Raw genomic sequence first — 134,083 nt, 5'->3', positions numbered from 1 at the left:
ACGATGCATCGTATGATCGATCCTCGCTGGTGGATCCATGTTATCACTGGTATATTGTAGTCAGGGTTTCTGCCAGAGGGTACGAACTTCGAAGGGTGAAATTAAGTACCCTAAAATCTTGAAAAACTTACTTTATTTTATTATTATTATTAAATTTTATTACCAGCCCCTTGTTTACAATTAAAACAACACATGCCAAAGGTAAAACTCAAGATAAACTATATATATATAGAATGTAATATATCTACATTATTAATACTTGGACCGCTGGGAACAAGTAAAATGCACAAAGAAAGTTACAAAATTAGGTCTGTTCAAAGAGAGAATGATACACTGACCACTTCGTGAAGAATTTAAGATTGTTCTTACTAAAATAAATAAATTTTTCTACTTTATATCTTTGTTTAGCTTCGTTTTGGAAAGGAATAATATTTAATTGGACCCTTTACTACATTTATATATATAGTATTTAACTAATAATAATAACAGGTAAAAATATTATCTGTTTTAATATTATCTTTACATCCAAATATCACTAGCTCAAGAGAAAGCTTGAAATTACATATATGCTTACATGATTTTCATAACCAATTTAAATAACCATTCCAAAAATTCTGAACAATTTTACATTTCCAAAATAAATACTATATAGATTATTTGTCTCTATTTTATTTAGTTTGTTATTGAGTTAATAACTCCCTGACACTCTAAAATTATGCATTTATTTCGTATAAATTATTAAAAGCGGTTAAAATTAAATGCAATAATACAGTCTTTCCAAAATACATTTTTTAAAAACTTTTTTAAGCACAACTGGGTAAATTCATTGCCGAATAGAGATATGTTGCCGTACGGATTTGTGGGAAAACATGCAAAAAGAATAGGTTTCCATGTTGTATCTTTGGTTTCCAGTTTTCGTAGCCAAGTAATTTTCAAAGCTTTAACATAGTTAAATATATCTATCATTCCGAGACCTCCCTCATTAACAGGTTTACACAAAGTTATTCTTTTTATCCTGTCTGGCTTTTGATTCCATAACAATTTAAACAATATTTTGTGAAATTCTTTCTGAAATGTTTCCGATGGATTTGGTAATGTTAGAAATAGATAACTAAGTTTAGATTTAACAGGGATTGCATTATAGCTATTTTTCCAAGTGGCGTTAACAACCTTCTCATCCACATATTTATAAAATTGGTTAATTTCAGATAGTTTAGAATTATAATTAAGTTTGGTCATTTCATTTAAGTCCGTACTAAAAATATTTCCAAGTGCTTTAAACGAAGTAGGATTCCATTTTAGATTAAAGATTTTGTAAATATCGTATAGAACTACTCCTAAGAGAGCCAGTACAAATTGCCTCAAATTATCATAATTAATATTGAGTCCTGATAATTCGGAAAATATTTTCAGGGTATTTACCATCAAGTATAAAATCGGTATCATCAGCATACTGTGAAATTGGGTATTATTTGTTGTTTATTGAGATGCTCTTAAGTGTCTTATTTTTACGTACGTCCTGCAAGAATTTCTACACAGAGAAGAAATATATATGGAGATAATGGATCACTTTGCGTACAACCTCTCTATATATTAAGTGATGAAGAAATAAATCCATTAATTATAACACTTGATTTTATATCCAGCGCTTAATATCTGCTCCAAATCCAAAAACATCCAGGGTTTTATGTATATATGACCATGAAATGGAGTCGAATGCATTTTCGAAATCTACTCGTAGAAATATTCCTGTAATATTTTGCGATTCCGTATAGTACAAAGTATCATACAATATCCTTATATTATCAACAATATAACGACCCGGCATGAAACCAGTTTGGTCTTTATTAATAAGAAAATGAAGTACTCCTTTAATTCGTTCAAACATACACGCAAATGCTAATTTAGAAGTGATATAGGTCGCCAGTTGCTAAGAAAACGTTTCGGTTTATCACCTTTAGGAATACAAGTTATTATTCTCAGTTTCTGAGTAACAGATAATTCACCTTTAATGAAGACATAATTAAGAGATCAAAATCTTGAAAATTAATGGATACATTTTTAGATAGGGAACTGCTGTTTAAATGTACATAAAATACAATGTAATTTTAAAAGATTTCAATCCCATAACCTCTTAGAAGGGGCACTTATAATATATTTTGTTTTTAGTACGTACCTTCAAATTATTTTCTGGCAGAAAACCTGATATTTGACTAAAGTGCATAATATAAAGGCGTCGTAAGATGACAGCAACTAGTAACACATAAACCTATTAAAAGCATACTGTCGCGGATTTAAGAATCTTATATCTCAAAACAATAATAATAAATGAAAATTACATTAATTGTTGGAAACCAATTCAGGCTATGTTATTTCCTTAACTGAAACATGATGGAGTGAAATCCATGCCAACCCTCTTGGCAATATTAGTTTTTGGATTATGGACCATTGCCATAATTCAGATATTTTTACAAAATATTAATAAGTGGGGTATGGTGCTTACGTAGATGGATGAATAAAGTACATTTAGGGACAAATCAAAATTTAAAAAATAATTCAGGTAATACATTTTAGGCCATTTAATAGGTCAATGGTCTGTGACAATATGCCTTTAAATCGCATTTCAAAAGGGTGGGCCAATGCTTATGAAATGACCCCTGTTCCGTAGAAGTAGCTCATGTACACGCAGCGGGTTTCTTTATTTAAACCAGTAGCTTGTTCTGGAGTCCGAGCACTCGAGATCAGTTGAACATAATGTGTTAATTCAGAATATAAATGCATATTAAATCAATCACAGCCGTCCACCTCTAGAACTAACTACAAAATTGTGTCGCAATAATGCTATGTTGGACAGACGTATTTCAAAATATCCTGAGGTGTCAACATTAATTCCCTCTCCTATTTGAAAAGATGTTCTGATCGCTTCACGTAGTATCTTGAATATATTGGATGTGGGGGTGGGGCGTAGCCTAGTGGTAAAGCGCGGTCTGGGATCGATCCCCGTCGGTGAGCCCATTGGGCTATTTTTCGTTTCAGCCAGTGCACCACGACTGGTATATCAAAGGCCGTGGTATGTACTACCCTGTCTGTGGGATGGTGCATATAAAAGATCCCTTGCTGCTAATCGAAAAGAGTAGCCCATGAAGTGGCGACAGCGGGTTTCCTCTCTCAATATCTGTGTGGTCTTTAACCATATCTCTCACGCCATGTAACCGTAAATAAAATGTGTTGAGTGCGTCGTTAAATAAAACATTTCTTTCTTTCTTATATTGGATGTGTTTGGAGTCCTGAGTTCATTTAGTACAGTTTGGGGGAATTTAGTCATTGCCCACCACGCAAAAGGATTCACTTTCGTCATTCAAAGATCCTTTTTAGGGATCACAACATATATCTAAGTAAAAACCTAGCGTTTAGTTCGCATTCAGTTCAGCAAATGTTATTATCAATCCAACAGTCATATTTATATTTAGGTGAAATTCAATAGTGTGTTCTATACTAACAGGAAATTAATTTGAAAATCAATTTGCACAACGTGGCTTGAAGAAAAGCGGTCGAGATTAGTTAAATCAACGTACCCGGTATTTAATACCATTACTGCCTTAGTTCACGTTTGCAGTAAGCTTTGTATAAAATATCTCTAAAGGGTCGGTTGGATTCTGTATTATATTTGAAGTAGGATAAATACTGGAACGTGCCTCTTTAAATTCCGTATATAACACAATATTCAAGTGATGTTAACTGTCAATTACAAGTCAAATATTTGAACATTTAAAGGGACATTCCTGAGTTTGCTGCATTGTAAAATATTTCCGACTAATAAACTATTTCTACGATTAAACTTACATATTAAAATATATTAACTTGTTTAGAATATCAGTGTCTGTATATTCAATGTGTTTCTGGTCGTTTTAATATTTGTAAGAAGCCCAAACTGGAGTTTGTCTTCAAATAATTTCGTACGTACGAAAAAAACATATTTTAGGAAAAAAATGAAATTTAACCTATTACAAATATTAGAACGATCAGAAACACGTTTAGTATACAGCCACTAATATGTTATACAGAAAAATATATTTGATATATAATTACAGTTGTTAAAAAGTGTCTGTTAGTCGATAAAATCTTTAAATTTGCAGCAAACTCGGGAATGTCCCTTTAAATCCGGTTGACTATCTACCACGATATTAAAGTAACAAAAACTGTCGTTTAACATCTAACCCCGTTGATGGGCCCATCAGGCTATTTCTTGTTCCAGCCAGTGCACCATGTCTGGTATACCAAAGGCCGTGTTATCCTTTCTGTGAGATGGTGCATATAAAAGACGCGGAGCGGGATTTAATTGTCGGTTTCAGTGCTCGCTTGAGGTGCTTGCGCCGCAGGATCGAACCACTTCGGTGGATTCATTCAACTGATTGGGTTGTTTTTTTTGTCTTTCAACCAGTACAACACAACTGGTCAAAGGCCGTGGTATGTACTTTCCTGTCTGTGGGAAAGTGCATATAAAAGATCCCTTGCTGTATTTGAAAAAATATAGCGGGTTTCCTGTGGCGACTACGTGTCAGAATGTATCAAATGTTTGACATCCAATAGCCGACGATCGGACTTCAAACTTTTAGATCTGCGTTCAAAATTTTATGTCGAAATTACTTCGTTTTAAAAAATATTATTAAATAGTCCGATCCTCTCTTCTTTCTCTTATTTAATTTTGGACTTTCCTTCTAAAATGCTCCAAATTATATAAATATTCGGCCGAGCAGTCAATTCTTTTTTATTTTTGGCTTGTAACCTTTTTTAAATTTTTTATTTATTCTATTAACTTTTTTATTAATTGCTATTTTCTAAATTCTGCCCATTTTCAACCCCTCCATCCCGAGTCAGGCCACCGATCTTATCGGAGGTCGGACTCGGGATGGGCGTGTTCGAAACCCTAGTGGTATATGGGCACGTTAATGAATGTGCTCTAGTGGTGTCGTTAAACAAAACATTTTTTTTAAATATAAAAAGACTACTTGTTACTAATGGCAAGATTACCAAATGTGTGACATCTAAGTCGATGATTAAGAAATCAATGTGCTCTAGTGATGTCGTTAAACAAAAAGAAACTTAAAAAAAAAATCATAAATACCTGGACACGCTTCTGTAACTTAAAGGGATTGGAATTAGTTTTCCAACGTATCGTTTCTGTGGCTAGACAGTTGTTTTGGGTTTACATTTTCAAAACATCGTCACCAATGACTGATTAAGCCATTTGTTTGTTCTACTGACAGATTTATTGCTGTAATTCAGCAAGTTACGTCAAGTGGAGAATAAAGAAAACTGTATTGTAGTATAAGGCATGTATTACAAGTCGGCCGGTGTACAATTGAATGTTGTTTCTAGGGTTGAGTGGTTTATTCAGTGCCAGGACACGAACAACGTCCATAATAAAACCCTAACACAGCATATCGTGTTACGGCAGAGTGATATACTCTATTACAGATTTATTCTGTCACTGACAAAGATGCACTTAAGCGAGTTTATGATGATCTCTACCAGTGAGTCATCGATGCGAAGATCATTACGTCTGCCACCCCTTGACAAAGCTTCATACACCAGATATATACAGCAAGGGGAGAGAGAGAGAGAGAGAGAGAGAGAGAGAGAGAGAGAGAGAGAGAGAGAGAGAGAGAGAGAGAGAGAGAGAGAGAGAGAGAGAGAGAGAGAGAGAGAGAGAGAGAGACAGACAGACAGACAGACAGACGACAGACAGACAGAGAATGAAGGAAATGTTTTATTTAACGACGCACTCAATACAATTTATTTACGGTTATATGGCGTCGGACATATGGTTGAGGACCACAGATGTCGAGGAAGGAAACCCGCTGTCGCCACTTCATGGGCTAATCTTTTTCAATTAGCAACAAGGGATATTTTATATGCACCATCGTATAGACAGGATAGCACATACCACGGTATTTGATGTACCAGTCGTGCACTAGCTGGAACGAGAAATAGCGTACTGGGCCCACTGACGGGGATCGATCCCAAACCGACCGCACACCAAGCGAGCTCTTTACCACTGGGCTACGTCTCGCCCCTGAGAGAGAGAGAGAGAGAGAGAGAGAGAGAGAGAGAGAGAGAGAGAGAGAGAGAGAGTGTGTGTGTATGTGTAGGCACGGATCCAGGTTGTTTGTAGGAGCAGATCCAAAACCACACGAGAACAAAAACAGTGTTTTGCTTTTACGTGTAAGCACTTGATATCGAGTAATCAAAATTCGAAAGCAGTGGGGGGGGGGGGGGGGGGGGGGGGTCGAAACCCCCCCAGGATCAACGCGTGCTGTCTATCACACCCCTCCCCGCCCCCTCCCACACACGTAGACCTCTCATGCACTGTTCGATACTCTACTACTAACAATCAAGGGGCGGGGGCAGAGTATAATTAGCTTTTAAAAAACAAAAGAGTGCATTATTTATTTTAAATGTGGTGACTTCTTTTTTCTTTTCATTTTCTTTGTTTTTAAAATTGTTTTGTCTCGCTGGAAAAGTCCCTATATTACTATTTTCAGCCCGACCAAAAGTTATTTCAGGCCATGTACGACCCCGTTTACCGTTATGTTGAAGTAGTACATTTATAACTGCACGGCAGTAGCGGGTTTCTCCCTTTTATTTTAAGACTGCTGACCGAAACCACGCGCTGAGAGTGCCGGTAAACATTCCTTTCCTTTGTAGCATCAATGCGTTAAATTGTGAAGCCACCCTAATCCCTCTCCCTATCTGAAGAATAGCGTTATAGAATACCGTCACAGCAAGATAGGCTGATAAACCCTAAACAACAGTCATCCAACAGTCTCACTGAACAGCTTTAAAATAAACAGGTCTTCAGGCTGATATTACATTTGCAGGACTTTTCAGATTAAATAATACCAACAATCCAGAGCCGTATTATTGATAGTAAATCTTAAGGCAGAGATGAATTTTACCTGTACAATTCATGGAAATTACATTTCAGGACATCAAGTTTTCAAACTTTTACGAAAGAGCATACCCCGAACCCCCTAGAAACTTTGCTTTGTGTCCTCGATCCGAGTCAGCCCCCCCCCCCCCCCCCGATGTCTACTTGCTTCCGCCGTACCTAATGGGGTGAGGAGGGTGACACTCTCACCACAGACGTAGCCAGGACTTTATATGGAGGTGTGGGGGGGGGGGGGGGGGGAGGAGATAAGAGCGGGCAACCACACTTGTCTATTAGCCCGAGTACTATTGACGGTAAGAGAGCTAGACATTTGAACATTTAGTTCTCTTACCGTCAATTAAAAGTTAGTTTGTTTTGTTTCACGCCACCACAAGAGCACATTAATTAATTAATCAGACTATTGGACGTAAAAAAATTAGGTAATTCTGACACGTAGTCATCAGAGGAAACTCGTTACAGTTTTTCCTAATGCAGCAAGATATCTTTTATATGCACTTTCCTACAGACAGGAAAGCACATACCACGGCCTTTGACCAGTTGTGGTGCACTGGTTGGAACGAGAAAATCCCCAATCAGTTGAATGGATTCACAAAGGTGGTTCAATCCTGCGACGCAAGCACTTCAAGCGAGCACTCAACCGACAGCTAAATCCCGCCCCCTTACTGTCAGAGTACTCGCGATAACTGTCAATCAAGCGAAAGAAAACATAATATACAACATGCTGGAGGGAAAAGTGTGACGCCCCTCCCCCACCCACGCCAGTGACTCTCACCCAAAGACTGGCCTCAGTGGCGTCATGGTTAGGTCATCGGTCTACAGGCTGGTAGGTACTGGGTTCGGATACCAGTCGAGGCATGGGATTTTTAATCCAGATACCGACTCCAAACCCTGAGTGAGTGCTCCGCAAGGCTCAATGGGTAGGGGTAAACCACTTGCACCGACCAGTGATCCATAACTGGTTCAACAAAGGCCATGGTTTGTGCTATCCTGCCTGTGGGAAGAGCAAATAAAAGATCCCTTGCTGCCTGTCGTAAAAGAGTAGCCTATGTGGCGACAGCGGGTTTCCTCTTAAAACAGTGTCAGAATGATCATATATACGACGTCCAATAGCCGATGATAAGATAAAAAATCAATGTGCTCTAGTGGCGTCGTTAAATAAAAAACAAACTTTACTCACCCAAAGTGTCAGTTTAAACGTGACCTTGTTATTTAGCTGAAGAGGACCATGCCAATTCTTGTTTTTTTATCACTATTAACCACCCCCTATTTGTTTTAGGGTAGGTTTGGCCCTTCAGTTTCATTTCAACACTAAAATAAACATATCTAGAGGCGGGTATTATAATATTTGTACGACTGGTGAGATTAAATACTAGTAATTCCAAACCAGACCGGCAACATGTCTATTTTTCTGACAACCTGGCCCTGGTGTTTTCTTCGCGTTGTGGGCGACGCCACCGTCGACTGGTATTTGTTTATGAGATATCAATTAACGGCCTGGACGATCATCCGACGTGTTCATACTGATCAGATCTTGGCATGGGCACGATTCCAGAACAAGCCAAGCATCAAACATTTTACAGCCTGTTGTTTTGTTTAAAAAGGTGATTTTCTCCGTGGGATACAGTAATTATTATTTCACACCGATATCGTTTTATGCTTTACCACAGACATGTTATAGCAGTACAATAGTTAATATTATCTCATCTGTCGACTACGTTAAAAAAACAAATTTAAAATACGAGCTTTATATTTTTTTTATTGTTAGTGTTACCCGAGCGACTTAATGGTGTTCTGTCACGCGTTTGGCAAACGTCGAGTTATATTACCAGAAAAACAACAGTGAAAAGATGATTAATAATTAAACTATGTAATTTGTTATTAAAGTATCTAAGTAACGAATACTGTCAACAATTAAACTGGACGTTTTTCGTCGAAAGATTGAGGCAAACACTGATCCCCGATTTTTAACGGTGATCGGGGCATACCCAGACTGTCGTAACCAGGGAGGTGGCATACACTTATTGTCTTATCCAGGGAGGTGGCATACCCCAACTGTCGTAATCAGGGAGGTGGCATACCCCAACTGTCGTAACCAGGGAGGTGGCATACCCCGACTGTCGTAACCAGGGAGGTGGCATACCCCGACTGTCGTAACCAGGGAGGTGGCATACCCCGACTGTCGTAACCAGGGAGGTGGCATACCCCCGACTCTCATAACCAGGGAGGTGGCATACCCCGACTATCGTAACCAGGGAGGTGGCATACCCCAGTCACACCTTTTTGTCAACCACCTTTATATTTTCGTGTCACCCCATAACACAACTCATAGACCGTTTCTTTGCCCCCAATCCCATCCCTAAAATCATGGCTCCGCCTGTAATGCGTAATATTCATATATTGTAGTTCGATAGCGTTGTTAAATAGAGAATAATACATGAGTGGCCGTTAGATACTATTTATCTCACAATATGTTGTTTTAAAATGTATACAACAAGCGAAAGCGAGTTGTAACATAAATGGTATCTAACGGACACGAATGTTTTATTATATTTCTTACATATCCTCAAAAACCAGGTTTTAAGCAAATTTTAACATCGTTTTCGACTAAAAGTTATTTACAGCCCTTGCACTTACGCATCACAGACACATGATAACATTGTCAGGTTAACTATACATCACAGTGTAATCGATTTCGATCGTACTGTTTTTTATTGGATGTTTGGCATTGGTGACCTGGTCATCAAATACATGTGTAAACAAGTATGTGTTATCAAAAATAACGAATGATGTTGTCACCAACGCGTGTGTAAGAAAAATATTTTTTTTAATGAAAAATATATGGCTCAGGACCTCTGCCTAAATCCAAAAGGGGATCAAAGAAAAACCTGTACACAGTCATTAAAAAAAAAAAAATCTATATGTAAAAGTGCTTTTATTTCATAGTTGAAATACTTAATAGTAGATAATAAACATGATTGTTTTAGATACTACTAATTATTTACTTATAACATGCCTTTGGGTTGTACACTATTAATTCACATTGTGGTAAAATATATTGCATTATAGGCCTATCAGCATAAGCGTACAAGACGGGGGGTGGGGAAGAGGACAACAGCCACCACCCCACAGCAGTTAGGATAGAGATATTCGGGCAAAATTAGCTTGCCTGAGAAAAATGTGTAGGAATTCGTTTGCAACCCTATAAAGCTGTTTGGCGTAATGCTAATATAAATAACTGTTGTTATCCAGATTCGGGCATTTTCGTTTAATTCGGTCAGTCTGCCCTCTACAATAATGAGGTAGGGTCCCTTCAAACAAGTACACTGAGTGTAACCTACAAATATACGCCCTCTACCGGGCTCCACATTGTTCGTGCCCCCTAAGCTATAGGCCCAACGAGTAAATGGTTATGAAAGTCAAACTTCACCTGTAACAGTACATGATAAAGCTATACACATTTCTGCTCCAGTATCTGGAGGCACTGCAAAAAACCCCCACAAATAAAATAATAATAATAAAAAACAAAAACCCAAACAATGCTGGAAACTATAAGTGGGACAGACGCATAGAAGGACGGAAGGGAAACCTAGAAACCTAGGTGATGACCCGGTAGCCAGTGAAATTAGCACGATCGAAATTGAATGCTTTCTGACGTATAAGTTAACCTGAAACCGATTGCTCTGTGACGCATGTTAACTGCAAGCGCCATAAATAAATTTCACTTGAAAAAGACGTTTAAATTTAGTTTAAGCCTGGGGTTTTTGAACATTTTAATAAACAGAATACATTCGTATCCGTTAGTTAACATTTATCTCGTTGTTTTAGAACATATCCAGCTCGCTTTCGCTTGCGAGATCGATTTTAAAAACAACTCATTGTAAGGTATTTAACGGTCATTCATGTAGTATTTTCTTTATTTATAGCACCACATCAATTAAAAACATGGGACACTTTTCCAAACAAACAATAATAAATTGCTACACGGCAGAAGCGATTCTCTCAGCGTATTTGTCATGCGCTGTACACACTACCTCTCTTCCAGTCACTCGCACAGTAATAAACTAAAATTCGTTTTAGTTCACAAACCACACCTTCCCACTATCCACCCCAAATGCTTCATTTCTAAAGCAGTCCAACTGGAAAACCCATAATGCAATGACATGTTAACCACACAATATTAATTAACTGAACTCTGAAAAAAAAGAAGAACAACAATTGAAGTCAATATTTTATTATCAGTATATAGGTCTATAGGTATATAAAAAGTCATCCAAAACTTATTTTAAAATATAAATAAGTTAACTACTACAAGTATACTATATAAACAATGCAGCTAACAAGACAAAAAAAAAATCAAAAATCAAAATATGTTCATGTTACTAGTATTTGATTAGATTTCACCATTAGTTTTCATGAGAAGGACACCCCCCCCAAAAAAAAAAAGAAAAAAGAAAAAAAAAGAAAAAAGAAAAAAAGTTACCAAAACAATACAATGCAAACAAATAAAAACAAGACGTTCACAACTCCATCAACCTCAATTTTGCACTTCTGTCGGCAATGCTCATAACAGAACTCGATTCAATTCACATGGAATTTAAAAGAAATGAACGTAAAAACATTTACATAGAAGTATGAACCACGTGAAAAATGATCAAATTCAGTTCTTAAATGCCCGGTGTTATTTTCGGTGAAAAATTATGTTATATATAAAGCGCACTCATGACCAAAAACACTGTAGCCTAATTTACAGTGAGAGTTGAGGAAAAAGTTTAATTAGACTGCCTTCTCAGACGTGCCCGTGCTATATACGACATCACGTAACCATGTCGATTTGTAATAGCTTGCATGACACGAGTGCCTTATTATTAATGAACGTTGTCCGACATTCTCCAAGTCATTAACTGACGATGAATAATGCATGCTATTTACAAGTATTACCAAGTGGTTTATTCACATTACGTGGCACAGTTTTGCTTAGGGTTGTTTCAAAATTGATCACATGGCGAAGAGTGAGGGAAGGGAACATCATAATTATTTCACATTAGGTAGTCTGCTACATTTGTTTCTGCTATGTATAACAGGGGCGGATCCAGAACATAGTTTGCCGGGGTGGGGGGGGGGGTGGGGGGTGGGGGGGAGGGGGGAGGGGGAGGACTGACGGGAAAAAGGGCACATGGACCAACTCGTTAAAAGGGCATCCAAATGGGAAAAGAAAAAGAAAATACAGGGGGGTGGGAATGAATATATTTTGAAGATACGGTTCCTCTGCCCCTTATTTTCGTGCTTATATCCAATTTAGGTTCAAGCACGCTGCCCTGGGTACACACATCAGCTATCTGGGCTGTCTGTTCAGGACAGTGGGTTAGTTGTTAGTGGTTATTGGGAGACAAGAGGGTGTAGTGGTCTTACATCTAGCCACCGAGTTGTTAAAACTCGCTCTGGGTGGGAGCCGGTAACACCAGCACCGAGGGCGGTCCAGAAAGCAAGCTCAAAACACCCCTCAAATAGTCTGTGACCTTCAAATGTTGTTTAAAAAACCAAATAATAAAAAATCACCGAATAAAGGCTGCCAGAGCCTACACGCCATTAAACACAAATAGCTAACAGAAAAATACAGTCATTGTGATCAAATGGGATTGTAAGTCACATAACTACGGATAAAACCTTCAGTATTAACTTACACCCGTCACACAGACACAGCCAGACACAAACACTACAAAATATCCACAACAAAACAAAACAAACACCCGTAGGTTAAAGCATATACATATACATGTACATGTATAACTGTGTACTTGTGTTTTTACTGCTTCAGTTTAACATTTCTGGATTGTTGAACACTACACCAGTGTAAATGTACAAGGGGTGGATGGAATACGATTTTGGTACCAAAATCTGTTAAAGCTCATTAGATTCATAGAACATGAAAGACTCGTTGGCTACTGTTTGACATACAATAGCTAATTATTCACACATCAATATGCTCTAGAGGTGTCATTAAACAAAACACACTTTTTAACATTGGCTACTGCCTGCCTCACGACAAGATACTTGTATTGGAAGTATGACCTTTAGCTCATGGATTAAATCAATTAAATTACATGTAGTTAGAACCTTAAATTACCAAGTAGCCCATGGAGTGATGGCAGAGGGTATGTATGACGCCATATAACCGTTGATAAAATGTGTCCTTAAATAAACCATTTTTCTTTCTTTCCTTAAAGCACTAGTTTAGTTAAATTAGTTAGATCCTTGAACTACTAGTATGACTCTCTGGCGGGACTTAGCTCAGTCGGTTGAGTGTTCGGTTGAGGTGCTTGCATCGCAGGATCGAACCACCTTGCTGGATCCATTCTTGTTCCAACCAGTGCACCACAACTGGACAAAGGCCGTGTTATGTGTTTTCCTGTATGTAGGAAAGTGCATATAAAAGATCCCTTGCTGCATTACAAAAAATGTAGGTTTCCTCTGATGACTACGAGTCATTACCAAATGTTTGACATCCAATAGCCGATGATTAATTAATGAATATGCTCTTGTGGTGTCGTTAAACAAATCAAATTTCTTTGGCTCATAATCTAGTGGTGTCATTAAACAAAACAAACTTTATACTTTAACTCTGGTTCATGGTTTACTTAAACTAATTCTTGAATTGTAGAAACACACTGGCTACTAATTTAGCACCATGGATTAAATAAGCTCATTAGATTGTGGAATTTCTAACTAGTGTAAACCATTGGCCACTAACTTAGCACCATGGATTAAATAAGCTCATTAGATTGTGGAATTTCTAACTAGTGTGAACCATTGGCCACTAACTTAGAACCATGGATTAAATAAAACTGTCAGTTCTTTTAACAGATTGTACAACCCACTGGATCATTGATTAAATAACCTAACTTACTTGAATCCTTCAATTCCTAGAACCACACATTTGCTATTGGCTTTGATTCATGGACGGCCTTTGTAGTTAAGAAAATAATTGCCTCAGGAAAAACAGTGTCAAGGGAAACAATAATTAACTTCAGTTAAAATATACTTTGCCTCAACATTAGTTTTAAATATCCATATTAGTATATAAAAAGTAAAGTTTGTTTTACTTAAACGATGCCACTAGAGCACATTGATTTTTTTATCTTATTATCGGCTATTGGACGTCAAACATATGGTCATTCTGACACTGCTTTTTAGAGGAAACCCAGTCACCACATAGGCTACTCTTTTACAACAGGCAGCAAGGGATCTTTTATTTGCGCTTCCCACAGGCAGGATAACACAAACCACGGCCTTTGTTGAACCAGTTATGGATCACTGGTCGGTACAAGTGGTTTACACCTACCCATTGAGCCTTGCTGAGCACTCACTCAGGGTTCGCAGTCGGTATCTGGATTAAAAATCCCACACCTCGACCGAGATCCAAACCCAGTACCTACCAGCCTGTAGACTGATGACCTAACCTCGACGCCACTGAGGCCAGTATATTAGTATATTTTCAATGTTGCACAGCAAAACAAAAAAGCTGGCATTAGTCTGTTTTACTTGTTAGGGCTGTGGACTCGATCCTGTAATTGCTAGTAAACTCCAGAGCTCTAACTTAAACATCTGTTACCTTCAGCAAGTTCAAAATGTTTTCTGACATAGTCAAAATGCTCACCTACAGCAATTTTGAGACAACCTACAACAATGTTAAATCAGTAAATTATGCAAACAAAGGTATTAATTTTTATCCAGCAGAAATATATTGCCATGAGTAAAGCCCTTTGACCAATGGCAATTCATATCACAACTATGGTAATTACAATTGGTGCCTTCGTTAAGTTTGAGCCCATAACCACACTGGTTCACTCAAACCCTGTAATTTAGAAAATGTCTACTGCAAAAATTAGGCTGCGAAACCCCCCCAACTGAATATGGTCCACAACAAAAAAAGTTCCTTGCAGAATTAAAAAGTCCATGACATTGCCAATGTACAATTGCAGAGTTCTCGACTCATGGACTGAACAAGCTCGTCAGATCCTGGAAGGTGGTCTGTGTGTGAGAGTCGGTGAGGTCTCCGATTCCCTCGTCCACAATGCTGAAGTGAGTCTGTGTCTCCATGTCCATGCACAGCGTCATGTCGTCGTCACTGAGATCCAGAAGAGGCTGTATCAGGGTGGTCTGCGTCTCAGCGGCTGCCGTCACACAGTTCAGCCATAGACCACTGCAAGAGGTTTGAGTCTGAGCTGAAACGGGTGAATACAGCCATGGGTTGTCTCGACATTCGGCCTTCCCATTTCCTTCGGGACCAGCCCAAGCTTCATCAGTAGAAGCAGCAGCAGCAGGAGTAGCAGAATTTTTAGCAGACTCACCGTCTTGACCAGATGCAAAGTCTGGTGTAGATGCTATTTCCCGAGCAGAAACCATTTCTTGAACAGTCATCCGATTCCCAGCAGAAGAGAAGTTGGTTTGTCCGTCTGCTGGTTTCTCTGAGCTGAGCCATGTGTTGCTGAGTGACACGGTCCGAGTGTCGAGTGAGTTTGTCTGTGTTTCGGTTTCCGAAAACCCACAGAACAGGTCGTCGGTGGTCTGAGTCTCCATGTTCATCATGAGGAAGTCAAGCAGCTCGTCCGCAGTCTGCGTGTGAATGTCCTCCGTTCCAGACGTCTGCTTCAGCATGGACTTCTGAATCTCTGACCTCACCAGCTGGTCGAGATCCGTGGATGATGTCAGAGTCTGGACGCTTGACTCAATTGTGTCAACAGCTGGATGGGTGGGCTCTGACAGCGAGAGACACACAGACACAGACTGTGACATACTGGCAGATCCAACTGTCTGGATGAAGAGATCTTTTCTGGCAGAAGCAGACTCTGTTGTTTGTGTGCACATATCTGATGAAGGGATGAATGCAGAAACACCCACAGAACACTGTTTGTGAAGAGCATCTTCGTCAGCAGTAGTTTGTGTTCCAGAAGGTTTCTGTGGAGTTCCTTGTGTCATGGTGTGTTTGCTGAAGCTGTTGTCAAGAGAAAGAGTCTGACACGCAGCACTAACACTGCTACCAGGCCCAACAGCAAGATGATCGGCAAGATCTAGAAAATCAGGACGACTTAAATTATCAATTTCTTCAAATGCCCCAGTCACAGCATAGTTAGTGCAGTCTTCTGAAGTCTGGTTTATCACAGAATAGTTTGTGGGATCCTCAGAAGTCTGCTTTATCACAGCATAATTAGTGGGGTCTTCTGAAGTCAGGTTTATCATAACATAATTAGTGGAGTTCTCAGTCTCATTTGTTATCCTGATGACAGTATGGGGAGGAGACAGAGAACAAAGATCTCTACCAGATTCTCTTGATGTTGTAGGCCCACCATCCACATAGAAGTCATCATCACAAAATGCATCATGTTTTTTTCTCTTTCCAATAGCATCGAATCTACCAACGTGAGTTTTCTTGGACGGACTTGAGAACAATGTTTGTGGAGAAGATGGAGACATCTGTTGATTCAGTGGGTTAGATCCTGTACAATCTGTAACATTCTGATACAGTGTGGCGGGATAGTTTTTACCGTGTGGTGAAACAGATGTTCCAACACTGGATGGAGCTGGTTTTCTTCTTTTAGAATGAGTTAATCTGTGAGGCGTACTCTTCCTCTTGGCAGCAGAACCCTGCCTCTGTGACACAACATGTCCTGAATTCTTAAACAGCGATAGGTTTGTCTGAGTCTGGCAACTCTGTAACTGTTCATTTCTGCAAGCAACAAATGTTTCCAGGAAACTCTGGCGAGTCTGTGTTGAAATGGAGGAGCCCATATCACCGACCATCGACTCAAACAAGTTATCGGACGTGGACGGGGAATACACATTTCCTAACACATCACGCGACATTCCGGGCTGCTTTCTTTTAAGCTTTCTCTTTGAAACCAAATTAATCTGGACCTCACTTGATCTGAACTGTTTGAAATCCAATGGCATGTACTGAGTCGCCATTTGCTTGTGACTGTGGACAGGTATTTCTGCGCTCTCCATGGCAGATCTTAAAATACTATCACCTGATGTCTGAGTTTCTGCAACAGAGCAGAATTTCTGTCGATCATGTCGGATACTAAGCGACGTCTGAACTTCAGCTGAGGGCCGCGCTATACTCAAGTGATCGAGAGGCAGGGAACAAACTCCAACCTGCGTGCCAATGTTTGTCAACAATGTTGGTTCAGTCTCTGCACCATTCACACACAGATGATCAACTCCGTAGATGTCTGTCTGAGTCCCTGCCACCTGTCTGACTGTGTCCATCCTGTCCGATATAGTCTCATAGGAGATCTTATCTGGTCCAATGGTGAGGTTCCTCAGAGGTGGTAGAGTGTGTACGACGGGTTTCGGCAGCACCGGTCGGCAGTTCAACAAAGCTGGGTTCGTGCTGGAGGAACTGGATGGAGGACTGCTGTTCTGGACAATTATTAACACTGGTCCGCCACCTACTGATGGTGCAGGTTTCTTAGACCTAATGAAAGAAAATATAAAAACACTGGTTCTACAATTACAGCATTGATGGAAGATGCAAACAGACGAGATTAGTTCAAGGGGACCAATTTTTAGCTCTCCTTAGGATGTAAATTTATATGATATCAATAAGGTAATATCTTAAATGGCTTCTCTTAATCTGTCAGGGGAGCAAATAATCACTCCCCTCAATTGTTATATGTGGAGGTCTGAGAGGTAAGAGAACTTACATGTAACACCATCTCATTTCCTGTCTTACTCATGTATTACCTTATCATTTATCAAACATAAATGTGTGAGAAAGGTTACATAAAATCACATCAAGACGAATCATTACATAGTGTTACAGACTTCTACGTGAATTTTTTTTTTTTTTTTTTTTTTTTTAAGTAAGTGATTAATTGCTCCCCTAACATAGATTATGGGGAGTATTTTAAGATTCTGCCATATAGATACCATATAAATTCACATGCTAAAGGGAGCTAAAAATTACTCTCCTTGAACTAGCTCCCCTTAAACAGCGAGGTCTGTGATAACTACCGTTTTCCACTTGACCAGTATAAATTGGTGGTTCAACTGTTACAAACTTTCTTTAACTGATGATGCATTAGCAGAGCCAATAAAACTAGAAATTTGAGTGAGTAAACTGAATAACCATATCACTGTTATTTTGGGTTGATTTTTTTAAAGGCATATTGTCACAGACCACTGACCTATTTAATGGTCTAACAAAGTATTACCTGAACAAACATTATTTGATTTGTCCGTAAATGTACTTTATTCAACCATCTTCAATAACCACCATACTCCATTTATTAATAATATTTTGTAAAATTAATTGAATTATGGCAATGGTCCATAATTCAAAAACTAAAATTGCCGAGAGGGATGACATGGATTTCACTCCATCATGGTTCAGTTAAGGTGATGCGATAGCTAGATTTGGTTTCCAACAATTAATGTAATTTTTATTTATTATCCATTTTTAGAGAAATAAGGTACTTAAATCCGTGACAGTATGCCTTTAAAAGACAAATTATCTGATTGTTAGCAAGAATAGCCATTATAAAAGTAAACAAGAGCCACAAATATAAGAGATTCAATGAGATTTGATACTACAAATGTGTTTCAATTGCAGTAATGGTTTGTATCCCAGAGATGAAAGTGGGTTATGAAAAAAACAAAAAACAACCCAGGAAATTTTAATACTGGTGATTGGATCCTCAGACTGGCCCTAGGGCTAAACATGTTTTTGGTTTAACAACACCACTAGAGCACATTGATTTATGAATCATTGGCTATTGGATGTTAAACACTTGATAATTTTGACATATACTGTAGATCCTGAAATTAACGTGTCCCTAAATTAATGCGAACGATGGTGGACAGACTAAAATGCAACATTAAATTAATGTGAGTGGCCACCCTTTGAAATATTAACAACACACGTCTGTGAAATCATTGGTACAGCTGTCGTCAATGAGATCAACTAACATGTCTGTGTACACATCAATTAACCTGTTTAGTCCTTATTGTTATTAATGAGATCGACTCACAGCTTATTTTTGCAGCAATCATTTACCTAATGTGTATAGTTACCTACATCTGGCAAAACATTAGAATAAACGTACCATTACAACTGTATGCCAATAAAGTTGCAGGGGACTTGAACAGTAAAGACAAAGAAACGGTCGACCACAATATTAAGTGTTCTAAAACCCATTCATGCAGGATGGATTGTGTCGGCTTTTGCCAGGATGGCCAAAGACCTTGCAATCGTCACATGTGGCTGGCATCTTACTGGACTATTGGACAATTAGTCTGTCTCATCTACGATGAATTGTGCTCCAGTTGTTTTATAAATGTATTAGAATTTCAATCTTTAATTGTTTTAATAGCATGTGGTACATAACTTGCTGGACTATTCGACAGTTACAATAAATTGTTTTCCAGTTCTGTTTTATAAATATATTAGAATTTTAATATTTGTTTTTGTTTTAGTAATGTGGGACACATATACAAAACATAGAAATAAATGCGTATTATTAATTCAAATAACACAAACTAACATTTTTTGCATTAATATTATGATCTCATTAATTTCAGGATCTACAGTAGTCAGCCCTCTACATTTCATTTGGCGACTAAAACATTTCATATTATCTTTATCTCCTAGTTGGAAAAGTTAGCGTAAAGGACTGCATATAGTCTTAGTGAGGAAACCTGCTACATTTTTTTATTAGTAGCATAGGATCTTTTAAATGCACCATCCCACAGACAGGATAGCACATACCATGGCCTTTAATATACCAGTCTGGTGCACCGGCTGGAACAAGAAAGGCCCTAGGGTTAGGCTTGCACATTGGTCTAAAATGGTAGCCCCCATTTAGAATGTAAACGAAGCATGACGGTAGACAAAACCATATCGTAAGTGGATGTCATATGGTATTAACACTGATAAAGTAAAGTAAAGTTTGTTTTATTTAACGACACCACTAGAGCACATTGATTTTTTTATCTTATCATCAGCTATTGGACGTCAAACATATGGTCATTCTGACACTGTTTTTTTTAGCGGAAACCCGCTGTCTACTCTTTTTCGACAGGCAGCAAGAGATCTTTTATTTGCGCTTCCCACAGGCAGGATAGCACAAACCATGACCTTTGTTGAACCAGTTATGGATCACTGGTCGGTGCAAGTGGTTACATCTACCCATTGAGACTTGCGGAGCACTCACTCAGGGTTTGGAGTCGGTATCTGGATTAAAAATCCCATGCCTCGACTGGGATCCGAACCCAGTACCTACCAGCCTGTAGACTGATGGCCTAACTACGACGCAACTGAGGCCGGTTGTCCAGGACAGATTCATTTACACAAAACAACAATTTAATAACCACAATTTCCCAGTGACAGTCTTGACATCATACAAAACCATTGACACAAGAAGACAAGAAAATGAGGCTGGTTGACACTGATAAACGAAGCACTACCTTGTTTTGTTAGTCGACTCTGACTCTTCCCAGGTTGGTTTTGTGTGTTTCTGTCGCCTGCAGTGTGTGAGTAGCGCCTCTTTGGTTGTGTACACGCAATCGCATGTTGGGCAATGGTAGACTGTACCACAGGTCTTTTCGTGTCTCTCCTTGTCACAGTTGACGCCAAAGCCTTTCTGACACTTTGTACAGAAGAATTTTTTCTCCAGGTGTAATTTGCGATAGTGCTGTTAACAACAAAAACAAACTATTACATACCAAGTGTGAGGACAAAAACATTATTCTATCAAAACAATATGAAAACTCATCTTGATTCATGAAGTAAAACATAATAAGTAAATGTAATAACAGGATCAATATTAAAGCTTAGTTTCTAAGAAAATTATTGCATCTTCAAGTAGTACATAAAGTAGATAAAAGCATTATTAAATTTAATACAATAGTTTATCACAAACATATTTTTTGCATGTCCGGAATACATTGCCTGGTTTATGTTCGGAAACGAAACTACCGTTACGCTGAAATTTTTGTTGAGAACGAAACACCGTTCTCGACTTTTCTTACATGTGGTAATCTCCCAGTAACCTGACCATTCTCGACTTATTTCGATGCCTGCATCTTATGTCTGCCACAAATATGATAGTCATCTATCCAACTCATCCCATAAATATTCTATGGGGTTCAAATCCGGAGATATACATGTAGCAGGCCAGGGCAGGACCTGAATGTGGTATGCTGTTAGACTCAATTGCAGTTGAGACCATACTCTGTGAACTTGACAGCACTGATGTTGTAGTCGACAATGTTGTTGGGTCAAAATGACACCTCTTGCAGATCATCTGGCTTGAATATCTGTCTCATGTACCGTAGTCAGTTCTGCACAATCTGAGCCGATATCCTACATAATGCGAAGCAGTAGAGGTTGCCGTTGTGGTCCTTTGTCATAGATGATTGTAAACTGATGGCGAGTGTGTTCTGTATTGTGATTGGTTAATTACATTCTTTTTCCGGGATCAAATAGACAATAACACCCGGAAAGCTAATGACGTCATTAGCAACTGGAACAGGCGAAGTTGACGATTAAAGGGTCTACAGTTAGATTGTAGCCAGGTATTTTTTTCAAGAAATACCAAATATACAGTTAGTTCCGTTGAAAAACGATCCAGTTTACAATGAATATAACCATATTGAGTTTTTAGATTTGCGGGTGTTATTGTCTATTTGATGCCCGCAAATGTTTCATTTCTGACCTCAGGCTAACGCAGTCGGTCAAAAATTACATTTGTGGGATCAAATAGACAATAACACCCTCAAATCTTCAACTCTAAAAACTCCATATGGTTATCTCCTAAATGACCCGTATTATGGGTCCTGGGCCACAGTGGTCACATGTTGTCTACCTGATCAGAGAAGGTTACGTGTTGTGATGTTGCTGGAATGGATACCACAACTTCGATATGGTGCTTGGGGATACATGGAGCATCCTTACTATGGACGACCTGGATTCGCCTGCCTGTTAATGACCAATCATCAGGCATGTGATTGAAACATTTCTAAAAAAGCTGAAAATGATACATGCGTGCCGAAGGCACGTAATCGAGTGCAGAATGCAAAGAAAATGAATGAAAGAAAAAATCACATGCCTGAATGATGTTGTTTCTTCATTGTGCTTCACTCAGTTCCGACATGTATTTGATGTTGTGCAGTAACCCAAATAATGAGGACAAGTAAATGAAAATCCAGCATTTCTGTAGTGCACATATTCATGTTAGACGTTCTTTGCATATGGAGTAGGGGTTTTTTCAAATTAGCGCAATTGTGTTCTATATTTCATAGTGGCTGCAATATGTGTGGTAGGGATGTAATGATTTATCAATAAGTCAACATGTCGCGATGTTTTTCTCTACGATACGATTCATGTTACATGCACTATTGTGTCGATACATGCGGTTTTAAAAAATGGATATTTGTCATTTAAAGTATTGATTTATTTAAAATAAATGTACCTTTTGTCGTATTTGTCCAATATGACCATACGCAAACCGTATATCTTGCCCTAGTTTCCGTTCCAGTTACCGTTATCGGAAACCAGTCCATGCACAACGTTATGTTAAATTAATTTTGATTGGCTGATATCCAGATTTATAGCCAATCGCTTGCTCGAACCTAGGTCTTCATCGGTATTGTTTGACATGTGCGTCATGTTTGCAAAGTGTGGAGTTCTTAGCAGACGAATTTGAAAATCTGCCTGCGAAGTACAATCTGCCATGTGGCTGGGTTTTTTCTGCCTACCAGCCAGTTGATAAACCACAGTGTGTCCAGGGGTATGAGGAAATCACTCTTTACAAGAAAGAAGAATGTATTCCCCTTTCAAGTAATCCTTTGAACATAGATTTCCAATGCTAGTAGTCCAAAGTGTGGTTCTTTCTACGTCTGAATATTTTTACATATCCTGTATATTATTGGTATTCAAAACTTGTGGCACCATGTTTCAACCGTTTCTCAACCAAAATATTGCCACAAATGGACACACAAAACCAAAAATGTATAACCTACCGTACTCACTAAATCCCGATTGGAGGAGTATACTTGCATCATTATTAACAAAATAAATTTTCCAAAGACAACATAATAAATTTGCCCACCATTTTAAATTTGCTAAATAGTGGGAAGCAACTCGCCCTGCACATTAAGGAAAGTATTGACTTAATGTGCACCCTGCACTACAATGCTAGCTAAAATGGCCAAAACTTACCTGTGCATACCAGGAACATGTTTCAAGTGAAAGAGTGTGTTTTTTTACTGCAGGGGATATTATCACTGCCCAAAGAGCACAATTAAATCCACAAAGTGTTGACAGTCTTATTTAAAAAAACAGAAGAACACGACTTTTTAAAACAAATAATTCAGCACAGTTGTGAACCATTTGTGATTGTTTTCCTTGCAATACTCACAAATATTACAAGTCTGGAATTATTATCATTGTTTGTGATCTATTATTAATATATTAATAATTTTCTAGATCAACAATTCAGCATTTTTTAATTGTAAATTTAACATCGCGATACTTATCGTATCGTGAGGTGAATATATCGTGATACGTATCGCATCGCAACCCTACTGTATCGTTACAACCCTAATGTGTGGATCACCAAATGGCATTACATTCATGATTTGTACATCTTAGGTGTAAAATTGTTATATATTTTAATAAAATCAAGCACTGCGAATTTCTTTTTTGGAAGGGTACATTTAGTGAAATACAAGAATCATTTCTGAATGGGAATCAGTCTTTAGAAAAAACATTTTAATTCAAGAACAAATGTTCAGGAAATTTCTATTAGAGAATGTAATCCAAATAATAATTATATTATTTATTAGCATAAGAGTTTGAATTAATTAATCAGTCAGCACATTCCCAAGAGAGAGAAAGAATTCTCATAGATTCTAGTGAAATAAAGATGCAGAAATCCAAATGGGTTACCACAAACGTTTATGAGGCCTGCAATAGTTTATTATTAACAAAGAACAAACCTGCTTGAGAAGTTTGAGGGTAGAGAAGTGTCTGTCAGAATCTGGGTTGTACATACAGCCTTTCGCTGGACAGTGATATTGGTAAGTGATGTCCTTCGATTTGGCTTCCAAATAAAGCTAAAAATAAAATTTGGTATAAATTAAGAACTTATCACTCTGCACAGATAAATCACTTTTTTTTTTCTTTTTTTTTTTTGTGTTGATTGTAACAGAGTTCTAATTAACCTCCACTGACATGATTTGAAGGACCAACAATTTTATCATCGATCATTGGTTATAGCTAGTTAGCACCAATTTATCAACTTTCGATTACACGATCGGTGAGAATAATATGAACATTTGAATCTGAATTACAAGGACTATGCACCATACTGGATCTAATCCCTACAAATAGCTAGTTTTACATTTATAACTATTCAATATCTTTTTTCTTTATCTACACATGTAAACAAACCCCAAGCCAACATATTTACATCTATTACATCATCTAAAGTGGAAGAACAATTGCAGTTAATATTTTCCCATACCACCGATTATGGATTTTTTAATAATAGATCATCACATCAGCAGAGCCAAACTGATTGATTTTCAATTATAATCGATCAATGGAACACCACTAAGTAAGTTAATAGGGAAATTCCCAGCAGAAAGACTTTATACCATCACTACTGCAGGTACATGAAGATCAGCTGCACTGATAAACAGATCTAATTGATGGATATTAGTTGTTAGTTTTATATATTAAGGAAATAAGTGTCAAATAGTTTATCATGTATAATAAGCAGTGTTCGACGAATGTTTAATAAAGTCATTAGCCCTCACAGAAGCTTTGGTCAATAAACACAGTGCTCATGTTTATTTCTGTTACAAAAGTAAACTTTAAGGTGTTAACTGAAATAATCATAAGCACTGTGTTTATTATGAATGAGATTATTACCTCTTGTTGAAAAGAGGTAATAATCTCATTCACAATAAACACAGTGCTCATGATTATTTCTGTTACAAAAGTAAACTTTAAGGTGTTAACTGAATAAAAAATGCTTTTCATGGGATAACCAAACTCTAGGGAATAGAGACTAATTAAGAGTATTGTTCGACATATGCCCAAACACAGCCCAGACATACTACACTGAGTGTGCACATATCATCTGGTATTGTCACTAACAGAGTCCTTTTTAACATGCCCCTATACCACTAGGGTTTCAGGCACTGTCAGTTAGAGTCCTTTTTAACATGCCCCTATACCACTAGGGTTTCAGGCACTGTCAGTAAGAGAGTCCTTTTTAACATGCCCCTATACCACTAGGGTTTCAGGCACTGTCAGTTAGAGAGTCCTTTTTAACATGCCCCTATACCACTAGGGTTTCAGGCACTGTCAGTAAGAGAGTCCTTTTTAACATGCCCCTATACCACTAGGGTTTCAGGCACTGTCAGTTAGAGAGTCCTTTTTAACATGCCCCTATACCACTAGGGTTTCAGGCCCTGTCAGTAAGAGAGTCCTTTTTAACATGCCCCTATACCACTAGGGTTTCAGGCACTGTCAGTAAGAGAGTCCTTTTTAACATGCCCCTATACCACTAGGGTTTCAGGCACTGTCAGTTAGAGAGTCCTTTTTAACATGCCCCTATACCACTAGGGTTTCAGGCACTGTCAGTAAGAGAGTCCTTTTTAACATGCCCCTATACCACTAGGGTTTCAGGCACTGTCAGTAAGAGAGTCCTTTTTAACATGCCCCTATACCACTAGGGTTTCAGGCACTGTCAGTTAGAGTCCTTTTTAACATGCCCCTATACCACTAGGGTTTCAGGCACAGTCAGTAAGAGTCCTTTTTAACATGCCCCTATACCACTAGGGTTTCAGGCACTGTCAGCAAGAGAGTACTTTTTAACATGCCCCTATACCACTAGGGTTCCAGGCACTGTCAGTAAGAGAGTCCTTTTTAACATGCCCCTATACCACTAGGGTTTCAGGCACTGTCAGTAAGAGTCCTTTTTAACATGCCCCTATACCACTAGGGTTTCAGGCACAGTCAGTAAGAGTCCTTTTTAACATGCCCCTATACCACTAGGGTTTCAGGCACTGTCAGCAAGAGAGTCCTTTTTAACATGCCCCTATACCACTAGGGTTTCAGGCACTGTCAGTAAGAGAGTCCTTTTTAACATGCCCCTATACCACTAGGGTTTCAGGCACTGTCAGTAAGAGTCTTTTTTAACATGCCCCTATACCACTAGGGTTTCAGGCACTGTCAGCAAGAGTCCTTTTTAACATGCCCCTATACCACTAGGGTTTCAGGCACTGTCAGTAGAGAGTCCTTTTTAACATGCCCCTATACCACTAGGGTTTCAGGCACTGTCAGTAAGAGTCCTTTTTAACATGCCCCTATACCACTAGGGTTTCAGGCACAGTCAGTAAGAGTCCTTTTTAACATGTCCCTATACCACTAGGGTTTCAGGCACTGTCAGCAAGAGAGTCCTTTTTAACATGCCCCTATACCACTAGGGTTTCAGGCACTGTCAGTAAGAGAGTCCTTTTTAACATGTCCCTATACCACTAGGGTTTCAGGCACTGTCAGTAACATGCCCCTAGAGTCAGTTAGAGAGTCCTTTTTAACATGCCCCTATACCACTAGGGTTTCAGGCACTGTCAGTAAGAGTCCTTTTTAACATGCCCCTATACCACTAGGGTTTCAGGCACTGTCAGTAAGAGAGTCCTTTTTAACATGCCCCTATACCACTAGGGTTTCAGGCACTGTCAGTTAGAGAGTCCTTTTTAACATGCCCCTATACCACTAGGGTTTCAGGCACTGTCAGTAAGAGAGTCCTTTTTAACATGCCCCTATACCACTAGGGTTTCAGGCACTGTCAGTAAGAGAGTCCTTTTTAACATGCCCCTATACCACTAGGGTTTCAGGCACTGTCAGTAAGAGAGTCCTTTTTAACATGCCCCTATACCACTAGGGTTTCAGGCCCTGTCAGTAAGAGAGTCCTTTTTAACATGCCCCTATACCACTAGGGTTTCAGGCACTGTCAGTAAGAGAGTCCTTTTTAACATGCCCCTATACCACTAGGGTTTCAGGCAGTCAGTAAGAGTCCTTTTTAACATGTCCCTATACCACTAGGGTTTCAGGCACAGTCAGTAAGAGTCCTTTTTAACATGCCCCTATACCACTAGGGTTTCAGGCACTGTCAGCAAGAGAGTACTTTTTAACATGCCCCTATACCACTAGGGTTCCAGGCACTGTCTGTAAGAGAGTCCTTTTTAACATGCCCCTATACCACTAGGGTTTCAGGCACTGTCAGTAAGAGTCCTTTTTAACATGCCCCTATACCACTAGGGTTTCAGGCACAGTCAGTAAGAGTCCTTTTTAACATGTCCCTATACCACTAGGGTTTCAGGCACTGTCAGCAAGAGAGTCCTTTTTAACATGCCCCTATACCACTAGGGTTTCAGGCACTGTCAGCAAGAGAGTCCTTTTTAACATGTCCCTATACCACTAGGGTTTCAGGCACTGTCAGTAAGAGTCTTTTTTAACATGCCCCTATACCACTAGGGTTTCAGGCACTGTCAGCAAGAGTCTTTTTTAACATGCCCCTATACCACTAGGGTTTCAGGCACTGTCAGTTAGAGAGTCCTTTTTAACATGCCCCTATACCACTAGGGTTTCAGGCACTGTCAGTAAGAGTCCTTTTTAACATGCCCCTATACCACTAGGGTTTCAGGCACAGTCAGTAAGAGTCCTTTTTAACATGTCCCTATACCACTAGGGTTTCAGGCACTGTCAGCAAGAGAGTCCTTTTTAACATGCCCCTATACCACTAGGGTTTCAGGCACTGTCAGTAAGAGAGTCCTTTTTAACATGTCCCTATACCACTAGGGTTTCAGGCACTGTCAGTAAGAGTCTTTTTTAACATGCCCCTATACCACTAGGGTTTCAGGCACTGTCAGTAAGAGTCTTTTTTAACATGCCCCTATACCACTAGGGTTTCAGGCACTGTCAGTTAGAGAGTCCTTTTTAACATGCCCCTATACCACTAGGTTTTCAGGCACTGTCAGTTAGAGAGTACTTTTTAACATGTCCCTATACCACTAGGGTTTCAGGCACTGTCAGTAAGAGTCCTTTTTAACATGCCCCTATACCACTAGGGTTTCAGGCACTGTCAGTAAGAGAGTCCTTTTTAACATGCCCCTATACCACTAGGGTTTCAGGCACTGTCAGTAAGAGAGTCCTTTTTAACATGCCCCTATACCACTAGGGTTTCAGGCACTGTCAGTATGAGTCCTTTTTAACATGCCCCTATACCACTAGGGTTTCAGGCACTGTCAGTAAGAGAGTCCTTTTTAACATGTCCCTATACCACTAGGGTTTCAGGCACTGTCAGTAAGAGCGTACTTTTTAGCATGCCCCTATACCACTAGGGTTTCAGGCATTGTCAGTAAGACTGCAATTTTAACAGCCGATTGGTAGTCGAAACAGGCGACACTGCTTGAAAGTTTTTGATCATTCGGTTTTCAGGGGTAAAATTTGCATCAAATAAAAGATGACAGGACCGGGTAATTGGCTTGGTATTCAGAGTAGAGGAGTTTCTGGTTTTCAGCAGTTTATTTCAGTGATAAAAGCTGCCCTATGTATTCTTTTTGTGTCTAGATGGCGGCAATTGCTTCATCTAGTAATCTACCAAATATACACCTGCCAATCAGGAATCACAGGTGGAGGTACCAAAAAGAATAGATCAATTAAGTAAACAATCAGTTTATCAATTCAGTATGTAGGTTTCTCAAATAAACAGGAGCTTAATGCAAAAACAAAACATACCTTGTTGGATGGTTATTTTGATTTATTTTGCCACCAGTTTATTTTGTATTGGAAAATAATAAATACTTATTGCTCGCTTACTGGGATGGGTATTATTACAGAACACTGCGAGACATTCCTGGTTCTCCATTCACAAACATCAACAAACCGCAACATTTGTTTCTTCAGTTCTATGACTAATTCCTAATGTGATGCATTAAATGTTACGGAACAACCTGCTCACCAGATGGTGCATTCAGTGGGATGTTTACCCTTTTATTAATTAAATATACCAATATACATGTACTTGTTGATTTTAAGCAATAATGTGCATTAAATATTGTTGAATATGCATACCAGTCCAAAAGCCTTGCTTACTCATGCCTTTAAACTGTTTCAGTTATACCAGTTTAACTAAACCAAATAGCAAAGCATTTCAACTATACTGGTATAGTGAAAAGACTGTGTTCACACTTATTTTTAAACTGGTTTAGTTATACGAGTTTAAAGTGTAAGTGTGAATGCAGTGTATGATGTTACCTTGTCAATGCCATGCACCTTGGCCTTGTGAAGACGAAGAGTTGCTGTCGAGTAGAACAACTTGTTGCAGCCAGACAGCGGACACGAAACATTCGTCTTTGGAGCTGCTGACAGTTCCTCCACGTTGGGACAGATCTTTTCAAATTTCAAATTGGAAGTCTTCATCGTAAATAACCTGAAAACAAAAATAAAGTTCAATTTTTTTTTCAGACAAGTTATTTCAAAATAGCTCAATAAATTCAATTTTAATTGCACTCCGAAATAAATAACACTTTTTTTTTTTAAATGTTTAATTTTATGTGGAAGTACACAATCCATTTTACAACCAATGGGTAGAGGTGTGTGTGAAGTAGTTTTGTGTTTTTTCTTTGTGGAGAAACAAATTCTTAATAACAGTTACTTCCATTATCTACATTTATGTGACGGGGAGTAAATATTTGTAATTAGTTTATTTTAATATTTACTGTATATGTATTTTATTTCAGTTTTCTAAGTTTCAATATTCTGTTGAGAATATCGTATTTCGTTTGGACAACGCCCTAGCTTGTTATGAGCAAATAGCCGATGATATGGTTTTATTTTATCACATGATGTTTCATGTAACTTCCGTGCAACATTCACATACAAACACAACACCATAAGATTTTCATTAAGAAGGGTCTGTTGGTCTTTTTCTGATTCATCGCCTTTGAACAAAGCACAGGTTTCAATATGACAATTCTTTGATCTCTGTGAGACTCAACTGCCCACAGTCATGTGTATAATTTTTCTATAAGTTCTGGTTCCGCCTAGGAATAAATTCCTGAACCATGACCCTGCCTTATTTCTGTCCAACAACAACGAGTGTGTTACATATGTAAAAATACTACATAAACTGCATTAATTTATGGAAAATTTAAGGCTTTATTTCAATCTGTTACACATTTACAGTGTCCAGCACATCCTTATGAAATAGTAGGACAAAAGTAGGAATGAAAATATAAAAAAGTAGGACAAAAGTAGGACAAAGTAGGAAAATAGAAGAAGAAAAAAAGTAGGACTGAAACAGTACCTAGCAACATTAAGTCTGAAGTTTAAGCATGCTCATATACTGAGAAAATTAATGTGTTAAATCCAAGAAGTGATATTACTGAGAAAACACTTTAAAATGTTTTAATATGGTCTCTGCTTGTACCTATATTTCCTGTTCTATCCAAAATAACATGAATCTTATGTTATACAATATTTAAAATGGCTGAAGGCATTGAGAGAAAAAACATACGGAAAACTATATGTGCGACAGATGGACGGACAGAAGGATGGAGATGTATCCTATAGTCCCCTCCGGTTAGAGTAGTAGGGGACTAATAACTATAAACCCATGTACAGGTTCAATTGAATCAATATTGTAATGCTACAACCAGTACTCAGGTGAGCACTAAAGGAGCACGCTACTTTATACATGGCAAAAGTAAAACTTGAGTGATAGAAATAAAATTTCATCTCATATTGACTTTCAGGGTGTAAATTTAATATGTTGAGATTAATATTATATGGTGCCACAAATTGGGATATATAAATCTTGCTGCAATTTTTTTTTTATTGTCATAACTGTTGACTTTTATAATAACACAAACAATATGTACACTTTAACAACAATTTGCGACATTTTGAAACCAAAAAGTAGGAAAAGCTAGGTATTTTGAAGAAAAAGTAGGAAAATAGGACAAAAACCAAAAAGTAGGAAAATAGGACAAAGACCAAAAAGTAGGAAAAAGTAGGATCACTGGACAGCCTACAACTATATCCTTGAGTGTTCACTTTTCGTAAGGCTAAGTGTGCACACAATTGTTATAACCCTGATAAAAATAATAAAGTAGCTTAAACTTTATGAATCTTAAAATGTGGTAATTTATCTTTTTGTTTGCATCATCCATTGAGAAAAAATTAAATGTTATGGTGAATTGGTAAATGTTTGACAACTAAGTCAGCAACAAATTATCATAAGGAAAGTAGAGTTTTGGAATGGGAACCATGGATCAAATACATCAATTAAAGATTACGTACATTGTATTAACCCATACCTTGATTCTTGTGTGTGCAAATATAATAAGGTTCATGTACAATACAAAAAAGATTATGAACCATCTACAAAAGTTGCAAACAAAAATTATTTCTCTGAAATTGAGTTTTTGTGACAAATACCTGTACCTGCTAGATTTGACCTATATTAAAATATCTTTGACTATGTTACATGTACATCTTGGTGTAAATAGAACAGATATCTTTGAGCCGATGTTGATAGCATTTTAGTTTTATAATTGATGGACTTTAGAAGTGAGAATTTAGGATTAGTGAAAAAAAAAGGTAAAGTTTGTTTTATTTAACGACGCCACTAAAGCACATTGATTTTTTATCTTATCATCGGCTATTGGACGTCAAACATATTGTCATTCTGACACTGTTTTTTTCAAGAGGAAACCTGCTGTCACCACATAGGCTACTCTTTTACGACAGGTAGCAAGGGATCTTTTATTTGCGCTTCCCACAGGCAGGATAGCACAAACCATGATCTTTGTTGAACCAGTTATGGATCACTGGTCGGTGCAAGTGGTTTACACCTACCCATTGAGCCTTGCAGAGCACTCACTCAAGGTTTGGAGTCGGTATCTGGATTAAAAATCCCATGCCTCGACTGGGATCCGAACCCAGTACCTACCAGCCTGTTGACCGATGGCCTAATCACGACGCCACTGAGGCCGGTCACCCACTCGTGAAATGCGAGTAGAAATTCTGACAGATGAGTTAAATGATGCAACTACCATTTCTTTATCTGACTGACTACCGTAATAAACGATGGAAACAGAGCTGGTCAAATGTCAATAAAAGTATGTTGCCGGTGTGTTTTGAATAGATTGTTCTGAATTTTGTATATCTATATGATTGAAATGTGGGGAAATTTATATCAGAATATTAAAAAAATGTATTGATTTGTCAATCAAGGTATGGGTTTGATTTTCGTTTGCCATGTGATGTTGATCATGAGTTACCAAGGGTACTTAATAATATATCATTTGAGGTGGAGACAGTGTATATTACAATATTGTTAAACAGTACTTAGTATTGTTCTATAGGCTGGCGGACTAGTAGAAATTCTGGTGGGCAAATAGATTTTTGATGGTTATGGTCGGCCGGGCTAGTGAAATATTTTCTATTTCTGTACCCCTGATGTTATAAATCGTCTTTTTAAGACCATCACAAAATGAATGCTCTCATGAAAAGTGGGCTTCATACCCTATTATTCCAATCCTTTCCAGTACGGATGTTACCAACATATGTATATTGGCTTATTTTGATATAAATTTGACATCATCTTAACTCATGAAAATGAAGACAGCTTTTTGTCAAGTTTTCCACTTGGGAATACAACTTCTGACATGATTAAAATATACTCAATAATGATAGTACTTAAAACTCAACTATGTACAATTATAATTACACCATTATACCCATTATGGGCACTTGTGTGCAATCTTATACAATATGTAATGCAGTCTGCAATATCTGCCATCAAACTGAAGTCACTCCAGGGTTCAAACTTGAGAATTTGTTGCCTATGGCAATTAAAAAAAGTTGCCATGGGTCAAATGAGCCACCAATGGCAGTTTTGAGCCTGCCTATGGCAATTTTTTAAAAAGAGACTTTTGCAGCAAATAAACATCAATAAAACTAAAGTCCAAACCAAATTGTTAACATCTATGATAAAAAAAATTCCTACTTTTAAAGAAGAAGGAAATGTTTTATTTAACGACACTCTCAACACATTTTATTTATGGTTATATGGCATCAGACATATCATTAAGGACCAGACAGATATTGAGAGAGGAAACCAGCTGTTGCCACTTCATGGGCTACTCTTTTTGATAAACAGCAAGGGATCTTTTATATGCACCACCTTACAGACAGGGTAGTACATACAACAGCTTTTGAAATACCAGTCGTGGTGCACTGGCTGGAACGAGAAATAGCCCAATGGGCCTACCGATGGGGATCGATCCCATACCGACTGTGCATCGAGCGAGCACCTTACCACTTGGCTACGTCCCGCCCCTCTCCAACCTTTAATTACTGTTAGATCTCCTCCAAACTTTGTTCAGAAACAAATCATGAAAAAACCATTATAGTGACAGATTCCACACAAATGTCACCAATATCGACTTTGCTGAGATTGCATAGGGCAAAATAGATGCAGTTTTTTGCCATCTGCCATTTTGTTTGTTTATGGAATACTCACTAGATTGAAATTACGTGCGCTGTACGAGCGCGATCACACTCGCACACCTTAAAAGACAAGGTCTGCAAACATCCAAAAAGATATTTATGTTAAAACATAGAAGGACCATAAGTATCTGTAAAGAGTTTTTTTACTAACAGACACTGTGACAATCATGCGACTTAAATAACAAGGCACCAGTAGAGCTGAGAACAGACAGAAATAGTTTTTAAAAGTTTTCTTTCAAATTAAGTCTTTGAAAATCACAAAAATAGGTATTAAGAAATAAGCCATGTTTATGAGTGGGTAAATTTCAATCTTGCTTTCTTTGCTCATTTTAACTTTATTTTTACAAACGTTTCTGTGAATATGATACACATTTGTTTACTTTCCTCATGCAAAAGTTGAATCCGTAAAAAATATTCAAAAGTACATACAGTTGTGCACAAACAGTACAACCAGTTGAACCATCGAAACAAGAACCTCCCCGAAACAGGTAAACTGACAATAATATATCATCTATTTAATGTTTGTAAATGAAAATGTTTCTAAGGTGGACTTGACATTATTACTATAAATGTGATAAAAGCCAATATGTGCTACATATTGTTGTCGCAAATCATCCTACTACACAATGTATCATACAGTCATACAATTTCGATCGACATATGTTTTCGATACTTTGTTTGTAACTGCATGTATCGCGAGATTATGCGAGATATTACGTCACTATCAGCCTGAACATAAACAACGAAGTGTCTTTTTTGTCTCAATATTAAAAATTCTTCAAGTCAAGCTGCCAACTTTATGTTTTAATTATAATACCATAAATAGTGTGCATGTTACCAGTTTTTCGTAATGCAAAATTTTTGTACTAATGAAATGCCTCACATAGCGAAATCTAGTTATCACAAATCCCTGCAAAGTTATCGACTGCAACACCGACATCTGACCTGCCAAAGTTAGATGATATACCACGTGATCATTACACTAAACAATAAAATTTATGGAAGGCTGGTTGGGTTACCTCTTATGTCATTCACAGCAAAGTTCTTTTCGGTAATTCTGGTGGGGGCATGTTAACATGTGCATTTACATTTACTACAAATAAAGGTGGTTTGGTGAAATTACATTTTTGTAAAATATATAGTTCTGTATTGCTGTCAGAGTTACTGAGAGTACTTAAGGTGACAATCTGAATTTTGGTGCCGTTGATACGTATAACAAGATGATTAGACATTAACCTATGACGAAAACCTAATGTAAATATGTTTTCAGTGAACACTGTCTATTGGTCTGAAAATTATTCAATATTTTTTACGAGTTACAAACATTTTATGATTTTATTTTCAAAAGAAGATTTTGACATAAATTATTGCACAGAGTATAGACCCTACACTACCGTAACAAGGACAAAAATAGACAGCCAATGAAACTATCGAAAACATGACGTTTGTGAAAATATATAGCAGAAACACCTGTGCGACTTAGCAGCTAGGTTTCTTTTTGGAAATTATCAGTTTTTCAAAATAAATTAATGTGACTTGAGAAAGGTAAAGTATTATTGTATGTACGAAGTATTGTTTTTATTATATTTTAAGTTTTTGCTTATCGTATCGAAAACATATGACGTCAGGATAAATAACCATGATGCGAAAAGCGTATTCCGAAAATTAATCACCATCGATAATACTATACAGACCTACAATTATTGGCAAATACATAGCTTTTTGGTAGGTTCTCCTATTTCGTGCATAATAAATGTCCACGTCTCCTATCTGCAATTAAAAACGAATGATCTCATACTTTAAGGAAGGGGATTAAGTAAAAACATTATTTTAAAAAACACTTGTCAAACTTATTTTGTTTTGTAATTTGTTTTCGTTACAATTTCCTCCCGAAGTAGCAAACGCACCACAGCAACAGTTGGATCGTTGTGAAAGCGTATACCAGATAGCCTTGATTGCGTAATTTAATCGATTATCGGATTTAAGTTCAGCATATAATGTAAGAATAAAGTTTGTTTTGTTTAAGGACACAAGGCATATACTGTAAGAATAAAGTTTGCTTTGTTTAAGGACACAACTTGAGCACATTGATTTATTAATCATCGCTATTGGATGTCAAACATTTGGTAATTTTGACATAATCGCAGAGGAAACCTGCTACATTTTTCCATTAGTAGCAAGGGATCTTTTATATGCACCATCAGATAGGATAGCACATACCTTTGATAACCAGTCGTGGTGAACTAGCTTAAATGAGAAATAGCCCAATGGGCCTACTGACGGGGATCGATCCTAGACTGACCGCGCATCAAGCGGTTATCACCCGGGAAGTAGATAAACTTGTATAAATTTTAATGGTCCTAAAATGAATTCTACGTAGTAGGACAACTAGGTATTTACTTCCCGGCACTAGTTAATTGCCCCATTACACGTTTGTCGGTGTGTGCAGTCAAAAGGTAACGACGAGTTGATACTGTATCACAGTGCAAATATTAATATACTACTCAAAAGAATTTAAGGGTCAAAAATTTATAACCAAATAAGTTTCAGAGTGTATTAGATTGATGATGTAAACTACACCAAAAATTTAATTTATTGTTCCATATTTACAAAAAAACACATATAAACGTCACTGTATACAAGAAAGTCACATGACATGCTGTCAAAGTTGAAGGTTGTCAAACATGGATTTTACACATTAGAACATTCGTTTAATAGTGTGTGAATCCACCCCTGGCGCGAATACACTCGACACATCGTTGCCTCATGCTGTTGATCAGACGTCTGAAGAACTCTTGGGGAATGGCCTGCCACTCTGCCATAAGAAGTTGACCCAGATCATGAAGGTTGTCCGGAGGGGCATGGTTATCCCGAACTCTCCTGCTTAATTCGTCCCAGGCGTTCTCTATTGGGGCCAAGTCAGGCGAATATGCTGGCCAATCCATCCTGGCGATACCTGGTTGTCTGAGAAAGTCCGTTACCACCCTGGCGCGGTGGGGTCTGGCATTGTCATCCTGCAGAACTGCCCCGCCGCCAATCTGCTGAAGGCCTGGGAGAACCAACGGCCGAATAATCTCATTCAGATAGCGGATTCCATTCAGAGTGCCATCCACCACATAGAGGGGGGTCCTGTGGTGGATAGAGATGCCGACCCACACCATGACGCTGCCACCACCGAACCGGTGACGTTGTTTAACGTTAACGTCAGCGAAGCGCTCCCCAGGACGTCTGTAGACACGAACCCGACCGTCGTTGAACTGGAGACTAAACCTGGACTCATCAGTGAACATCACTCGACCCCACTGAACACGTTGCCACCGCAGATGAAGCGTGCACCAGTGATATCTGGCCGTTCTGTGACGTGGTAGGAGTGGTGGTCGAACAGCCTGGCGACGGCATCGTAGATTATTGGCTCTCAGACGATTGCGTATGGTTTGATCAGACACTCGAGTTCCAGTCGCAGTCCGCAGATTGTCACGTAATCGGCGTGCAGTGGTTGTGCGTTGACGTAGTGCCATATTGGTGATGTAGCGGTCCTCTCTATTTGTAGTGCTTCGAGGTCTTCCCGAACGTGGACGATTTCGAACAGAATTCGTTGCTTGGTACCGTTGCCACAGTCGGCCAACGACACTCTGACTGACACCAAGTCTCAGAGCAACATTTCTTTGCGTATTGCCATCCTGAAGCCAAGCAATAGCCCTTCCTCGATCTTCGATAGTCAGTTGACGTCGTACCGTTGTCGAATTTGGAGTGTGCACCGTACACGAACGCAAGCTACAATTATACGGAAATTCAGCATTGGGAACATGGAATACACATGCAAAGCGTGCAAATGAAGCGCTTTGTGAAAAAGCAAGTTATGGGCACTTAGCAGACCTCTCGCTTTCGCCCTAATTTACGTGCAAATGTAAGCATGTTTTCGCCATTAGAACTAGTCGACAGTGTCAATGACAGTGGATTTTAATTCATTTATGGGTTGCTTAGACCCACTTTCGTCAAAATGGAACAATACCATGCGTGACATTATGGTGTAGCTAATATAATTGACATTCAGAAAATAATGTCGAAAATATCGTCTGACCCTTAAATTCTTTTGAGTAGTATATAATACTACGAATTCAAATGGCTGGTTACATTATGGGTATTAATAATAAGTAAAATAATAATAATAAAAAAAAAAATATATAAAATAAAATAATTAATCCAAGATCTGAAACCCAAAATTTTACCAATTGGTACCATCCGAGGGCACCAAACGTAACTATGCTTTTTTCGATAGATGTATATATCTGGATTTCAAAATAATTTTAATCATACTTACTGAAATGCACTTGTCAATATTTACCAGGAATTAATTTTGAACCATTCCCAGCTTATTAAGGCATTACAACATCATTTTAATTCAAGACGGCCGCCACTATAGAAGCTAGAACAAGAAAATCGCAATTTATCGCATTTTACATCAACCAGGACGAGATTTTTGTGTTTGTGATTTAAGTTTAACTTTATGGTTCATGGAATTAATTTATAACGACCTCTTACTAACTGAAATATTGTATCATCTTTTACATCCAAGGTGACAATACAAATAGCCGCCAAGAGTAAGAAGTGTCAATATTTTACATTCGATATATTTTTTTCCCAAACAATAATTTTACTTCAAATACAACGCTTTTTATGGAAAGAAAAATGAATGAACCCAAAATTCAAAAATGGCTATAAAAAGAAAGAAATGACAACTTTATATGTTTAGCATCACCTAAAACAATCATTTTGAAACCAACTGCTAAGTTTTAACGGTAAACCAATACTTTTTCTAAAACAAAAACCGTTTACATATATAATTGCTAGTTATAGGTCAAGTAGTTCACATCGTCAACCTGGCTTTAATAAATGGACATAAGCGCGCAAATCACAAGTGACCGATGTTTTTATTTTTATCATTTCCATTTTCTATTTCTATGTAATTTATATATACTTTATCGTTGCATTTTTTTCAACAAAGATAATTTATGTCAAAAACTGTGTAATAGCGCGACAACAGTTCTCACAGGCCCGTAGCCAGGATTTTGTGAGAGGGTGTCGTTTAGGCTTATGGTGAGGCACGAAGTACAGGTACCTCACACGAGGGCGCGTGGCGTTGACGAAGATTGAAAAAAAAAGAGTCGCCGGTAGGAGGGGTGTGTGTGTGTGTGTGGGGGGGGGGGGATGTTTGACCGGCCCCCCATTGGCTACGGGCCTGTCTCACCATAACAATGCTAACGTGACAATTTCAAGTATACTAGTATGCCATATATTATTCACAGCATTCCAATAACGACAAAAATATTGCTGATACTGTATCAAAGTAGGCTACTTTAATTTAAAAGTAAACCACCCAAATTATCAATGAATCAGTGACAAATGACCCAACACAGTAGATGTTTTCATGATATAGGCCTATATATCATGTATTCAGCCTCTTCATTTCCACCCCCCTCGTAACATTGAGTAAGGAATGAATGAATGAATGTTTGTTTAACGACACCCCAGCACAAAGGTGTCGTTAAACAAACATTCATTCATTCATTCCTTACTCAATGTTACGAGGGGGGTGGAAATGAAGAGGCTGAATACATTGAGTAAGGCTGCTTCTTTATGCAGCGGTTGTTCGAACATTTGTCCCATGACAGATATAGAACATTATATGGTAAACAAGCTCGTATTAGTAGAACCTAATACGAGAAATTTAAATGAAATATCAACAAAATAAAATAAAACATGCACAAGCACAAATGATACTCGGAATGTAATCCTAAAACAAAACACATAAAACATAACAAACAAACAAACAAACACAACGATAGCTACTAATCCTTTGTGAATACGCGTCCTCATTTCGTTGTTAAAAAACCGCGGCTCATACAGCAATGAAGAATATTCAAATCAATTAGACCCTTCTGCTTCCCGGAACATTTATTATTCGGCTTACCGGTACTACCCAGAATAGGATTTTCTACTTCCCGGGCCGACACCCATCAAGCAAGCGCTCTACCACTGGGTTGTGTGCATGTGTAAATAAACATTCAACGAGACCCTTGCACAAAGAATACACCAGCTAACTGGGTGTCGGTGGTAAGGCCATGCAAGAAGTAAGGTCGGTACCGGTGATGGATCGTATTATAGTACCAAATCCTGGCAACACTCGGGTGTGGGAGATTGTAAGCATGTGTTATGCACACATAAATAGCAAAAATAAACTGAAATGAACAAGATGATAAAACATCCAGAGGTTGGCTGGGTGTGGGCGGGGATTAACACTGTACCATTCATATATGTCCCCTCCCACCCCTTGTAAAATTTAGTATGGCCTCATGACATCTGAAACATAACCCTGACACATGTATCTCAATTATTAACTTGTTATGGGCGTATAGTTCAGAATAAAGTGTGGTAAATCTGCATCAATATCATTTCCCTCTCACCCCCCACCCCAGCACTAACCAGCCAAGGATAGGAATACTTGTTTAATGACACCTCTGCAGAGTTAAAACTACCGTTAGTTATTAGTTATTTCAACACTTTAGGAGTGAGATAATACCACATCAAGGCCATTCATTCATAAAAATTAAAGTTTGTTTTGTTTAATGACACCAGTAATGCAAATTGATTTATTAGTCATCGGCTATTGTTTATCAAATGTTTGGTAACTTGGTAACTTAGTTTGGTAACTAAATCTTTTTCATTAGTAGCAAGTGATCTTTTATATGCACCATCCCAGATAGGACAGCACATACCACATCCTTTGATATACCAGTCATGGTGCACTGGCTTGAATGAGAAATAGCCCAAATGGGCTCACCGATGGGGATCGATCCCAGAACGACTGCGCATCAAGCGAGCACTTTACCACTAGGTTACGTCCCACGCCACTCCTTCATTAAAAGCAGTGAGGGATGTTTTATATGACCAGTCACGGATCACTGGGTTGGACAGTCCACGGATGGCAATCATCAACCTGCAACCCACCACTCTACAAGACAAAGAAATGTTTTATTTAACGACACACTCAACACATTTTATTTACGGTTATATGGCGTAAGACATATGGTTAAGAACCACATAGATATTGAGTGAGGAAACCCGCTGTCGCCACTTAATGGGCTACTTTTTTCAATTAGCAGCAAGGATCTTTTATATGCACCATCCCACAGACAGGGTAGTACATACCACAGACTTTGATATACCAGTCGTGGTGCACTGGCTGGAACGAGAAATAACCCAATGGGACCACCGACGGGGATCGATCCCAGACTGACCATGCATAGAGCGAGCGCTATACCATTGGACTATGTCCTGCTCGCTCTACAAGACAAGTGCTCTTCTCACTGAGCTAGATCCTATCTTTCATTCGAAATAAAGTGCTGTAAACATCTACCACTTCAGTAAGCCTCTAAAACCTGTCTGGTTGTTATGGTCTGTTTTCTACATCAACCGAGATTCCGTTGTAACATCAAAGTGAACAAATTCAGAGCTGTCAACCTGTGGCAATTCTTAGGCGTGAGAAAATTAGAAGTCAGGGGCCAGGGACTGCAGGCTCTTGGTCAGGTCCATGTCCCAAGCCCTGATCAAGGGATCCATGGGGATAATCACCCTGGGTAAAACAAGGTTTTTGTTCGTTTGTTGAAGCCCAAAATGGAGACATCTAAAAATCGAGCGAGTGCAGGTTTTAGTAATTATTACGCTTAATGTTAAACCATACAAGTCGGTCATCGGTAATGTTTGTTGGTACAGAACAGAGGGCAGGCTTCATATGCTATGGTAACTAATACAGAGATGCTGCACATAATTCCATTCAGCTCCAAAATACAAATCACTATTATAAAATAGTTTTATTTTAAAAAGCGTGAGATTGTAGTAGCGTTGCCTGAGAACATGATCGTTCTTACAAATGTGTGAGACTCACGCCTAATGCGTGACAGTTGTAGTAAAGAGATAACATTTGGAGGAGTTTTTAGATTTGCGGTAGTTATTGTCTATTTTTTGATTCATGCAAACATTATTTGAAATGTCAAAAGAAACATTTGTGAGCATCAAATAGGTAATAACATTCCCAAATAGAAAAACGTCATATGATTATGTCCATTGTAAACTTGGCCTATCCCATTTTTAAATGATGTTATTGTTATTGTCGACTAGTATTTGATGCCTGGAAAACAATGTAATTAAGCAATTACATTACAGAATATATACTCACCATTCGTTTCCAAGAGGAAATAATATGTGAACCCATTATCATATTTATTTGTATTTTGCAAAATTATATAAAACAAACAACAAAAATACTTTAACATATGTATTAGATTTCCACAAATGAAAAAACTAATTTAATGTATAACAAACACATTGTATGAAATCACAAGACTGAACATATGTTGTACATGTATACATGTATGTAAAATAATTCACTTTTTAAACAAATACAGTGAAACCTCTAAAGACCGGACCCTCTCTAAATGGGAATTCCCTCAATACCGGACGTTTTACACAGTCCCTTTTTAAAAAACCCAGTACAGAACTTAACCTCTCTAAACCAGATCCCTCTTATAAGCAGACATTTTTATTGGTCATAAGGGTGTCCGGTTTAGAGGGGTTTCACTGTATTTATATCTACATACAGGTACAGCAGCTAGTCATGCAATATCTAGCTGAATGCACTTCAGTACTGCAGCTTTCTCCATCATTTGTTAGAAATACTGGACAGTCAGAGTTACTGAAATCATTCTGGAATGCCTGCCATTAGTTCACATCATTAGACTTTTAACACTCAATAAACTTCAGCCAATAAGATTACGGTTGTTTTTAATGTGGTTCATTCATTGGACATTACTTTTTACATATAGAAAGGAAGGAAGGAAATGTTTTATTTAACGACACACTCAACACATTTTATTTACGATTATATGGCATCAGACATATGGTCAAGGACAACACATATATTGAGAGAGGAAACCCGCTGTTGCCACTTCATGGACTACTCTTTTTGATTAGCAGCAAGGGATCTTTTATATGCACCATCCCACAGACAGGATAGCACATACCACGGCCTTTGATGTACCAGTCGTGGTGCACTGGCTGGAGCGAGAAATAGCCCAATGGTCCCGCCGACGGGGATCGACCCCAAACTGACTGCGCCTCACGCGAGTGCTTTACCACTGGGCTACGTCCCGCCCTTTTATTTAACGTCATCAGAACACATAATTAATTATTAGCTAATGGATGCCAAACATGTGCATTCTGTTTTCAAAATGGAATTCCGTGTTGAACACACAGCTTTCTTAGTGTCAAGTATTTAACAAACTGTTATTAGGAAACTTGTATCTGAGTACAGTCCTTGTTTATCATCTGAGAAAACCGAGTGTTTTCTTCTTCGTGCCACGTGCCTCTTCTTCTGTTAAAACTTGTATCAGACTTTTGTTGATGGCTTGACCAACTTTCTTCCCTGACTGAAAACAACAACAAACACATTATTTTACTACTATAATGAATTAAGAAATAACAAAAATCTGAATTCTATACCAAAATAAATTAACAAATAATACATATCAAACGATTTTATCATATCACACACATGAGTAGGCTATGAGTGGAATTAAATAAGTCACATTCACTAACACCTGTACAAATATATAACCGGCCTCGGTGGCACAATGGTTAAGCCACCGGACTACAGGCTGGTAGATACAGGGTTTGCAGCCCGGTACCAGCTCCAACCCAAACGGAGTTCTTAAGGGCTCAGTGGGTAGGTGTAAAGTAGTGTTTTCCCTAGCTTGTTTTAGCATGGTGCAGCACCATGCCTCAATAGTCTAGCACCATCTTGCCTTAATCAGCACCATGCTGCCCTGAGATTAAACAAGCCTTTTTCAGTAATTAATTCTAAAATTGCTTTATTAAACACCAAAAAAGGTATTATTAATTAATAAAATATGCATTTTATATCTTTTGTCATTCATTTATTAAAGCAAGCACATAAATTACATTAATGTTTATTTCAATTAATTTTTGTGTATTTTTAATGAAAAACAAGTGCCCCGAAAATGGTGAAAATGCCCCAAAAGTGTTTGGTCTACCATGCCTTGCCTAATTTCTAGGGAAATCACTATAAAGCCACTACACCCTCTTCTCTCCCACTAACCACTAACAACTAACCCACTGTCCTGGACAGACATCCCAGATAGCTGAGGTGTGTGCCCATGACAGCGTGCTTGAACTGTAATTGGATATAAACACGAAAATAAGTTGAAATGAAAATGTACAAATAATTATTTTATAAAATGCAAGAGAGATAACTCTGTATGAACAACTTTATTTAGAGAAAACAAAGTTATCCAAACTTTACGAAAAAAAAAATCAGAATAAAATGATTGTATTAATTGGTACAAAAAAAAAAAAAAAAAAAAATTGGAAAAAATATATATAGGATGACTGACTGGTTAATGATACATTTTTATGCACGTCCTGTACATAAACGTTACCCATAAATCATTGTACTGAATTCAGAAAGGAAACTTGGGGGTCAAAGTGACTATGAGATGGAGATGCAGCATTAATTGCCCTCCGTGGACTTGGTCCCCTCCCCCATCCCATCCAGTGCCCACCACTGGTACACCAAAGGCCAAATTGTCACATCTACATTCTGTTTATCATTTGGCAGCAACAAGTTTTCTCTCTCTCTATTGACCAAATGTCAAAATAAGCAAATAGCCATAGTTTAAAATGTGTTATACAAATTTATCCAGCAATCACAGTATACATTGGAAAGATATGATGCCTAGATAAATCTCTATATTTTCAGTCACTGACCAAAAATATAGGTCACGTGACATAAGCCCGACTCGACTTGGGTATTTCAGAGTAGTTTTCAGTAAACATACTCTTTAAATCATTTGTTGAACTACAGTAAATACAAATAACTTTTAGTTTTGTGATAACAATACAAAACCTGTATATTTATTTATGAATTAAAGTTTAGATTTTTTTTTTTAATGTGACATACAAATAATGACGTCCTGTATCTTGTATGACGTCATACGTCAAAAAGCCTTGCTAAGTTGACAATACTCGATTTGCTTACACAAAACTAGAATAAATAATAATTTTTTGAATATTTCTGTAGGATTGTAGGATAAAAGAAATAACTGGTTACTGTCTTAAGATATCGGCTTCATCCTGCTCAGATCGAGTGGCGAATGCAGCGAGGCTTCACAGGATAAAGCCGATATCTTAAGACAGTAACCAGTTATTCCCTATATCCCTTTTCTTTACTTTAAATTATTATAGTCTCTCATAACTCCATAGGAATGGCCTATGTACTTTTACACAAAGATGTATTATTTTTAGCTTTGTAGTTTGGTTTAATTTATACACAAGATGAGACACAAACAAAGAATTTATCTCTCTGTACTTCTTTTGAGTTTCTCTGTGAAACTTGTGGTTTTATTTAGATGACAAGAAAAACACGGAACTCACCTGCATCATGTCAAAGATACTTTCTGGGTCAAGGCTTCCGCTGCCTTCCTTCTTCATAGCTGTCACAGTTCCGTTAGACGTCACCCCCATCAGTAGTCTGCAGTGAACACAGAGAAAAGGAATGTTTAACAACACCTCAGCACATTTCAAACTACAGCTATTTTGAGAACGGAATGTTTGTTTAACAATACTATAGCAAATTTGAAACTACAGCTATTTGGATAGAAGAATGTTTGTTAAACAACACCTCAGCACATTTCAAACTACAGCTATTTCGATAAAGTAATGTTTGTTTAGCAATACCATAGCACATTTTAAGCTTTAGCTAATTGGAAAAGAAAGTAAAGTTGTTTAATGATATTGGTTAATTGGATAAAGGAATGTTCGTTTAACAACATTTTTAAGTACAACTAATTGGAAAAGAAAGTAAAGTTGTTTAATGATATTGGTTAATAGGATAAAGGAATGTTCGTTTAACAACATTTTAAAGTACAACTAATTGGAAAAGAAAGTAAAGTTGTTTAATGATATTGGTTAATTGGATAAAGGAATGTTCGTTTAACAACATTTTTAAGTACAACTAACTGGAAAAGAAAGGACTATGTCTTTAGAAGTACATTTTCAAGGCTCACAATGGTATTTTTTTTTAGCACATTTTTAGATATACACAATATTTTCTTTAAAATTATTTAACATTGGCTAATTTAAAGAAAATTTTAGTAGCCAAATGCTGAATGTTGTAGCCATTTTGTATAAAAATCAGCAATTAGCTAATTTGGCAATGGGCAGTGAGACTGCATTTTAAAATATGGCTGGATACTGAGAAAGAAAGTTTGTTTTGTTTAATGAAACCACTAGAGCACATTGATTAATCAATCATCGGATACTGAATGTCAACATTTGGTAAGTCTGACAGTCTTAATGCACTTTCCCACAGACAGGAAAGCACATACCATGACCTTTGACCAGTTGTGGTGCACTGGTTGGAAAGAGAAAACCCCAATGATACAGGTATAGCAAACCAAAGGTTTTGATTTATTTAAAAATGTAAGTATTTCTGAGCTATTAATGATGCACAGGAACTTTTTCTGTGAATATATTATATTGTGAAGTCTGCAATCGTATAACACGTGTTGTACTTAGTCAAAATTGAATGAATCATTTCATCAAAATATTTGAAGAGTCCAAGGGAAAAACAACCAAAGGCACATTGGTGAAATGAAGAATATTTTTTTACTATCTTTATCTATTTATAGTGTGGTTAAACAGGTTATATTGTTATGTTGTTCTACAATGATAAAATTCATTCTGCTAGCCTTCACTGTTGAAAAACATATTCACTTTTAAGGAAATAATTATCAATGTCCAGATGACCAAATTAAAAAAAGAAAATACTTTATACTTTAAAAAAATAAAATGTACAAAAATATTACCTGATGCCATAAACACCAATAACATCCTACAATTCTAAAGTATACAGTATCCTTTATGTGAATGTGAACACATTTTGGCAGTCAACTTTTAAAATTAATATTTCTCAAAATGGTGAAATGTGGCGTCTTCATTTGGCCCAAATATGAACAAACCTGGCTAAGCAGCATGCCTCTTCCTTTTGACTAGCGTCTACCACGTGACTGTGTCCAATCTGGAAATAAAATAACACAACAAGTGATGAACAAGAATGGTCTGTACAGACTTCAAAATGCAATCATGAATGGTATCAATTTTTAATAATCACAGCCACAAATATTCATCTAGATCCAGTTTAACAAAAATATAGTAAATTTACGTTTATAGTTAGTAATGATATTTTTTTGGGGGGGAGGGGTGTGTGTGTGTGTGTGTGTGTGTGTGTGTGTGTGTGTGTGTGACGTGACTATAGAAATAACCCACCTTTTGTTCTATCTCAGTAGTAATCAAGGTTACTTTTATTTATAATCCTTGGTAGACCTGGACTTGCGAACAGATTTGTAAACTTGCCCGCGGGAATATGCCTTTAAGATTTGGAATTATGGAATTTACCATTGGTCTGTCATCTTGTGTAAACCTGAATGACATTTTCAAATTGTTAGGAGAGGCCTTGAAATAGGCATTTTGCCTGCTGGCCAATCCCCAACCAGCATTATAATTGGGAATAAATATTGTTTAAACCGTAATTATATCTGCTGCATGTTGTATGAATTTGGGCAAAATTTATTTCATTATTAATATGCCAAAAAGTGCTTTCGAAAACTGCATACCATTTGTAGATCAACAAACCAACCATTTGTCTGCTTGGCCAACTTAAACATGAATTTGCCTGCTGTTTTTTTTTTTTTTTTTACCAAATTGACCAAATTGCTGATAACTATTTGGTTCCAATTTAAAGCCTGCTTTAAAGAGACATTCCCAAGTTTGCAGCATTGTAAGATGTTTCCGACTAACAAACTACTTTTACGATTAAACTTACATATTAAATATATTTTCTTATTTAGAATATCAGTGTCTGTATATTCAATGTGTTTCTGGTCGTCTTAATATTTGTAAGAAGCCCAAACTGGATTTTGTCTTCAAATAATTTTGTACGTACGAAAAAATAGTTTTGAGGAAATAAAATAAAATTTAACCTGGTACAAATATAAGAACGATCAAAAACATGTTTAATATACAGCTACTAATATTTTATGCAGGAAAATATATTTGATATGTAATTACAGTTGTCAAATAGTCTCTGTTAGTCGATAACATTTTAAAAATTGCAGTACACTCAGGAATGTTCCTTTAAACGAAATTGTAACAAGGTGCTGTGTTACCTTGCTGAGTGTGACAATACACGGACTGGCACCAACGTCGAGACGCTGAACATCGTACGGATCATCAGAGACTTCCATCTCCATCTCTCCTCCCTCATCCTCGGTTACAGTCACCTTGGGAATTCTAGAGAAGAAAACAACATGACTGCAAGCACTTCACTAGTAACACATTTTACACAACACTTGTTCAACATTATGGGACAAAATGTTTATAGGAATGACTGTGATGGCAAAACAGGGGTAAAGGTATGTGTAATTTAGCACCTCACTCTACACTTCTATCAAAAAAATACCATTTGTTAAGAAATGCTTCAAGTTTGTGGAATTACTGCACAAGTTCCTGTAGCAACTATACTAAACTCCCAAAACAGAAACGCAAATCAGGGTTATGGTTAGCTTGTAATTAGAGTAGGTTTACTTGATGACCAACGTTCAGTTCTATGAAATGATAAACAGTATATCAACATGTAATCTCCTGAATTTTCATGTACACGTCACTCTTTCTGGGTTTTTTTCTCTTTTTCTTTCTCTCTCTCTCATACACACAAACACACACTCACCCATAAGTTTCTCTTAAAAACATCATCTACATGTATCATTGGCAGTTTATATCAGACAGCCGACCAATGTGTTGAGAACAGTAACCGTGAAAGAAAGAAAGAAATGTCGGCACTACATGGGCTACTCTTTCCGTTTAGCAGCAAGGGATCTTTTATTTGCACTTCCCACAGGCAGGATAGCACAAACCATGGCCTTTGTTGAACCAGTTATGGATCACTGGTCGGTGCAAGTGGTTTACACCTACCCATTGAGCCTTGCAGAGCACTCACTCAGGGTTTGGAAGTAACCGTGAACTTTAATTAAATATATATACTGAAGACCAAAATGAATGCAAATCAGAATTATGGTTAGCTGGTAATTAGACTAGGTTTACTTGATGACCAACGCTCAGTTCTGTGAAATGGAGAATGGTATATCAACGTGTAATCTCCTGAATGTCAAGGTGCTAAACCTTCTTAAAAAAACTAAATTTAATATTACAGCTGAAAGTTATTTTTGGTGTTCAGTAGACATGTACACATGTTAACTGGAATTCAATTTAGCTACACATTTACAACTAGTTTATTGGCTTTACAAGTGCAGTCTCAAAATTGACTATAGAAGGAAGGAAATGTTTTATTTAACAACGCACTCAACACAATTGATTTACGGTTATATGACGTCAGACATATGGTTAAGAACCACACAGATATTGAGAGAGGAAACCCGCTGTTGCCACTTCATGGGCTACTCTTTTTGATTAGCAGCAAGGGATCTTTAATATGCACCATCCCAAAGACAGGCTAGTATATACCACAGCCTTTGTTAGACCAGTTGTGGAGCACTGGCTGGAACGAAAAATAGCCCAATGGGTCCACTGACAGAGGTTGATCCTGGACCGACCGCGCATCAAGTGAACGTTTTATCACTGGGCTACGTCCCGCCCCTGACTAATAGCTGCTTCCTGACAAAACTACTTATTAACTTGTGCTCTGAAATATACTGACACACAATGAAAACGCAAAAACAACTTTTCATTGCAAATAACAACAAACTATTAATGAATTGATAGATACTGTAATATGACATTAATGACTGGTATTCATGAGTTGCATTCGTAATCGAAAAGTTCAACCCCCCCCCATATCAAGGTCAATATCTGGTGTGTCCACCAATGGCCCGTGAGCATACGTGAAGACAACGGATGACCGTCATCGGATGGATATGCCTTCCATGACGTCCTATTGTGTTGCTTGCTGTCATCGTCAGTTCTGAACCGGTCACGGAGGTGGTGTCGTCGAATCTGCTGATCTTGGCGTGGGGTCGTAACAGGACGTTGACCAAGTTGAGGTCACGGACACTCCCGGTTTGTTGATGACGTTCAACAAGTTGTCCAATAGTTGATGGATGGACTCTGAAGTCCCCCCTTGAACCATGCCCAACGCTCGCTCCCTTTGTTCTTCTCTGAGTCGTGGCATTCTTAATGTGACGAGGAATATGACACCGTTACGTGACTTTTTATGTGTCCACATACTGGCATTTCACGTGCATTGCATGCAGCATGATTGAGCATGTAGTGAACGCATTTCACACCATTTTATGTGTTTCTGCTATTGTATGTGTCACGAGAACAAAACCAGGATTAAAACCCAGACAAAAGTACCAATCAATGGCTTCTCTCTCATAAATTGTTATTTTAAGTCCAATAAATACATTTTTCATTAATCACAACAAAATATTGAAAAATATCTGTTTTGCATTTTCATTGTGTCAGTATATAAACATTATACTTTAACTACACATCCATAAAAGAAATTACATCAAAATAATTTAATTTACTGGTAGAAGGAACCGATAGAAGTGGGAATACTGAATCCATAATATTATGCCAGATGGATCTCCAGGACTCGAAACTCACCAAAAATACTAATGGATGTTGGCAAATTAAGGTAAGCGAACCATGAGCTACAAGCAAGATTTTAATGTGGAATAAATAGATGCAAAACAAATATTAATAGTGGCTCGTATGTTATAGCTCTAAAGAGGATCACCCAAATAATATTATTTTGGCGACTAACACCATTATTTTTTAATATTTAAGTCGCCCAAACGGGACATTGGTCGCATTTGGCGACCTGGCCACAGGCCTTTTGAGCCCTGTGGATGTCGCTGACAAGTTTGCTGTTTTTTATAGTCCTATCTAGCTGCTGTCAGTTAACTTGCCAAATTTAGTGACTTCTTTGATTTCATAATATTTTTTACGTTGTGATAAGACAGGAGGCTAGTTGTATTGAATCAGACTTTGTTTACAAGGCGGGGCGGGATGTGGCCCAGTGGTAAAGTGTTCGCTTGATGCGTGGTCGGTTTGGGATCGATCCTCGTCGGTGGGCAAATTGGGCTATTTCTTGCTCCAGCCAGTGCACCACGACTGGTACATCAAAGGCCGTGGTATATGCTATCCTGTCTGTGGGATGGTGCATATAAAAGATCCCTTGCTACTAATCGAAGAGTAGCCTATGAAGTGGCGACAGCAGGTTTCCTCCTTCAATATCTGTGTGGTCCTTAACCATATGTCTGATGCCATATAACCGTAAATAAAATGTGTTGAGTGCGTCGTTAAATAAAACATTTCCCTTCCTGTTTACAAGGCATGCAAGCACATTACATCATTTATGCAAGATTTATGTTTGGTACTAATTCATTTGTCACAAATTAATGTCAAAATAGCGAGATGTGGCACTTGTAAGTATTTTACCACACCTTTAATCAGAGTATGATAAATATTTTGAAAAGTCACTAGCCACAGGGCTAGTGGATTTGTGAAAACCACTAGCCCACCAAGATAAAGCATTAGCCCAAATTTCTGATCAATTATAACTGGATTTTTATATAATTTTTGTAACATTACATATTTACGAGTATAACAGTAAAATAAAACAAACACTTAAATCATGTTGTAACTTTCAGGGGTTTTTGTTGTGTTATATGTTTGGTCTTTTGTCAAGTGTGATCCATTGTCATTGTCCCGTTTTCGCTTTTGCCCCCCCCCCCCCCCCAGGAAAAATAATTGAGCAAACTCCTATTTGGTATCTAAACCCACTATCAAAATAATTAAATTTAAATGAGTGTACGACAGTGTGACACACGGTAATAGATGGTACAGTGTATTTAGTACGGTAGCGGGTTATACATTTAGGGCCTACTATTTATGTCGCCACAAACGGTGATGCCAACTGCTGAAATACAGGGCATCATCCCGTGTCAGACCGATATCAAAAGGATATAACGGCGACATCTTATCCGTTGTTAATTGATGAACAGAAAAGGTATTATCTTGTGTCGGCAGCTGTGACGCATTATCTAAACCGCTACATGTAATAGGCCAAGCCGAGTCATCGCATGTGCGGTTATCCTTAAAGTAAATTGTTTTCCTGATTGCAGATATCCACATGTAAGGGAAGTGTTAAATTAGAAAACAATAGGCAAATAAAACAAATACTAAAATTCAAAGCATAACTAGGGTTTACTTGATTGAGATTAACCTGTCACCGTGATTGGTGATTTCCAAGTTATTAGCCTAAAACATGTGCGAGATTAACTATCATGTGACGTGTCTAACCAATCAAAACACACATGTCATTAGACTTATTTCCTGTGCCAGAAACTTGAAAGGGAAAAGTAAACAATGCATGCTGCAACTGTGCCGATGTAGAGATAGCATGCTACTGCAGTTTGTAGACCTAGTTCAAGTGGATTATTATTATATACTGATTGCATTGTTGATATTATTCGATGACCAACGTCACAATCAAATTTATTAAACAAAATTTCAGCAGAGAGAAAAAGACAAAAAGAAAAAAAACCCCACGATCAAGCGATAAGCAGAGGGGGGAACCACTAGCCACGGGTGTCGGGCTAGCGGATTTGTCGAACTCTGCTTTAATAGACATTAACAAATGAACTTACCCATTTCATATACTAGGGAAGATACTGGTGAGTCACACGCCCCATACTAGATATAGGCTACTAGAACTGAAACAACTTGTTGATTAAAACAATCACCTGGTATTGTAAAGCGCAGCCTTGACGGCTATGGACGCTGCATCAAAAATATTGCCTCCACACTCTAGAAGCTGTAACAAGTGAACAAAACAGATAATGAACTCTAAATGTTTAACTTGACTTTCACAGATGAGGTTAAAACATTACTTTTTAGTTAGATGCATAAACATCAGAATTATTCACTAACATGATTCATGTATTTCACAAACATTAAGCTTAACACCACTAACATATATGTATGTAAATAATAGTTTTGGAATCGATTCCTTATGTAAATGTGTTTTTTCTGACACACATCTCTAGAAAATCAAACCTTGGAACAAGCTTTAGATAAGTTTCAGAAAAAATATCTCATACCAGAAATGTTTTGTAGGCTGTCTTTTACTTTTAGGATGATCATCATACAAAATTCATTGTATTTTATTTATATACACATGTCAAAATGTCACTCAGTTTCTTAGTTGATATATATCGTCAAAAGTATCATGTGTCAAAATGTCACTCCGTTTCTTAGTTGATATATATTGTCACAAGTATCATGTGTCATAATGTCACTTGTCACAAGTATCATAATGTCACAAGTATCGTGTTAAAATGTCACTTGTCACAAGTATCATGTCACTTTGTCACAAGTATCATGTCACTTGTCACAAGTATCATGTGTCATAATGTCACAAGTATCATGTGTCAAAATGTCACTCCATTTCTTGGTTCATATACATTGTCACAAGTATTGTGTGTCATAATGTCACTCCGTTTGTTAGGTGATATACATTGTCACAAGTAGCGTGTGTCATAATGTCACTCCATTTCTTAGTTCATATACATTGTCACAAGTATTGTGTGTCATAATGTCACTCCGTTTCTAAGTTCATATATATTGTCACAAGTATCGTGTGTCATAATGTCACTCCATTTCTTAGTTCATATATATAGTCACCAGTATCGCGTGTCATAATGTCACTCCATTTCTTAGTTCATACATATTGTCACAAGTATCATGCATCATAATGTCACTCCATTTCTTAGTTGATATATATTGTTACAAATATCATGTGTCATAATGTCACTTGTCACAAGTATCGTGTGTCATAATGTCACTCCGTTTTTTAATTGATAAATATTATCACAAGTATCATAAGCATCGAGAAGCAACAGCAGTCTACCACCTGGACGACACGACCAATTAACCAGTCAAAAGGGGATTGCATGCGAGGAGCTGGAATCAATGCTATGGAATGTTTCTATATGATAAAAATACAAACTAGGATATCGACGTATAGCACCCAGCACTGTTGTTTAGGAATGACGCACAGCGACTCGAGATTCAGACAGCCCGGGCAGTCGTACGCACGGACCAACATGTTGCTGATCTCCACCGCCAGTTCGTCACCGCCCTTACCCTCAAACTCGGGTGTCGCATTCGCCGAACTGAGGACAAATAAAACACACAATTAAAACAATCTGGTAAAATGTTCTATTACATTTTGTCAACATGCATATTTTCAATAAAATGTTACAAAATTCAGGGTTCTAATAATTGAAAATTTATATAACCTATTTACGGGCTACGCAAAAAAAAATTCAGGTAACCTATTTCGGTTTTGCATAACCTGTTATGTCCAAGAATCAAGGATGTTCTAAATTTAATACACAAATAAAATAATAGGCTACACAAAATTAGATTTGCCCGAGTGAAGTGTGAACAGAACAATTGCTCTCGCAATTTTCAGAAGCCTAAAATTTACATATAAAGAGACATGTACGAATGTATGTGAGCATGAATAGCGTATTCTAAAGAGGTAAAAGTGTGCCACATCAGTCAGTCACAGGAATGTCTAACCACACCTCAGCACATTTCTAACTATGGTTATTTTGTTGGTTCATTCTAAATGACAGTTTTCCAGTTGTTGTTGATGTAATGAGAACTGGTATCAGGACCATTTGACCATACAACTATGGTCGATGACAGTCATTTTTCGCACTCTTGTTCTGGCTTCAGACACACTAAATATAACATATCTTAACATAAATTTCACTTCAAATCCAAATTTCATAAAAAGTACTTTTCTTCAAACACAGGTTCATTAGCAATTTTCAAACAAAAAATGTTCAGCAATTTTGTATGGGAATTTTTCTAATGTTTTAAGAACAGAAAGGTCATGCATCATTTTATTGTTACTGATGGGAGATGCAAAGTGACATCATTGGAATATTTTACTGATGTCATTAAAATTTAGCCATATTATTATAATGCTGTGCCACATTAAAATAAAAACTGGTCTACTAATCGAAAAGAGTAGCCCATGAAGTGGTGATAGCAGGTTTCCTCTCTCAATTTCTAACTTGTCCTTAATCATGTCTGACACCAGTTAACAAAAAATAAAATATGTTAGTGTGCGTCGTAATATTCCTATAAAAAACCCATCTTTGGCGATTTTACTTAGGCCAAAAAAAAAAAAAGGTGTGTTTCCGGTCGACCAACCGTCCCTAGTTTTACCACCCCCACCCCGCCCCGACCCTAAATTGTTTTTCTCTTAAACTGAAAAAAAAAAAAAAAAAAAAAGTGAAAATTCACCAAACAATATTTCCTTCCTTGCACATTTTTACGTACTATTATAAATACATTTTGCACATGTAATTCCCTTCCGAAAAAAATCGAGAAATTATGGAAAAGCTTTTGTAATAGAGTTCCTTCCCCTGATTAGCTACCACCGAACAGCTTGGTCGGTCACGGAAGTAACCGAATGTACGAACATAGCCTTGGTACAGGTTATTTCGATTAAATATAATCGTATCAATTCAGCTTAATTCTCGTCTTCACTTAAATCAACAGGTCTTATTATTAATGCATCTCAAATGTTTGCATAAAGTATTTAAATTAAGAACAACGAAATTAATACAAATGTCCCATTAATTTAAGGAAATACACAAACAGTGCATACAATACTACTACTACTACTACAACAACAATAACAATAACGATAATGATGATTATTATTATTATTATTATTATTATTATTATTATGATAGTATTTAATTAAAAAAAAAAAACCCCAAAAAACCTACCTACCTACCCTAATTTTTTTGGGGGATGCAATCGGAAACACACCTATTTTTTTTTTTTGGCCTTATATTCAAAACAAGGATGCGAAAAGTGACTGTCGTCAACCGTAGGTTAAGTACTGTAAAATGAAATAGAATGTATTAGAATTTATACGACCAGTCAACAAAGAACTCCAGTCTTACAGTGGTAAAGCGCTAGCTCGATGCACAGTCGGTCTGGGATCTATCCCCGTCAATGGGCCCATTGGGCTACTTCTCGTTCCAGCCAGTGCACCACGACTGGTATATCAAAGGCCGTGGTATGTACTAACCTGTCTGTGGGATGGTGCATATAAAAGATCTCTTGCTGCTAATCGAAAAGAGTAGCCCATGAAGTGGTGATAGCAGGTTTCCTCTCTCAATATCTGTCTTGTCCTTAATCATGTCTGACACCATATAACAGTAAATAAAATATGTTGAGTGTGCGTCGTTAAATCCCCCCCCCCCGAAAAAAAAACCCAAAAACCAAAACATTTCCCGATCTCCTGATTTCCTGGGATAATGAGTTTACAGAGATTGTGATAACGAGGTCCGACTGTATAGATCTTTTTAATTTATAATGTCCATATATTTTGTGGGTGGACTTTCTGTATTTTGAACACTGCTTTTAGGATTTTGTTTAAGGCCAGGACTAGTATTGATATGGTTATTAATATTTTGTGTATACATTTCACATATATATATTTATTTATAAACATTGGATCTGTTATGTAAAGTTATTGTACTAACTGTATGTTTATGAATTTAAATGAAGTTAAATAAAAAAAAGAAAGAAAGAATTTGTACAACCAGTCAACAAAGAACTCCAGTCTGCCATGGTTTGGTCGCTCGGGTGATGGAGATCCCAGTTCAGCCTTTACTCCAACAAGCACATCAGTGTTAGCCTGCAAACAGAATTATCAAGACTATAGTCGGTTTTCAATATCAAATGCTTAAACATGTTGATGACAGCTTTGCGTTGAAAACAAAATGAGTTTGTTTACTCACCCTACTACACATACAAGTCAGTGCAAGCTAGAAGACTGTTAGGACTTGAAACATTCAACATAGTGTGTAAAGGCAGTGCCCGACCAATGTTTGTGATTGAGTATGAGATTGATAGTGAGGAAGCAGGTGTAGATCCATGGGTATTGTGTGTAGTGTATACAGGCAGTGCCCGACCAATGTTTGTGATTGAGTATGAGATTGATAGTGAGGAAGCAGGTGTAGATCCATAGGTATTGTGTACAGTGTGTAAAGGCAGTGCCCGGCCAATGTTTGTGATTGAGTATGAGATTGATAGTGAGGAAGCAGGTGTAGATCCATGGGTATTGTGTACAGTGTATACAGGCAGTGCCCGACCAATGTTTGTGATTGAGTATGAGATTGATAGTGAGGAAGCAGGTGTAGATCCATGGGTATTGTGTATAGTGTATACAGGCAGTGCCCGACCAATGTTTGTGATTGAGTATGAGATTGATAGTGAGGAAGCAGGTGTAGATCCATAGGTATTGTGTACAGTGTGTAAAGGCAGTGCCCGGCCAATGTTTGTGATTGAGTATGAGATTGATAGTGAGGAAGCAGGTGTAGATCCATGGGTATTGTGTACAGTGTATACAGGCAGTGCCCGACCAATGTTTGTGATTGAGTATGAGATTGATAGTGAGGAAGCAGGTGTAGATCCATGGGTATTGTGTGTAGTGTATACAGGCAGTGCCCGACCAATGTTTGTGATTGAGTATGAGATTGATAGTGAGGAAGCAGGTGTAGATCCATAGGTATTGTGTATAGTGTGTAAAGGCAGTGCCCGACCAATGTTTGTGATTGAGTATGAGATTGATAGTGAGGAAGCAGGTGTAGATCCATAGGTATTGTGTACAGTGTGTAAAGGCAGTGCCCGACCAATGTTTGTGATTGAGTATGAGATTGATAGTGAGGAAGCAGGTGTAGATCCATGGGTATTGTGTACAGTGTATACAGGCAGTGCCCGGCCAATGTTTGTGATTGAGTATGAGATTGATAGTGAGGAAGCAGGTGTAGATCCATGGGTATTGTGTGTAGTGTATACAGGCAGTGCCCGACCAATGTTTGTGATTGAGTATGAGATTGATAGTGAGGAAGCAGGTGTAGATCCATAGGTATTGTGTATAGTGTGTAAAGGCAGTGCCCGACCAATGTTTGTGATTGAGTATGAGATTGATAGTGAGGAAGCAGGTGTAGATCCATAGGTATTGTGTACAGTGTGTAAAGGCAGTGCCCGGCCAATGTTTGTGATTGAGTATGAGATTGATAGTGAGGAAGCAGGTGTAGATCCATGGGTATTGTGTACAGTGTATACAGGCAGTGCCCGACCAATGTTTGTGATTGAGTATGAGATTGATAGTGAGGAAGCAGGTGTAGATCCATGGGTATTGTGTGTAGTGTATAAAGGCAGTGCCCGACCAATGTTTGTGATTGAGTATGAGATTGATAGTGAGGAAGCAGGTGTAGATCCATAGGTATTGTGTACAGTGTATACAGGCAGTGGCCGACCAATGTTTGTGACCGAGTATGAGATTGATAGTGAGGAAGCAGGTGTAGATCCATAGGTATTGTGTACAGTGTGTAAAGGCAGTGCCCGACCAATGTTTGTGATTGAGTATGAGATTGATAGTGCGGAAGCAGGTGTAGATCCATAGGTATTGTGTACAGTGTATACAGGCAGTGCCCGACCAATGTTTGTGACCGAGTATGAGATTGATAGTGCGGAAGCAGGTGTAGATCCATAGGTATTGTGTACAGTGTATAAAGGCAGTGCCCGACCAATGTTTGTGATTGAGTATGAGATTGATAGTGAGGAAGCAGGTGTAGATCCATGGGTATTGTGTACAGTGTATACAGGCAGTGCCCGACCAATGTTTGTGATTGAGTATGAGATTGATAGTGAGGAAGCAGGTGTAGATCCATGGGTATTGTGTACAGTGTATACAGGCAGTGCCCGACCAATGTTTGTGATTGAGTATGAGATTGATAGTGCGGAAGCAGGTGTAGATCCATAGGTATTGTGTATAGTGTATACAGGCAGTGCCCGACCAATGTTTGTGATTGAGTATGAGATTGATAGTGAGGAAGCAGGTGTAGATCCATGGGTATTGTGTACAGTGTATACAGGCAGTGCCCGACCAATGTTTGTGATTGAGTATGAGATTGATAGTGAGGAAGCAGGTGTAGATCCATGGGTATTGTGTACAGTGTATAAAGGCAGTGCCCGACCAATGTTTGTGATTGAGTATGAGATTGATAGTGAGGAAGCAGGTGTAGATCCATAGGTATTGTGTATAGTGTGTAAAGGCAGTGCCCGGCCAATGTTTGTGATTGAGTATGAGATTGATAGTGAGGAAACCGGTGTAGATACATACATGTAGGTATTGTGCTGGGTATTTGAAATACCTCCCATGAACGTAAAAGTGCCCTAAAAATAACAGTGAAACCCCGATATTGTTTAATTTATTTTTAATTGACATGCATTAAATTTACATGGCTATCCAAAACCAGATTCAATTGGTTACCTGAATGTCTTTTTTGTGTCAAAGGGTAACAGGCCTCTAATAATCATTACAAGAAGAAACATTTCATCCACGTGTCGCTTGCACAAGTCCAGTGTTACGTAACTCATTTTTTGTTTCATGCATTAAATTTAAGAGTAAGACATCATTTATGTGGTTATGCCGGGTTACACAAAGATTTAATGAATTCATTACCAGACTGCCTAGCCCAATTTTTAATTCTCAGAGGCCTGTGTGTACAACCCTTACCAGCCTGAGTCGGGCGGAGCCTGTTGTGTTGGAAACAACCCCAGTTTCTATCTCCATGTGACGATAATCATCACATCCGCGTCCATCCCCTCGCACATTGTCCTACAACAAAATACACATTAAAGGTATAGTCACAAAGCTGCATAATGATCAACTACATATTTTATATATATTAATTTATTTTTCTTGATAATGTAAAGATGCCCAGAAAACATTACTATAAACTGGATTAATGTTTTTTCGTGAATACGCACCTTAGCACATGTTCATAATGTTTAAATTCCGCGAATGACCATTTACATCTGTAAAAAATAACTAACTGGCCAATATTGCCTACATCGGTCTAGAAAAAACACACCTCATTGTCGGAAAAGTGGCGTTTCCTGTTACTTGACATCGTAACAATCATCTCCGATACTTTCAAACACGCTGATGTGCTAATTATTAGTATTCACTATAACTTAAGAATTTAAAAGAGTTTAAAAGAGTATCTTTATATAAAAAAACACACAAAATCAAAATAACAACTAAGACTCATTTTTATGTCTTAAAAGGTCTTTGAAAGGCGTATTCTCAGAACCGGCGTGACGTCACACGGCCTAGTTACCGATCATCCGGGTCTTTGGGGGTGAAGCAAAGCCTTAGTGATTACTGGTTTACATAGAATAAAGAAAGAAAGAAGTGTTTTATTTAACGACGCACTCAACACATTTTATTTACGGTTATATGGCGTCAGACATATGGTTAAGGACCACACAGATTTTGAGAGGAAACCCGCTGTCGCCATTACATGGGCTACTCTTCCGATTAGCAGCAAGGGATCTTTTATTTGCACTTCCCACAGGCAGGATAGCACAAACCATGGCCTTTGTTGAACCAGTTATGGATCACTGGTCGGTGCAAGTGGTTTACACCTACCCATTGAGCCTTGCGGAGCACTCACTCAGGGTTTGGAGTCGGTATCTGGATTAAAAATCGCATGCCTCGACTGGGATCCGAACCCAGTACCTACCAGCCTGTAGACCGATGGCCTGCCACGACGTACATAGAATAAAGTTATCATATTAACTTTTTACATGCCTTACATATTGTCATTTATTTTCTGTAGCTAACACATAGTTGCAATACGTCTTATGTGTATTATAACAGCTTGGGTTGCCATATAAGAGAAACGAACAACGGGAATCTGAATTAGTATAATCTATATTTAGTACCGATGTGTTTCCATGTACTTTGAATGTCGAGGGGACAGGGCAGGTTGGGCAGAATATAATTTTTGTTGATGCAATTTTCAGGTAATGTTAATTATAAATTTTAACAATTTTGAAATGATAAGATAATTATTAATATAATAATTATGTGGGCTACAAAATATATAATTTGTATTTATAATAAAATTTGTATGCAGGATTAAGTTAATTATTTTTATGATTTAATAATTATTTTATTTCCAAATAATATGTAATAATTAAACAATGGCAAAGTTGTTACTTTACAAGTTCAAAATTACAATAGTATTATTGTCATATCTTATTATATAAATGTATTGGCAACAGTATAATGTTCCACTGAATACATTCTTTTATTCTTAAAACAAAATACAGTTTCTTGAAATAATGAAATGCTTTTGTTTTTACAGATTGCAAAATTACCACATGATGTTGCCCTTCCTTACCGGTTGAATGCAGGCAACAAAAAATAGCAATAATAAAATATAGCCATCCTCAGACCTAGACATCTAGGGGGAGCAATATCTCTCTCTACTTACCCATCACACCTAAGATTAGTTTCAAGGAGAATAATATATAGTTTCCTTTGGCATGTGAATTTATATACATGTAGTATCAATATGGTAATATTTTAAACTGCCCCCATAAACTACATTAGGGAGCAAATAATCAGTTCCCTCAGTTTTTTCATGTCGAGGTCTACAACCTAATAAAACATAAGTGTTACCTGGTCGAACAAACATGCAAATGTTTTAATAATAGGGTTTAACCTGGTATATTTAGTAATAAAACACAAAAACTTACCTGAGTAAATAATGGTTAATATATATATGTATAATATTGGTGGTGTTTTATATCTAGTCACAATGGATATTGCAGATATTTTCTTGTTCAGTCTTGTGCTGTATTGGAATTGTTATTGCAGTTCAATTTAAGTAATATCTACAAAACTAATTTTTAATAGTATACAGCTGGAGAAAGGGGGCAAATATGGTTGTTAATAAACTGATCTATATCGGTATGCCTTCTACTAGACTACACATATTTAACCTAAGTTGCTTTAAACCCGGGTTAAATTACCTCATGTAGATGCACTTACGTAGCATATTCAAGGAAAATATATGAACAGTTAAATGCTATATTCTCCATGTCAAACAGTGTTTTCAAAGTGGAAAACAAATATCAGATATGGCAGTTGACCATTCATTTTATTGCAGGTAATTTCTAAAGCAGATTACACACACAAACACACACACACACACACACACACACACACACTGAACTGTAGAATACCATAAAACTACATATATATGTAAAAAGGTAAGTCCTCTAACTTAAACAAGTAAAATTTACAAATGTACCACAACCACCAAATTACATTGATCCACAATAGAATAGATTTTTTTATGTATTTTTAGATTTATGTATATGTATGTGTAGTATTTTCCCTAGCTTGTTTTAGCACGGTGCAGCACCATGCCTCAATAGTCTAGCACCATCTTGCCTTAATCAGCACCATGCTGCCCTGAGATTAAATAAGCCTTTTTCACTAATTAATTCTAAAATTGCCTTTATAAAACACCCAAAAAGGTATTATTAATTAATAAAATATGCCTTTTACATCTTTTGCCATTAATTGATTAAAGCAAGCACATAAATTACATTAATGTTTATTTCAATTAATTTTCGTGTATTTTTAATGAAAAAAAGTGCCCCGAAAATGGTGAAAATGCCCCAAAAGTGTTTGGTCTACCATGCCTTGCCTAATTTCTAGGGAAATCACTAATGTGTGTGTGTGTGTATATATATATATATATATATTGTATGTATGTATATGTATACATATACATATATAGATATATATATATATACACACATATACATATATATATAGAGAGACACACACACACACACACATACAGTGATTTCCCTAGAAATTTGGCATATATATATATATACTCTTCAAAAGAAGAAACGCAAAACCACATTGTCGTAACATTTGGAGAATTGATTTAATTATTGAATGGTGAGTCCGATAATTACCAAATGTTGCAGGATTGTTCACAATTCACTCTAGTCCATTGTGAGTAAGTGATAGGACACACCACCAAGGTCAAGGTCATCTGGAGTCAATACCGGGTGTGGCCTCTGCGTGTGTTGACAACTGCCTGGCACCGCCTGCCCATTGAAGCAACCAGAGTACGGATGACGTCCCGGGGGATGGTGGCCCACTCGGCCTGCAAGGCTGCTGCCAGCTCGGGCAGGGTCTGGGGCTGTGGTTGTCGCTGTCGGTCCAACTCGTCCCATAGATGCTCAATTGGGTTCAAATCCGGTGATGTCGATGGCCAAGGAAGGACATTAATGTTGTTGTTCTGTAGGAAAGCCGTTGTGAGACGTGCTGTGTGAGGCCTGGCGTTGTCATGTTGGAACACTGCGTTGGCGTTGGCCATAACTGGAACGATGTGTGGCCGGAGGATCTGGTCAATGTAGCCCTGTGCATTCAGGTTGCCCTGCACGTGGACCAGGTCAGTTCTGCCAGTGTGTGAGATTGCTGCCCACACCATGACACTACCCCCGCCGAATCTGTCCACTTCCTGCACGCAGTTTGCCGCATAACGTTCACCACGTCGCCTATACACGCGACATCTTCCATCATGACGTCGGAGCAGAAATCGGGACTCGTCACTGAACCACACCTGTCTCCATCGCAGTTGAGGCCATTGTCGATGAATCTGGCACCACTGCAGTCGGAGTCGACGGTGTTGTGGTGTTAAGATGACACCTCGAACTGGACGTCTGGCACGAATTCCTACCTCACGTAGGCGGTTCCGTACGGTCTGGTTGGATATCCTGCGCAAACCTGGTATTGCTGCGGCTGTGGAGGTGGCAGTAGTCAATCGTTCCCGAATGTAGCGGTCCTGCCCGGGGGTAGTGACCCGTGGTCGACCGGATCTAGGGAGGTCACGTGTTGATCCATGTTGCTGGTAACGGTCCCACAGTCTGCAGATGGTGCTTGGGGACACATGGAATGCCCTGGCAACGGCCGTTCTGGATTTGCCTGCGTCTAGTCGGCCGATGGCATTGTTTCTCTGCGGTTCACTGAGACGTGGCATGTCCTGGATTGTCAACTGTCGGCCAGATACAGAGGCCAGGCAAGCGAACACCCTGCACTTTTATACTGTCGGTGTTCATGTTGCACGTGCAGACACCGCATGTGCAGTGGTGACATGGTTTGCACGTGGCTGCGTTTTTGCGAATATTCACATTTTGGAACTTTATTGTACAGTAGCTGCGTTTTATCGAATGTAACCGTGGGAATGTGTTTGGGACATGCAATGACCTTATATTCACAAAGCATGAACCGGTAGGAAACATAAAATCGGAGTTATAATCCATTTGTACCCTTTTGCAGTTCTTTTTTTGAAGAGTATATATTGAAACAAAGGCACACACACATTTACCCTCTGCACCAAAGTAAATACTAAACACACGAAGAGAGGAGGGGGGGGGGGGGGGGAGACAACCTATATTTTCTTACTGCAGGCCTGCTACAGACACATTTGCAAAAAACAAAATAATAATTAAAATTTAAACAAGAATTTAGGCCTATATTATAATTATTATATGTGTGTAATTTAGCAGTATAAACTTTTATTTTAAAATTAAAAAATAAATAAATAAGATGTAGTAGCAGTGGTATGGCAAAATAAATACAAGTAGGGGCCTATAGATAATATCCAAGCAACTAAGATTAAATGAAAAATAAAGACCACACAAATTTAATGATAAAGGAATATACTCTTTATTCAAGAACGATGCATCGTTTTGTTGGGGGGTTTTTCATGGAAGACGATGGAATTGTGTATTTTATTTACAGTATAATGTGGGATTTTTATCACTGCACATGCTTTAACCATTTTATTTGCTAAATTAATCTCTGTTGGTGTCAACAAGCAACAACATTAAAGTCAACGTAGTCACATTCTGTGAGGGAAGCCATGGAATTCCATCAGGTTTGTCGTTTTAATGACCCTACCCACAAGCGGCGCCTAGTCTCTTCTTTTGGAAATTTGTAAAACAATTTTTTTTTTAACATCATGTTATGGTTTATGCAGCCAACTGCACAACATGTGTTAGGCATCGTGACCGTTAACTGTTGTAAATGATCGACCAAAGTTGCCTCATTTCACTATCAAACCATACGTAACTAAGGAGAAGCTTCACCGCGTCACGTGATAAACAATGGCGGCCAGGGGTCGAAGTACCCGTATGTTCGGTTCCGAGAATGAGTCCGGTGTTTAGAACGTCGCCATGTGTGTCAGCTGAAATTGTCTGCCAGCGTAACTGTCTGCTAGAAAGTGGCTGCTAGAATCCGCTCGGTAAAGTCGGATGTTTTTCCTTTAATTCAAAGTGAAGATCGTTTCAAAGTAAGTATTTCTTGGTCTCAGTGAGCTCGAAATAGATCACAATATACGATTAGGGTGGGGAAATGTGATAGTAATCGTTATTTTGACCGCAATTTCGTTCCAAGCAAAATTCCTCAGAACCGTTGTCCAGAAACTGCTAATGGTGGAATGGCTAGGACAGGTAAACCTCGCTGTTGTGCTTGCATGCGAGGTTTATCTTGGTGAACTAACCACAGCCTTTGATACACCAGCTGGAATGAGAAATATCCCAATCAGGCCAATTGGTCCACCAACGGGGATCGATCCTAGACCAACCGTGCATCAAGCGAACGCTTTACCACTGGGCTGCGTCCCACCCCAAATATTGTGCTTGCAGTCAACGTTAATCTTGATGAACTACCACTGAACGTGAATTTTGTCAAAAATTAATCCAGTAGTTTACAAGTTAATGTCGGAATCATTTACAAATATGAAATAACAAAATAAAAGGATACCTGAACACCATGAAGGATAAATGTTTTCTCTGCTTCACCTAATTCAACATCAACCATACTAACTGTTAAACAATTTAGATTTATTATTTTTACAAAGCAAGGTTCAAAAAACGTGCTAAACACGGAAACCACAAAACGTCACCAATTTTAGGTTAAAACATGTCGGTAGCTTCCGGTATATTTGAAATAAAACCCCAAACTATCCACTTATTGTTAATGACGGGAATAACCGACCGTGGCATCGCTAATGTGTGACCAATCAAAATTATGTTTTTCTTTTAACATACGTGTATGATCATATGTTTATGGTAGTTTGCAACGTGCGCGATCCAAGGTAGGAAGAGTGATTAAAAATAATAATAATAAAATAATAATTTTAAAACCCCCAAATCATCAAATGGTGAAATGTTTTTCAAAATGTTAAGTTAATTTCGTTACAACAATTATCCAATAATTCGACAGCCGTATTTATGGACAGAAAGTGCCGGAACCTCTTTTGGATAAGGCACCATAAAGTAACTGTAAAGTAACCGCAACCGTATAAACAGACACAGTTTTAGCGATCAGGCATTCAAGGGGAAGTTGCATTAAAAAAAAAAAAAAAAATCTTATACGCTGCATCTCCTCTCTAAATACTGGATGTGCTATTTTTAAACATTGCACTCCCTCCTTAGAAAAACACCTGCATCCACCCCTGTTTTAGGTTTTTTTTTTTTTTTTTTTAATATAAATAATATTTATTTATTTGTTTGTTTGTTTGTTTGTTTGTTTGTTTGTTTGTTTGTTTGTTTGTTTGTTTGTTTGTTTGTTTATTTATTTATTTATTTATTTATTTATTTAATTAATTAATTAATTTATTCATTCACCAATTTCACAATCTCTGGAATAATTTAAATCCGGTGATTAAAAACTCTGAAACAATATCATCCTTTAAACAACCTACTGTAGATGTGTAGGCCTATGTTGTTCAGTGGTTCGATCATATCCTTTTGTGTTGGAACTTGGTAACGAACGAAAACTGCACAGACAACTGTAAATAGTTTGTTTCGTGTATCACTAGTTTCTTTCAAAAATCCTGTTGTATATAATTCCCTTTTCCTTTATGCGTAATTAGTTGTCAAACTTGTTCCCAGTCTACCGGCCTCAGTGACGTCATGGTTAGGCTGGTAGGTACTGGGTTCGGATCCCAGTCGAGGCATGGGATTTTTAATCCAGATACCGACTCTAAACCCTCAATGGGTAGGTGTAAACCACTTGCACCGACCAGTGATCCATAACTGGTTCAACAAAAGCCATGGTTTGTGCAATCCTGCCTGTGGGAAGCGCAAATAAAAGATCCCTTGCTGCCTGTCGTAAAAGAGTAGCCTATGTGGCGACAGTGGGTTTCCTCTAAAAAACAGTGTCAGAATGACCATATGTTTGACGTCCAATAGACGATGATAAGATAAAAAAATCAATGTACTCTAGTGGCGTCGTTAAATAAAACAAACTTTACTCTTTTTTTTCTGTTCCCAGTCTTTTTTTGTTTTCAATCAGTCATGCAGTCAGATAGTCTGATGCATCTTCCGTCAAGTGGCTTTTCAAACTCAGTTGTCGGCAGATGCGTCGGATTAGACGTCGGATACTCGTAAATTGGTGATCGGCAAGGTGTTCCTGAATGTATCACCAAGGTGTGGTGGTGGATTTTAGTCCGATTCTTTTGACATTTCGATGATGGCAACTACGTCATCAATATTTGTTAAATGGCGGCATACATAAAGCAATTTTGCATTTTTGTTGTTTTTCGTTTCTAAGTATGCAAATATTCGTTAATTTGTGTAGATTTTTCGAGTAGACGTCATTTAACAAAAACATGTAAGTTAAAAGCAATAGATATATTTGAAAAAGTAAATATTTATACTGTACAATATTTTTAATCGTAAAAATAGTTGGAACTGTGAACGTAAACATTCACTTCAGCATTGTATCATCATAAGCATGGCATTGGCAATAAAATTGTTTAATATACAGGTCTCAAAGTTCTTGACCAACTGGTCGCATATGCAATGAATCAACGCCACTAAAAATTATAATAAAAATAATGTACGACTGATTAGTGGCTCCAATCACCTCCAGCTCTCCTGATAGTGATGATGCACCAGTTCTGGACAGGGTTGAAAAACAATCATGATTTAAAAAAAAAAAAAAAAAAAATCTTATTTTTTTATTATTTAAATCGGATTTAAAAAATTTAAATCAGATTTATTTGATTTTTTCAATTTTGACTTTAATTTGGAGCTTCTGAATTGAATACTTGCTCCCTATTAAATACACGATTTAGATACTGATACTGTTCTGGATCACTTCAAACAAAATTGTAAATTATGTCCATATGCACACATATGACTTTAAAAGAAATGTTGGTAAAATATCCGCCTGGTCCCCCCATCATTCATTCCATATATAAGCCCCATCAAAAAATCCCTCTTTACATTGATGAAGGAGTGGGGGAGGGACAAGGCGGATATTTTTCAGTGAAATATCAACTTTGTGACTCCCCTGCAAAATATTACCTGGATCTGCCCCATAATGCAGATTTATTTTCAGTGATGGTCTAAAGGGTACGGCTAGCTCAGATTGCCCTTGCGAATATACGGATCGGTTGCCAACTGACTTTCCTGTACCAGAATGCAATTATGTAAAAAAAAAAAATCCACTGAACAAAATTAATCCACCCTTTAGTGGTACAGACTTTAACAAAATATTTTATACAGTCTTATGCCATAAATGGTAAAATTATTTAACAAAAGTTTTGTTCTGGTGTTTGTTTTATGCGTACTTGCGGCCCTGTACCTCTAGTCTTGTGCTTCTATTTACGTAGGTTTGTAATCTTTACTGTACATGTAATTATGTACAGTCATTTACCATGTCCATATCAATTAATTTAATTTGTGTATAATTTTACAAAAACTGTGTTTATTGTCAATCTCTAATCACAAAAGTAAAACAATGCTTTTTGGCAGCAGTTGGTCACATGATCTCCTTTTATGTGACCAGCTAGTGATAGGCAGGCTTTTCTGTATTCCTTGGTTGTAGACACAAAGTCTGTATCAATTAACTGAATGGCGTCAGAAGATTTCTGTTTATTGTCATTAAAAAATTCTGATGAGGCTCACGGAGAAACAAAGAAGGCTTTTTAATGATCTTTAATTCAACTCCTTCATGTTTGAAAGCGATGAATCTTGAAAAGTTGGCAACATTGAACATTATTCGTAACAAGTTATGTTTATTTGCGTTTTATTTATTCACTTCCCTTACATTTTATAAAACAGTACGTAACAAATGAAGAATAGCAATAAAATATTGTGCTGTTCCCCAATGTATTATTAATAAATATAATTTGACAGAAATAATCGAGTTCACTGGCCGATTGAAAAATGTGGTCACGTGATCTTTGGACAATATGGAGGCAAAATGTATGGATACTTCCGAGTGGAAAAAAGCGCATATTATTGTGAGATTTAAAAAAAAAGAAAAAAGGCGACTTAGAACTTCACCATGGATAAAAAGACGAAGTTTAGTATGAATGGGTGATTATTTCGCCCACGTCACCCCCTTGCACGATCCCTGATAATGTGAGAGAAAGTGGACGAAAACTTAAAATCGTAGTTTCAGTTTATAAAATATAGTGTCTTTATACATATTGTCATTACCTGTAAAAAAATAAAAATAAAAACAGAGGGAACTGCAATGATTAATATAATATTTTGTAGAGGACGAATGGCCATGGGACGAACAGTCTAGGCTACTATGATATAGCACCATACCCACAAATTTCTTTCTTACAGAAACACTGTTACATATGATCTGTTTTTTTTTATTTTGTGCCGGGCTGGGATTTAGCTCAGTCGGTTGAGTACTCACCTGAGGTGCTTGTGTCACAGAATCGAACCACCTCAGTGGATCCATTCAACTAATTGGATTTTTCTCATTCCAACCAGTACACCACAACTGGTCAAAGGCCATGGTATGTGCTTTCCTGTCTGTGGGATCCATTTGCTACCAATGAAAAAATGTAGTGGATTTTCTGTGGTGACTAAGAGTCTGAATTAACAAATGTTTTACTTCCAGTAGCCGATGATTAATTAATCAATGTTCTCTAGTGGTGTTATTAAACAAAACAAACTTTATTACGCACCCTCAAATTATTTTCTGGCAAAAAGCTTGATTTGATATAAAAAATTATTAAAACTTACCTGCCATAAAAGAAAATACCGAGATATAGTTTTAAAGAGGCACACGCTAAATATTGTCCATTACTGCAAGGGATCTTTAATATGTATCGGTTTAAAAGTATGTTATACAAAATGATAAAATTGTGATTATTATTTCAGGGAGGGTGATGAATCGTCAGCGTTGAAGGCTCCTGTATCGGGTCGAAGGCCGGTTCCGGATGGGGTGAAAACCATTGACTGTACAGACTTTTGTCGGCGGCTCGGGTTTTCCCGGCCACCGATACGTCATGTGTGGTGTGTCAAGGACATCTGTGGTATAATCTGCGCTATCTTCACCTGGATGCTGATCTTCTACGCGGAGTACGTTGTCATGGTGATCATGCTCATTCCGTGCCCCAACACCTGGTACAGCATCATCCATGGGGCCATCTACAACCTGTGTTCATTCATGGCATTCAGTGCTCACTGTCGATGTATGTTTTCTGATCCGGTGAGTACTCGGTCTGTTGTGTTCATTCCTCGCGTTCAGTGCTCACTGTCGATGTATGTTTTCTGATCCGGTGAGTACTCGGTCTGTAGTGTTCATTCCTCGCATTCAGTGCTCACTGTCGATGCATGTTTTCTGATCCGGTGAGTACTCGGTCTGTTGTGTTCATTCCTCGCGTTCAGTGCTCACTGTCGATGAATGTTTTCTGATCCGGTGAGTACTCGGTCTGTTGTGTTCATTCCTCGCATTCAGTGCTCACTGTCGATGCATGTTTTCTGATCCGGTGAGTACTCAGTCTGTTGTGTTCATTCCTCGCGTTCAGTGCTCACTGTCAATGCATGTTTTCTGATGCGATGAGTACTCGGTCTGTTGTGTTCATTCCTCGCGTTAAGTGCTCACTGTCGATGCATGTTTTCTGATCCGGTGAGTACTCGGTCTGTTGTGTTCATTCCTCGCGTTCAGTGCTCACTGTCGATGCATGTTTTCTGATCCGGTGAGTACTCAGTCTGTTGTGTTTATTTATACTGTTCAGCAATTGCTGATCTGGGGCCTAATTCACAAAGATCTCTTAGGCTCTGCTAGACAAGAAAGCATCCTCTTTGCAAGTCTTTTAGCATTGCACTGCGAGATCACAGAGTTGCGAGAGTTTAGTGAATTAGGCCCCTGGGAAGTACTCAAGGTAATTCAGTCTGTTGTGTTCATTCCACATGTTCAATGCTAAATCATCATTTTCTGCTCCATTGAGTACTTGGCTTTTGTTATACTCCATAGCAGCCTTCACTCACCATGTTTTTGTCTGTAATTCCAATTTGGTGTAATATAAACAGATAAGAAAATTAGTTTTTAGATGTGACAAAAATTTTCTATTTCTATAGTCAACTCTCATTAAAAGGGTATTCATTACAATGGAATATTTGAATATCAGCAAACTTTTACTGGGAACCAATGTGTTTTAGTGTTAATCTGATAGTTTAATGGAATATTCGATTTCTGGCATCGGGAGTCAATTTTTTGTAACAATAATGTCTATTTTATTCATTGTTTGATCTTTACAATGGAGCATATATTTAGTCATCAGTACTATGTATAAATGTTTATTGGCACGAATTCTGCGACAATTAGCTGTCACTTTATCACCTTCCACAGGTATTTTGATGTGCTGTCGCCAACTGGTTTACCGCGGACTAGCTATGTTTGATTATGCATTGCCAGTGACCAACTGCAGTATTGTTCAAACAACATGCATTGTTCTTGTGTTGAGATGCAATAAAAAATGTCCTGCGTTATTTTGACTGAATTGATTTATTCATGTTACTGCTCTGTCAAGCAACATTCACCATTCGACCTGAGCAGGATAAAGCTGATATCTTAAGACAGTAACCAGTTATTTCTTTTATCCTGCAATCCCACAGGAATAGTCGGAAAATCATTATTTATTCCAGTTTTGTGTACGCAAATCGAGTATTGTCAACCTAACAAGGCTTTTGCCGTATGACGTCATACAAGATACATGAAAAAGCTACATGTAGCTACATTCTGTCAAATTAAAAAAGCATTTCTAAACTCTAATTCATAAATAATTATACACGTTTTGTATTGTTATCACAAAACTAAAAGTTATTTGTATTTACTGTACTTAAACAAATGATTTAAAGAGTATGCTTATTGAAAATCTACTCTGAAATACTCAAGTCAAGTTGGACTTATGTTACGTGACCTATATTTTTGGTCAGTGACCGAAAATATAGAGATTTATCTTGTCATCATATTTTGCCAATGTATACAGTAATTGCTGGATAAAAGCATTTATTTTTACTCCAAAATTGAGAACATTTCTGTCTCAGTTTTTTTTTGCTATATGACTGCATCTGGCTATAGTACCTGTCCAAACAGATGGTTCATTAACTGATTTACTCCGACTGTCTCTTGCGCTATACACCCATGTCCCAAAAGGTGAATGCACAATATTACAAAATAACATGTGCAAAATACAGCCAGAAGGCTTACCATTAAACTGCTGAGAATGGCTAATAAATGGAATATTCAAGAATAACTTCAACAATTAAACAGCTCATATTTATTTCAGTGTTTAAATTAATTTGCAAATAAATTAATTTTGGTGATTTTAGCATGTGTCTGTCCGATAATAAACATTAAAATAATTTATGTCATGAAGAATATCAATAACCACAGGTCAATTTTAATAGCTAATAACAATAATAATAATAATTTGTCTTCCTCTTTCTTTCTTTGTTTTTCCATTTCTTTCAGCCTTCGTTTTCTTGTAGGTATTTTTTATTTGGAGAAACAAATTGAGCCGCATGAATCTGTTTCGGCAATTCACATTTTGTTTCGTAACTGTAACACGTTAAAACTTTTGGCAATTCACAAGGTTTTTTTTGTTTCAACTGTAATTTATCATTTGTTCCATTTGATTTTTCAGTTATAATACATGACCAATACATGACCAATGACCAATACATGACCAATGACCAATGCATACAAACACTACTGAGGAACATCGCATTCATTCATGTTTTATTTAAAAAAATAAAAAAACCCTTGATCCACCAGTTAGGGTTAAACACTTGTCAAGTTTAAAAAACTAAACACATGCACAAAAGAGGCATCATGACAGATACTTAAAAGGGCACAGTTATTCATAGCTGTAAAGTAACTGGGCACAAGGCAGTACAGCAAATGCCAGTGTTGAATCTTTTTCTGAAGCAAAATACGTACTGCTCTAAATTGAATGATGTAAATACTGTTTATAAACGTTTGTGTGATGTCACCTGTTTGACACTAACTGGAACGTGGAAGTAAATAACAGCAACTATGCCGAATTATAAATCTTCGTTATCGAGTATGGCGAACTATGTTTTAAGATAATGGTATTTTATTTTATTGACCGACACTAAAATATTGTTCTATGTCCAAACTAAATGTTTTCTCGTAGTATGTTGTTTGGATATTGATAAAAGTATTTACTTTACAATTTGAAAAAGTTTAAGTCAGGCAAGTGAAAAACCCCAAGGGCAAGTGAAAGTGCTGTCAACAGTTGCCCGAAGCTCAAGTCATAATGTTTCGTAAGCACGAACACTGAATCTGTCGGTTAGTTGGAGATCCATTTTATATGTATGTATAATATATATATATGTATATACATATACATATACATATATACACATACACATACACATACACATACACATACACATACACATACACATACACATACACACACACACACACACACACACACACACACACACGCGCGCACATATACATATACATAAATATATATATATATGCATATGCATATGCACCTAATGAGTGTATCTACAGAGCACAGTCAGATGCATAACTGTAAGCATGAAAAGCAGGCAGCACTGGTGGAAAAAGTAGCCATGACAGCAATCAGCAGTGTGTTCACAAAAAGCTCTTGCAAAATTTATCAAGTATTTATTTTGTTATTATTTTCACAAAATTGCCTTCCAAAAATTATTTGAATTACAAAAGCTGAGAAGCTGACAAAAATCGCTGCTTGCTACTGATGAACTTTGCATGCTTTTAAAAGTTATTTTTGTATAAAATGTTTTAACTATATATATATGTAGTTAAAACATTTTATACAAAAATATATTTAAGTGTTTTTTGTTTTACAGGGAGCTGTTCCCAAAGGAAATGCTACAAGAGAAAACATTCTCCGACTGGGACTAAGAGAGGGAGAAGTTGTTTTTAAATGTCCCAAGTGTATCAGTATCAAACCAGAGAGAGCACACCATTGCAGGTCAGTCTGTGTAGTATATTTGTCTAGTACATCAGTATCAAACTAGATCCATTGCACGTCAGTCTGTGTAGAGTATTTGTCAAGTGTATCGGTATCAAACTGGAGAGAGCGCACCATTACATGTCAGTCTGTGTAGAGTATTTATCTAGTACATCAGTATCAAATGAGAGAGTGCAAGCCAGTCTGTATAATATATTTGTCTAGTACATCAGTATCAAATGAGAGAGTGCAGGTCAGTCTGTGTAGTATATTTGTCTAGTACATCAGTATCAAATGAGAGAGTGCAGGCCAGTCTGTGTAGAGTATTTATCTAGTACATCAGTATCAAATGAGAGAGTGCAGGCCAGTCTGTACAGTATATTTGTCTAGTACATCAGTATCAAATGAGAGAGTGCAGCCCAGTCTGTATAGTATATTTGTCTAGTACATCAGTATCAAATGAGAGAGTGCAGGCCAGTCTGTACAGTATATTTGTCTAGTACATCAGTATCAAATGAGAGAGTGCAGCCCAGTCTGTATAGTATATTTGTCTAGTACATCAGTATCAAATGAGAGAGTGCAGGCCAGTCTGTACAGTATATTTGTCTAGTACATCAGTATCAAATGAGAGAGTGCAGGCCATTCTGTGTAGAGTATTTATCTAGTACATCAGTATCAAATGAGAGAGTGCAGGCCAGTCTGTACAGTATATTTATCCCAAGTTCATCTGTTTGAACCAGGCTAGAGCTCACTATTGCAGATCAGTCTGTGTACAGGCATCGAAATAAGCATTGTGTCTGGTAACCCATTTACAGGTTACCACAAAATATAGCCTGCTAACCCATAGGTTACCACAACTATATGAAAGTTAGAACTGAATTCCTATTACTACTACTTTTAACGTCCTTGTATGTGTGCCAGATGATTATTGTAGTATACATGTATTTATGATTCATTCTTTATCTTATCACTGTTCTTAATGTATTACATATAATTCTTTACAAGTATGTGACTCATATTTAATAACTGAACAAATGAATAAATAAATTGATGAAAAAAAAATAATTCTGTTTTCTATTTCCTTGTATTTTATCATATAACAATGAAAGATAATAATAGTTCTGAAATTGTATCAGTACGTGCGAACGTCGGTATGAGAAATGAAATCCGGAAGTAAATTTATCTAGTGGGCGCTGCTTAAACGTGGAAACCGAAACCGATATGTATTAACTTGCTCATATACCACTGGAGTTTTGAGCATGTCTGTCGCGGGTCCGGTCTCTAAATAGCCAGTGGCCTGACCCGCGACAGAAGCTTAAACATGGATTGCCGAAACTGCTTGCAATTTCACAAGTGCGCACAAACAGCGGTGCAATTTCGTATGAGAAAACTAAATGCGGAAGTAAATTCATCTAGTGGACGCTGCTTAAACGCGGACTAAACTATAATTGCTTGCAATCGCACAAGTGCATGCTAACATCGATGCAATTCCTTACGAGAAAATTAAACGCAGAAGACCAGAATGCATTTTCTGGTTTACGTTCTCGACTTTTCTTACATGTGGTAACCTCCCGGTAACCTGAACGACCGTTCTCGACTTATTTCGATGCCTGTGTGTAGAGTGTGTACTTTCTGTATTAATATGAAAACCCCCCAGGCCACCACTAAAGCACATTGATTTATTAAACATTGGATGTCAGACATTTGTTAATTCTGAAATATTGTTTTAGAGAAGAAACCTGCTAAATTTTTTCATTAGTAGTGAGGGATCTTTTATATGCACCATGCCACAGACAGGATAGCACATACCACTGTCTTTGAAATACCAGTTGTTGTGCACTGGCTGGAACGAGAAATAGCCCAATTGCTCATTAGGCGAGCGTTTTACCACTGAGCTATGCTCCTCCCCATATATTAATATGAACCCAGATAATGGAGCTGTGCTGTGGAGACTTGTTTGGCTACATGTAACTCTACACATGAAACATCTTTCTGTTGTACAGGTTTTATTTACTTTAGCTTCATAAAATTGTAGTTGTGTCCCCTTGATAAGAAACCATATGTTGTAGTTTAGGTGTGTTGTGATTGTTGCTGCATGACAATAAAAGTCTATACAGCATGAGCATTACCAGGAAGGAAGGAAAATGTTTTATTTAACAACGCACTCAACACATTTTATTTATGGTTATATAGCATCAAACATATGGTTAAGAACCACGCAGATATTGAGAGAGGAAACCCGCTGTCGCCACTTCATGGGCTACTCTTTTAGATTAGCAGCAAGGGATCTTTTATATGCACCATCCCGCAGACAGGATAGTACATACCACTGCCTTTGTTACACCAGTTGTGGAGCACTGGCTGGAACAAGAAATAACCAAATGGGTCCACCAACGGGGATCGATCCTATCATCAGGCGAGCGCTGTACCACTGAGCTACGTCCTGCCCCCTGTGCTCTAGAGGTGTCGTTAAACAAAACAAACTTTAACTTTAACTGTTGTGTTTGAAGTTAAATTGCAATATTTAACATGACACCATCCCTAGATACATGTACATTCAGTCAAACCTGTATAATAATGTTTTAACTTGTACAGGTTTGCCTGTTTTCACTGTAAAATATCAATATTATGATGTGCATGCCACTGACAAATATTGCAAGACAGAAACTGCAGATACTGGATTTATATGGCACTCTAGAACAAAGAATTAAAAAACTGAGAGGCAAAAATGAATCATTTCACCTAAAGCCATTTACATGTAAGTATTATTACATACATGTAGATACCAGGTCAATAGGTTAATGCTATATAGTGCATATATATGGATTACTCTCACACTTGTATATTGAAATGTCTGTGGTAAATCATATACCATAAATCTTTGAACAGAGACCTAGGCTTATATGTTTTTTTCGCTATGCTTTGAGACTCTGTCTTCTATTCAAAGCAGGCTTTGATTTTCTTCATATAAATGTTTCTAAAATACGTGAACTCTTTACCACTGGGTTACGTCCTGCCCACTGAGCATTACCAATTGTGTGTTTTCTGACTGGGTTATTATACTGTAACAGCATTTGGTATAAAGTAAAGTGATGACAGCTGCAGGGTAAAGGACTATGGTACTTTATCATATCAGCATCATCCAGTATATTTTCAGATCTCTCACAATTAAAATATTTCACGCAACCCATTTAATTTTCAGGGCACAACTTTTTAACTGACGCGAACTGCCAATCGGTTGCAAAAAATACCATACTTAAAATAAAAGTTGCACATTTCAGGATCATCAAAACTATTAATTTATTCCAAAAACTCATATTTACCTTTGATATTCAGCACATCCATACTCCAGACCTCACCAATTAAGGGTAGCTGTCTCTCTTGATCCCCCACCATTCCTCTGAAATTAGTTCAAAGAAAGTAATTTTGGGCTCCCCATGGTGTGTGAGTGAATGAGTATTTTTAACATGCCCATAAACCACTAAGGTTTCAGGCATCTCTGTCGCGTGCCAAGTCTCTGGATAGCCAGTGGCTTGGTCCAGGACAGAATACTAAGGGACAATTTAGATTTTTAAACCAAAATTGGGACTAGGGACTTTAATAATATTTAAATTTAAAAGCGCATGTCCAAAAATAAATAACAATATAACCCTAAATAATTTAAAAATTAAATATTTTAGACGCCAATTTTAGAGTGTGCAGTTCAAAAAGATAAAATTAATAAAATATAAATTACAATTAAGAGAAATTTAAGTCCTGGAGGAAAGAAGGAGAGGTTGGGCCCGAGCCATACAGGTTTATTTACTGGGTAATTAAAGAAGGATAACTGCTCATATCTGGAACTTCAGTATGACCCATCAGGGAAACCGGGAGAGGGCGGGTGGGACCTTAGAACAGATCTAAACCAAACCTATGGCCGAAACCGCCGACGCCCTATAGCCCACTACATCTACTGAGCTCCAAACCCCATCACCCAGATCCCCGGCGGATCCAACCGTTGTGCTGTCCACTTGCAGCAACCTTCACAAATATTAAGAATCCAATGATGGTGTCACATAAAATGTGAAGAGGTCCAACGTTGAAACAGAAGGAAAAGAGGCAGAGGTAAATTGGGTAGATAAGGAAGGAGAAGTTGGGTCCTGGCTCCCCAGGGCTCCCCCTGGGTCAAAAATGCCTGTAGCCAAACAGTTAGCCAAATGGGATTTTTATTAGCCATAATGAAATTGTTTTAGTCAAAATTGTTTTGCTCAGTACTGTATTGAGTTTTTATATAAACTGATGATCAAAAGAAAGTATACCAATTATTTTTATTATAAATAAATACAATACACGTTCATGGAAGGTTAGATAGGTTCCAATATTGTTCGTTATAATGTAATCAATGACGAATAGTTGCACATTGCTGCGTTTGGGCGATGCCGCATGTGCAAAATGAGTTTATTCATCAAATTTATACTGCACGAGAAACATGATACTCGTGCACATAAGGGTGTAAAAAAGGGTGCCATTGCTTAGAACATGCCTCAGTCAACAGTAAAACACCAGAGAACATGGCAAGGCTAACTGCTGAAGAAAGAGAGAGAGCTATTGGTATGGTGCAGTTAGGTGCGAGTTATGCCTATGTGGCAAGAATCCTGAATTGCACAAAATTGATGATCACCAGGTTGATACAGTGTTACAGGGTGACTGGCAGGACTGCAGACAGACCATGAAGTGGAAGACCCCGCGTCACAACAGCCAACGAGGACCGCCATCTCCGCATCTTACACTTACATAACAGATTCCTCACTATGACGTCATCTGCAGCGACTGGCCTTGAACATGTCATCAGTCGTCACACTATACGTCGTCGACTATAACAGCATGGTATCAGGGCCTATCGACCATTCAGAGGGATGACATTGATGAGGCAACATCGAATTTGAAGTTTACATTGGGCATGTCAGTTTCAACGTTGGCAACATCGGAACTGGCAACGTGTACTCTTTTCTGATGAGAGCAGGTTCCAGTTATTCAGAGCTGATGGCAGGACTCGGATATACCGACATGCAGGAGAGAGAACAGCTCCGTGCTGTGTTCAGGAAACTGAACCGTTTGGTGGTGGATCTCTGATGGTTTGGGACGGTATCTGTGGCCAACAGCGGACAGACCTTATTATCATTGACGGAAATCTGTCCGACATCGTGTCCATGCTTGCATACTTGCACATGGTGGACATACACACTATTGAAATATGTTCTTTGTGGTCAAATTTATTCACCTTCGTTATGAGTGGTCCTTTATGAAATCGCACATTTCATCCCTAGTGCTGTTGTGAAGTGTGATATTATCATTTTATGGGTTTTATTGAGTATACTCGTGTTTATTTATAGCCAAATTATTATACTTTCAAAATATAACATTTGCATCAACTTGTGTTTTGTGTTGTTTTTAATACTTTGAAAAAATAATTGGTATACATTCTTTTGATCGTCAGTTTATGAATAGCTTTATAAAAATGTGTCTTTTTCAGCTAATTATGTATAAACTGGAATAAATTTGAATGACAAAACTGTATCCCCAGTTAATATATTACTTTAATTTTTCAACAGGTCTATAGGCTTAAATCAAGAAACATAAAAAAATATGGGGTTGGTGGATATTTAGGAGGGTGTTGTCTTTTGTTTCCTTTTTTTTATTCAAATAACAATTTGAGAGCTGATACTTTTTCATTATTTGTTTAAAATAGCATTCTTTATGTTGGTTTTAATTTAGAATTGTTTATTTTTTAATTATTATTTTTTTTATTATTATTTTTTTTTTTTAAAGTAACCCATCAATTTCCTACCTCCAACAGTTTTGTAATTTGTACCATGTTATTGCTGTTGTTGATTTCTGTGTCATGTTAAATGCTTGTTGTTGATTTCAGCTTGTAAACTAACTAGCCGAAAACTGTTGACTTCACGTTATTACAACTATGAATAAATAAGCAAGCCCAAATTAAAACAAGTATAGACATGCTGTCCTAGCTAAGAATATTTCACCTCAAAATCAATGGAATGTTAAGTTGTACTTGCATTAAAATGACATGAAATACATTTCTGAATATGTATAACTCTTTACAAGCTATTATTCATTGTAGGTTTGTCTCTGTCCGTCTTTCCCACATATAGTTGTCCAGACATTTTTTTCACAACCATGCCTTAAAGAGACATTCCTGAGTTTGCTGCAATTTTAAAGATGTTATCGACTAACAGACTTTCTAACGATTGTAATTACACATCAAATATATTTTCCTACATAGCATATTAGTGGCTGTATATTGAACATGTTTCTGATCATTCTAATATTTGTACGAGCGTAAATTTCATAAATTTATTTCTTAAATTATTGTTTTTCCTATGTACAAAATTATTTGAAGACAATATCCAGTTTGGGCTTCTTACAAATATTAAGACGACCAGAAACACATTGAATATACAGACACTGATATTCTAAACAAGAAAATATATTTGATATGTAAGTTTAATATTTTGTTAGTCAGAAACATCTTACAATGCAGCAAACTCAGGAATGTCCCTTTAAGATATTGAGCTGATATTTTGTGTATGACATTATCATATACTGTTACAGACCAAAGTTTGACTTTCATGGTGATTTTCTACTTTTTTTTCATAGAGTTATGACCCTTGAAATTAGGAGATACGAAAATGTCTTGGGCCTGGTATGGGATATATGTGTTCCTTTAGCAGTACTCTCAGAATACTTGTTAACATTGCTGCACTAAAAAGACCGTGATGTACTCAGAATAGACAAAAAAACACCAACAAAAAAAAAAAAAACCCCTCCCAACCCTGTTGTGCTCAAATTAATGAGATCTAAAGCCCTGCTGATCTTAGATTAACCTCCATCGGTAGGACAAGTAGGCTTTTTCATTTAAACCAGTGCTTCACAGCTGAAGTAACAAAGGAGTTGTATTTTGCTATCCTTTTTGTGGAATAATGCATATGGGCTATTTTCACAAAAAGGGGCAAATAAGGATAAAGAATTAAAAAATATATAAAATGTTGTTTTTCGTCTTTAATAGTAAAATATCTAAAGCAGATATGTTCAGTGGTGCATAATTTCAAGTATCAAAACTAGAGATGTATAATTTTGTACATAAAAATATTTCGTGCTTCTGTTTTTACCTGTAATCGTAAGGCATAGTAATAAACAATTGTCTAAAGGTAGTACTAAACCAAATAACTTCTGGCTGGGTCAAAGTTCGAGGTGCACCAAACTTTTGAAAGAGAAGTGAACACCACAAGTCCTGTGATTGGTGATAAATGTGAGTGTGTTGGTTGTAAAAAAAAAAAATTCATCTGGGTAAAAAAAATATGCAATTTTATTTCATCTAGTACCACCGTGTCAAGTAGCCTTGTGCTTGAAACATGTATGGGGTACCTGTGAAAAAAAGTACTCAAATTTTGTGCGGAACTAGGGTAGTCATAGACGCTACCCGTTATCTCAGAAATGAGCAGCTTGACCCCCAATTTTTTCTGATTCACTTTAAGGGTGAGGGGTGGTAGTATTTAATAATTTATATCCGTGGCATTTATGTCGATTGATACACGACAGGTAGGAGTTTTAGCCACATATGTTACTATTGTCGTCTATGGGATTTGATTTGGTAGTATACACCCTTTACTATTAATTTATTAATAGCAAAGAAAATTAAATAATTGTAAATACTTTTATAAATTTATATAATTACAACTGTTAGTGTCAAATCTGTTATTTCCATTATTCAGCATAGATTATAACAGTAAAGAGAAAAATTATAACGGAAGAGACACATGACATGGTATTTGTGCCATCTGCAATATGCTTCAGTAATGTAATAATGCAAATAGCTTTTAAAAACAGATCTACTGAATGAAAAAAAAATGTAAATGATGGCTTTCTCATGCTTCCAGGATACTTTATTAAACTAACAGTAGGGACAGACAATAAGAATTAAATTGCTTAGTATTTTGGGGAATTGTGCAATTCCATAACAATGTGCTTTTGTACACAATAATAGGGTGGACGTTTTGGGTATATAATTGTAACCACAAGCTTTTCTAATGCATCTACATGGCCAAATATCATATCCAAAGCATCAAGTTACGATGCTTTTTATGTGCATCCCTGTTTATTTACATTAGATGCTGTTTTGTGGACAATATTGAAGCTGCAATGTCTTTACCCTTATTTGCCCCATTTTGTGAAAATAGCTCCTTGCTACTAATCAAAAAGAGTAGCCCACCAAATGGTGACGGTGGGTTTGCTCTGTCATTGTTTTGTGTGATCCTAATTCATATTCTGTGCCTTATGACCATAAACAAAAATATGTTGAGGGCACCATTAAATGCTGAAGGGTGTACACTACCAAATCAAATCCCATAGACGACAATAGTAACATATACGGCTAAAACTCCTACCTGCAACGTATCAACCGACATAAACGCCACGGATATAAATACTACCACCCCTTACACTTAAAGTGAATCAGAAAAAAATGGGGGTCAAGCTGCTCGTTTCTGAGATAACGGGTAGCGTCTATGACTACCCTAGTTTCGCACAAAATTTGAGTACTTTTTTTTACAGGTACCCCATACATGTTTCAAGCACAAGGCTACTTGACACATTGGTACTAGATGAAATAAAATTGCACATTTATTTTACCCAGATGAAACTATTATTTTTTACAACCAACACACTCACATTTATAACCAATCACAGGACTTGTGGTGTTCACTTCTCTATCAAAAGTTGGGTGCACCTCGAACTTTGACCCAGCAGGAAGTTATTTGGTATTGTACTACCTATACTGATAACATACATTTTTCAAAAAGTGTCCAGCTATGTGTCTTTATGACAACCAGGATCTGGTGTATTCTGACAACCTCACTGAAACTGTTGTTTCTACAGTGCAACCTAATATAATGTACCCCTCAAAAAGCATATATATTGCATATAGTTTTGTACAAATGCAATATGTCATATTAAACAACAAAATGTTTTAAAATAAAACTCCTGAAGATATTTACTTTCAGTTGGGTGTGTGTACTCAGGTATATATGTAGAGACAACAAAGATAGTCAGAGTACCTCTACCCCTTTAAAGAATTCCATTAAAACACATGCACTTGATTGACCCCTAGATTATGAAGACCTTAACAGGCACATCAAAGAAATATCAGTATTAAAAAAATACACTGTCTGAGGAAGGAAACACAAACATGACTGTACCTGTATGAAGTAATGACTTAATGTCCTGAACATTAGTGTTGGGAGAAAATCCTGTATGCTGGGTGTGGGTGTCTTCAAGTTACCAGGTGTGGGAATTTCAAATCCATCGGCCATGCTGATTTTCATAATGAACCATCAAAACCAATGGCAGCCACCAATATTCCTGACTATATTTTATTTATAGCCTACTGTAGTTGGAGGTTTTAATAGTTGTGATATCTGGAATAATCATGCAGCTTTAACATATTTATTTTTGATTAATTACCGAAAAAAAACTATTTTTAAATGACAAAATTACCCGAACATCTATTTTCTTGCATTATTTTCTAATCCGGATGAATACAATATGTACATTAGATGTATTCCTACAATCTGTAATCCAGCATTTTATTTAGCTAGTAACATTAGGTAATACAGCTTTAACAATAAAATAAATTATCAACTTAATCCAAGGCAGATAATCAAATCTGAAAAAATTGGTTCTGAATCTAGTATAAACTCAAAATGCTTTTCATGAGAGCTAACTAAGTGATTATTAAGAAACAAAAATGATCTGGAGATCTAAGTATATGTTTAACAACCTTATTGTTATGTACAAATAAAAACAGAAGGCACAATAGTGACAACAAATTTAATTATGTTTTTGGTAAAGTTTTTCTTCAAATTTACTTTAAATTTTGCATAAAACTACAAATTTGTCTAAAATATAACTTAGCACCCTATAAATATGTCAAAATGACAATAAAAATCAACTTCTTTACAAATTTGAGTTTTCAGAATTTCATACATAAAAAATTAACAATGTTAATGGAAACTAAAGACATTAACCCACTATTGGCACATGCTATTTTTAATATAAAAATAAATTGCTATTAAAATCTTAGTTCAGGTTGCCTATATATAATACCATATTTAAGAGCAGTTGTATATGGCAAGTCAAATACCATGTAAAAAGAAATTATTGAAATCTTTACAGTATGAATTATAGGCCAAAACCAACTTTTCTTCAGTGCTAACTTTGATTCAAACTCCATTCAGAGCCATGTACAGAGATTATTGTCAAGGTCAAGGTCATTGTGAACTTGCATGATCGAGTGATGGCTAATTAATCAACCAGTATAGTTTAATTAAATAAAATGACAAAATCATAATATTTTTTATTATGCACTGAATATGTGCTATAGGGTGTACACTACCAAATCAAATCCCATAGATGACAATAGTAACATATACGGCTAAAACTCCTACCTGCAACGTATCAACCGACATAAACGCCACGGATATAAATACTACCACCCCTTACACTTAAAGTGAATCAGAAAAAAATGGGGGTCAAGCTGCTCATTTCTGAGATAACGGGTAGCGTCTATGACTACCCTAGTTTCGCACAAAATTTGAGTACTTTTTTTTACAGGTACCCCATACATGTTTCAAGCACAAGGCTACTTGACACATTGGTACTAGATGAAATAAAATTGCACATTTATTTTACCCAGATGAAACTATTATTTTTTACAACCAACACACTCACATTTATAACCAATCACAGGACTTGTGGTGTTCACTTCTCTATCAAAAGTTGGGTGCACCTCGAACTTTGACCCAGCCGGAAGTTATTTGGTATTGTACTACCTGAAAAGCCATTCTGTTGTGGGGTTTTTAAAGTGACAGACCCTAGTTTCAACCCGTGAAAATTAACACTAAGTTTAGTTAATCTACAAACCTGTAACACATTTGGATAAAGTTACAAGTGAGTGAAACATGAGTCTGTGACTTTGAAATGGTGAAATACCCTCTGAAAATAGACTAAAACTCGACTCCATAACTGATACTTCTCAGACGCACGTGCGTTTTTAAAAATATGACAAATGCATTTTCTGATATTAAAAAACACCAGGATGACCAAACACACTTCAAATGTATGGAAATTGATAATCTAAACCATAAAATGTAAGTAAAGTATGATTTCAGTTATCAAAAACAGCTATAATAGTAAAAATTATGCCTTAGTGTATAAAAACTAGTGTGTGTTTATATATTTTATCTTTTTGTTTTCTTTTGGGTTTTGAGGGTGGTTTTTTGTGGGTTTTACAAAATTCTTTATACAACATTGTTTACAACTACAAGTTAACTACACATAACGCTGAACTAAATCAGGTTCTTGATTTAATGAAGTTTTAATCTTGAATATGTTAGTTTTTAGTTGTTTTTTTTTCCCCCCTAAGTAAACCCTAAGCATGTTGCATGTGACATTCAACTGAAATGCCGCACTGTTTTTAACCTTGTGTACAAATATTAGGAAACCAATTTAATTTGCCTGTCTGAAGTCAAGCTAGATTATTTAATCCATTTTGAAAAGAATTCTTCAAAAGTACATTACCATTACCACCATCTCGGAGGTAGGTTTTTCTAGGATTTTCTAAGAATTATCTCTCACTATTATCTGGTGATAAGGGAATATTCATCTGACATCGCAGTGATTTTTTAAATTTTAAATCTTTTTTTTTTGTCTTGCCTCGATGAAGGAAGGAAGGAAATGTTTTATTTAAAGACGCACTCAACACATTTTATTTATGGTTATATGGCATCAGACATATGGTTAAGAACCACACAGATATTGAGAGAGGAAACCCGCAGTCGCCACTTCATGGGCTACTCTTTTCGAATAGCAGCAAGGGATCGTTTGTATGCACCATCCCACAGACAGGATAGTACATACACGGCCTTTGTTACACCAGTTGTGGAGCACTGGCTGGAATGAGAAATGTGCCTCGATGAAGGCAGAAGACACGATGCAGGTATTTCTGGGAGCAGGATCTACATATGTAGCTCAGTCAGTAGAGTGCTTGCCTGAGGTACTTGGGTCATAGGCTTGAACCTCCTAAGTGGACCCATTTTCTCTTAAAACTATTCTGTCCCAGCCAGTGTCCCAGGCTGGCCTCAGATTACAGTTATCTGCCCATTTGGTTGTCCAAAATCCGGAAATTTGACCGCGCAAGTAGTCTGCTGTTTGATATGATTATTTCATGGCAGAGAGCTATGAAGTGGCAACTGTTTGACTGAAGTGACAGGGGAGAGCATGTAGTTTGTAAACATGTGTAACTTGTTGACATTGAAGACTTGTTTGTGGTAATTCCGGCCCATGCAAAAGTAGTGCTTTTTGTGTAAAATGGGTGTACTCCGGCCTGGTTTAGAGGGTGTGTTTGTTTAAACCAATATGCTGGGAGAAAGAGCTGGACAACAGGGGTTGTCTTTTTCAGGGTATGTGTCCCCCAGGCAGGCAAAGGTACATTAAAAAATCCAAGGGCCTGCTGATATTAATAAAAATGATATAGCCACTAAGGCTATATAGAAACATATAGTGAAATTAATTGTGGTCTGAGGCCAGGCTGTGGTATGCAGTGTTCGACCTTAGCGGTAGCCCAGAGTGTTTTAACTACCAGTTTATTGCTAGGGCTACCAAATATCTAAACCTGGTAGTCCGCCAGGCTATACTAGACTTTTTGTACGTTTGATTTATGGTAACACCTGATAGCCGATGTATTTTTGGTGCTGGAGTGTCATTAAATATTTATTCAGTAATGTAAATTGCTATTAATGTAGTTTACATAAGTGTATATTTCACAGTATACTGCTCATGATTTAAAACAAAAACATCCTAAAACAAAATGTTTAATTAAAATTAAATGATTTTTATTTTTTTATTTTTTATTTATTAAAATTAAGGGCTACTAATTTTTACTGAGGACTACCAGATTGTACAACCTGGTAGCCCTGTGGGCTACCACTGAAAAACGTTATGGTCAAGGCCTGGGTATGTAAGTACTATCTTGTCTGTGAGAAAGTGTATTTATAAAAGATCCTTTGCTGCTAAGGGAAACATGTAGTGGGCCTCCTCTAAAACTATATTTATATCTGAATTATCAAATGTTTGACACACGATAGACAAAGGTTAATGAATTGTTTCTGGTGGTGTTTAACGAAACAGTTAATGTTAACTGTTTCTTTATGGCAGCGACAGCAATGCTGACGATATTTAACTCCTAAACAAATTTATTATCTACATGGTTCAACATAACCAAGTTAATAAATATCATACGAAGCACATGGGTAATAAGTGTAACGACGTCATTTTTGGAATTGATATCATAACATGACATGGCTTCCTCAATCTTGGCTCAGACTGTGCATATGAAATATGAAGTCAGTTCGTAGTCTCCTTCTAGTTGTGGTAGAAACATTTTAAGACAGTTGCATAAAATAATAATAATAATAATAATATATACACATGTATATATATATAGTCGACCTTCGATAACTCAAACTTCGATCTTTCAAAAACGTCTATCTCTCAAAGTGAAACGGCGGTCACGGCCGAACTGCTATACAAACTAGTAATAACAGACTTCGAACACTCAAACTTCGAACATTCGAAAAACTCTATCTCTCAAAGTAATTTTTTGGTCCCACCATAAAAAATTAAAGGGATATTGCACTTCCAAAACTCGAAGTTTGTGGAGTGACTGAGCCTTTTAACTGTACTGGTAATACTTTAAAGAAAAATGAATTGTCACCCAAGCCAAGCGTGAGTGCCCCGACTGGTCTCGGCTATCGATGATATACACGCTGTAATTACAGAATAATAGATCGCCGACTATGCGGAACGAAATGATCCTACATGCCTGCATTTGGTTGTCGGCGTTTGTACACGGCAGTAGGCCTTATTACACAAAGTACGGATAGTCTTGTAATCTTCAAAGAACTGTTGTAATAACAATTAACACTGTTTGTTTTTTCTCTTAAACGAGTGAATCATGTCAAATTTGTTATTTGCTATTTAAGTGTGAATTCAAAATGATTCATTACTAGTCATTTAGTTATGTTAGAAACTGATACATCAGAGATCGAGCAATCTGGGGAAGGACCCGGCAACGGGGGGGGGGGGGGGGGGGGGGGGGGGGGGGGGGGGGGGGGATAGCCAGATCGGTTAATAGTCACGCTTTCTTGTCATCCAAGCAATCTGGCGAAGGGCCCAGAAATGGGGGGGGGGGGGGGGGGGGGATAGCCAGATTGGAGACAGAAAGAAAGGGTGTGAAGAGAAAATACACAGAAGGAATGTGCTAACATCTGTGTGTTGGGGACAGGGATGGAGCAGCAAACATGTCTTCCAATATCAACGAAATGATAATACTACAATACAGTTTCACTTTGGGGTTCGAACTCCCTGAAACTCCCAGAAACTCTAACTATTTCGTAGTCCCCTTCAACTTCGAGTTAACGAAGTTTGACTGTAGATAGATAGATAGATAGATAGATAGATAGATAGAAACATACATACATACATATACATACACATACACATACACATACACATACACATACACATACACATACACATACACATATACATATATACTCTTAAAAAAAGTAGGGGAACTCTAATAAGAATTACAATGGCCAAAATTGTAAGGTATATTAGCTGTGGAGAATGGTTATATGATAAAAATTGATGTTTTTTTTTATCAGTAATGGGTGATACCGCCACGATGTGTCAGATATTCATTCATTCGACGAGGCATACTGCGTATGAGTCTCCCAGTGGCCATTTGTGGGAGTCTGTTCCACTCCTCTTGCACCGCTTGACCAAGTTCTGCTAACGTTGTCAGCGGTCTTTGACGTTCACGCACACGTCTCCATATCATGTCCCAGACATGTTCAATGGGGTAAAGGTCTGGGCTCATTGCTGGCCATGACATTCGATAGATGTTGTGTTGCTGGAGGTAAGCATTGACAATTTGTGCATGGTGAGCACAGGCATTGTTGTCCTGAAAAACAAAACGTCGACCCACACGCCTAGCAAACGGGACAACAAAGGATGTCAGTATGTTGTCCCAGTAGTACTGCCCAGTGACCCTTCCTTGCACAATATGGAGGGCGGTTCTGTCAGTCATAGTGATACCACCCTACACAATAACCGATCCACTGCCAAATCTGTCATGAAATTGCATTGTGACATTGGCATGCCATTCATTTCATCGTCGCCAGACCCGACCACGCCTGTCAAGGAAGTCCAAAGTGAATAGGGACTCATCTGAAATCATGAATGTTCTTTACTAGGATGTCTGTGGTCAAAACATATGTTAGGTCTAATAGTTGATATTAAAGGGACATTCCTGAGTTTGCTGCATTGTAAGATGTTTTCGACTAATAAAATATTTCTACGATTAAACTTACATATATTTTCTTGATTAGAATATCAGTGTATGTATATCCAGTGTGTTTCTGGTCATCTTAATATTTGTAAGAAGCCCAAACTGGATTTTGTCTTAAAATAACTTTGTACGTATGAACAAAATATATTTTAGGAAATAAAATGAAAATTAAACTAGTACAAATATTAGAACGACCAGAAATACGTTTAATATACAGCCACTAATATTTTATGCAGAAAAAAATATTTAATACGTAGTTACAATCGTTAAAAAGTCTCTGTTAGTCGATAGCATCTTAAAAATGACAGCAGACTCAGGAATGTCCCTTTAACATTAATATTTCAGGTTCACCTACTTTTTTTGAAGAGTATATATATATTTATTACCCCAGCAGGCACTCATAATGGGGAAAATAAAAATGATAATTTCTCAGCATTGGTTTAACGTACACTACTATTGGACGATTTGACGCCAACAAACCAATCACCTTGTCGGTACTAAATATGACGTCATCACGATTTGGCAAAGCACACACATTGACGTCGCGTAGTTTAAAGCGTTTGCGTTTATGTATTTCTGGTTTGAGTATTAAACTTGTAATAAAATGGTAGTTTAATGCAATTCATTATAGATTTTTTATTTTACATTTTTTTCAGAATATATAGAACTTTGGGTTTTGAAAATTATCTGTGAACCGTGAATAAAATACAAAGTTAAAGCAATACCCAAAACAGTAAAGTAGTTTACATTGTACGTTGTTTCTGTATACATGGACGTGTAGCCGATGTAGACTATATAAAAAATAAAGGCTTTAAAAACCCAAATAGCTTGGGTAATAAATAGAATAATAAACAAGTTACCAGTTATTATAAAATTTATGTCCCTCGTGAAATAATTTTCACTTGTCACTCGCTAAAGCTCGTGACAAGTAAAAATTATTTTACTCGGGATATAAATTTTATAATAACTGGTAACTTGTTTATAATTCTCTCTCTCTCTCTCTCTCTCTCTCTCTCTCTCTCTCTCTCTCTCTCTCTCTCTCTCTCTCTCTCTCTCTCTCTCTCTCTCTCTCTCTCTCTCTCTCTCTCTCTCTCTCTCTTTTTTTGTTATAAATTTAACACCAAAAACAGACTATGACAATGTCTCTTTTTTTTGCCAAAAATGTTGGGAGTTAGTTTTTTCTTCTAAAAAAAAAAATTTCCCCTCAAACTTTAATTATCTGAGATTGTCGGTCTGTAATGAATTGCATTAAAATGAAATTTGGTTATAAATTTAACACCAAAACCAGACTATGACAATGTCTGTTTTTTTTCCCCAAAATGTTGGGAGTTTGTTTTTGATTCTAATTTTTTTTTTTTCCCCTTCAAACTTTAATTAGCCGAGATTGTCGGTCTGTAATTAATGCCAGCGTTTATGTCTTTCCCAGTACATATCCAATCACCGACGTCGTGTGTAACGGCTCTTATCAATCACTGTAATTAGCCGCTAAATAAACACTATTGATTCTCCTAAGTATTTTTGCCTGTAATGGCCGAGTTCATTACTTGATATGGACATTGTGAAATTGGTTTTGCTTGTTTTTGCCGAAATAAGTGTTACATATTGCACCGCGTGTTGAGAAGGTGAAGTGTGGTGGGAGACCCCATCATGACAAACGTCTTACCTTTGTGTGTGTCAGATGTCGTGGCCATGACTCCCATATAAATCATACACAATGAGCCAGAAGTTTTTTTTAGTTTTTTTTATTTATTATCTTCCTGTAAAAGAGCTCCACACTTCTAACCAAGAATCATGGACATCGGTGACATTGTATTACACAAATGTTTGAAGTTAAATAAAGTGTGTTTTCTTTAATGACACCACTGGAGGATATTGGTGTATTAATCATCTTTGACTATTGAATGTCAAACATTTGGTCATTGTGACACATTTGGAGGAAACCTGCTACATTTTTGCCATTAACAGCAAGGGATTTTTTATATGCACTTTCTCACAGACAGGACAGCACATACGGCCACCCTTGTCATATCAATTGTGGGGCACTTCACTTTATCTCTAATGCCGACTTGGGTGGGACGTAGCTGAGTGGTAAAGTATTCAGCTGATTCGCGGCCAGTCTAGGATCGAACCCTGTCAGTGGGCCCATTGGGCTAATTTTCATCCCAGCCAGTGCACCACAACTGGTATATCAAAGGCTGTGGGATGTCCTGTCCTGTTTGTGGGATAGTGCTTATAAAAAAAATTGTTCCTTAGACGATTCTCCGGTTCAGCGGACACTTTGCTCTACAGGACTAGCTCTGGGTGAGCAAAATATTTCGCCAAATTGTCTATTAAACTTGAAAAATTGCACAAATCGACAGTTTTTATTTTTTAAATTTCAATTATTACATGAAGTTATTGGCGACTGCCAGAGGTAACCCTGCTCTGTTAGATAAGGCTAAAAACTATATTATTACACGTTAACGTTATCGAACATTCCAAATACTGCTATACTAAAAGGCTAAAAACTATTATTATTACACATTAACGTTATCGAACATTCCAAATACTGCTATACTAAAAAGGCTATTCCATTCCAAATACTGCTGTACTAAAAGGCTAAAAACTATATTATTACACGTTAAGGCTAAGAACTACTATTATTATTACACGTTAACGTTATCGAACATTCCAAATACTGCTATACTAAAAGGCTAAAAACTATATTATTACATGTTAACGTTATCGAACATTCCAAATACTGCTGTACTAAAAGGCTAAAAACTATATTATTACACGTTAACGTTATCGAACATTCCAAATACTGCTGTACTAAAAGGCTAAAAACTATATTATTACACGTTAACGTTATCGAACATTCCAAATACTGCTGTACTAAAAGGCTAAAAACTATATTATTACATGTTAACGTTATCGAACATTCCAAATACTGCTATACTAAAAGGCTAAAAACTATATTATTACATGTTAACGTTATCGAAAATTCCAAATACTGCTATACTAAAATGGCAACTTCATTTCACTTCAAACCTTAACTGGTCTGTAATCTATTTAAAGCCAATTCTAACAATCGAGAAATAAAAGTAAGATGGTTCTGACATAGGATATTACACAGAATACTGGCTACTAACACGTTTGCTTATAAACTACAACTTATTGACAGTGAAATATGTACTTTTTGTCATGAAATGTAGGAATCTATAGAATTTATAATTTTTGAATTGGTTATTAAAATCTTGTAATCATATATTTAACCTAAATTTATCCCTTGAACTTATTATACATGATGATATATTTGGATGTAAAGAGAATACTAAAACAGATAATATTTATGATTTATTATTACTGTTAGCTAACTATTTATATATAAATGCAAAGTGCAAAATGTACAGTTAAACATTACTCATTTCCAAAACAAAGTTAAACAAAGATACCTGATTGAAAAACATTCACTACAGTAAAAACTGCTTTAATAAATTCGTCACTAAGTGGGCAATGTATAATTTTCTATTTGATATATAATCTTAAAATCACTTTTGTTCATCCATTTGTTTTCATCAGCCCCAGCAGGTCACGTGGAATTGATGTGAAGTAAAACACCTTCATATTTGTATACCTATTGTATATCCTACTTCTTTTTACAGACCACTGAAATGTTGTTATAAATAATGATAAATATGTACATAATCAAAACACGTATGTGTGTGTGTATGTTTGTGCATATTTCTTCTACCTTCCTTCTCTTTCTCTTTCTCTCTCACTCTCATTTTCATATAGCATTTATAATTCTAGATACTTATTAAAATCCAGGTCCTTGTGAATATATCATTTTAATTAATTCTGCCTATAAAGTAGTCACTACATTATGTGTGTATAAATTGTGTATGTAATTACTGTAACAACCCATGTCTTCTCCCTTTGCATGGCTTGACATTTGTCAACAAGGGAATGGTCAAGGAAAAAATAAACAGTAAAAATAAATATTTAAAAAAATAAAATAAAAATAATCCCTTACTACCGAATGTTTGACATCCAGTGTGCTCTAATGGTGTCATTAAACAAAACAAACTTTAACTTTAACTAACTCAGACATTTTGAGAAGTGCAATTTTTTCACTCCTGGGTTTTTCAAAAATGAAAGTCTGTATTTGTTTATTTTGTTTTGTTTCTTTTTTCCAGCGTGTGTCAGAGATGTATCCGGAAGATGGATCACCACTGTCCGTGGGTGAACAACTGTGTAGCTGAATATAACCAGAAATATTTTGTACTTTTTACAGTAAGTTATTGTCTGCTAGCTTGCTTTCATTTGACGAGCCTTCTGTTTGTCTGTCGGTGTCGTCGTCCATCCACCCTCTCAACCCATCCCTTCTGTCAACTTCTTTCTTGGTCCCACACCCAAACACACATCCATACATATTCACAAATGAAAATCCTGTCAAGAGTTTGAGAATTCTAAAATGTAACAGCACCTGTAATAAGCGTTCAGGACTGTCTGTTCTTTAATGAGAATATCTCGGTAACCACCAACCTTTCAAAACACTCCAGAGTTTTCTCCATTTACTGTCTAGTGCTAGTTTCACCTTTGCATGATAGTTGTTCATTTGTCCGCCCATCCATCTATATGTCCACTACTTAATTCGTCCAGCTGTTCACCCATCAGTTTATCCCTCCACTCATCTATCCATCCATTTGTCAGTCCATCCATCCATCCATCCATCCATCCATCCATCCATCCATCCATCCACCCATCCATCCATTCATCCATTCATCCACCACCCATCCATCCATTTACAACTAACCCCTCTATCCACTAACCCATCCATTTGTCTATCGATCGATCATTCCACCCACCAAAACACAACCATTGAATCATCCATCCATATAACCTATTCATCCACCCATCCACCAATCCTTCCATCCTTCCATCCATCCATCCATCTATCTACAACACTTTGACATATTTTTATAACTCTTAATGCAAATCTCTCGATAAAGTTGTTTGAGCATACAGTGAGACAATAGGAAGAAGAAGCAAGCGTTGTTACCAAAATGCAACTAAATGAATCACTTAGAAATAATTGTCACTATAAAAAGTAGCACGTCTCTCAAGTGGCTTTCCCCAAGAGTCTTTGCGCTCATCTAATGAGTAGGCAATTTAATTCTCTTCACACTAAGTGAAAAAACAAAAAAGACAGAAGAAGAAATAAAAAACCCCTTCCTCTTCACAATTAAATGAAAAAGAAACCTCCAAGGATAAAATTAACTATTCTTTCATTAAAGACAGCCGCCACAATGAACCTGTGTAGTGGTTAAAGAAAACTAACCGATCAACCGAGATGCATCCCGTCTGTGAGTTTTAAAAAATTAATACGAAGAATTCGCAGTGGTGTTTATAATTCTTCACGTTGTCACCAGCAGTTGAACAGGTTGTCGTTGTAAATCATGGCAGTTACCAAAGAAATGCGCAATCTTCTCGGTTTTAAAAAACTACAGCTTCTAAATGAATTAGTTGCAGTTTGGAACAGAGAGGAGTTGTTGTCTTGTGGGTATTATCTAACTTCTAAGAGCAACGTGTCTGTAATCAGATTTGCCTTTTTGAACTAGATAATAGTTTTTGCTACTAGCAGCATGTCACTTGAGACAGTAATTACATTATGACTGGTGGATTGAAACATTGGTTCTCACAATGGCAGCAGAATTAAGAATTATGGCTAGTTAAAACTTGCATATTTGTTGTTATTTTTAAATATAGGCGTATGTAGTTGTTTTTGTGGTTTTCATATAATTTTAAATTAGTAGTTTGTATTAATTCTTGCACGTTCTTTGACACTATGCTAATTGTTTTGTTTATGCTGGGGTGACATTAACATTCCTACAATCATTAATATGGGAGGGGGAGGTGGAGAGGAAGGGGGGCATTTTTTTCAGTATCACATCATGATTTGTTAAAATGTTACATGTAGTAGTTGTTAATCAGTTTTAAACTTGACAGCAACTGTTACTGTTAAAAAATACACCCACACAAAAGACAAAACAAAAAAACCCACAACAAACAAAAACCAAAACCCAACCACAACCCCCACCCCACCCAACCCAACAACAACAATCAAATCAACAACACCCCCTCCAAAAAAAACCAAAAAAAAAAAACCCTACACAAAACAACAACGAAAACAACAACCAAACACACCAGAATACATGATTGAAATTGTGTGTACTGAAAAAAGTGAAAGTATTCCTGGACCATTTGTCTTGACTTTACTTGCCTGTATAATAAATGAACTTACATGTATATGCACTGGTGGCGGGCGGGACGTAGCCCAGTGGTAAAGCACCTGCTTGATGCGAGGTCGGTGTGTGATCAATCCCCATCGGTGGGCTCATTGGGCTATTTCTCGTTCCAGCCAGTGCCCCATGACTGTTTTATATCAGAGGCCACGGCATGTGCTATCCTGTCTCTTGTATGGTGCATGTGAAAGATTCCTTGCTACTAATATAAAAATGTAGCAGGTTACGTCTCTAAGACTATATGTCAGAATTACCAAATGTTGACATCCAATAGCCGATGATTATTAAATCAATGTGCTCTAGTGGTGTCGTTAAACAAAACAAACAGACTTTTATATGGACTGGTGGAAAAGAGAATTGAGACATCTCCAGCCATCGTGCTGTACCTGTACATGTATGTAACACTTTAACACAGAAAGCAGTTTTTCACAAAAACCACACAGCAAATCTGATTTTGTTTGTTCAGTTATGTGATTTACTGACCAACTTCTGTCATATTTTGAGTAATTTAAACCTGTTTTGAACTGCTATTTCCCTGCAATTGTTCCTTCAGACTCTGAAATTAGATTTAGAAAATTGTGTATGTAAGGTCTGTAACATTTAGCATTCTTTCTCCGTATTTAAGTCGGGAGATTTAAATGGCCAAGACCTGTTTACTATATCAGAAGACACTAAATACAGCATGGTGTAACAGTTTTTTTTATATAAACATGCACTCAAGTGATTGATCTATAAACCCTTTCACAAAATAATAAAATATAATAAGATTAAATAAATAATAATAATAATTTAAAAAACATAAATAATAATAATTAGAAGAAAAAATCCCACCCAATGATCTTTCAAAAACTATATAAAAATTGTAATTAAATTTAGTTTCTTTATTTTGTTATACTGGTAGTAGATAATGGTATTACATGTGTATTTTTCTGATGGTGGCAATAGTGGTGATAGCAATGGTGCCAGCGTTAACTTTTCATGCTTACATGTAGCTCCATTTTTCACAAATCAATGAAACTTGGTTTGTAGTTACATCTATGAATGTTCTTCTCAATGCATGTTAAAGAGTTAAAAATGTATTGATTAATTAACTAATATAAATAATTAAAAAAAAAAAAATTCTTTCAGCTATATATTTTTTTAGTTTTACTTTCAGCTGTATTTGTCTGTGATTTTTTCAGCTGTATATTAGTCTGTTTTTCTTTTAGCTGTATATTTGTCTGTTTTTCTTTCAGCTGTATATTTGTCTGTTTTTCTTTCAGCTGTATATTTGCCTTATCTCGTGCCATGCCTTATATATGGCTGTCAATCATTTCATCATCTGTATTGGAAGAGACTGGAAAGGTGAGTTAAGCAGCTTGAGTGAATTAAAAAAAATTGACTCTTTAACCAAATATGGGGGCCATTCTACAGTTACATGACATTTTATGTAATGCAAAATCGAGACATTTTTGTACCCACCTCTCCACATGTAACATTCCAACCTTTAAAATTAGATAACAATCTTGTTAGCCCCACAGCCATCCACTGTCACTGTGATTCTGTAACATTCTGTTGAGCATCTCTTTGTTTGAATCAACTTACATACACTGTAGTGTTCTATAATTGCTGTATGGCCATTCAGAATGTTTCACAGTGTAGTGATGATGAATGTGTTCCATGTTTCAGAATGTTCCGGTGTTTCACCTCCTGCCACAACCATCTTTCTTATATTTCTCATGTTCGAGGGAATTCTCTTTGGTATTTTCACTGCAATCATGATGGGCACACAGCTGTCAGCAATCTGCTCGGATGAAACGGTAAAACATTTATACAAACTATACTGTACAGGACTGGCCATATCCTAAAATTTTCAGTTGCCCGCCAGGCAAGTAACTGAAATTGCATTTGCCCACACAAAAATTAACTCGTCCCAAAATGTAAGTAGTTCAAATCAAAATTTCATTTCAATGAAATGAACCCATTTTTAAATATCAATTGATTTTAAAAACAAATCTTCTTTTTTTCTTACTTCAACTGTATTTGTAACATACATATTTGTATGGTACAATGAATGCACGTTTTTGTATGTCACAATTACATCATGATCATGCATCAGTTGACTTCACTTTATTTTCATTGAATAGTCTTAACGTATCTCATGGGTGTCGATTGGTGGGGGACAGGGTGGATGCGTCCCCCTCACTTTTCAACGCCAGGGGACAATCTATATAAATGTCCCCCCCCCCCCCATTTTTTCGTTGAACACACACACACACGCACAGTGTACACACACACACACACACACCAACACATCCCCCCCCCCCCCCCCCCCACTTTTAAAGCCGGATTGACACTCATGCTGCATGTGACTGGAAAGATCAGCCCAGAGGGCCAAGACAGCTCATTATGAGCTTAGTATGGGACCAGCATATTCCCGGACAAATGGCAAGTTTCTTTAAAAAAAAAAAAAAATTTAAATAAGAAATGAAAAACGTAAGTAAAATCAACCAGAAGAAAATTCAGACATTCAGTACCGCATCGTTTATAGAGTTATTAATAAATTTTTATTAATTTTTATTACCAGTATTTAATTATCAGAGACATATATATAATATTAATATTAAAAGGTATACTTTGTCTTTTTAAGAGGTTTACTTCCTACATTAAAATTACTTACCATTGCTATTTATTTACATCCAAAACTTCAAGCCTGAAATTAAATGGGTTTTTTAGACCGTGCCTGTCAAAAATAAAAATGATTTTACATCATACAAAACACTTATAATCCCTGTATTACTAAATGTTTATTTCCATTAATTTGTGAATGTAAAATTAAAAAAATTTAAAATTGCTATTGGAATGAAGGAAAATTGGAAATAAGTTCATGATTTAAAAAATAAAACTTTAACCCTTTACTTTAAAATGATCATCGAAAATATGCTACTTTGAGTTAATGATTTCACAGTGAATAACATTAATTTCTGTTTTAATTTTTTATTATTAGTTTGTTTTTTGTTGTTTATTTTGGGGCGGGGTCATAACAGACAAGTGTACCAAAGAGATTTTTTGTTTTTAAATATTAAAAAAGTATGCCCCTCTATTTTTTCAGGATGAATTTTACTTGTTGAATGCAGGGCATTGCATTTCAGGACATTTAAAAAAAAAAAAATTTCAGGCGGAGTATACCCTCGGTTTTCCTTAGAAATTCTGACGTTTAGTGTTATTGATGTGAGTCCGACACACAGACTCAGTCAGAGACTGCATAGATCCTATTACAAATTTTCCTGCACGCCTTCTCACTGTTCTTTAACATTGAGTCAATTAAATATTAATTGCATGTACATTTAATACATCAGTTTAATTGTGAAACAAATGCGAAAATATGCAGATGGACAACCTAATTTCGTAATATGAAACTCTACTACGTGCAGTGCGAATTCTCGGGCCTTGTTTTACGTCACGTGTGTTGTGCGAGCTCACAACGATAAAGTGAAAATTAACTTTACAAAGAGTCTACTTATCCCTTTTGCTAACGTGCTAGATACTAATGTTATAAACAGTTGTGGGGTTTTTTGCTGCAGACTATGGAATTACAAAAATCGTAAGTGAACAAAAGATATATAGAGGGTCAGTTTGTGTTCAGAAATTTCGGATGCCTGGCAGACAACTGAATTGTACATTTTACTTGTCCGAGCAAATGTTTACTTATCTGGGGCCCAGAGGAAGATTACTTTTGGCCAGCCCTGCTGAAAATCAGAACAGTAATGGCTTATATTATTGGGAAGGGGCAGCACTCAATGAAATATATATTCATAAATTGTTGCTTGGTATATGCAACTATGCTGAGTTCTTTTTACTAAATTTACTTTAGTTTTATTTCACATTTATTACACAAAACAAATTTCATTTGTTTCTAACATTCACACCAAAGGAAGTTGGCCATGTTTTGTCAGTTGGTAGTCAATTCTTCCATTTTGTAAGAAGAGCACCACATGTAAACTGGGTGGAAAAAAAATGTCTGGATGTAAATTTTGCAAGATTCATGCCCAGCTTCAAGTCGTAAAATTTATAAGTGTACACTATTTTCATTTAAGATATACACTTTATATTCACAACAAAAAACCCCAACCTACATCCCAATATTAATATGAATTACGGTTCTTAGTGTAAACAACATCAACTCATTAACTGTTCATTTTCACTTCTGTATGTATGTCTTTCCAATTTGTTTTCTCTCTTATCTGTTACATAATAATTACTTTGTGTTAAAGGGACAGTCCTAAGTTTACAACCGTTGTAAAATGTTTCAGACCAATAGAGCCTTTTCGATGATGTAACATACAAATTAAATAAATTTTCTTAGTTAAAATATCAGTGTCTGTATTTACAAGGTGTTTGTTGTTGTCCTAATGCTTGTAGGAGCCCAAACCAGATTTTACCTCCCAATCATTTCGCACGTACGAAAAAATATATATCAGAAATTAAAGTAAAAACTGAGTGCTACAAACATTAGTATACGACCGTAAACACATTCGATATACAGACACTGGTATTCTAAACAAGAAAATGTATTTAGTATGAAATAGTTGTTGCCAACAAGGCTCTGTTATCGCAAACATCTTACAATGGCTGCAAACTCAGTCCCTTAATGTAATATAATGTTTTAATTTTAACAGATCTATGCACAAGATGTTTTGATTGAATTTTTGTTGTCTTTTGTCCACTGTGGGTTTTGTTTTCATGTTATGATACATGTATGTCAAGTAACTATTGCACTAGTACATGGGTTGCATATTTCGCATTAATAACTTACATGCATTATTTTCATGATTTTATAAAAAGTTAATAGTCTTAGTTAAAATTAAATAAAAGGCAGTATTGTGAATCAGTTATGCCTGTTGTGAATGAACCAATAGTACCCGTAATTGTTTTATAGTTAGTAATAGTGCAAATGAACCAATAGTATTGATTTTTATAAGAAGTTAATATGTGAATGAACTGGCAGTAATTGGTTTTCGAAGACTTGGTAATGTTGTGAATGAACTAACAGTAATTGTTTTAGAAATGGTCAGTATTATTGTGAATGAAATAACAGTACCCCGGTAACTGTTTTAGAAATGGTCAGTATTATTGTGAATGGACTAACAGTAACTGTTTTAGAAATGGTCAGTATTATTGTGAATAAACTACAGTGATTGTTTTTCAAAGACTTGGTAATATTGTGAATGAAGTGGTCGAGAAGATCCTCTGTCGTGGAGTTGTGTGGAGTTGTAGCAATGATCTGTGCACAATCTGATTTAGCTTACAGCACTCGAGGGTCTGTCCTTCATTTGATACGAGTTCGTCTGGCCAAGGCAGTCGGCACTTGATGTAATTCAGTCAGTAATTCCACTCTCTCAAACGTCTTTACTCAGTGAGTAAACTCAATCATCACACTCAAAGGTTCATTGTGGGAAGCAAAAACAGTTGCTTGATGTTATTCTTCTGCCTGTCCTCATTCATTGTGGCACTCTTGACTGTGTAAAAACATCCCATTGACTATGTTGTACGAAGATATGATTTTTGTATGTGTAATAACTGTTTTGTCATTCAGAAATAGTCAGAAATTCAAATTTATGTTTTTCTTACCCCCGGAGTAACCAGATGGCACCTACTTGTATTTATATATAGATAATAAAAAAAGTAAAAGTAAAGTTTGTTTTATTTAACGACGCCACTAGAGCACATTGATTTTTTATCTTATCATCGGCTATTGGACATCAAACATATGGTCATTCTGACACTGTTTTTTTAGAGGAAACCCGCTGTCGCCACATAGGCTACTCTTTTACGACAGGCAGCAAGGAATCTTTTATTTGCGCTTCCCACAGGCAGGATAGCACAAACCATGGCCTTTGTTGAACCAGTTATGGATCACTGGTCGGTGCAAGTGGTTTACATTGAGCCTTGCGGAGCACTCACTCAGGGTTGGAGTCGGTATTTTAGTTGCCAGATGAAAAATGAAAAAAAGGGTTGCATATGTGACCGGTCACAATGTAGAGGGCTGTAAGTCTTGGTAAAGCCTGGAACATTGAACTACTGTTGGCAAGAATTCATTTGTTGTTCATTGCAATCATACTGTAATTATATTATAATTATATGCAACATGACTGTAAATCTTGGTAAAGCCTGGAACATTGAACTACTGTTGGCAAGAATTCATTGTTGTTCATTGCAATCATACTGTAATTATATTATAATTATATGCAACATGACTGTAAATCTTGGTAAAGCCTGGAACATTGAACTACTGTTGGCAAGAATTCATTTGTTGTTCACTGCAATCATACTGTAATTATATTATAATTATATGCAACATGACTGTAAATCTTGGTAAAGCCTGGAACATTGAACTACTGTTGGCAAGAATTCATTTGTTGTTCATTGCAATCATACTGTAATTATATTATAATTATATGCAACATGACTGTAAATCTTGGTAAAGCCTGGAACATTGAACTACTGTTGGCAAGAATTCATTTGTTGTTCATTGCAATCATACTGTAATTATATTATAATTATATGCAACATGACTGTAAATCTTGGTAAAGCCTGGAACATTGAACTACTGTTGGCAAGAATTCATTTGTTGTTCACTGCAATCATACTGTAATTATATTATAATTATATGCAACATGACTGTAAATCTTGGTAAAGCCTGGAACATTGAACTACTGTTGGCAAGAATTCATTTGTTGTTCATTGCAATCATACTGTAATTATATTATAATTATATGCAACATGACTGTAAATCTTGGTAAAGCCTGGAACATTGAACTACTGTTGGCAAGAATTCATTTGTTGTTCATTGCAATCATACTGTAATTATATTATAATTATATGCAACATGACTGTAAATCTTGGTAAAGCCTGGAACATTGAACTACTGTTGGCAAGAATTCATTTGTTGTTCATTGCAATCATACTGTAATTATATTATAATTATATGCAACATGACTGTAAATCTTGGTAAAGCCTGGAACATTGAACTACTGTTGGCAAGAATTCATTTGTTGTTCATTGCAATCATACTGTAATTATATTATAATTATATGCAACATGACTGAAATGAAATGAATTAAACCTGTTTTAAGTATTTGTCTAAAGTATGGAACGTAGTCCATTGGTAAAGCACTTGATCTAGTATTGATCCCTGTTGTTGGGTCCATTGGGAAATTTCTCGTTCCAGACAACTGGGGTAACAAAGGTCGTGTTATGCACTATCCTGTCTGTAGGATGGTGCACATGAGAGATCTCTTGCTGCTAATAAAAAAGAGTAGCCCATCCCTTTAATTGTACATTTCTTAACCATATATATCCAATACCATATAACTGTAAATAAAAATGTATTGAGTATGTTGTTAAATAAAACATTCCTTTCTTCCTTCCTTCCTTCCTCTCTCCCTCCCTTCACATAGCATAATATATGCCCTAGAATTGGTATTAAAACAGCAAATTATTGATGAAAGCACAACTGCATTAAAAACGGCAACTATTAAAAATAGCAGATTTATTAAAAGCGTAAAAACAGTAAATCTGTATTAATAACAGCAAATTTATACCAGCAAATCTATATTAAAAACATCTTTGTATATTAAAAACAACAAATCTGTATTAAAAACAACTGTTTTGTTAAAAACATTAAAACATTTTTTTTAAAACAATATAAGTAGTAAATTTTTCATTAATAACATCAAATCTATATTAAAAACAGCAAATCTGAATTCAGAACAATAAATCTATTGAAAACAATAAATTTATTAATTAACAACATGAAAACTGCATTAAAAATAACAAAAGTGCATTTCAAATAACAAATATGTTTTAAAACCAGCAAATCTACATGAAAAACAGTAAATTTGTCTGGGGGAGGGAGAGGGGACACCCTCACAAAAAACAACCACCAAACAACCATTGACATAATAGGATTCAGTTTTCAAGGTGTTTATTCATTCTAAAACCGTATTAACCATTCAGCTGCTTGATCATTTGATGTATTATTTGTTTAATTGTAATGTTCAAGCTGGATATTAGCAACACATTTCAGTGATTTAGGTTGAAGTTTGAAAAAGAATACCTAAATTAACAATGTGAAATACATGAAGCAATCTCTTCTGTTTGCTGCATCATTAAGCACCAAACGTCGTGAAAAAAACACACAAATTACAAACTTGTCTGGGTTTTTTGTGTGCTTTTTTTTTTTGGTCCAGTTTGTGTTTGTGAGGGATAAACGCCAACGAAGCATCTGCTAGCAATAGGAATTAAAGTCGGTGTGTTTTTGTGATGCACCACTGCACCGGTCGCACATTTCCTCATGGAGGAAATTGATTGCTCGTATCTTTCAAGTCTTCCGTCCTGATGAATGGCACAACTTAAATTAACTTCATATCCAGAGAGCTCTTTTATTTTCCAAAAAACGAAGCTTGGTGAATGATGGGTAACATAATTTTGTTTTACGAGAAAGCTGGCCGGGCAAGGAGTCTGATTCGCGTAAATCTTGGTATTCAGTCACTCGTGACAATTATGGTTACGTATCGCCAGGTTTGATTCGATCACAGATCTGTGACAGAAGTTAATTTCAAATGTATATGCATTGCTCGTTAGATTTCCTGATATATTTATGTGTACATTTTATGGGGTTTTTTTTCTTTCTTTTTACACCTTTCAGTTAGTTATTCCAGTGAAAGATCAAGGATCTGGTAATGCATAGCATAGGGAATTTATTTCTAAATGTTTATTAAATCCATGTTAAATAATTATATTCTGTTTTTGACTCTTGTGTTTGTGCAGGGGCCGACCATTTTTCAAGTCTTAAGGGCCTGCTACACGATACGATAGAATCGGACCGAGTTACTCGTACGAGTCACTGGCACGAGTCACTCAGACCAATTGAATCGGACGTGTTGCCACACGGTACTTGTCAATCGTATGAAATGTGACGTCATTGAAAAAATATCCATCCTGTAACCATGGTAAACAATGTCGTGTATTGATAAGAAGGCAGCTATCGTAACTTCTCTGTATTTATATAAATGACTGGACACACCCAACAAAGAGTTGTGCCACTGATACAACTCTATGAGCTGTTGGGTCTGTACCGACGACAAGCAAACAGAGTTTTCCGCTATTACACTCAGAACGTCAACGTTATCTGCGCCACGATCTGATTGGTCAACGTCCCCAAACGTCCGATTCAATCGTATGAAAATAGAACAAGTTCTAAACTTCGACTCGTACGAGTGACTCGGGCCGATTCAATCTTATGACATGCCACACGTTACGATATGCTTGTTGGCGTTGCAATCCGAGTGACTCGTACGAGTCACTCGTATCGTGTAGCAGGACCTTTAGGTTTGACTTTAAGGAGATTCTTCTAAGTTTAGTGCGATTGTAACTTGTTTCCAACGAACAGAGCATACATAATGACTAAAATAACATATAAATACATTTCATGTTTGGAATATCAGGCCATGTTACACGTATGTGCTGGTCTGCCTGTGAGAAAGTGAATACTGGGTATACATGTAAAACATCCCTTGCTACTAATGGGCAAAATGTAACGGATTTCCCTGGAGACTACATATCACAGTTACCAAATTTTTGACATCCTATACCTGATTATTATTTAATTAATCAATATGCTATGCTCCAGTGGTGTCGTTAAACAAAACAAACTTTACTACTGAGAAAAATGTTGGTGTTGTGCTCTTACTTCTCACTGAACAGTGCACAAGTTTGCTATGGCCTGGAGCTAGTAATAAGATTTGAACCTAGTTACAAAAACAAATATCTTGAATAAAGCCTTTCTAATGATCAACACTAATGAATGCTAGTGTCTGTATATCCAATGTGTTTGTGACTGTCCTAAGGTATAGTACGTAGCACAAACTTTGCATGGGGAGGAGAAATTCTATTAACATACCTATATATCCAGTTTAGATTCAGACTCAGGCACGTCTACACTGAGCACAACTTCTCACATCACCAGTAACCGAGTCCAGGGCCCCGTTCCACAAAGCGATCTTAGCCCTAAGATCACCTTAAGTGCATAGCTACCTTATGCACTAAGGTGAGCTTAGTGCTAAGATCGCTTTGTGGAACGGAGCCCTGGGCAGACCCAAGCTTCATTTTACTTCATAATACATATATATATATATATATATTGTTTGTTATGTAATGTATGTAACATGACTGACAGTGGCTCTCTGTGTGAATTCTGTAATATTGTGTTATATGTATGCATCGATCACCTTGTAACAAAATTGATCATTAATATTATATCTATAGCTTGTAGTAAAGTGTTCTATAACATTATGTTGTGGGTGGATCACGTGAATTGTTTTACAGCATGGTGTTGTTTTGTGTGTGGATCTTGTTAACGATGTTTGTTCTCGGAGATTTATCTGTGATTAGATCAAGTATCACTGGTGAAGAAGTTTGATCTGGCCACTATCTGACTGGATTGCGTCTGCGTAATTCTCCCAATTCACCAATACTCAGTCTGTTAAGAGCTGTTTGATCTGACGTGATCTGATTGTAGAAATTAATATTTCACAACTCTTTGATGTCGGGCACAAGTTCACTTTGATCTTGTTACATACCAGCTGCTTTACGTTCCTAGGAGTGCTTGAACCGAGGATGGGGAAAGATTTTAACATGAGATTAATATTTATTAACCTTTATATACTAGGGTGTACCACCAAATTAAATCCCATAGATGACAGTAGTAGCATATGTGGCCAAGACCCGGTGCATCCAACCTTTTATTACATACCCATTAAATCTTACTATATAAATACAGCTTTGAATACAAGAATTGAATACAACTTTCCGTATTCAACTCAAATGACGGAACTATACCGTATTCAACGCTACTATTTGTAGCACATGGTTACCGGGAATGCCCTTCGCGATATGTAAACAAAGTTTGTGCTTGGTTTGTTTAAAATGTTATTTTGTGGAAAATTTGAACTGAAAACAGACGAAAACGGTGACAAATATTTACAATTTAATGAGCGAGATACCAAAAGTTGAGACAGGAAGACTATTAACCAAAGAGCTTTTAATCCACGATAGTTAAGGTCGACGACAGTCACTTTTTGGACCCTTGTTTTGGCTTCGTTACATCGTACACAATTCTTATTCTTTTTCAATAAATAAAACATCTCCAACCGTAATTTTGTGATATGATATATTTAACAAAAGGTACGTTTTATTTCTTTCATCTTTCAAAACTTCAAATTAATATTTTGTCCAGAATTATGAAATTTTTAAAAAAATACCGTCCTGTAAACAGCGTTGTCTGCTTGTTATAGGAATTTGACAGGGGTCAAGGTTAGTAGACTAGTTTTTATTTTAATGTGGCGCAGCATTGTAATAATACAGCTAATTTTGAATTTAAATGACGTCAGTATTCCAATGACGTCACTTTGCATCTACTTACAATAACCATAAACTGGGTACATGACGTTTCCTTTTTGAACAAATTCCAATGTAAAATTGCTATTGAATTTTTTTTTACCTGCAGGAAATACACTCGTGGAATACAGAAATCAGAAAACCACATATATGTAGTTTTGTCTATTTATTGAACACGTACATGATAGATATTAATATTATAACTACTCACCTTTAAAGCAAAAAAAAAAAAAAAAAAAAAAAAAAAAAAAAAAAAAAAAATAAGGAGTGTGTAACACTGTTAAGTTGCTAATTTCTGATTTAATGCGAAGGTACATCTTTAACTACCTGGCTAGTTCGTCACAAAATCTTTTGTCCTGGGCCCCATTCCATGAAGCGATCTTAGCCCTAAAATTACCTTAAGCACATAGCTATCCTATGCACTTAAGTTGATCTTAGGGCAAAGATCGCTTTGTGGAATGGGGCCCTGACCAGAGAAACAACACTTTATGACAACTAATCCTGTCACACATGCCACCAATTGCAGGGTATGATAGATATTTCGAAAAGTTACTTGCCACAGGGTTTGTAAATTCCGCTAGCCCACCAGCATAAAGCACTAGCCCTAATTTCTGATCAATGACACAATTATATAATTGTGTTAGTGCCCTGCTGGTCCAACCGGATAGGACTGTAGGTTTCATCTCCCAATTGCCTGTCCGTCTGTCCATCTGTTCCACATAGCTTTTTGATGGCTTTTTTTTTTACAGTGCCTTAAGATATTGATCAAGTTTGACTTTTATGGTGATTTACCCAGTTTTTGACAGAGTTTGGACCTTTAATATAGCAATACTCTAAGAACACTTGTTTCAACTTTATCCTTCACCATTGTCCCATTTTTGCTGTTACATTCACCCACCCCTTAAGAAAAAATAATTTAATAAACTCATGTTTGATCTCCATCCACCCCCAACAAAATATGCATAAATATGAGGGTGTGTAACCCACGGTAATGTGTGGTCTTGTATTCAGTGTCTTCGGTAGTTGTCACCAGGGATGTTGTACAGGGCATCAGACCCACTTTCCCTTAATTGATAAACAAGAAAGGCAAAGATATTAGTTTACCAAGTCCCCCCCCCCCCCTCCAATATGATTAGTGAAACTCACTCTAACTAATCCTAACCCTAAATAACCTTAGCCCTAGACAGGCCTCACACAAGGTCCAAATTATAGGGTGGAGTGACTTCTTACTAAAATTTCGATAGCGTTAATTTTTTTTTTTATTAACCAAAAAACTTCTAATTTCAACATTTTCATTTGTATTTTGAATTTATTCATTTTGAGACTGTGTAAAACTAGTCTTCAACAAATAATGTACAATTCATGAAAATGTAATACACATTAAAAATGAAAACAAATAATACCCAAACGAATATAGGAAATATGTTTGTCTACCGTTCCAATGATTGAGTCATGACCAAAGACTTATATTATTTAATTTTTATTATGAACCATTCAGTGTACAAATGACTTGCTCCAAAGCTATGAAGTTTATTTAATAATGATTTCAACATTGTTGTATTTCTGAAAGAGACTCCAGGACTTCTAGAATTTTTTAAAAATCCACTAGCCATGGGATCAGTGATTTAAAAGAAGTACTAGCCACAATTAAAAATTCACTAGCCCTACTTTACTTTAAGTTAATATAATTTTACTAAATAATAGTAATTATCAGATATATCACTAAAGAGGGAGATAGAGCTTAAAAACACTAACTTTGAGGGTTGGGGTGGGGTCAGGATATTTATATTTACAATATAGACTTAACTGCAGCATTTAACCAAAACAAAATTCACTAGCCGTCGGGCATGGCAATAGTAGTTATTTACTAGCCCAACATTGACTATCACTAGCCATGGGAGTGGGGCTACCATAACCTAGAACCCTGGACTCCCTAATGTCATAATAATAATAATCTGTTCTTTGTGTTTGTCTTCCTAGTATGAAACAGACAAACTCCTCCTCCTGCTCGCATATTAGGAGAGAGAAAGAGAGAGAGAGTGAGTGAGTGAGCTAGCGAGCGAATCTCTATGGTTTCAGGCATGACTGTCCCAGGCCCCGTCTCTGGATAGCCAGTGGCGTGGCTCGGGACAGTAATACTACGGGACAATTTTGACTCATTATTTTTAGGAATGGGGGTAGGGAACTAATAATTATTAAATTAAAATGCGCAGATCTAGATAAAAATTTTGGTTCAAAACCAAACTAATTTCCTAAAAAAAAATATTATATATATTTGTTTAATATAAAATTTAAATTTACTTTAATTAAGTTTATTTTAGTCGCATTTTAGAGCGGGCATTTCTGAAAATAAATCTAATATTTAAAAAAGAATTTTAGCCCATACGTGGTAAAAAGTGGAACAGTTAGCACAAGCATATTAGGAGAGGTAACAATCATAACAAAACAAACAACTAGCATTGAAACTAATAAGTAACTCTTTGACTGAAGCAAACAATTAAAGCTTATAACAGGCTATTTAGCTATGGGTTGGGAAACCGGAAACCTGCTCGTCATGATCAGTTTTGTTTTGTTTTGGTTAATGACACCACTAAGCACATTGATTTGTTAATCATCGGCTATTGGATGTCAACATCATGATCAAGTGATGGTGTAAAATAAGAGGTTTCCATTGAGCAGTTTTTGTTTGTTATACGCCCATCTATGATGGGTCGTATTATGGTATGGGATTGTCTGTCCGTCCATCCATCTGTCTGTCCATTAATCCATCCATCCGTCTGTCTGTCTGTCTGTCCACCCATTTATGCATCCGTCCATCCATCTGTACATTCATTTGTTAACTTTTTCTTGTAATGAACCATCAAACCTCACATGTAGGATTCTAGGAACAACTTGGGATGGCAATGTGTTGCATACTATTTCTAGGTTACTGTGACCTACTTTTAACAATCTACTGCACATAACAGTAAATCCTTGTCTGGACAATATCTTGCATACAGATGCATACGGGATCATCAAACCTCACATGTAGGAACAACTTGGGATGGCGGTATGTAGCATACTATTACTAGGTCACTGTGACCTACTTTTCATAGTCTGCTGCACAAAACAGTAAATCCTTGTCGAAATGATATCTTGCATACAGATGCATACAGGACCATCAAACCACATGTAGGAACAACTTGGGATAGTGGTTGGTCCAAAACAAACTGTTCATCCATCCCATTGCAAAAATTTCACATAATTAGACTTGAATCATACATGTAACATATTCATTAATATAGATACATGTATGGTTTTCGAACAAACTCCTGATGGGTGTATCATGTACCTCACTGGTACTCTTGTTTACTAAAAGATATACATTTCAACATTTAGTTGCACAGTTTACTTTTAGAGACAGACATGGGTGTGGTCTGGGCTAGATGAGCATGATTTTGTGGCGACAGTGTCACTTCGAACGCTTAGATACATGTACTTAACACTTAATTATTATCTATAAATAGGTATTTGTCGCGTTCTTTATTCATACACAATGTACAATGCAAGTGGTCTCCATTTTTACAAAGTAACACTGATGTCGCCTTAATGTTATTGACAGGGTGAAGTCAAGTTGATCAAGGTGAAGTTTTGGTTCACTTCACCTGCTGACATGAGGCCTGTCTATATAGGTTAAAGTATGGGTGGGGCATGTAAATATTTTACACCCCCAAAAAAGGATTGTCCTGTATGGGCAACTGTGAAGCAGTTTGTGAATTTCAAATCTTGACCCAGTGAAGTTCTATTTGATTCACTGCTAGCTCAGTACTGAATAGTTATACCACCAGTAACACTTCTAATCGTATAATATGTCTTCACGTCTGCTCTGATGTCTGAATGGTAATATTATACTAACATATGTTATTATAGTATTTTCTAATAGTATACAGAAGTGAATGTTCATATTTCACAGGTGTATACACTAGAGTGGTTTTGAACCGTGAATGCTTTAGTGGTAGAGCACTTGCTTGCAGTACAGTAGATCATGGGATCATTTCTTCTCAGTGGATCCAATTGGCCATATTTCTTTCAAGCTTGTTCTCAATGTCAGATGTTGTGGTTTGTATTATTTTGGGAACAATTATGTAGTTATGATGGCAGTGCAATTCTTCTATAACACTCTAGGGACAATTATTTTATACTCTCTGTAATTGTCTCCCTTGTCTTGCTGTTTGTTTCGGAAATATTTATACGTCCTTTGTCTTGTTTGTTTCAGAAGTGTTTTATACTTTTTTTTTGTTTATTTGTGTCCGAGCTGTTTTATATTTACAGTAATTACCCCCTGCCCCCTTCCCATCTTCCAGAAGATGTTTTATACTACAGTAATTACCTCCCTTATCTTTCTCTTCATGACAGTTGTTTTATACTTACCATAATTACCTCCCTTTTCTTGTGTCCTAGTTATACCTCACTCATTAACTTAAGTAATTACCTCCCTCATCTTGTATATGTTGAAGCTGTTTTATACTTACCATAATTACCTCCCTTCTCTTGTGTCCTAGTTATACCTCACTCATTAACTTAAGTAATTACCTCCCTCATCTTGTATGTGTTGGAGCTGTTTTATACAGTAATTACCGTACTTTTTTGTTTTAGACTTCCCATAATTACCTCACATATTTTGTGTCCAAACCATTTTATATTTTAAGTAATTACTTCCTTTGTTTGTGTTGGCACTGTTTTATACATACCGTAATTACCTCCCTTGTCTTTCTGTTTTATGTTGGAGCTGTTTATACAGTAATTATCATATGTGCTTGTGTCATAGCTGGGTTTTTTTTACAGTAATTACCTCCCTTGGTTTTTTGCCGTTTGTGTCAGAGCTGTTTTATCTGTACATTAATTACCTCCCTTGTTTTGCTGTTGCTGTCAGAGCTGATTATATACTTACAGTAATTACCTCCCTTGCCTTCCTGTTTTACGTCAGAGCTGTTATATATACTTACAGTAATTGCTTCCCTTGTCTTGCTGTTTGTGTCGGAGCTGTTTTATACCTCTCTTATCTTGGCTGTTTATGTCAGAACTGCTTTATACGTACAGTAATTCATTTACAATCCTGCTTGGGTTCATTCCGCATTGAGAGATTCGTGTTTTATGTGTTAAGTGATTTTATGTCTCCAGCGCAATGGAAGAATAATCTGAAATATTGAACACATCTCTGTCTCCTTTTTTATCCCTCTCTCCCAGATCTGGCGGGCGCATTAGCCTAACGTCTCTCCAATGATTAATTTTCATGAAAAATGTCCTTTTTATACAAATGTTTTTTTACCCTTGGTTTGAGTGTGACAAATGCTATTTACAGCGTTAATGGTACACCATGGGTCGGTGCCTTGCTTTGCTTTTTCGTTCCAGCCAAATGGGGATAATTGTTTTTTAATGACAACTCAATCGCCAGGCACTCGCAGATTGTTTTATGGTTTGTCCCATGTAAAGAAATAAGATTACTTGCTTGGTGAGATTTCTTCAAGTTATATCATCTGTTTTTTGTTGAGATGTTTGTACTCGGTACCGAGATGATGCGCAGTAAGCGATGAGTCGATACCAGTCTGATGTCTTTACATGGCTAATGTTTTCTTCAAACTTGTAGCTGTCTTGGGAGTTACGATGAATGAATCTGCATGCAGATGCGGTTTTTTTTTTCTCATAATGTGATTAAGGCATATAAATTTGTCCCACGTAAAACTGTATCTTTGCTATTGATCTTGATGGAAACTGATTATTGATTTATATTTGGGGTGTTTTGAAAGAAGATGTCGTCTTTGATTTGTAAACAGTTGTTGATTTATATGACTGATATCCCATGGTGGTAATGTCAATGACAAAAGAAATACGTATTTTGAATGAAGCACCACTTGCTGCAGACGAGATAATAACCATTTTTGTCTTGTGTTTCTGAGAGACTCGGCAATGAGTGTTTATGTACACTGGTAGAGTGTTCATCTGACATGCAGCGCCTCACAGAATCGATTGTCTTCAATGAACTATGGTTGACAACAGTCACTTTTCGCACCCTTATTTTGGCTTCGTACACAATAAATATAGCGTAATTTCACTTGAAATTTATATTTCGTAAAAGGTAAAAAAAATTAACCACAAGATTTTTTTCAAACAACTTCAGGTGAATTAGTAATGTACAAACTAAGAAAATTCACTGTCATGTACCCAGTTTATTGTTATTGTTAGGAGATGCAAATCAATGTCATTGGAACACTGATGTCATTCACATTCAAAATTGGCAATATTATTACAATGCTTCACTACATTAAAATAAAAATTAATCTACTAACCTTGACCCCTGTCGAATTTCTATAACAAGCAGACAACATTGTTTACAGTGGGTTTTTTTTTTTTTTTTAAAGAAATTAAAAGTACCTTTCGTCAAATTTATCATGTAAAAAAATTACTGTTGGGTATGTTTTATTTATTGTGTACGAAGCCAACCAAAGAAGTGAAAAGTGACTGTCGTAGACCTTAGTTAGTTAACTCCCATGTCCAACTGGTGCCACATGGTATGTTCTTTCCTGTCTTGGGAAAAGTGCTTATAAAAGATCCCTTGCTGCTTTTTCAGAAGGAGTAGCCTGATTGAGTGGTGGTGGCAGGTTTCCTCTCTCACTCTAGACCAAATTTCAAAATAACCATATTTTTATTACACATCAAATAGTTGTAATTTAAAATGTGCTTTAAGCCTCTCCTTGAAGTAAAAAAGTGAGATATAGGTATTTCATTTTCGATGCTGACAGTGCCAACTTTTGCATTAAAGTTCAATGTTTCTCCGTTACATGTTGATCTGTTCCTTACAAACAATAAAACTAAGTCAGTAAAACTTGGTTTATAGTTGCACCTATGGATGTTCACAATGCACAGAATTTTTTTTATGGCAGATCGAGATATTTAATTCAGTGAAATTCTTGTATTTATGTATTAATAGCTTATTTGAAAAGTAATAATTTTAATTTTAAGACTTGATTTGGCTGATCGATACATATGCTAAAATAAAGTTTGACAAACACTGAAATTGTGAATTAGGCCCCTGGTCTGTAATCGAGGCATGCCTCTTTTGTTTGGTGACGCTCTGAGACCTGGTCTGTAATCGAGGCAGGCCTCTATTTGTTTGGAGACGCTCTGAGGCCTGGTCTGTAATCGAGGCAGGCCTCTATTTGTTAGGTGACGCACTGAGACCAGGTCTGTAATCGAGGCAGGCCTCTATTTGTTTGGTGATGCTATGAGACCTGGTCTGTAATCGAGGCAGGTCTTTATTTGTTTGGTGACGCACTGAGACCAGGTCTGTAATCGAGCCAGGCCTCTATTTGTTTGGTGACGCTCTGAGACCAGGTCTGTAATCGAGGCAGGCCTCTATTTGTTTGGTGACACACTGAGACCAGGTCTGTAATCGAGCCAGGCCTCTATTTGTTCGGTGACGCTCTGAGACCTGGGCCCCATTCCATAAAGTGATCTTAGCCCTAAGATCACCATAAGTGCATAGCTACCTTATGCACTAAGGTGATCTTAGTGCTAATATCGCTTCGTGGAACGGGGCCTTGGTCTGTAATTGAGGCAGGCCTCTATTTGTTTGGTGACACACTGAGACCTGGTCTGTAATCGAGGCAGGCCTCTATTTGTTTGGTGACGCTCTGAAATCTGGTCTGTAATTGAGGCAGGCCTCTATTTGTTTGGTGATGCACTGAGACCAGGGGCCTTATTCACAAAGGTCTCTTAGGCTCTGCTAGACAACAAAGCATCCTCTTTACAAGTCTTTTAGCATTGCACTGCGAGATCGCAAAGTTGCAAGAGTTTTGTGAATTAGGCCCCTGGTCTGTAATCGAGGCATGCATCTTTTGTTTGGTGACGCTCTGAGACCTGGTCTGTAATCGAGGCAGGCCTCTATTTGTTTGGAGACGCTCTGAGACCTGGTCTGTGATCGAGGTAGGCCTCTATTTTTTTGGAGATGCTCTGAGACCTGGTCTGTAATCGAGGCAGGCCTCTGTTTGTTTGGAGATGCTCTGAGACCTGGTCTGCAATTGAGGCAGGCCTCTATTTGTTTGGAGACGCTCTGAGACCAGGTCTGTAACTGAAGCAGGCCTCTATTTGTTTGGTGACGCACTGAGACCAGGTCTGTAATTGAGGCAGGCCTCTATTTGTTTGGAGACGCTCTGAGACCTGGTCTGTAATTGAGGCAGGCCTCTATTTGTTTGGTGATGCACTGAGACCAGGGGCCTTATTCACAAAGGTCTCTTAGGCTCTGCTAGACAACAAAGCATCCTCTTTACAAGTCTTTTAGCATTGCACTGCGAGATCGCAAAGTTGTGAGAGTTTTGTGAATTAGGCCCCTGGTCTGTAATCGAGGCATGCCTCTTTTGTTTGATGACGCTCTGAGACCTGGTCTGTAATCGAGGCAGGCCTCTATTTGTTTGGAGACGCTCTGAGACCTGGTCTGTAATCGAGCCAGGCCTCTATTTGTTTTCAAGACGCTCTGAGAACTGGTCTGTAATCGAGGCAGGCCTCTATTTGTTTGGAGACGCTCTGAGACCTGGTCTGTAATCGAGGCAGGCCTCTGTTTGGTGATGCTCTGAGACCTAGTCTGTAATCGAGGAGGGCTTCTATTCATGGCTTTACAGTATATACTAATGCTGGAAAAAAAGAGTAAGTCTGTGAATGATACTTTAATGAAAGTAATGGTAGATTGAAGCAACAATTGTTCAAACTAGCTTACTGCCGTTAACAAATACTAAGTTAAGGCTATTAAATTGACGTGGTACTGAAGCCAGTACATTTTGATATAAGACACATTGGGATTTTAGTAATAACTTTCCTTCTGAATAAAATAAGCCAGTCATGAAAGTGGTTCTAAAAAAGACATCAGTTAAAGATCAACCCTTGTAATTGCTCACAGCAATCTGCAGTGCCGCGGCAATTAGCAGTGCCTTGGACTTTTTAATTCTCTGCAGCACATTTTCTGTTCTGGACTACATTCAATTTCTTTTCCATGGCATATGTTTTTACCATGAGCATTTTCTTAATTGCGGGGGTTGAAAGAGTTCTTGGGTATTAAGCTTTTAAGAAACCCCACTTAAATTCTTCTTTGTTATGTATGTGATTTATAATGTTAATTTATGAATAAATATTTAATAATGATTTTGTGTCTCTGGTGTGGATTATATTATCTTTAAAATAAAGTTTATTATTCCCAGAACTATTGAGTACCAGTACTGAGTTCACTTCCTGCTACTCGAAGACTTACCAGCCTAAGCTTGTTGTAATTAGATACCAGTATGTTATAATTAATTAAAATGTCTGTCGGATTTAATTCCACTGGACAAGTATTGGAGCCAAGTCATTGAAAACATCAAGGATGAGATTAAAAGTGGGAGATAATTCCTGTATTGTGTTCTTATTACTACCGAGACTTGGACGGAGATTTCCGACAGTCCTTAGGCTGACAATATGTCTGCATTATTAAGTTAGGCATCTCAAAAGACCATCCTTCCTGGATGTTGAGCTTGATCTGTGTAATTTCTGTCCAAGACATTAGTAAGAGGAAGTTGATATGGTCCGAGTTTCAGCGTTTCCGGCACTGTAATTGTACCTGAAGTTCGTGGCTTGACAGACAAACAGAAATAATCCTGTGTTTCATAAAAGATCAACCAGTTGCGAGATCATTTGAAAAGAACAAGACCCAGGGTCAGATGTGGGACTTTGTTTACGGAATAACTGTTTGCTGTTGTCTGGCATTCCACCAGATGCACACACAATACTGAAATGTGTGCTGGTGTAGACGAGGGGTGTAACAATATAGTTGAATATTTGGTGAATTGAACAGCGATCTGCATTGTAGTTGCATTCGTATTCGTCATTAGCTGAACCGAATACACGAATACATATGTGTAATGTTAACTGTACAGTTTATCTTTCTAATTCACACCAACCAAAACACAATATCGATTCGATTGTTTTGATAATATCTGGACCTGTTTTGTATTAGATGGAGCACATAGACTAAAGAGACTTATGAGTTAGGTTTCTAACATGAAAGTCACGGGCGGGCCTATTTTGTTAGTGTATGCATTGTAACTTCAATATGCAATCTTTAAATAACTGATTAAAATTCAATAATCGAGGATGTACTAACAAGATTTAAAGCCGCACACCCTAGTTCCATCCAGCGAAAATAAATTATAATTTGGTTAATCTACAAACCTGTAAAACACTTAGATCACGTTTTTATCAAATGGAGTGAAAAAGCAGGTTTTATATCGATAAATACCATGGGAATCCCCATGTCCCAATTGTTTGAAATAATTTTGAAAATTAGTATTCTGATGTCACCGGTAGATGTCGCTCGAAGCACAACAATGCCTACGTCACGACAAATTTCACAGAGTGCGCACAGACTTGGGGTGCATTCTTTTCACCTCTCCTGGACATGTTCCAACTGTTCTGTCCTGGTTGTATCTTCTCTCCAGATATCGTAAGACTTAGCAAAATTATTGGTTTTAAGGGTTTGTAACGTTTTGTATTGAGACACTTACTTGTCTGAACTTTATTGTTACTGAAAATGTTCACGAACTGTGAAGAAAAATCTCACAAATGAACAACAAGCATACGACAACAAATCGGATGTTGATTGCGCGAACCGTGCACGAGAAAACAAACCGAACCAAAAATTATAACAGTCACGTGGCATACCAACGTGTGTGACGTTTACACAGGAAGATTCGCTCTAAAAATAGATTGGACCTCGCTTGCTTAACGTTTTTTTCTCGAGTGCACGCCTGTTATTAAGAAATAAAAAAAAAGCATTTCGTGGTTTTACAAACATCAGGATTACCACGATTACCAAAAAGCACTTCAGGTGAATGGAAATGTGTATTCTAAATAATAAAATGTAAGTAAAGTGCAATTTTATTTGTGAAAAAATTGGTTTAATAGCGAAAAACAACGCCGTAATGGTTAACAACTAGCCGTAACTAGGGCATGTCCCTTTAAGGCAAAGGACCTGACTGGGTTAAATGACCGCCCTCTTGCATAATGGAAACATCTAAACCATGTAGCGAAACATCTCTTATGCATCCCAGCAACCAGTGTGCCAAGCGAGCACATATTCACCACTGCTAGGGATGTAGTAACAGCACAGAGAGCCGCACTTTCCTGTTAAGATGTGAACATGTTAGTGTTCCTAAACAAGAATGTGATTCTGGACAAGACAATAGACACTCACATGATTAATCAGTTTTTACTTTAAAAAATAAATAAAATGTTCTTCCTTTCTGCGAAACCTTTTCCTCTTTTGTATTCATGGACGTGAATACATATTCATATTCATCACCTCATATTTATGCTATATATCATATTTGCCACCGTGTGTATTTGTTACACCCCTAGTGTAGACAGCTAATTACTTGAATTTATATTCATAATCCAAATTAAGCAAGACGAAATTTCCAGGCAGAATCAACATGACTAGTGTGTGTGTGACTGTGAGTGTCTGCTTTTGGACTCACTCTGTCTGTCTGTCTCTCTCTCTCTCTTTCTGTAATTTTATCATAACACACTTTAATCTCTTGTGTCTGTGAGCATGTATGTGTATGCATGACTGTGTGTGTGTGTGTGTGTGTGTGTGTGTGTGTGTGTGTGTGTTTACATGTACCCCACTTCAATTTCTGTTTAATTGTATTCTTCTAAACACTGACATTTTAATTAAGGGTCACTTTGAAAGTGAGGGTGTACATGTGTGAGCGCCCCCAGTACTCTTCCTTCCTCGATCCGTGCCTCGGATCCGGCCCTGCTGGGCTCTTGATTTAAGTTTGATTTCATTTGAAATTGTCAGTAATCTCGTTTGAATCTGGCGATTTGGACGTCAAGGTTGAGATTTAATTATGGCTCATGTGTGCTGCATGCCAAGGGAAGGTTCTGCTTTCTTTAAAATCCTAACGACATTGTCGGAAATTCCCAGTGGATTACGAGATAACTAGAAAACCTATTTTGTTATAAAATGAGGGGGAACAAAATGTCTAAGCAAATGTTGGATTTAGTTTATTGTATGAATTCAGCATTTTTATTTGTTGCTATCGTTTTCTGTCTCTGTCTCTCTTTATCTGTAACTGTCTCTCTTTATCTGTAACTGTCTCTCTTTATCTGTCTCATGGCTCATCTCTGTGTGTCCTTTTGTTTCTCTATTGTCTCTTATTCTCTCTCTCTCTCTCTCTCTCTCTCTCTCTCTGTCTCTCTCTCTCTCTCTCTCTCTCTCTCTCTCTCTCTCTCTCTCTCTCTCTCTCTCTCTCTCTCTCTCTCTCTCTCTCTCTTCTCTCAATAAAACATATTAATTTTAAACAAATAATATATAATCTGAGAGATGGAAATAAATTGTGAGAGATCCACTGATCCCTGAGAGATGCTTTGTTCTGTGAGAAACAGTGAATTATGATTTTCAGTCTTTCTAAGTACTTTTAACTTGAGCAGCATAGTCTTTTTGAATGTAATTGTGAACCAGTCACGACGAACAATGAATTAATCCAATCTTCCGAGTAAGGCTATCCTGAGACAAAAACATTGAATTGTGATTCAAGGCTTTCTAAATATTTGTAAAGGCATATGGTCACAGACCACTGACCTATTGCATGGCCTAACAAAGTATTACTTAAAAATATATATATTTGATTTGTCCCTAAATGTACTTTATTCAACCATTTACATAACCACCATACTCCACTTATTAATGATATTTTGTAAAAATAATTGAATTATGGCATTGGTCCATAATTCAAAAACTAACATTGCTGAGAGGGTTGACATGGATTTCACTCCATCATGGTGTAGTTAACGTGATGCAATAGCTAGGTTTGGTCTGTAAAAAGTAATGTAATTTTTATTTATTATTCATTTTTAGAGTAATAAGGTCCTTAAATCTGTGACTGTATGCCTTTAACTTGAACAACTAACATTGTTGAACAAAGATTTTATTGCTTGCTGTCAAAAAAAAGAGAAGAATTTTATAGAGAAAAAAACTATTTACACATACAATAGGAAAGAAATGTATTTTGTTGACAGCCAGAGTGAAATTAGATTCTCAAATCTCAAAGCTTACTCCGATATTGATGATGTTTATTTGATATTTTTAGTGCTAATGGGAATATCATGTTGACAATTGCTATTGGATAATCCATCAAACATAATCTTTTGGCAATTACCTCACACACTCCCTGGCCCTCGTCACCCACTGTGACCCACAGCCGAGCGTAGTAACTCATTCGGCAGTCACTGGTTCGGCAGACTTTTTTTTTTTCAATCTTCAAATTTTAATCGCAGTTCAAAATAACATGGTCAGCTAGCACTCTATCATGCTGCGCAATTATTAAGACATTGATGCTGTTCTTAGAATAGTCGTAGAGGTGGGAGGGTGGGGGAAATCCATCAGCATTATTTTCTTAAGCTTAATTAGCTGCGTTTATTGCTAAATTAATTTAATTTGAAATTAACCAGTAATGTTTAATTATAATATCAGATGTACCAATCTGCATGTGACTTTTGCACTTGTTTTTACACTGTTGAACCCATGTTAGCCTATACACAAAATATAGATTTTGCTGTAAAAAGGAATATCTCTGTTACGCAATGTCAGTTTATCTCTGTTAAACAGCATTGGTTTATATCTGTTATACAACTGTGATTGATTTTTTTCACAACCTCAGTTTATCTGTTACATAACTGTGGTTTATATGTTATACAGCCTCAGTTTATCTATGTATACAACCTCATAACATCAGTTTATCTGGGTTATACAACATAACCTCAGTTTATCTGGGTTATACAACCTCAGTTTATCTCGTGTTAATCAACCTGTTTATTTCTGTTACACAACCTCAGAGTATCTCTTTCCTTTTTCTTTCTGTTTTACAACCTCAGTTTAAGTCTGTTACACAACCTCAGTTTATGTCCATACACAACCTCAATTTATCTCGGTTACACAACCTGTTTGTCTCTTTCTTACACAACCTCAGTTTAAGTCTGTTACACAACCTGTTTGTCTCTTTCTTACACAACCTCACTTTATCTCTGTTACACAACCTCAGTTTATGTCCATACACAACTTCAGTTTATGTCCATACACAAGCTCAGTTTAAGTCTGTTACACAACCTCAGTTTATATGTCCATACACAACCTCAGTTTAAGTCTGTTACACAACCTCAGTTTATGTCCATACACAACCTCAGTTTAAGTCTGTTACACAACCTGTTTGTCTCTTTCTTACACAACCTCACTTTATCTCTGTTACACAACCTCAGTTTATGTCCATACACAACCTCAATTTATCTCGGTTACACAACCTGTTTGTCTATTTCTTACATATCCTCAGTCTATCTGTTATACAACCTCAATTTATCTCAGTTACACAACCTGTGTGTCTATTTCTTACATATCCTCAGTCTATCTGTTACACAACCTCAGTTTATTTGTCCAAACACAACCTCAATTTATTTCGGTTACACAACCTCGATTTATCTCTAGCACATCTTTGGTTTATTTCTACTACACAACCTCAGTTTTATGTTTGTTACACAACCTCAGTTTATGTCTGTTACACAACCTCAGTTTGTTACAGTCTCAGTTTATGTCTGTTACACAACCTCAGTTTATGTCTGTTAAACAACCTTGGTAGTATACAACCTTGTCTGTTACACAACCTCTGTTTATGTCAGTTACACCACCTCACTTTATATCAGTTACACAACCTCACTTTATGTCAGTTACACAACCTCACTTTATGTCGGTTACAAACCTTGGTTTATATATGTTACACAACCTTGGTTTATGTATGTTATACAACCTCTGTTTATATCAGTTACACAACCTCAGTTTATGTCTGTTAATCAACCTTGGTAGTATGTCTGTTACACAACCTCTGTTTATGTCAGTTACACAACCTCACTTTATGTCTGTTACACATGCTCAGTTTATGTCTGTTACACAGCCTCGGTTTATGTATGTTACACCACCTCGGTTTATGTATATTACATCCTCGGTTTATGTATATTACACCACCTCGGTTTATGTATGCGGTATTACACAACCTTGGTTTATGTATATTACACAACCTTGGTAGTATGTCTGTTACACAACCTCTGTTTATGTCATTTACACAACGTCGGTTTATGTATGTTACACAACCTCAGTTTATGTCTGTTACACAACCTCGGTTTATGTATATTACACAACCTCAGTTTATGTATATTACACAACCTTGGTTTATGTATATGTATGTTACACAACCTCGGTTTATGTCTGTTACACAACCTCAGTTTATGTCTGTTACACAACCTCGGTTTATGTATATTACACAACCTCGGTTTATGTATATTACACAACCTCAGTTTATGTATATTACACAATCTTGGTTTATGTATATGTATGTTACACAACCTCGGTTTATGTATATTACACAACCCTTGGTTTATGTATATTACACAACCTCGGTTTATGTATATTACACAACCTCAGTTTATGTATATTACACAACCTTGGTTTATGTATATGTATGTTACACAACCTCGGTTTATATCAGGTACACAACCTTGGTTTATGTACATGTATGTTACACAACCTCGGTTTATATCCGGTACACAACCTCAGTCTATGTTGTGTGTTCTACTTGCAGGGCATTGAGCAGCTGAAGAAGGAGCAGGCCACGTGGTCGCGGAGGTCCAAGTGGCTCAGTCTCAAGGCCGTGTTCGGTCACCCCTTCTCCTGGACGTGGTTCTCGCCCTTTTCCACACCACAGTTTGTCTACCAGAAGAATTTCACGTACGCTGTCTGACGACACGAGAAAGTGCCGGCCTCCAATAACTGCTTGTATTGAATTTCTGTTGTTAGTTTCTGTTTCATCATTAAAGGGACATTCCTGAGTATGCTGCAACTTTTAATATGTTATCGACTAACAGAGCTTTTTTAACGATTGTAATTACATATCAAATATATTTGTTGGCATAAAATATTAGTGGCTGTATATGAAACGTGTTTCTGATTGTTCTAATATTTTCATTAGGTTAAATTTCATTTTATTTCCTAAAATATAATTTGAAATTATTTGAAGACAGAATCCAGTTTGGGCTTCTTGCAAATATTAAGACGACCAGAAACATTGAATATACAGACACTGATATTCTAAACAAGAAAATATATTTAATATGTAAGTTTAATCATAGAAATATTTTATTAGTCGGAAACATCTTACAATGCAACAAACTCAGGAATGTCCCTTTAAAGAGATGTTCTCTCAGTTTGCTGACATTGAATCACACTAATAGGACCTTTTCAAAAACTATAATTAATTGTCTTGTTCACGATATCAGTGTCTGGATATACAATATGTCTTTCTTGTCATCACAGTGGTTGTAGTAACTCCAACATCCATTTTATTTCTTAATTTATATTTTGTTCACACATACAAATTTATTACAAACATTAGGATGACCAAAAGCACATAGGAGATACACGTATGGATAGTGATATTCTGAAGACAATTTGTATTTGATATGCAGTTTTGATTAGTGAAAAGGCTCCATTGTTAGTCAGAAACAGCCCACAACAGCAGCAAACCATGGACCATCTCTTAATAAAAATGATATGTTTATTGTTATCTTATACTTCACTTTTTGCATTTGTGATTACATTTTTTTTTTTACTTCATTTACTTTATCCCTGGTGCAAATTTAAATCACACTACATGTACATATGTATTTATGCAGTTTGTTTTTATATAATGTAAATGAAAAATTGGCCACACTTTTTAACTTACAAATTAGCTTCCTTTATGTTTGATGTAAGACACTGACAATGACCTGATTGTATATATGTTAGCTGATATTAAAACCATTTGTTTCATTCACTTGCTGCAGTTCATGCAGTGTTAATAAAAATGTAACACATACATGCATCCCAAACAATTTAGAAAATGACTCAGCAAAACAATGTACTGAGGCAAAAATATACTTTACCCCAGCATTTGTGTTTTAAATTCCTACTGGTATACTTGTATCTTTAGCAAAACAAAATGCTGACATTTTACAACAGCTTTGCTGAATTAGAACACATGTTGCAAAGGTTATTAATTCACGTAAACTATCTAGTGACATCATACGTCGCACATATAGCAGGATGTTAGGTGGAGTTTGTGTTAACCTTCTGACTTACTGGATTAATTTTTGACAAAAACCAAGTTGAGTGGGTACAAGTTTATAACTTACTCACATATATACTGTAGATCCTGAAATTAATGCGATCATAATATTAATGCAGAAAAAAATGCGAGTTTGTGTTATTCGCATTAATAATATTGCATATTTATTTTTGTGTTTTGTCCAGCTATATTCCAGCAAGCTATTTTGTCACATGCTATTAAAACAAACAAAGATTAAAATTCTAATACATTTATAAAACAACTGGAGCATAATTGGAGCACAATTCATTGTAGGCAAGACAGACTAATTGTCCAATATTCCAGCAAAATCTGATACGATTCATCGCACGTGAATGGATTTTAGTACACTAATCCTGAAGTCGACCATGTTTTTACGGTTCAAGTTCGCTGCAACTTTCTCAACATATCTCAGGAAGATACAGTTGTAATGTTACATGTATTCTAATGTTTAGCCAGATATAGGTAACTATATACTTTAGGTAAATGATTGCTGCAAAAATATGCTTCGAGTTGATCTCACGAAAATTAATGAATGAATGAATGAATGTTTAATGACAGTTTAGCACACAAATCTCATGAAAAACGCTTGAGACTAAACAGATTAATTGATGTGTGCACTGACATCATGAGTTAATCTCATTGAAGACGCCTGCAACTCAGATTGATATGGAGGCCACTCACATTAATTTCATGTCGCATTTTAGTCTGCCCACTGTCACTCGCATTAAGTTAGGGTGGCGTTAATTTCAGGATCTACAGTATTCACTTAAATGTTTTATAAATACATAAAAGAAAGTTCATATTTGAATCAGTAAGTAGTGTTTTCGTGGGTTTTTCTTTAAAAAGAAAAATTTCAATGTGAAAGATTTTTTTTTTTTAGATCAGTTAATATTGATTAAAATTAGGCAAAAAATCGAAAAAGTCACGTTTACTTATGGGCATTTGTGGCCAGCTGTCCAGTATTTATGTCCATTATTCCCAGTAACAGTGGTTTTCTGACCAGAATTATTTTTAAAGAATGAACTATGATTCATATCCCAATATTTGGTGATTTTCGTTGTTGGTAAAATGATCAAATTTATTATCAAATTGGCTGTCTCGATCGGCTATATTCCTCAAAATGAGAGCGACATTCTGCCATTTTTGTCCAGCAAAAATACTTGCCGAAAAACCACTTTTTCAACTCAAAATTCCCAGGTATTTTCCATTGAAAAATGAAAAAGTAAAGCAGCCATACTCTTAATCAGTTTATTTCCTGTGTTCTATTATTATTTCCAGTGACTGTCGTGTGCAAAATGGCGGGAAATATGAATTGGGGAACAGAATGCACTGTACAGTGTGCTATATGTCAACTTGTGTGACGGTGGGCGAGATAGCTTGCCTGCAGTAGTCAGAAGGTTAAATATTGCCCATTTAAAAACAATAAAAACAATTAGTGCTTAAAATTTCCAAATATGCAGCAAGTTGGTAATTATCAGAATCCAGTGATCACTGCATATTGAAAGAACAAATTTCCATAAACTGTATAGTGTCTCGTGCATTGCTCTTTTTGTTTTACTTGTTGCTCTGTGACTTACCTCTGAGATAAAGGGGCTACATCTAGTTAAACATGGCATTGCATTGATTTGTTTGACATGTACATTCCTTTAATATTTTGTGACTTTAGTACAGTCATAAACTTGTGTCAAATTTCAATGTGAGATATGAGCAGAAAGTTATATACTGATGTCCAAAAGAAACTATACCAAGAAAAATTTATTTAATTTCCTTTATAATTTGGATAATGGAAATGAAATGAAATGGTGGTTAAAATATGTTTGTGCTTTCATGGAATGAAATTTTGTTTCCAGCATACCAAAACACCACTCTCAGGAATATATGTTTTAACCATGCAACATATTTTGGTGTTTCTTTAGTAATCATTCAAAGTATTGGTATAGTTTCTTTTGGATGTCAGTATATTTACAACATGTAGGCCAAGTGTGAAATATTTGGTTTACCAGACAGGATGTTTTGTGCGAATCACTTTTGCTTCTGTGATAAACATATGACATGTCATAATCACAGTTTTACATGATCACATTAATTTTTTAAATCATGTGAAAAACAAATTTGACATATCAGAGATGTATCATGCATGAATGTCAATTGAAAGTTTGTTTTGTTTAATGACACAGCTAAAACATTAGGTAATGCTGACTCATCGTCTTAGAGGAAACCTGCTACATGTTTCCATTAGCAGCAATGGATCTTTTATTTGAACTTTTCCACACAGGACAGCACATACCATGACCTTTGAATGTGTTTTTTTAATACTGTGACAGCCTGTTGGCAGTTAAAGGTATATTCTTAAAGTTGTAAGTGTCAATTCACTATTCTTGCATGTATTACCGAATGTCTGATTTCTCTTTTATATTTTTCTCTTACTTTACCCATTATTGTAACATCACCAGTTAAAGTTAACACACAAACTTACTCATTGTATGCATTGTTTATATGCACACTTTCGATGCTTTGATTAACAGATGATAGTCCCGAGTGAAACAGTATGAGGGTGTATCTGCTGTCAATCAAAACATTGAAAGTGTGCAATAACCTTGAATACCAAAACAAAATGTATGTGATAACTGACCTGTACCATACCCCTAAGTGACATTGCATGAAGTGATAAAGACGTTGGGCTCATGAGAGGTTGGGGTTTAAAAACTGTGCATGTATACAAAATTATTGCACACTTTTGTTAATGGGAAAACAAACTAAGCATGGTACAATGTACATTTACTACTTTGTGCTGATGTGTATACACTTGGTGCATAATAAAATGCTGAACAAATTAGCCATCATAATACATAAAAATAATGTTTATAAGCAAAAACAAGTAAAAGCTAAATATTGGACTAGCACAGGGTTAATTTAATCATGCTTTAAACAACTGTGCCCAGGTGTTGTCTGCAGACGTGAGCTGATCTCGACTACAATATATGGTTCTAATGTTATCTATAGGAAGACTGCCACTGTATAGTACATGTCAGTACAGGTCACAAAAACCTCTACAGCTTCTGTAAATAAAGGGGCATCTGATTGCACAATGATCAGTGTGCATAGCATAATATTAAGTACAGTGATGTCAGTAAGAATAAGAAATAACAACCAGCCTTGGTCGTGGTGTGATTAAGCCATCGGACATAAGGCTGGTAGGTACAGGGTTCGCAGCCCGGTACTGGCTCCCACCCAGAGCGAATTTTAACAACTAGTGGGTATGTATAAGACCACTACACCCTCTTCTCTCTCACTAACCATTAACCACTAACCTACTGTCGTGGACAGACAGCTCTAATAGCTGATGTATGTGCCCAAGACAGCATGCTTGAACCATAATTGGATATAAGCACTAAAATAAGTTGAAATGAAATGCACAGATTAGATGGTAAAATATCAACATTAGGTCAGGTAGGTTCTTTTTCTCTTTCTTTTATTCTATACCAACTCGACAATTTATTAAAAAGGCATAGCAAAATGTACTGGCCGCCACCTATTAATGACTACCCTGAAGTATTTTACAGAAATATTGCTCAAACTATTCTGAGGAGAAAGAACCTTTTAATAGTTGATGCACAAAATGCTGATGTGATTAAGAAGATTATCGCTGGACGACACATCTCCTGATGGTGTTAGCGAGACAATGAAACCAGTCTTGGGAATCACAGCGACAGTACGAGTCATATGTATTGTGCATGCAGGTCACAGATTATACAAATCTGTTCATCTCCAAGCATATAAAAAATGTTGGTCGTTTTAGGCTGGATTCAGAAATACTCCAACAATTACGTAATGCAAAAGCTGGTATTTTTATAATGCATGATCCACTCGAGGCCCCCCCCCCACCCCCCTCCAATGTTTTATAATGCAATCATTCAATCTTCTAAAGTTATTACATAATGTTAATCAACAAAAAACATTCCTGTCACAGTGAAAAATCAATAGACATGTCTGTTATACTAAACGAAGCTACAACATATATTTAATACCATTATGAAAAAAAGTGTCGCCTACATGTACAGCATTCTGTATATACAATGTGTTTCTTGTTATCCTAATGTTTGTAGGTAGTCCAAAGTGTATTTTACTTCAGAATAATTTTGTAGTATACATTTGTGTTTAATTAGAAAGTAAAATGGAATTTGAACTGCTACAAACATTACGCTGGCCAGAAACACATTTGATATACAGAAAGTGATATATAAACAATAAACTATATTCCAGATGTAACTTTAGTTGTTAAAAAATATTTTTTAAATTTCGAAATGTGTTGCAAAGGTTGCAAACTCAGGATAGTCCATTTTAAATACAGAGGATAGAACTACATGTATGGTAATAAATCATGCCACAAAAAACAACAAAACAACCCTACAAAAACAACAACAAAAATAACACAACTTAAAAATTAAAGCCATTTGTTGACAGTTTTATGACTTTATTATTTTTTTTTTTTTTTCCTAACCATCATGGATATCTAAATACTCACTCCATTACTGTGTGTACTGGCTGATCATCTTGTGGGATTTCACCAATCACTTAACGTTTCAAGGCTTTTTTCTGTTAGTCTCCCGTTGTTTTAACGAGAAATGTGGACAGATTTTCTGCAGATTAAGAAAAGTGCTGCATGATAAATGCAAACTCGTTAAGTGATTCGTTTTCCTGTCAATTACGCAAGCCATAAAAAAAAGAGACGCAATTAAATCATTCTAGAAGATTATTTGAGGTTTTTTGTTTCTCAATCTCGCATCTAACATTTGTTGTGAAAATATTTCCCATTGCCAGTTGCCAGTTCAGTGTTTTTGTCTAGGTTTCTGCAGTTTATTGGTTGTGGGCAGCAAAATAAAATTTCTTTCTGGAGATGTCTTTACATCGTGAGGGATATTGTTAAGTGGGGGAAAAATATTAAATTTGGGAAAAGTATTAAATTGCATCTGGGGATACGACTGTAACATGGGTAAAATGTTAAAATTCAATATAAAGATATCATTGTAACGTAGGGAATATGCAATTGTTTTCTAGGGATTCTATTATAACATGGATAATACCATTTTGATGTTGGAAATATATTGAAATTCTATCAGGTGGTGTCATTGTAATGTGGAAACACCTTTTGTTTCCCTGTGGATATCATTTTAATATGGGAATATGTTGGGGGGGGGGGGGGAGGTTCTCTAGGGATACCATAATACCATTGTCATGTTTGAATATGAAATCTTATCACCATTGTAATGGGGGAATACAAAATTATTTCTAGAGATACCATTGTAATGTAGGAACATAAAATTGTATCTGGTGGTACTATTGTAATGTGGGAATAAGAAAGTTCTGTGTGACAGTACCATTGTAATGGGGGAATAAGAAAGTTCTTTGTAACAGTACCATTGTAATGTGGGAATATGTAATTTTTTACCATGATGTACCATTGTAATGTGGGAATATATAATATTTTACCATGATGTACCATTGTAATGTGTAAAGCATGGAGTTCTATCTTGGTGTGTCATTGATATGATGGACATATGAATTTCCATTTTAAATTCACTTAAGTGTGTTTTTTTGTTTGTTATTTTGAATTTAGCTTACTCACTCACTTACTGACTTACTCTATTTTTTTACTTATTCATTTATTCATTCATTCCTACATTGATTCATTCATATTAATTCTGAGAGATCTTTATTCAAGACAAGCTACTACTTGAAGATTTATTATATTATTAATACTGATATACTGAACCACAAAGGAACTGTCACAAGTAAGTGAGGTTTCAATAGATTTATTTTCAAATGTTCAACATATGGCCATTTTTTCTTCTACACTTCATCTGTCTGGGAAACATTTCCTCATAATGACGAGAAGGGCACAGCCATCACAGGCAACAGTTTGGACGTTGCAAGCCAATACCTAGGGGGAATATAAGATTTGGAACATATAGGAAAGGCCTTTTTTTTCTACACTTCATCTGTCTGGGAAACATTTCCTCATATTGACGAGGAGGACACAGCCATCAGATGCAACAGTTTGGACGTTGCAAGCCAATACCTAGAGGGACTCTCATGAGCGTTGATCATGACACACTTCTCCTATACATGGGATGAATATGGTTGTTGATAAAAGCCATTGAAATCTTGGCTCATATCCTGAGGAAAGCTGCAAAGTAGATCTCCTGCAGTCCTCGGTTTTGGGTGTTCTTCATTGAGTCATCTTTGGACCTTGTCCGACAAGTGCTCTATAGGATTTGAATCGGGGACCTAATTCACTAAATCTCGCAACTTTGCGATATCGCAGTGCAATGCAAAAAGACTTGCAAAGAGGATGCTTTGTTGTATAGCAGAGTCTAAGAGACCTTTGTGAATTAGGCCCCAGAACTGAAGGCAGGCCATGACATGGTTTTAATATTGTGCCTCTGGACAAAATTCCTTTTGGCTCTGTCAGTGTGGATGCCTACTTTGTCCTGCTGGAACATGTCATTCTGTTGATGGGCAAAATAAGGCACAATGTGAGGTCTTAAGGTTTGTGTCGCTACATCGGAGAGCCATGACACCATTATCCGTGTCTGGGCTAATATTCTGAAAGACCCAAGGTCCAACATTGTGGTTGATCCCAATCCAGACCATGATGCTTTGTTCGCTCCTTGTTCACCAGACCCATACTCTGCTATCCGCCGTGGCAATACAGTATCAGAGAAGAGGATGGTTATGCATTGCTGCTGATGCCCATGTTTGCGAGCTGTGGGCCTATTGCAGTTGTCAGAATAGGGATCCGAGCTAGATGTCAACATGAGAGCTTACTTTAGGTCTAACGACGACGGACCGTGTCGGCACTAATGAATTGTTACTGGGTTCCAATGGTATGTAAAAACAATGGTGGTGAAATACCTGTACTTATTATGGAAACTAAATCTATATAGAGACCTTCACAATCATCAACATTTTCACAAACCTATGAACTATTTTTTTGTAATTATTAAACAAAATTTAGTGTGTGTGTGTGGGGGGGGGGGGGGCTTACCCCTCCCCACTCACACTTTTGATTTTGTAAGTAATATTTTTGTCAGTTTGTATTTGTTTTTTATTGTGTTTTTTTAAGCTTACATAGGCATTATCCATCTTACCCTTAGCATATGGCTTGTGCATTCATGAGACTGTTGATGAATGTCAATGGCCCGTTATCAGAGTTTGTTTTGTCATTATTACAGATTCAATCATTCATTTCTAAAACTTGACTTGCTGTATGAATATTTATGTATCTCCATAATACACAGTTGTGTGATAAATTTGCATAATTTTATTTGCTTCCATAGTGTATGGAAGGATACATGTGTTTAAAATGTTGTTTGTATTTCTGTTACTTACATAAAATATATTTTGTTTCTTTTTTATTTGAGGACGGCATTTTTGTTGCATTCTTTGTGAGATGGGTGTTCATTCGATCAGTTTTCATTATTACTATAATCAATGATGTAATTTTTCACCATTTTATCTGATTTCAGCTATCTTCATTTTCTTTTTCGTAAAATGTTTTTTTTTCTCCACTAAGTGAACTGAAAAATACTGAAAAATTACCCGTATTTAAGCATGGCAGAGTTTCCAGCTTTTAAAAGATCGTTTCCACTTTTACAACTTTTTCAAAAGGGCATAAAGAATACGCTTATTTCACTTAGTTAGTGATCCTAATATTAAACAGAACTACCTGTTAATGAAATTCATGACTTTCGTATTAATATTTTAAGTTGTTAATTGATAGAATTAGTTTTTTCATGTTTAGATTATTAGTGTGTTATTAGTCAACATTTAAACAAATTCTGCAATGGGCCTGTTAAGTGAATTGAAATACTACTTAAATGTTTTATGTTGAGTCATATCAAAATCGTTTTGTTAGGTAATAGCAGCGTACTGAGCCTAAAATCACTAGGGTGAAGTTGTCGTGTGTGTGTGTGTGTGTGTGTGTGTGTGTGTGAATATTAGGACACGGTAATGTAATCTTTTCCAGCTAGACAAACTAGGCATTTTTTTTTTTTTTTCGGTGGAGCAACGACCAACACAACCCCACATCCCCTGTATAGTCGACAGAACAGAACAGATCTTTATTTCACTCAGGGCCATCAATCGGTAGCATCAGAGTATTGTATACATATTACAAATAAATATATATACACATATGTCAAGAGTCATTTTTATAGTATATATATGAATAAAAGTATTTTAAAAAAATCAATAACAGAAAATCAAGAAAAATTAAATAGGTTTTCTGGATGAAAAGTTGCTATTTATGATGTTAATAAATTCACAGGGTTTTTTTTAAGAGTACTGACACGTTTGTAGTTGAGAGTTCTTTCATTTTAATCACATTAGGTCTCACAAAATATATTTTTTTAAGCAATACCATTGGCGCTTCTTTGAAATCTATCTCCGATATCATCTATATGACATAACGTACATATCCTTTGTTCTTTCGGTATACTTGACCATCTACCTTTCTCAATTGGTAAGAAATGACTAGACAGACGAAATCGGAGAAAATAGTATACTTTCTCATTTATTTATTCATTTGTTTATTCTTAATTTTTTCAGCATTTTCATCTTTCTTCATTGTCTTCATTTTTTTTTTTTTCTTGCTTTCTTTCTTTTCTCCTAAGATCAAAACTTACTCAGGTACGAGTAACAACATTTAACATGGTACATTTAAATAACTAAATATATGTGTGTATCTGAGAAAATATGTTTATGTATGTATAAATTATGTAAAAGAGTGTGAATATGCATATGTACGTACATGAGTATGTTACAGACACTGTATGTCAGTAATTCAAGGCTGCCTATCCATGACATTGTCACATTGATCTGGGGCATTAAAAAAAACCAGAAGAAAAAAAAGAAAAGAAAAAAAAAAACATTTTGTTTAATAACTTTCAAAGACGGGAATGTGTCTGTGTATGCTAGTCGTAGTAATCCATTCAGGAGCCATAGATGTTATTACAGTGTCGTCGACCATTATTTTTGAAAATAATTAGTACAATCAGTTAATTACTTTCTAAAGACCCTAATTAGTGATTTAATTAATATTAATAAATAGCAAAATGAAAAATCAGCACTCTTGTTTTTTGTGCTAATTGTCAGTAATAGTAGGACTGGCTGAACGGTTTTTAATCGGGTATTAATTGCAGAAACATGAAGCATAACCGTAATTGGACAGGTTAAAATTTGGACGTGGCTATGAAAATTAGTGCATTTGGGTCTGAAATGTAGCAATCAGTTATGTTCTTCCTGTTTAAAACGGAAAAAGAAATTGACTGAGGTACCTGCTGTACACAAAACTATAACCGTTTTATTCTAACTAGACAGAGAACAGACATCAGTTTTAAACATTACCATGCCTATTCTAACTAGGCAGAGAACAGACATCAGTTTTAAACATTACCATGCCTATTCTAACTAGGCAGAGAGCAGACAGCAGTTCTAAACATTGCCATGCCTATTCTAACTAGGCGGAGAGCAGACAGCAGTTCTAAACATTGCCATGCCTATTCTAACTAGGCGGAGAGCAGACAGCAGTTCTAAACATATTGCCATGCCTATTCTAACTAGACGGAGAACAGACAGCAGTTCTAAACATATTACCATGCCTATTCTAACTAGACGGAGAACAGACAGCAGTTCTAAACATATTACCATGCCTATTCTAACTAGACAGAGAGCAGAC

General features: G+C 36.7%; 3 protein-coding genes across 4 annotated transcripts; 1 reads left to right on the top strand and 2 right to left on the bottom strand.

Moving 5' to 3' along the window:
* Nucleotides 1-14,356: 14,356 nt before the first annotated feature.
* LOC121389549 (ATM interactor-like) lies at nt 14,357-35,390 on the bottom strand. 2 transcript variants are annotated; one of them, XM_041521218.1, is made up of 5 exons: nt 35,216-35,390; nt 29,283-29,457; nt 23,951-24,067; nt 20,417-20,643; nt 14,357-17,426 (listed from the first exon to the last, which is right to left on the bottom strand). In XM_041521218.1, exons 2-5 carry the CDS (start codon nt 29,445-29,447, stop codon nt 14,942-14,944), a joined length of 2,994 nt encoding a protein of 997 aa, XP_041377152.1. In that variant the 5' UTR covers nt 29,448-29,457; nt 35,216-35,390; the 3' UTR covers nt 14,357-14,941. The 2 variants fall into 2 exon arrangements, with proteins under 2 accessions (XP_041377152.1, XP_041377153.1); XM_041521219.1 differs by having other exon boundaries at nt 35,237-35,390.
* A 7,319-nt stretch (nt 35,391-42,709) lies between these two features.
* On the bottom strand, nt 42,710-65,595 carry LOC121388679 (exosome complex component RRP42-like). The gene is made up of 9 exons (XM_041520128.1): nt 65,452-65,595; nt 59,323-59,424; nt 56,339-56,433; nt 53,710-53,875; nt 52,445-52,515; nt 47,843-47,966; nt 46,637-46,695; nt 45,051-45,147; nt 42,710-43,027 (listed from the first exon to the last, which is right to left on the bottom strand). The coding sequence occupies exons 1-9, from the start codon at nt 65,506-65,508 to the stop codon at nt 42,923-42,925; spliced, it is 876 nt and encodes a 291-aa protein (XP_041376062.1). The 5' UTR covers nt 65,509-65,595; the 3' UTR covers nt 42,710-42,922.
* A 1,585-nt stretch (nt 65,596-67,180) lies between these two features.
* LOC121387965 (palmitoyltransferase ZDHHC3-like) lies at nt 67,181-123,136 on the top strand. The gene is made up of 7 exons (XM_041519148.1): nt 67,181-67,305; nt 69,825-70,155; nt 73,818-73,942; nt 93,566-93,662; nt 96,937-97,018; nt 97,343-97,473; nt 122,803-123,136. Coding segments are annotated over exons 1-7 (927 nt in total). The 5' UTR covers nt 67,181-67,303; the 3' UTR covers nt 122,962-123,136.
* The last annotated feature ends 10,947 nt before the right edge of the window (nt 123,137-134,083 follow it).

Source organism: Gigantopelta aegis, chromosome 14 (assembly GCF_016097555.1).
Source record: "Gigantopelta aegis isolate Gae_Host chromosome 14, Gae_host_genome, whole genome shotgun sequence".
Taxonomy (NCBI): Eukaryota; Metazoa; Mollusca; class Gastropoda; order Neomphalida; family Peltospiridae; genus Gigantopelta; species Gigantopelta aegis.
The sequence above is the reverse complement of the archived record's forward strand: the minus strand, read 5'-3'. Positions and strand labels throughout refer to the sequence as shown.

Bases quoted from the DNA above. Each gene is read 5' to 3' on its own strand.
- LOC121389549 (XM_041521218.1), bottom strand. From the start codon at position 29,447: ATGAAGACTTCCAATTTGAAATTTGAAAAGATCTGTCCCAACGTGGAG. The intron at 24,068-29,282 runs GTAACATCATAC...TTTTATTTTTAG, and splicing joins AGGTGCATGGCATTGACAAG to CTTTATTTGGAAGCCAAATC. The intron at 20,644-23,950 runs GTTTGTTCTTTG...TGTTGTTAACAG, and splicing joins CCCTCAAACTTCTCAAGCAG to CACTATCGCAAATTACACCT.
- LOC121388679 (XM_041520128.1), bottom strand. From the start codon at position 65,508: ATGGTTGATGTTGAATTAGGTGAAGCAGAGAAAACATTTATCCTTCAT. The intron at 59,425-65,451 runs GTATCCTTTTAT...ATTTTGTTGTAG, and splicing joins TTATCCTTCATGGTGTTCAG to GACAATGTGCGAGGGGATGG. The intron at 52,516-53,709 runs GTTTGTATTTTT...CACTTGTTACAG, and splicing joins TGCTATACGTCGATATCCTA to CTTCTAGAGTGTGGAGGCAA.
- LOC121387965 (XM_041519148.1), top strand. The intron at 70,156-73,817 runs GTGAGTACTCGG...TTTGTTTTACAG, and splicing joins GATGTATGTTTTCTGATCCG to GGAGCTGTTCCCAAAGGAAA. The intron at 93,663-96,936 runs GTAAGTTATTGT...TTTTTCTTTCAG, and splicing joins AATATTTTGTACTTTTTACA to CTGTATATTTGCCTTATCTC.